Source organism: Lotus japonicus, chromosome 4 (assembly GCF_012489685.1).
Source record: "Lotus japonicus ecotype B-129 chromosome 4, LjGifu_v1.2".
Classification (NCBI taxonomy): Eukaryota; Viridiplantae; Streptophyta; class Magnoliopsida; order Fabales; family Fabaceae; genus Lotus; species Lotus japonicus.
Window position 1 is genome coordinate 52,566,868 of NC_080044.1, and position 121,896 is coordinate 52,688,763.

The 121,896-nt window shown below is 36.4% G+C and overlaps 8 protein-coding genes and 2 long non-coding RNA genes across 14 annotated transcripts; 7 read left to right on the forward strand and 3 right to left on the reverse strand.

The window, feature by feature from the left end:
• Positions 1-6,495: 6,495 nt before the first annotated feature.
• On the forward strand, positions 6,496-10,763 carry LOC130716179 (uncharacterized). Its single transcript, XM_057566383.1, has 9 exons — positions 6,496-6,920; positions 6,995-7,070; positions 7,164-7,203; positions 8,825-8,883; positions 8,962-8,999; positions 9,165-9,228; positions 9,496-9,549; positions 9,993-10,094; positions 10,280-10,763. The coding sequence occupies exons 1-9, from the start codon at positions 6,742-6,744 to the stop codon at positions 10,334-10,336; spliced, it is 669 nt and encodes a 222-aa protein (XP_057422366.1). The 5' UTR covers positions 6,496-6,741; the 3' UTR covers positions 10,337-10,763.
• Positions 10,764-27,862: 17,099 nt separating this feature from the next.
• Positions 27,863-29,475, forward strand: LOC130711562 (F-box protein At5g50450-like). The gene is made up of 3 exons (XM_057561242.1): positions 27,863-28,160; positions 28,249-28,411; positions 28,497-29,475. The coding sequence occupies exons 1-3, from the start codon at positions 28,009-28,011 to the stop codon at positions 29,196-29,198; spliced, it is 1,017 nt and encodes a 338-aa protein (XP_057417225.1). The 5' UTR covers positions 27,863-28,008; the 3' UTR covers positions 29,199-29,475.
• A 10,174-nt stretch (positions 29,476-39,649) lies between these two features.
• On the forward strand, positions 39,650-40,746 carry LOC130710781 (ATP synthase delta chain, chloroplastic). The gene has a single exon (XM_057560135.1). It carries the CDS (start codon positions 39,819-39,821, stop codon positions 40,566-40,568), a length of 750 nt encoding a protein of 249 aa, XP_057416118.1. The 5' UTR covers positions 39,650-39,818; the 3' UTR covers positions 40,569-40,746.
• Positions 40,747-42,309: 1,563 nt separating this feature from the next.
• On the reverse strand, positions 42,310-47,051 carry LOC130710780 (subtilisin-like protease SBT5.4). The gene is made up of 11 exons (XM_057560134.1): positions 46,901-47,051; positions 46,595-46,704; positions 46,392-46,489; positions 46,015-46,179; positions 45,174-45,288; positions 44,354-44,885; positions 44,080-44,177; positions 43,745-43,990; positions 43,541-43,655; positions 43,236-43,449; positions 42,310-43,142 (listed from the first exon to the last, which is right to left on the reverse strand). Exons 1-11 carry the CDS (start codon positions 46,991-46,993, stop codon positions 42,598-42,600), a joined length of 2,331 nt encoding a protein of 776 aa, XP_057416117.1. The 5' UTR covers positions 46,994-47,051; the 3' UTR covers positions 42,310-42,597.
• Positions 47,052-67,299: 20,248 nt separating this feature from the next.
• Positions 67,300-69,261, forward strand: LOC130710782 (uncharacterized). Its single transcript, XR_009010482.1, has 3 exons — positions 67,300-67,526; positions 67,613-67,682; positions 69,032-69,261. It is a non-coding gene; the product is annotated as an uncharacterized LOC130710782 (long non-coding RNA).
• Positions 69,262-74,212: 4,951 nt separating this feature from the next.
• LOC130712931 (uncharacterized) lies at positions 74,213-75,613 on the forward strand. The gene has a single exon (XM_057562743.1). It carries the CDS (start codon positions 74,213-74,215, stop codon positions 75,611-75,613), a length of 1,401 nt encoding a protein of 466 aa, XP_057418726.1.
• A 10,485-nt stretch (positions 75,614-86,098) lies between these two features.
• LOC130712932 (subtilisin-like protease SBT5.4) lies at positions 86,099-89,586 on the reverse strand. Its single transcript, XM_057562744.1, has 11 exons — positions 89,497-89,586; positions 89,218-89,327; positions 89,024-89,121; positions 88,764-88,925; positions 88,533-88,647; positions 87,888-88,425; positions 87,594-87,691; positions 87,259-87,504; positions 87,051-87,165; positions 86,747-86,960; positions 86,099-86,652 (listed from the first exon to the last, which is right to left on the reverse strand). Exons 1-11 carry the CDS (start codon positions 89,584-89,586, stop codon positions 86,099-86,101), a joined length of 2,340 nt encoding a protein of 779 aa, XP_057418727.1.
• Positions 89,587-94,732: 5,146 nt separating this feature from the next.
• On the reverse strand, positions 94,733-98,666 carry LOC130712933 (subtilisin-like protease SBT5.4). The gene is made up of 11 exons (XM_057562745.1): positions 98,574-98,666; positions 98,289-98,398; positions 98,079-98,176; positions 97,407-97,568; positions 97,162-97,276; positions 96,517-97,054; positions 96,227-96,324; positions 95,892-96,137; positions 95,684-95,798; positions 95,387-95,600; positions 94,733-95,292 (listed from the first exon to the last, which is right to left on the reverse strand). Exons 1-11 carry the CDS (start codon positions 98,664-98,666, stop codon positions 94,733-94,735), a joined length of 2,349 nt encoding a protein of 782 aa, XP_057418728.1.
• Positions 98,667-102,132: 3,466 nt separating this feature from the next.
• Positions 102,133-107,729, forward strand: LOC130711722 (probable inactive purple acid phosphatase 27). Its single transcript, XM_057561441.1, has 12 exons — positions 102,133-102,516; positions 102,693-102,784; positions 102,958-103,027; positions 103,109-103,231; positions 103,355-103,447; positions 103,824-103,953; positions 104,597-104,678; positions 104,774-104,906; positions 105,607-105,812; positions 105,907-106,032; positions 106,243-106,552; positions 107,114-107,729. The coding sequence occupies exons 1-12, from the start codon at positions 102,301-102,303 to the stop codon at positions 107,417-107,419; spliced, it is 1,887 nt and encodes a 628-aa protein (XP_057417424.1). The 5' UTR covers positions 102,133-102,300; the 3' UTR covers positions 107,420-107,729.
• A 2,938-nt stretch (positions 107,730-110,667) lies between these two features.
• Positions 110,668-116,591, forward strand: LOC130714761 (uncharacterized). Of its 5 annotated transcripts, none has more exons than XR_009011414.1 (4): positions 110,668-110,978; positions 111,079-111,246; positions 111,358-113,821; positions 113,965-114,277. It is a non-coding gene; the product is annotated as an uncharacterized LOC130714761 (long non-coding RNA). The 5 variants fall into 5 exon arrangements; XR_009011411.1 differs by having other exon boundaries at positions 110,672-111,246; positions 111,358-113,592; positions 113,735-113,821; XR_009011413.1 differs by adding an exon at positions 114,549-116,591 and having other exon boundaries at positions 110,675-111,246; positions 113,965-114,104.
• The last annotated feature ends 5,305 nt before the right edge of the window (positions 116,592-121,896 follow it).

Below are 121,896 nucleotides of genomic sequence, written 5' to 3' on the forward strand. Positions count from 1 at the left end.
ACCGGCCCTGGGCACCCATAATAGATTATTAAACACTTTTTCTAATTTTTATTTGGAAAAAAAAGCTTAATTAAGTTTTTTCCCTTCAATATACCTCATTTCTATTTTTAGTCGTTGTAATTTTTTTCATTTTTAACTCCTCCAAAATCATGCTTTAGTCGTTGTAATTTTTTTCATTTTTAACTCCTCCAAAATCATGCTTTTCATTTTTAGTATTTGATGTTAAAATTTTGATCAAATGTGTTGATTGAAGTCCACTAGGACGTGGGATGTGACATGTTTTTAACACTATCGAAGAAAGGTTTGAAGGTTCGTGGTGAAGGGTTTTGGTCGCGGTTGTCATATACTGTCTACCAGTGAAACTTGATTACAATTATGATAATTTTCGTTTCGCTTTGTAAGGAGATGTTTTCTATTGGGTTTTTTTTTGAAAAGTTCTATTGGGTTAATTGGGGTTGTATCCAACTTTAGGGTTCTTAAATGAGATGTTTTATGTTGGGTTAACTTGATGTTCAAATTGAAGATTATGGATAATTGAGGGATGCATCCAATTTAAGGGGTTTTCTGTTAGGTTAATTCGGGGTTGAGATTGTGCTATGTGGTTTGGGCTTTGTGTATGAAATTATGTTTATTAGAGTATAAGGCAGTTAAACTCAATGTTTGTTATAAGTTTGTTATAGTCAGTTGCGGTTAGTTGTTAACCCTGGTTAGCCAGCTGTCAACTCTAGTTAGTTCAGTTGGAACTATGGTTAGTCTAGATAACTTGTTTAGCAAGCTACTCTCTCAAGTATAAATACTGAGAATCACTCTTGTAATCACACCTTTGATTCAATGATAATTTCTATTCAGTTTTTCAGTTTCTGCTTAGGTTCTCAACATGGTATCATGAGCACGGTTAGATCCTTGTGATTTTCTTCTTCGATTCTTGTGATTTTCTTCTTCTTCTTCAGCCATGGCTGAAATTCCAGCAAATCCAGGAGCACAACACAGTGTTACCAATGGTTTAGCACACAAAATTTCGATCAAGCTTGATGATACGAATTTTCGTTCTTGGCGCCAAATTGTTGAAGGCGTTGTTCGTTCTCATCGATTGCAGAGCTTTCTGGAAGGTCCAGAAATTCCTCCTCGTTTTCTCTCGGAAGAAGATCGAGTGAGCGCTACTGAGAATCCAACTTACACGAACTGGATTCAGCAAGATTCAGCGTTGTTTACATGGCTTCTTTCGTCTCTTTCTGACTCTGTTCTTCCTATTGTGGTGAATTGCAAGCAGTCCTGGGAGATTTGGGAGCAGATTCTCGAGTTCTTTCATGCGCAATCTAATGCGCAATCGACGCAGCTTCGAACGGAGTTACGCACAATCACCAAGGGCTCGAAGACTATCAGCGAGTATCTCAAGCGGATCAAGACGATTGTCAACGCTTTGGTTTCGATTGGAGATCCTGTTAGTCATCGTGAGCAACTGGAAGCCATTTTCGATGGACTTCCTAAAGAATTTTCTTCTGTTATGACTGTCATCTATAATCGTGATGATCCTTGTCCAATATCGCAAGTTGAAGGAATGATCATCGCTCATGAGGCTCGCATGGAGCGTGCTCGCAAGCGTCAGTTATCTGACACTCCAGTTTCAGCGCTTCTTACTCAAGTTGTTGCGCCGCCTTCGTCGTCTTCTCCGGCACCGACACCGACGGTGAACCTCACCACTGGTTCCGCCTCTGGTTCTGAGTCGTCTTCTTCCTCGCAAGGTTAGCACTATGAGGATCGCAAGTATGAGGATCACGGTCGTCAAGGCTACGATGATTACTCCTATGATGATCGGAATCGTGGAGGCTACGATGGCCGCTCTGGTGGTCGCGGTGGTCGTTCTGGTAGAGGTCGCGGTGGTGGACGCAATGTCCAATGTCAGATCTGCAATAAGTGGGGCCATGATGCTAGCATCTGCTATCATCGTGGCAATGGCAATTCTTCTCTATCTGGCATGCCTGGGAAGCAATCTGCTTTCCCTGCTTCTCCTTATGCTATGGCAGCGCAATTTGGTGCTGCACTTCCTCAGATGATGATTCCTCAGTTTGGCTTACCACCTTATTTTGGCATGTCTCAGTTTCCTTCACAGTATGGAGTTATGCCTCAGTTTCCTGGTCATGGATCTATGTTTGGTAATGCATCTGGCATGCCTGGTTATGGAATGCCACATCCTCTGTATTCTACACAGTTTTCAGGAGCTCATAGGCCTTCCCTTTCTCCTGCCAGGCCACCTCAGGCCATGCTCACTGGCCTCCCAGCTTCATCTTCTGGAGCATCAACTTCTGGCGCTTCTGATTTGAGCAATTGGTGTTCAGATTCTAGAGCTACACATCATGTGACCAATGATGCCTCAGTGGTCAATGACAGTGTTTCTTTGACTGGTAATGATCATGTTTACATGGGGAATGGCCAAGGTTTACCTATTCATTCTGTTGGTTCAGCTTCTTTTCTTTCTCCTTATAATGCACACACACAATTTATATTCAAACATCTTCTACTTGTTCCCTCTATAACCAAGAATCTAGTTAGTGTTAGTAAGTTTGCTAAAGATAATCATGTTTTCTTTGAATTTCATCCTTATCATTGTGTTGTGAAATCTCAGGCCACCTCTAAAGTGCTTCTTCGAGGGACTCTTGGACAAGATGGTTTATACTCCTTTGATAGCATGCGTTCCTCCAATTTCTTCAAGGAACCTAAATCTGATGATGTAGCTCAAGCTTCTGTTTTCTCTACTTGTTTACCTGCTTCTACTTCTACTGTTTCTTCAATAAATTCCTTAGATACTACCACTGTAGTGCCTACTACTTATGATCTATGGCATGGTAGATTAGGGCATCCTCATCATGAGGCTTTACTTTTAGCACTATCTCATTGTAATATTCTCATACCTAATAAAACAAAGTTTTCAGTTTGTAGTTCTTGTTGTTTGGCCAAGTCTCATAGACTACCTTCTACTTCTTCTCATACTACTTATACTGTTCCTTTAGAACTTATTTTTGCAGATTTATGGGGTCCTGCCTCAGTTGAGTCATCTTCTGGTTATACTTACTTCCTTACATGTGTTGATGCTTACACTCATTTTACATGGATTTATCCATTAAGAAAGAAATCTGAAACTTGTAGTGTTTTTGTTCAGTTTCAGAAAATGGTTGAATTGCAGTTTAATCTCAAACTAAAATCTATTCAGACTGACAATGGCACATAATTTAAACCTCTTACTTCTCATTTTGCTTCATTAGGGATTGTCCATAGGCTCACTTGTCCTCATACTCATCACCAAAATGACACAGTAGAAAGGAAACATAGGCATATTGTTGAGACAGGTCTTTCTTTGTTAGCTGCAGCTCATATGCCATCTCAATATTGGGATCATGCCTTCTTAACTACAGTTTATCTCAATAGGCTTCCTACTTCTGTTCTAGGAAATGTTAGTCCATACTTTCTTCTCCACAAAACTCATCCAGATTACAAGTTTCTCAAAGTTTTTGGAAGTGTATGCTATCCATTTCTTAGACCATACAATCAATCCAAGCTGTCTCTCAGGTCCAAGGAGTGTGTCTTTTTGGGATACTCTTCCTCTCACAAAGGGTATAAATGCTTAGATGATGAGGGTAGGATTTTTCTTTCTAAGGATGTTCTTTTTAATGAATTTAGATTCCCTTATCCTGAGTTGTTCCCTACATCTTCCAGTTCTGTTTTGGATAAACATGGACTTTCTTCTGTGATCCCTCTTTTTCAGACACCTCCTCTCACTACTCATATACAACCTTCTCCTATTCTTCCCTCTCCTCAACCTGTTACTCCTCAGTCTTCACCATTACCAATTCAAGGGACAACTGCTCAACCTACTGCAGCATCATCTTCTGCACCTTCTGGTTTTGCAGCAGTACCTGCTGTTGTTCCTATTGTTACTGCTTCAATTAATGCTCATCCTATGCATACCAGATCCAAGTCTGGTATTGTCATGCCAAGACAATTTCCTACTCTCTTGCTCACTCAAGTTGAGCCTACCACTACAAAGCAGGCCTTGAAGGATCCTAAATGGCTTGCAGCTATGCAAGCTGAGTATGATGCATTGCAGGCTAATAATACTTGGACCTTGGTTCCTCTTCCTTCTCATAGACAACCAATAGGTTGCAAGTGGGTGTTTCGGATTAAAGAAAATCCTGATGGTTCTATTAACAGATACAAGGCTAGATTAGTAGCAAAGGGTTACCATCAAGTACAGGGTTTTGATTACTCAGAAACCTTCTCTCCTGTGGTGAAACCTATCACCATAAGGTTGATTCTTTCCTTGGCTGTGACTAAGAAGTGGCATATTCATCAGCTGGATGTTAATAATGCCTTCCTCAATGGTGCTCTTGAGGAAGAAGTCTACATGGTTCAACCACCAAGATATCAGAATGCTGACAAGTCCTTAGTTTGCAAGCTAAATAAGGCACTTTATGGCCTCAAACAGGCCCCAAGGGCCTGGTCTGGTTTGAGAGGCTTAAGGCAGCATTAGTCAAGTTTGGGTTCAAGCCAAGTTGCTGTGATCCTTCTCTATTCACCTTTCATACTAGTTCCTGCTGCATTTATGTCCTAGTCTATGTTGATGATATCATCATCACTGGTAGCTCCTTAACATTGGTTCAGAAAATTGTTCAGAATTTGAACTCAGAATTCTCACTCAAGCAGCTGGGTAAGTTGGATTATTTTCTAGGGGTTTAGGTGCATCATTTACAAAATGGATCCTTGCTTCTCACTCAATCTAAATACATTGGAGATTTATTGGAGAGAGCAGATATGGCAGAAGCTAAAGGTATCTCCACTCCTATGGTTGGTGGTGCTAGACTTAGTAAATATGGTGCTGATTACTTTGATAATCCAACACTCTATAGGTCTATTGTTGGGGCATTGCAGTATGCAACTCTAACCAGACCTGAGATCAGTTTCTCTGTGAATAAAGTGTGCCAATTTCTCAGCCAGTCTTTAGAAGAGCACTGGAAAGCTGTCAAACAGATTCTCAGATATCTTAAGGCAACCAGCCATCATGGTTTGTTGATCAAGCCTTGTTCTCTTTCTCAACCAGTCCCTCTTGTTGCCTTCTGTGATGCTGATTGGGGATCAGATCCAGATGATAGGCGATCAACCTCTGGTTCTTGTGTGTTTTTTGGTCCAAACTTGGTGTCTTGGTGCTCCAAGAAACAAACACTGGTTGCAAGGTCCAGTACAGAGGCAAAATATAGAAGCCTGGCCAACACTTCTGCAGAGCTTCTTTGGATCCAATCTCTCCTACAAGAGCTTCATATTCCTTTTCAGACACCAAAGATCTACTGTGACAACATGGGGGCAGTAGCTCTAACGCATAACCCTGTTCTTCATACTAGAACTAAACACATGGAGCTTGACATTTTCTTTGTCAGGGAGAAGGTTCTCAACAAGTCACTGTTTGTGACCCATATTCCCTCTATTGACCAGCTAGCTGACATTTTTACTAAACCTCTTTCTCCTACACGTTTTGAGGTTCTACGGGACAAACTCAATGTGTTTGAGAAATTTCTTTCTCAACCACCTTGAGTTTGAGGGGGTCTATTAGAGTATAAGGCAGTTAAACTCAATGTTTGTTATGAGTTTATTATAGTCAGTTGCGGTTAGTTGTTAACCCTGGTTAGCCAGCTGTCAACTCTAGTTAGTTCAGTTAGAACTATGGTTAGTCTAGATAGCTTGTTTAGCAAGCTACTCTCTCAAGTATAAATACTGAGAATCACTCTTGTAATCACACCTTTGATTCAATGATAATTTCTATTCAGTTTTTCAGTTTCTGCTTAGGTTCTCAACAATGTTGTAATTGGGTTGATTGAGTGTTTGTGTTTGAGCTAATATTTTCAAAATCCAACTCAATAAGGTTGACACAGATTTACAACTAAGGTTTGAGAGTTTCTAAACCAAGAGAGATGTAAAACAAGTCTCCTGAAAAAGGTGTCGTCCATTTACTAGAGTAGATGAATGTATTCTAAAATCCAAATATATGAGTCAACTTCTAATTATCGTAGGAAGAGACTTTAATGATCAATACTTTCCACTTGTCTTTTCTCTTATTAAAACATAAACAAAAGAAAGTTGGAAGTGATTCTTAACACTGCTTCTCAAGGACATTGGAGACATCAACACTCATAGGTGGATTCTTATTAGTGATTAACATAAGGTACATTACTTTACTTGTAATTTCAATTTCATAGGTAAACCATATTTTTCTATTGACTTTCTTCAGTTTATTGTTTTTGTGACATGAGCTGCTTCCTACACTTCAACTGCTTTCTTCAGTTTCCACTGTGACATGAACATAGGTTAGTTTTACCTGAAACACCTATACAATAATTTCAAGAAGTTTGGTGGATGAGTGATGCCTAGGGACTTAATAATAGGGGGTGCAAAGACTTGTGAGAAGAAAAAAAATGTTGAAGCTAAATATGACACATCACTAATTCACCATCAAACCTAAACTGAATTTCCTGGCAAAATTCGCGCGCGCTTTTTTCTAAATTCTGTTTCAGTTTCCCGCTTCCAACTATTTTATAATTTTATCTCCCAAATTCATACATTTTGATTTGACAATTTGGACCCTGGAGCTGCGACTCGTGGCGGTTACCATTGAATTCACCATCCACAAAGTCACAGTGGATACTGGAAACTGTTTTGCCCCCAAATCCAATCCAATCCAATCGTGCTTGAAACTCCATGAACTCTCGGGAAGCTACTCTGGTGGCGACGGCAACTGCGTTTGGTGCCTTGGCCTCCGCCATCGCTCTCCGCTTCTTCTTCAACCGTTCCCGACGGCAACCATCCAGAACCAATTTCTCGCAAAACGGCACCGTTTCCACTCCTCCGGACCCTTTCGACCCCTCCAGGCGCCATGGGTGAATTAAATAATTACTGAACTCGAATTCCCCTAAACTGCGATGTTCAATTAAAGTTGAATGCTTTATTGCAGGTACTTGTCGTGGGATGATTATTTCATGGCAATTGCATTTTTGTCAGCTGAAAGATCCAAAGACCCTAACAGGCAGGTAGTATTTCTATTTCATTCTCTTGTTTCCTAATTTTGGTTTATTTTGGGATGAAATCTTTATGCTTTGTTGCTGTTGTTGTTTTTACTGTAGGTGGGGGCTTGTTTGGTGAGTCAAGATGGTATAATTCTTGGTAAGTAATGAAATCGGTAAGCGAAAATTGTGTTTGCATTGCATTGAATTGAATGAAATAAATTAATGTATACATCTATGTCTCCTTTTGCATAGCTTGCTTCAAAATCATGCTTATGGTATGAGAGTAAAATTTTGGTTCAGAAATGGAGGTAATATTGAGACTTGAGAGTAAGGGCATAGTGCTTTGGGGGTATGTTATCATAGGAGATAATAGAGGAAAGGGGGTTTAGTGTAGCTAAGATAAAATTCTTCAAGGAATGATTAATTGCAGCCGAAGGGGATAGGCTACAATGCTGTAATCTTGTAAGTATGTTGATTTTCTTCTTGGCCTGGTAGAGTGTCTGACACGAGTTTTGGGGAAGGTGTTGTGGTTGAGGTGTAGGTTGATGGTGTGTTGGAGGAGGAATACTGCTTTGGGTGGGCAAAGAGATAGCAGAATTAGTGGTGGAATCAATGGTATGGTGAGCCGAATTAAAAGGAAAAATGGAAACCACATTTCGAGACAAAGGTCTCTGTTGTTTTCGTGTCAAGCTATATTAAACCTTTTGTGCCATGCTTGAAGCCCAAGAAGATGCAATTCTTGGCTCCAGGATTGGGTTTGGTTCTGATATAATAGAGTAGAAGCCAAATGTAATGAGCCAAAGACCTTGACATAGGTTAAGTCGATTCAAGGGGTTTTCCATGTAAGACCTCATGTGGACTTTTATTGTCTAAGACGGAAGTGTTTAGTTTTTTTATGACGGAAGCTGTGTGGTTCACAGAATAGGACCTGAAATACTTAAAAACACTTTAGTAGGCTGCCTTGGCACAATTGATTAGCAGTATTGAGGTTTTTGATGTTTTCTTTTGACAATAGCTTTGTACTAGGAAGTTTTAAAACAGGAGGTTTTGTGAAACACTACTAAAGATGTATAAAACTGATCTATGGAAACTTTTGGGCCATCATTAGTTCAAATTATCTAAATTGAAGTACCAAATTGGTCTTCACGAGAGAGGAGAAATTCTGAATCAAGGGTCGAACTTCAGACACTGTTTTTATCAAATAGACCCAAGTGCACCTAGAATAATAATCAGCAGTTGTAATAAAGTAATTATGACCAGAACCATGGTGTTGCGATGTTGCTAAAAAGGGAAGATTGGATCCTTTGCTTCTGGCTCCGCAATGCTGCCGTCAATGAAACCCAGCTTGTAGTTGGTCAACAAGCTCATCTTCAGCAAACGAGATCAGCTGCAATGATGTGTTAGAGAGCAGGAAAAACTATAACCATAGAAAGGGTTTTTACTTGAATCATGAATGAGTGTAGAAGGGATATGAAGGATCTTGATCATCCTCCACTATATATAGACAAGGTTTCGCCATGGAAGAGCACCTTCAAAAAAATTCAAATATGTATAGACACTTTGATATCAAAGTGAAGATGGCAAGCAAAAAGTGTGTTTCCATTGAATGAAATAACACACATTCAGGCGTCTGAGATGAACTAATATAACTTAATACTAAGCAAATGTTGTAACAAACACAACTGCTAACTGAAACTTTTTTTCTGTTCTTCCACCTGTTCCAGTTCCCTTTCTTCCACGAAACACAAATTTCATACTTAGTTTTTTTATTATGTCAGGCATTGGTTATAATGGATTTCCAAGGGGTTGTTCTGATGACAAGCTACCCTGGGCCAAGGTTGGTATTTAAGGGAGGCGTTAGTTTTTCCATTATCATCTAAAGATTCTCATTCAAAAAACTTGTTATATATTTCAGAAATCTAGGACTGGAAATCCTTTGGAGACTAAGTACCCGTAAGTATTTTGCTTTCATGTGTTACCTCAAGTATGCTTTGATTTCAAAGAGATGCATTCTCATCTATCCTGTATCCTCTGTGACTTAATAATGTTCCTGCTCAAGTCTTTATATTTTTCGTTAAACAAGATCTCGTTGATGATGCTTTTTTTTGTCTATTTTAGTTATGTTTGTCATGCAGAAGTAAATGCTATTCTTAACACAAATCATGCCTCAGCTGCTGGACAAGTGAGTTCCTTTGCTCTCTCTAGTTAACATACTATTTACGCCTCTCAGTCGGTTAAAAATATCGCAGCTTCAGGGGATTATTTTCACTTATGATTTATTTATCATTTTCCTCTCGTAACTTCCACCTTGACTATATCATTGTCCACTTAGCACATGCAAGAAATTTCTTTGAGATTCCCTAAAACAGTTTTTCCCTCCTTTACCACCTAATTACTAAGAGATTCCTAATTTTTTTTTCTTCTTTTTTCCTTTGTTTAATCCATGCAGCGGCTATATGTGACCATGTTTCCTTGCAATGAATGTGCTAAGATCATAATCCAGGTTGGTGGCCTTGTTCTGCATGATGAATACTGTAATATGTTTGATGATCTGTTTTGCAGGTGAAATCTGAATTTTTAAACCCAGCCATAAGATATAGAATGCAGAGATAGTGCACTGTGTTAGTGAAATAGAATATATCACCTCATTTATGCAAGTTTCTCCTATGAGATTTATCATTCATGCTGAATCAGTTTTCATTTACAACTGTTCTATTTTGTCATTGCTCAATACTACTGCAGGCTGTTTTATATTATAAGTGCCTTTTAGTGAAAAGTTAATGGAAGTTGTAATTTTTTGTGAGCTCTGTATTAGCTGATAATCATGTTTAATCCTGGTCTGGTTTATATAAGTTTTGAAGAATCTAAAACACTACAACCACTTGTATATGCTACGGGGCATCTTTATGTTTTGTTTGCATTATGTATCTCTATTCTTTGTTGCAGTCAGGAGTTTCCGAAGTCATTTATTTTGTGGAGAAGAGATTAGATAATCCAGATATTGCATATATTGCCTCTCACAAGCTACTTTCATTGGCTGGTGTTAAGGTAGCCTTAACAAAATTTTCGGGACGTATATTATTGTCATTGAATTCAGTTGGCTCAGGGATACTTACTACTGATATTCATTCAATATAATTAACTTCTTCGTATGTTGGTTTCTTATTTTAGTTTCATATCTCTAGCTAATCTCTTGAATGTAACTTAGATGTAAATCTTTCCTCAATATGCAGGTCAGGAAACATCAACCACTGATGAATGAAATTCATCTGAAGTTTGACGAGCACTAGATTTTGAAACTTGGCGTGATTTTTTGGCCTTTGTAGTCACCATCACCAGGGTTACTGAAAGATGATGGCTCTATAAGTTGGAGCGCTGAACCAAAGCGGTACTCAATCACTCACAGAGAACACACAGTTAGAGAGCAATAGAGATGAGACTTGAGAGAATAGTAGTGGCACACACTTATAGAATGGTAGTGGCTCACACTTATCTAATTTCATTGAATGATAGAACCTATTTAGACAATAATCTTCAACTGACTAACAGTCATGACAACTAACTATTTAACTAAGACTAAACTGAATTATCACAATTCAACACTATATTCTGAATATTGCAGAGGAGTTCCTATAGTTGAATCTCTCTGCAAAACAGTCGTAAAACGTTTTGGCCCTTCATTGCCTCTTGTGGACTCTTGCGAAACTGAATGAAACCTTAAATCTCAACATTAGACCTATGCAAGTATGGTGAAAATTGAACATGCTATAAGCAAACCATCTTAAGAAAATGTATGAAGGAATAAGGTTAAAACGTTAAGTAAATTGGCAAGGAGTTTATTTCCGGGTTTTTTTTTCTAACTATGATGGCAATGCAAGTTGAACTCATATAATGTAAATTATCTGGGGTCTGCAGCTATATTTTCTCCCATGCTAACTTTGTTTTCTTATAACAAATTAGGAAAAGGATATGTACTGAACAACTGTCACTCTTATCTCCATGTATTACAATCCACATCAGTGACAGTTAAACACTTAACCACATCAACACACCATTAAATAGGACATGTCAGCTTCCACTTGGAGGAAAACGTGTCACCTACAGGACTACTTCTATTAAATGAAACGGAGGTGAGATCATATTAATGGACACATTCAACCTAGGAGGACAAGTTTAAAATTGTGTTTACTTTAATTTAGCTACAAAAAACTCATGATAAAGATCTTTATTAACAAGTGTGTTTGTTTTTATGTTGAATCCAGTTAGCACACACAGGTTCTCTTAAGTATGATTCACACTTTGCTATGTGGTAAACGTGAGAGACACTTATTTGCTTGAGATTGTTAGTAGTAAAACAGATCACTTAGTGTTACTAATTTTCAAATTCAAATTCATTCCAATATATTTTATAACAACATATTTTCTGTTGCATATTTGTCATTCATTTCAATCTATTTGAAAATTAGCAACAGATTCAATGATTTGTTTTACTGATAACGTAAACAGGGATAATCCAACTTTCAAATTGACGTTCAAAAAAAAACTTTCAAATTGAAATATAAATATGATGATTTGTTTTACCGGTAACATCAACAAAGATGAACCAACTTTCAAATTGAAATATAAACATGTTGTAAGGTGTTAAGTAAAGATGCAGGAATATTTTTATATAATATTTCTATCAGTTTTTATGCGTGAAAACTAGTGTTTACGACATTCAAGCGACATAAGCGTCTAGAAAATCTTCCGCTAAACATAAAGTGTGAAAAAAAAAACATGAGCCAGATTTCTGACACTGTTAAACTGCCACAAAATTTGTGTGTTTTTTAATGTAAATTTTGTGACAGTTTTATGCTCTCATAAACATGTTTTAGTTTTTAGTTTGTACACTTAACTCCACGTTCAGCCGAGTTCAAAAACCATTGCTAAATGTGAATATTGATTGATGTTGATGCTATGTCACAGGTTTATAAATCATATCATGTCGCCTCACAGAAGAGTTCATTGTTTTTACTCTCTTGGATGGCATGTTAGGTGAAACACATTAGTGAATTTATATTGTGAAAGTGCTACCGACGAGATTGTGATATGATATTTTTTGGATACCATACTAGACTTTGTTTATATGTAGGTGCGTACCTTTCTAAGACTTTACCATGAATAGGCAAATGTTGACACTCACTTGTGGATTATGCAATTGCAAACTCCATATCTGCTCCACTTGATCACTTCGTCCATGATAAATTTGGAGACTTTGAGGTGATGTGTGTAGGACCAACTTAACGTGCAGACGAAGGTAGCAAAATCATTTGAGAGATTCACTCACGCACCCAATTTGTTACTATTCGAGCATATGCATGAAACAAATTAGGTAGAGCTATTTTCAGTATTATCTCATGTCATTGTAACGAAGGAAGGTTCAATAGGATGTGGCGTAGTAATAGTAGTGTTAATAATAGTATGAATTAATTATGTGTGACTCGTGCTTTAATGATTTCTACTTTTCCGCCAGAAAATTAAAGCTATGCCTCGTTTGGTTTTCTTTTCAAGTATAACGACCCATAAAAAGCTGCTTCACTCAACCTGGAATTCCTTAGGCACAGAGCATCCTCTCTAATCATGATTTAGGGAGTTTTCGTTTCGTGTTTTCTAATGTTTTGTCACTCCAATTATGTGAATAATCAGTACAAGTTATTTCAAAAGCATTCAAAATTCTAGTGCAAATCAAAATTTAATTTTCTTTTCCAATATATTTTATTAGAAATCCGTGTGGAAAACACACTTCATGTTTTGGGAGAGAGCTTGATTTTCACAATTTAAACATAATTCTAACCCTTGCAAGTTAGCCTTCCTTGGTAGTTTTTAGTTTTTACCTACAAGTACTCTTTCTTCTCTGATCCTCTATATTGCCAAACCCCTTAGTGGTTGAGCCCTTATCATTAATTCTTGGGCCTTGGTTTAATTGGGCCATAATATTTGCTAGGTGTCTCTATTGGATCATGGAGGGGTTATTACCTTTTTAGCCACATGTGAGGAAATATTCCATTTCGACAAAAAAAAAAGGAAATATTCCATCCAATTCCAAAACTTTTATTCTTAAGGTTATGCACACACAGTTTAAAAATTATTAAATTATTGACCAAAATCTTTTTTTATTTAGTTAGTGTTATAGATGGAAAAAATATATTAAAGAGATAGAATAATAGTTATTAGTTAAGTAATTTATGAGAATGGTGATATATGAAAATAAGATGTGGTATGTGAGAGTTGTAATATTAAATTAGGGTAAATACGGAAAAAATGAGAAAGAAAAAAACGGGGGATTTATAAAATAGTGCGAATTCTGAAAAATGTGTGAAAAATTAAAACAATAAAAAAATTGGAATGGAGGGAGCATACGAAACTAGGATTTATTCTAACACAGCTATACCTTTTAACATATATGTAATATGTATGATTGGTTGTTATTAAGTGTAGTGTTGTAGGTCATGCCGACACTAATTCAAGTTGGTTAGCAAATACTGTACAAGATTTTAGCATCGATCATTACTTGGATTTGATGAGTGTTTGTTTACGCTAGAGGAGAAAAAGAGAAGAGATGGTTAAGATATAGAGTTAAAGAGAGAGATAGCTAGCGAATCTAACCTTGTTTGGTTGTAGGAGGGAGTGAAAAAAGGGATGAGCATGCTCCGATCCACACATTTTTGAAGTCTCCAAATTAAGGGGAAATGAGTGAGACACTCATTTTACCAATTTTGGCTCCTTCATAAAAAATTATTTAATATTATGTTGGGCAAATTTGTTTTTAGACAAAAAAAAAGACTCTCTCTTCTCTTTTATCTTCTTTCTCAATTATATATATTAAATAACATACAAAATTTACTTGAACTTTCAGGTATTTTTCACATCTTTCTTTTCTAGACCAAATAAACTATTGGTATTGGCATAACTGAAGCTAATTAATATTGATTTTTAGGATACGAGATCTATGTGTTAACTAAACAATTCTTCTTAGCATTAACTTCCCCGTATATGGATGCAAAGCCAACACCAAATGACTTTTTAACATCGACCAATGCTAAAGCCCTATTTTTTATTGTGAGGTTTTATTATTGAATCAAGTTTGTAGTTCAACCTAACCTGATAAACACTAACTAGAAGTCCAGAAATCAGATATTGTTTATTAATGTTTAATATTAAAGTGCTGGAATTTTCCGATGGAGAAAAAAAAATATTAAAGTGCTGGGCAATCAAAAGTAGCAATTACTTTAATTTCTACTGAAATTACTTAGCAATTGATTATATATATTCCGCGCGCCTTTAATTCTAGTTAAAGTCATTTGTGTTGTGTGAGGAAGGAAAAAGGATTTGTGTTTCACCAACATCCACACACTTCAAACCTACAATGGAATTTATTCAAATAAGAGGGAGAAGAGGAACCATCAAATTACTTTACTCTCTTTTTCGTCCCTTTATTTTCTTGGTGATGTCCCCACACATGCACAAAACAAAAAATATCAACAACTTTAACTTCAAATTGCAAAATTCCTTTCTAGACCTCAACTTGTGCTTTACCCACTCATCAACTTGCGTTATGCGGGGATATGAAAGTGTGAACAAAGAGATTAATTATTAGCCTGAGGAAGTGCTTCGCATGTTAGGTAATATCATATAAATATCATGGTTTACCTACTTCACTAAACCTAATGTACGTATCTCCTATTCGTGAAAGTTATCACGTGGTGTGCATTGCTTATCCAAACTAGTCCCACTATTTTTCTGGGTTCATTCTTTCATTGAGTAACCTAAGCAGTTGGTGCTTGGAAAATGCGGTAGCCCAATATATCTAGAGGTTTTACACGTCACTTTTTTTTTCCCATTCTCCCTATTAGAGAAAAGTAAATTAGTGATGAAAAATTTCGTGACTATAAAAACTCCATTACTAAACCAGCATGTGACAGAAATTGTGACATAATATGTGTCGTTACAACCCTGTGGTCGCTAATTTTTGTTATGAAATTTATAGCCCGTCATAATTTAGTAACTTATAAACTTAATTTCATTCAATCAATTATAAATCAACATAGAACTAAAAACACATTTTTACCAATAAATCAAGTATATAATCCCTACAAATAAATTTAATTGAAATATGTCAGTAATAATTGGAGACATTAAAATTAATCACTTTTACAAATAAGCAAATTACTTAATTTTCTTTAAATGATTTTATAACACTACTAAAAAAATCAAAATCAATGAGGGACAAATTCCATCCCACATAATTGACAATTCCGTCACAAATTCAATTAATGACGAAATTTGTTACCAAATAGGCAAATACAAGTCATTGCAAAAAAATCATTGTTAAAATTTTGTAACGAAATTTATCACGCGGTCATAAATGTGTGACAGATAACAACTCATCACTATTATAAAGAATTTGCCACCAAACCCACAAAATGAAAATTGTTATTTCTATAACAAATTAGTGACGAACCATCCATCACCATTAATGATGGATGTTTTCATCAACAATCTGTGACTGATGGTTTTCGTAACTAATATTACTATTGTGTGACGAATATTTTCTCTCACTAATTCACAATTCTGAAATCATTACTACAGACAAAAAATACCCAACCCAAATAAAACATGCTACCAATTTTTTAAAATAAAGATAATAACAATCATGCTACTAATTGCATCCATAGTTGACCGCTTGTATCCACCACAACCAATTGCATCCACCACAAATTGGTTGTCTCACTGTAGTTGCATGCTTTGATCGAGGGCACAATTTGATGTGTTCTCATCCACCATGTCTCATCTCAAGTACTTAACGGTTCTCTGATCAAGGAACTAGTGTGACACTCGAAGTCACAACTGCAATATACAATCGTCTCTCCGCCTGTTTGATTAAACAATGTGTCAAAAGATCCAACAATTATCCTCCTTAGTTGTACTTTGTACCCATCATGACTCCCAACGACGTCAAACACCCCAACCTCTAAGAACACTTGAGTTAATGGATAATCTTGGTGGTAGCTAATGGGTGGAAGTAGCTCATAATTTATGGTGAATAAAGATAGGTTCTCTTGTACAATTTTCTCTATCCTTACATTGTTTATTCACTTATTTATTATTTATTTGTTTACTAATACCGGTTTAATCTAAAGTTGTGATAAGAGTTAACTTCCTTGTCCCTGTGACCCTTTTGGCCGGTGACTTTACACATTTATCTCAAATAACTAATACATTAATTTCTTTTGGTGAAAAAAAAAAGCTTAAATATGTTGTTGGTCCCTAAAAAATTAGGGTCTTTGGATTAGGCCCCTCTAAATATTTTTTGTTGGTATACACTCTTATTTTAAAAATAATATGGAGGGATAAGTCTCTGCCGTTACCTTTACCTAACAGACACTGACATGTCATATTTTTTAGGGGCCTAAGTCAAGAACCATGATTTTAGAGGGACCTAAACCAAAGAACCATGATTTTAAAGGGACCTAAAACTCAATTTTTATCATGTCTTAGGTCCTCTAAAATCATGATTTTTTGGTTTAGGTCCCTCTAAACTACGTAAGTTGACGGGAGGGGCTGAAACCTCAGTATTATTTTGCATTTAGGGGTGTATACCAACAAAATATATTTTGAGGGGCCTAAACCAAAATATCCTAATTTAGAAGGACCAAAAACATATTTATGCCAAAAAAAATTATAGTATAAATGAATGAGTTATTTTTTTATTAAAGATGTCTGCATATTATTAAACGGAAACCAGCATCGAGGCTAAAATATCAGCGGTTACTAGAGAAGGGGCTTCAAAAGGAACCTTCTCAATCCACACTAAACCGGTGAATGAGGAAGCATTCATGGCCAGAAAGTCAGCAACCATGTTGCGTGAACGCTGTACAAAAACAAGGTTCATAGACACCAAAGATCGACAAAGCATAACACACTCCCTAATAATGGAAGATATAAACTTCCATCCAATGGCTTTTTCCACCGTTGGAATAATTGGAGATAATCTGCCTCAAAACAAACCGACTGGAAAACCAAGTTGAATAGCGAAATTAATCGCCCATATAAACGCTAGTGCCTCCGCCATCAACACAGAAGAAACCATCAATGGAAAGCATGTCGTTGCTGCAAGAACTTGCTCTTTTATGGTCATAAGAAACCATTCCCACTCCAGCTCATGATTCCCCTTTAGAGATGCGTCGAAGTTGATTTTTGCCACATCCAGCACCGGACGCGCCCGACTCACCATCGGAACGCCACCATACCGCTAGGGGTGTTCGCGGTTCGGTTTGGACCGGTTTTAGGTGAAACCGAAAACCGATCCAATCAAAATTCATTGGTTCGGTTTCCACCAATTGTTAACCAAAAAAGTTTCAAAACCGAACCGAACCGAACCGATGATGAACGGTTTGGATCGGTTTGGTTCATCGGTTTCACAACTTTTTTTAGTTGTCAATATCAATTCCACAACTTTAAAAATAAAGCAATCACATATGATTCACAACTTAACAATGCATAAAAATGACAAATCAATAACTCAATCATAACTTAATCACAAATCCATAATTCATAATCAACAACTTAATTACTTAACAATGTAGAAATGCTTAAATTGGTGTTTGATATTAGTACTATTGCAAATTAATAATAGAAAACAAAAACATAATAAGTCTAACAAACATAAAAAGTCTAACATGAACATTATTTCTTCAAAAGATTACTTTAATAAATACATATATATATATTAAATATTTTGTAAATAAATATTTATCATCGGTTCGGTTCATCGGTTCATTGAATTTTAATTTTTCAAACCGTGAACCGAACCAATCTTCATTGGTTTTTATCGGTTTGGATCGATTTTGAACCAAATAACAAAAAAAAGCAATCCAATTGCTTTGGTTCGGTTCGGTTCGTCGGTTTCATCGGATCGATCCGAACCGATGAACACCCCTACATACCGCACTCCTTCCTCAACTCCCCAGTTCGCCACCCGAGTATGGCTTCCCGCTGCAAGGCCGCCACACAGGAGAAACACCGCCCTTTGAACAGAAGCATATTTCGGGCCTCCCAGAGGGCATAAGATCCCGCTTGCCGCAACACCACGGGAGAAAACTCTGCAGAAAGTTTGGTACTGTCGAGAAAGAGTCCAACCGTAAGGAAAGGGGGTGGCCAAACCAAAAGTCCCTATTAACTGGGCTTTCCAACCATAGGTGGTCCAATGTTTCTCAGCCTAAAACACACAAAATATACGCTGAATGGACGTTCATCCCACGCGGATGCTTTGTTTGAAGCATCCCGGGCTGGTCAAAAGCCATTGCCAACATGTCATACCAGTTCTTTACATCGTGGTAGGGCTGGAGGTTTCCATAGCTTCTTCCACAACTTCGGTTCCAACAATGGTCTTGACGAGGAAGATGAAGATGAATTATTGACCCAGCCAAAGAAGCACGAATAAAAGCATAACCCGACTTCGACAAGTAAACCTCGTCCATCGTCCCCGACCAAAATTACATATCTTCACCACCAAGAACGGGATGAGGCAAAGCAAAAATCTGCACAACCTTTTGTGGGCATAACACAAATTCAATCAGGTTTTTATTCCAACCTCCCTCTGCATGCTAAATAAGATCACAAGCAAACTTAATATTAAAGTCGGCAAGAAAATCCTCACGGTAAATAATGGGGCACCCATAAGAGAGCAAGTTATCCGATCACACATCTACTTTGCCCCCATCACCAATCCTCCTGCTAGCACCACGTTGAAAGACCCAACTAGCACTCAAAATACTAGACAATGCATAACTCGGTCTAGACCCCTTTTTCTGCTCCAAAATGAAATTGGTGGATGATTTACTCTCATCCAGGATCTAATGAGTTATTGATGCTGAGATGTTGATGCATGTATTGATGAGATACTAGTGCATATATTAATAAAATCACAGGTGCATCAATATAAAAGTACGTCACAAAAAACTGATCAATTTATGCATTACAAAGGTTGGCTCAAATGGTAAGAGTTAGGGGATATAAGGGTTGAGTGAGATGAAGGGTGAAGGAGGGTGTGAATCCTAAGGAAGGACTAACTTACTAACAACTAACATTGCACATATATATATATATATATATATATATATATTATGAGTAAATGTAACAAGTGTGTATATAACATTTGCACTGAATACTCCTGAGCTCATTATTTAAAAAAAGTAAAATACACTAACAAACTTATTTTATTGGGAACATTGCACTAATATCTTCTGGAGAAGATTCAGGTGTTCATTTGGCTTGTTATATATGATTCCATTCAGGTGAATTGCCATCGCTTCGGCTGTCATCATGCGTCGTCTGCGGCCTGCTCTCGCTGCTTACACATGGAGGAGGATTGTCTTCATTGTTTACGGAGATGCCCTCATTCTGTGGAGGTGTGGCAGCATCTAAATGCTCTTGCTTGGCCTCGTCTTATGGAGCCGTATTGTCGTACATGGGGCTTAATTAATTCTTCCCTCTTCGTGGTTGCTCTTTGGGGTTTATGGAAGTGGAGGGATGAGATGGTTCTTGGGAGAATAAGTGGACAGTGGAATTTGTGTGTAGTGTTCTTGGGGAGAATAAGTGGACAGTGGACTTTGTGTGCAGTTGGATTCGCCAGGAACATGTGGATCATTTGCGTTGGTTGGTTTGAGATAAGTCCCATGATGATGATGTTGGTCCGCGTTGGTCTTGGACTCCTCCACCTTCTAGTCATGTTTCTCTCTAAGTTGATGACTCTTTCAAGCATGATCTCCACCTCATGGGGATGATGGGTGTAGTTTGTGAAGCTAATGGAGCTTGGCATCGCGGTTTCTATGTTGATTAATTAGCGTATGGGAGATCCTGTGTGTATTGAGGTTCGGGCCCTAAAGCTTCGTCTTGAGCTTTTTGGAGTATGAATGTTAGGAAGGTTGTTTGTGAGACTGATTATTTGGAGCGTGTGGAGACGTTGAGGGATGGTATGTACGAGTGTCATGTTCATGCTAGTGATTTTCAGGATGTTTGACATTTGTTGGACCAGGATTGAGAAATTCAACTTAGACATATTTCTCGGGAAGCTAATGGTCCTCTTGAAGATCCTCTTGATCGGGTTATCCAATTAGTTTTACTTTTTTACTTATGTACCAAAAATCATATGAAATAGAAAGATAACAAAAGATGTGATTGTTCTCAAATAGAATCCTTTAGAAACTCATTTTAGTTTAAATAAAATAGTTACATACAAATAGTGTTTTATAGAGGCTTTTTTTAATTCCCAGTTTTATGAATTTAAAAATTATCTTCGGAAGCAACCTATTTTTAAAAGAAGAGAATGAAAAAATAGTTTTTTTAGTACATCGGAAAGATAAATTGCACCCGCCAGGAATCGATTCCTGGATTTCCCCCTACTCAACCCCTATGTCCCCCAAATCCTACCACTTGAACTATCCTACGAGGACGAATGATAAAATAGTTTGAACGGGATGTTTTGCAAAACTAAAACACTTGTCACTTTAAATTAAAATTAAAAACTCAAAATCATCTTTTGGAGTTATTTTAGGGTTTTAGTTTTTAAAACTAAAGAATAAGAATTATTTTCAAAAAAAAGTGTTATAGTAAATTATCAAGAAATTCTTTCTTTTCTATTTTTAAAAAATTAAAAATGTTTTTCAAAATAGTAATTTTCACTATATTTGAATTGAGTAAGATTGTCTAAAAAAAATGTTCATGGTTAAAAAACGCTTCCTCCTATTGGGAATTCCTTGTTTCAAGGTAACATAAGTTGAAAATCATCTTTCATATTAAATTCATCTTTTATTTTACATAAAATATTATAAAACATGATTATTTGGTATTCAAAAACTAACAATCTTAAGAACACCGACATATACTCAAATTTTCTCATTTATTTATCTCTTATTGGATTTTTTTTTCGAAAGCAAAATGATATAAATGATATGATAGTCAAGAAGATACAAACCAGCAAAAAAGGATCCAGCAGCCAAAAAAGCCAACCGAGGAAATATGCTCAGACAAGCCCCCAAGACAGACTATACAACCAGCCCTAAAAAAGAAAACAATAGACCCTATACCCCATAGCAATCAGACCCAAAAGACCAAAATAACTTCCGAGAAGCCTCTCAAGAAACAACCCCAAGAAAACCCACACATCAGACCAAGATGAACACAACCAAACACCATCCCTAAGGAGGTTTGCGCGCTTGAATCTGGGCAACAATCTGGTTTAGAGCAGTCGCATCTGTACAATCATATGACATGCCCAATCGTTTTCCCATCAAGAGAGCACTCATCGCTCTAGTCATAACACCATGAGGCTCCGAAAACTCCGCCGGCAAAAGCATCCGTTGATTCCCTTCATGTGCCTTCAAAGAAGATGAGCCTTCCGGTACGCCGTAACCTCTAGAGGGACCATCTGGATCCTTCTTCTTCCTTCCATACTAGATCATATATTACGTCTATCACTTATCTTTCATTTGCTCATATGTCTTTTAGTTTCTAGTTTCTACGCAATTTAAGTGTACAGGAAACAATATTGAAATATTAAAATTAAACATGTCTCTGATGTGAAATTAAATGGTTTTGTTCAAAAAAAAGACAAGTTAAATGATTTTTTTTTTGAAAAGAGTTAAATGGTTAATACTTTATCTAATAACTGATACTAACGTATATTCGTTGATGAGGTAAAATTTACATTAAACTACCTAATCATGACCCTTTATGTTTAAAACTTCTGATCATATACTACTATCTGATGAATAGAATATTATTAACATTTTATTCATTAAAATATAATTGTTGAAATAAAAATTTGCAAATAATGATAAATACATTTTTTTATAAGCTAATGATAAATACATCTATCTATATATATTAGAAAAGAACAACGTCTAGCATGACGTGTCGCTCTCACAGGCCAAGTTAGTGACGTGTCGCTCCCAGATTAATTCTCACATAATATTTTACATGTAAGCTCTTTCTCCTTGGCCCCACTTGCCACATGTGCCCTGATTTTTACTTACCTTATTTCTCCTTAATAAAAAAATACATTTTTAAATTTTAGATTTGATTAGGATTTAGGTTTTTTATTTCTTGATTTTATCTTAATTTATTTTTGATTTATTTTTAGAGTATTAATTCATTTTTATGGTATTTTTATTGAATTTTCGGATTTTTAATTAATTCCAGATTTTATGAGTTTTTATTGTGATTTACTAGATTTTGATAGTTTTTATCTATTTTTATTTAGTACATTTTTAAATTTTAGATTTGATTAGGGTTTATGTTGTTTATTTTTGTATTTTATCTTAATTTATATTATTATTTATTTTTAGAGTATTAATTATTTTTTATGGTTTTTTTATTGAATTTTCGGATTTTTAATTAATTTCGGATTTTATGAGTTTTTATTGTGATTTGCTAGATTTTGATAGTTTTTATCTATATTTATTTAGAACATTTTTAAATTTTATATATATTAGAAAAGAACAACTTCTAGCATGACGTGTCGCTCTCACATGCCAAGTTAGTGACGTGTCGCTCCCAGATTAATTCTCACCTAATATTTTACATGTAAGCTCTTTCTCCTTGGCCCCACTTGCCACATGTGCCCTGATTTTTCCTTACCTTATTTCTCCTTAATAAAAAAATACATTTTTAAATTTTAGATTTGATTAGGATTTAGGTTTTTTATTTCTTGATTTTATCTTAATTTATTTTTGATTTATTTTTAGAGTACTAATTAATTTTTATGGTATTTTTATTGAATTTTCGGATTTTTAATTAATTCCGGATTTTATGAGTTTTTATTGTGATTTGCTAGATTTTGATAGTTTTTATCTATTTTTATTTAGTACATTTTTAAATTTTAGATTTGATTAGGATTTATGTTGTTTATTTCTGTATTTTATCTTAATTTATATTATTATTTATTTTTTTATGGTATTTTTATTGAATTTTCAGATTTTTAATTAATTCCTGATTTTATGAGTTTTTATTGTGATTTGCTAGATTTTGATAGTTTTTATCTATATTTATTTGGTACATTTTTTAATTTTAGATTTGATTAGGATTTCTGTTGTTTATTTCATGATTTTATCTTAATATAAATCTGTGATAAGTGATTTAAATCAATAATACATCCCATCAGCAAAAACCCTCTTAAAACCCTGCCTACCTCCACTATCTCCTCCATGGAATTCATCTCCTCCATGCAATTTTCATCTCATCTCTCCACTGAACGGAACCACCCCCACAAAATCGTCTCATCTCTCAACGGAACCACTTTGCCATCGACTTGCAATCGCATCCCTCCGATTTGCTGCCTTGGACTGATTGGGAAGGTTGCAGATTGAGGTTTCAAATTATTTTCTTCCTTTGCTTGCATAATATGTTATGGTTTTTTTCAATTTTATTTTACTTTACCTTTAACTTTCATTCACTCATGTTTGACTTCAAGGTCAATTTCGTTCATCACTTGCCATACTAATTTCAAATTCTTTTCTTCAGGTTTTTTTTTATAGATATTCCACCAAAAGAGATTCTTTGGAAGCCATGGATGGTGAATCCATTTTATATTCTATTTGGAATTTTGCAATATTTTGATTTGTTTTTTATGTTTTCTAATTCTCCTTTGTATGTGATTCTACAGGAAATATTTTATTCTATTTTAGAGTTATTTTTAGAGTATAAATCAATTAGGATTTAGGTTGTTTATTTTTATCTTAAATTAATTAATACTCTAAAAAAATCCGAATTTTTATCGTATTTTTATTAAATATTTTTTAAATATTTTGTTTTGTTTTTATTGTCAATTTGTTAGATAGCCTCTCTTATGTTGTGCTATTTTATCTTGAAACCTGAATTTTAAAAGATTTTCCCTAATTATCTAAGATTTAAATAAATTATATTTTGAAAGAAGATTTACTACTACTCCTTACTAAATTTATAACGATGGCTTCGACTCCCCTCTTTGTCACGTTCCATGACTCAATTGGAGAGCTGGCCGGAAAAAGTGGTGAGCATTCTCCCTTTTCCTCTTCAAATTCCTTCTTTGCATAGTTTTGTTTATGTCTAATCTTATTTTGACTCGGGTTATAGGTGATGGTTCTGCCAATCTACCTACGCGTGTTGCTCCAAAATTAGTTTCTTGATATAATATTGTAGGTTGAAATGATTTTCTTGATCTAAGACATATTATGATTTGTTTTCTCAGACTATGCTAAGGAATGAAGAATGCAGGAGATTTCAAAAAATAATTAGAGAAGAATTGTTGAAGTACATTAAAGGCTCGATATAGAGTTTGGGAAGGAAAAGCATGTGGCTTAATGCTTTTAATTTCTGAGGTAGGAGAATGAATCCTTTTAGTTAAAAGTTCTTTATGTCTAGCATTTGATTCATAAGATTAATGTATTGGTTTGAAGCTACTTATGTGTCTGTTTTTAATTTTATTCTTTATGTGTTTTGGTTGGTTCAATTAGGCTAATTTGAATCAAATGCCTTAAAGAAATCAAGGCACTACTTGAAATAAGGTATGAGAAGCTAGAAGAAGGAAATGAGTTGTAGGCAGGAGAATAGAGAGACAGAGAGAGAGAGGAGGGTGATTGCACACAAAGAATGCTAATGAAGTGGATATGTTACTTTCAAACAAAAGCTATATTGGATAAGATTTGAAAAATAATTTAAAGAAATTTTAAAATTATTTTCCAAGAACTCCTATGCCATTTTGTTATAGCCTTGCTAAACTATTCAACTAGGTTCTCTAATGCTTTGTTTGATATGGTAGTGAAAGAGAAGAGAGAAATAGAGGAGAGAGAGATAAGAGTTAGTGTGTTTGATTGGCAAGGGATGAGAGATAAAGGGGGCAGATTTTGTGGGTCCAATGTATTTTTTCAATCTTCTCATTTTGAGTAGACATAGAACAAAGTTTGATCAATTTTTTTAGCTTTCCAATTGTAATCTTATTAATTTTTTTGGTTATTGGGAGGGAGTAATCTTATTAATTTATTAAGCCTATCATTGTTTTTATATTTTGATATTTTTATTTTTATTTAAATGTCGATTCATGGCAAACTAATTCCCTATCTTATTCTCTATTTAACCCAACGATGGGAGAGAATCTACGCCATTCTTTCTCTACTATCACAGCTCTCATACAAACAACTTATATAATTTACTCTATACCACACGTATTTCTCTATACTCATCACATTTTGTTATATTTTTTATTAATGTCAACTCCAACAATCAATTTGCCGTGCAACGCACGGGTAAAAAACACTAGGGGATAAACAAGGGGTAGTTTCAAACTCCAAGCGCAATGTTGTCTACCAAGAAGTTTTTGAGAACATATGAGTGGTTAGTTTAATTTTTTATCTTAATAGTTTTTTTAATACAAACTGACTTCTAAGTGACCTAACTTTATTTCATTGTTAACATGATGTCTATGACATCTTATAAGTTGATGAACATCTGATGCAAAATTATTATTGTCGGTTTAAGGTTCGTTCTATTTTCCCTTACAATGAAATAATTCTTTATTGATTAAAACAAGTATGTACAAAGTCTGATATATATCTTAAATTTTGTAGGCACCCTGCAATATTGGCTCAAACATGGATGACTTGAAATAAAAAAAAATGAGGTCATGCTTTATGATTTATCTTTCACAATTCAGATTTGTGCTACTATCACGTTCTTTTTTTTTCATGATTAATATGTATTTATCATCTACTTTATTGGTGATTCTTTTTTGTCCACTTTCCTTAGCATTTCAGACTCTTCTATTTCATCTATTGTTTAATAATCACTTTTTTTTAAATTAAATATGTAACAGAATCACAGTTGTTAATGTATTGACACGTTGAATTTTTAGAAAAAGAATCACGTGCTATTTCTTCCATTTTCAAAAAAAAAATAATTTTTTAATGAATGTACTAAGGGTGGAATCACGTTGTGGTAATAGGACAGTCATCACCCTTAGACACAAAATTGTTACTTGATATACTATAAAAGATCATAAACTCCCTATATATTTCAGCTCTTCTCCTTTAGAAGACAAATTTCAAGTAGACGAATCAATATATATTTCTTACACATTTTATTATTATATGCAACTAAAGTAGTGTTGACAAACTACTAATAAAAAAGTCAAACTTTTTTTTTGAAAGATAAATATATATATATATATATATATATATAATATCAAAAGGCTTGAGAGCAAACTCTTAAGCAGGAAATACAAACCAACCAACACCGGCGGAAAAAACCCGAAAGTACACCCAAAGATCGAGCCAGACAAAAACTAAACAGAAGAAACCCAAAGACAGAAAGATAGGAAAACCTAGAAAGTGCCGGAAAGAAAACAGGACAGAGCAAACAAAAAAAAAATTCCTATATATTTCATAAATTTTGTAGGTACCTTGCAATATTGACTCAAACTTGGATGACTTGGTATAAACACAAAATGATGTCATACTTTATGATTTATCTTTTACAATCCTGATTAGTGTTACTATCACATCCTTTTTTTCCATAATATGTGTTTATCGTTTGCTTTATTGGTGATTCCTTATATCTATTATTTGTGTCATTGTTTTCATGTTCATGAAGAATGTGAAACGATTTCATCTTGATCTCAATCAGGCTTAGATGACAAGTCTTTTGGTCCACTTTGCTTAGCATTTGAGACCCTTCTATTTCATATGTTGTTTAATATATTTTAAATAATCAAATAATTGATTGATGTATCAAATACGATAGACATATTCCCCGTGCAACGCGCGGGTAAAAAAACACTAGAATTTCCCCTTCTATATTGATTTATGAAATTTATAAGATTTTGTTTCTCTGATAAATGAGAATCCATTGAGTAAGATGATTTGCATTTAAGTCTACTCTGAAACCTAAAAGCGGTTGTTGTTTGTATTTGCGTATAATTTTCAATTGTATGTTTTAATTTTAAAGTACTATAATGCTATCTACGTGAGATTTTGTTTTATATAAAAAGTATCATTATACTTTTTTTATATAATCATTATATTCTAAACTAATTAATTGATATTATTTTAATAGAATAAATTTAATATAATTAACTTTAGTATTATTTTCAAAATTTTAAGAGTGTATATTTATATAAGTATATAACTATAATAATTTGATAATAAGAAAAGTAAGAGGAATACAAAATATTAATACATATGTACTATAAAATTATGACATGAATTTATTAGTGCTAACAAATTAGAGTTACGAGATCTCACGGGGAGAAACATTTTACATGAAAATGAAAATTTGTACGAGTTAAAAAAAAAATCATTTTCTATAACTTAAGTGTATTTTTAATAATTTAAAAAATAATTATATATTTATGTATTGTTATATATCTAAAACACAAAACATTACCCTTTATGCAACATGAGTATACATCTTCACAAACAAAATTCAGTTATACCTCACATATGCAAAAATTAAAGTTTTTGGTTTATTAACTTCTGTGTTTTTCAAAATTTGTACTCTTTAAATATCTACATCTTTATTATGATTATTCTTACATTCTTAGCATCTTAAATATTTATAATTTAAAATATAAATCGATGTATCAAATATAATAAACATATTTCCCGTGGAACGCGCGGATAAAAAAATCACTAGTAAAACTGAAAAGAAGTTCAGGTCATGATGTTACGATACGTGTTCCATTTCTAGCCCCATTAATTTTGGGGTCTCTTACTCTCCACTCCCTATCCTCCTCTTCCTCTTCAACTCTTCAAGTATAAATTGTCTCTTCTCATCGTTTCTGATTTCAGTTATACAGAGCATCACAGTCCCAAATCCCAATATCTGCATAGATTAACAAGTGCACGCATCCTCATCAACATAAATCTATCTTTTTGGGTTGAAGCCTTGTAACATGAAAAGGCCACTACGAAATTCCCATAAGGAAAGCTCCCAAAGCTACGACAATTTCTTAGATGTTTTACCTGATGACCTCGTCGTTTTCATCCTCTCCAAGCTCGCCTCCACCCTCTCTTCTCCTTCAGATTTCACCAACACCTTATTAACGTAAGTTCCACCCCATACAACAACATCTTCATTCAGCTTTTTCATCATCACAGTAATAATTTAATTTTCCATTAAAAATTATCCACAGATGCAAAAGATTCAACAGCTTATGTTTTCATCAACTAGTATTATCAAAACTCAGTGTCAAAGCATTCGCCATGAAGCCCAAAAATTGGTCAGAACCGGCTCACAATTTTCTCAACCGTTGTGCCAACGCCGGCAACCTCGACGCCGGTTACACTCTCGGAATGGTTAGTAACAATTAGCATTGTTGTTGTGTTGTAACAGAAGCATGTGAATTTTTATTAACTTTGAAAGTTTTGTTCTGTTTTTCAGATCCGTTTTTACTGCTTGGAAAACCGTAAGAGCGGGCTTTCACTGATGGCGAAGGCGGCGATGAAGTGCCACGCGCCGGCGCTGTACTCCCTGGCGGTGATACAGTTCAACGGCAGCGGCAGCACCTCCAGGGATCTGAGAGCCGGCGTGGCCTTGTGTGCACGAGCCTCCCTCCTCGGCCACATCGACGCGCTTCGCGAGCTAGGCCACTGCCTCCACGACGGTTACGGCGTGCGCCGCGACGTCGACGAGGGGCGCAAGCTGCTCCTCCAAGCCAACGTTCGCGAGCTCGCGTTTGTGATGCACGCGGTTACTCAATCTCCCTCTTCCTCAACCTCGCTGCTGACGTGGCGCGATTGGCGGTTACGGGACTGCAAGTACCTCGCGGAAGCGGTTGGCTCGTTGGGCGGTTACGACGGTGGCGCGGTGCAGCCGGTGGATTGGTTCATGAGGGAGTGGTTTGAGTCAGGTTGCGGTGGTTTGGGGGAGGGGCTGAGGCTGTGCTCGCACATTGGGTGTGGGCGAGTTGAGACGCGGGCGCATGAGTTCCGGCGGTGTTCTGTTTGCGGCAAGGTGAACTACTGCTCGCGGGGGTGCCAGGCGGTGGATTGGAAGCTCCGACACCAGATGGAGTGCTCGCCGGTGGAAGTTTGGGATGAGGACAACGGTAACGACGGCGGTGATCTCGAGATGGGGAATTAAGAACGTGACGTTTGGTGATTGATTGGGAGGTAATTGCAGCGTGATTTCGTGTACAGATGTCAGATTAGAGCAACTCCAACCCCAAAATTTTTATTTGGTTTCTTAACACACTATTCAGCACTATTTTTGTGGGCCCGTACTGCCACATCAGACTTAAGAAACTCCTAAGAAACTGAAGCAGATTTTGCTTCAACCCATGGGTTCTTAAATTACTATTTCAAGGGTCCCACTGTGTCCCACCATACAACATTAATTTATAATATTTATTTTCATTCAATTTAGATTTAAAATTTAATATTAAATTAATAATATAATTAAATTTAATTATTTTCTTTTAATTTCCTTAATACTATAATTAAATATTAATGTTTGGGCTGAAAGTTCAAATAAAATTGGGCTTATCAAAGTAATCCAAAGTTGATTTCAAAAAAAAAAGTCCAAAGAGAAAAAACCGGCCAGGCCGGTCAAACCAAGTCCAAACCAAGTCATAACCGGTCTAGACCGGTCATTAACGGTTGGATGACCTGTTCAGCCGGTCACCACCTATATATTCAACTTTTTCTCTCTCTCCCCCATTCATCAAACCCTAGCCGCATCCCTCCTCCCTCTTCTCTCTTCTTCTTCCTCTCTTCTCCCTCACCTGCATCCAGAAGCTTCTTCCTCTGCCTCTCTCCCTCACTTCTTCTCCCTCTCTCTGGTGTTTCACGCCTCTAAAGCCCAAACCGGCACCAAACAACCACCACCGCCACCAAACAACCACTACCGCCACCATACAGCCACGGTACGCCCCCAACAACCCCTGTTTCATATGCTCAAAGCCTTGAAGCTTGCAAAGGAGCTTCCTTTTCACACATGCAAAGAGCCTCCATCGACAACCCTTCCTCCACCGCCATCAAGCATCAACCAAATCTGGAAATAAAGATAGACATCAATTCCTCTGACCGCATCGCAACTCCTTTTACTGGAATTTATTTTTTACTGGGTTGGGTTCAGAGAGAGGTTGAAGAAGAATCTTGAAGAAGAAGAAAAACCCAGATCAGAAGCTAAACAGAGTTAATTTCACAATAGAAGAAGCAATTAGCAAAGCCAATTAATAGTATGCCATGGTTTTAGTTTCCTAATCCCAAACAGAGAGTTACCTTTAAACGGAACGATTCACGGGACATGGGCATATACCAAGTTCTCAACGAAGCCAGTGCTCTGAGCAACACTTTTCAGAACCAGATAGACATCAATTCCTCTGACCGCATCGCAACTCCTTGTTGCCAAAGATCCAATTGAAGGGTTCAGTTCCAAACACAAAAAAGACAAGAAATTTGGAAAAAATTTCACAGACCCAGATCCGTTCACCATTGCAGATATAATTGACAGATTAATCCCAAAAGATGGTCACGTGAAGATGGAAAATGGGAGTACCTGAAGTGAAATCAGAGAGTGAGGTCTGAAATATGTTCTTCTTCTAAATTCTTCTTGCTTCTGACAAAAAGGAACAAAAAGATGAGAACTAGAAGACCCTCTGCAAATCAGTGAAGCAAAGGTTGACAAGATTGTCGAAGCTGTTGGAAACTTCGACTCTGTTGTAGTTGTCGACGATGCTCAGGAGCACCAGCGGGTGAACCACCACCTTCTCGATCGGTCGAGATGATACTTGCTGCGTTTTTATCACATCCTGGAAGCTCTTCTTCTCTCCCTGTAGATCTGGGTTCCGATCTCACCTGAAACCCTTGCTCCTAGATCGGCGTTTTGTTGAGTTCATCTTCCGCTTCCATCGCCGTGTACTCGTAGATCTGCATCATCCCCTAGATATTCTCCCTGATCTGCGTCCTGAGGTCCAGTGTGGAAAAGAGGTTGAGGTCGCCGGTGTGGAAAGGAGGTTGGGATGGAGGAGGATACGATAGCAGTGGTGATCGTTGTGAAGGTGGATACGGTGGTGGTAGTGGTGGTCATCGAGAGGGTGGATACGGCGGTGGTTACTGTAGCCAAGGATATCTTTCTAGTCTTTAGATTATGTTTACTTTTTTACCCTTTTGAGTATAAATGAATCCTAGCCACTCATTCCAAAGAATATTCTTAGATCCTAAATCCAATGGTGTATAATCCTGGTCCACCGGTGGACCAGTTTTCTTACTTCCCCACCCTAGTGGGAACCTCAGATTAATGCCCTGTTTAGAAGAGATCTTATTTGAGCTTATTTGATAGCATAAGCGTTTATGTTAATGTTTAAGAGAGTTTGTGCAAATAGTTTATGGCTTACCATAAGTTGTTTTGAGCCTATTTTTAGTAGCTTATGAAAAAGAGTTTATGTTTATATATAACTTATATTCAATTTATTTCAATAATTTTTTTAAAACAGCTTATGAATAAGCGCTTATGTCATGAGCTCTTATGGTCATAAGCGCTTAATTAAGCTGTTTTCCCAAATAGGACCTAAGCTTTGTGCGTGAGAGAGTGAAAGAGAAGGAGAGGTGAGAGATGGTCTTGTGCTAGTCGATAATGTAGTTGACTGGTGGAAGTGAGAGCGCGTAAAGCGCTGAAGGTACAACGGTGGAAATCAGTTATGTTTGACAATTGTATAGGGTTGATGGAGTGTCAGTGTGTTTAGGTTTTTGAGCTTATGGGTATCGTGGTGTAGTCGATAAGAGTGGGGACATTGAAGAGTTAGTTTGTGTTTTGGGGCTTGGCCCCTTTAACAAAAAAAATATAATGGTAAAATTTAATTTCAAGTATGTTAATATGTTATAATTATCGATCAAGACAATGTATAAATCCCGAACCACAAAGATATATATATATATATATATATATATATATATAGATAGATAGATAGATAATCAACCTCTCTAAAACTTTAGTTGGTAAAGAAGAGAGATAGAGAAAAGAGAAACATACTTTTTGTATTTAAAGATACTTTTATCCAACTTTATTCCTGGCGGTTTTGACACATTTATGGCGGTTGGAAACTGCCACAAACCGAGTAAAAATATAAAAAAAAAATATGTCAAATTAGGTTTCTACACCTTTCTCGCAGTCTAAGAACAAGTTCTGGTGGCAATCTCCATTTGTCTCCAATTTGGAGAGACTCCAAAAAGTGAGAGGTCCTACCACTTTTGCTTTCTTTTATCTCCCTCCTCTCACTAACCAAATAAGAGTGATTCTTCATTTCCCCTCTATCTACCTATCCTCCTTCTATCTTGGTTTAATTGCACTTTTCATCCCTGATCTATACCTCTTGAGCAATTTTGGTACACCAGAGATCTGGATGTGACAATTGGATCATCCCTAGTGGTGTAATTAGCAAAAAGGAATCCAGAAAAAGAATATTCCATTTGAAATTAAACGACAATTGACGGAAGGACCCAATTGTAACGCCCAAATCTTTGGTGTACCGAAATTGCTCCTTTTAAACAAAGGGGACCAAAATTTCACAAGAGGTATAGATCAAGGATGAAAAGTGCAATTAAGTCCTCTATCTTCACTATCTCTTCCCTAACAAACAATTCTCGGGTGTGGTTCCTAGGGGTGAGTTTTTTTTTACTATAATAACTGTTTTTTTCTTACAAAAATTTAGGGTAAAGGGAGGGTGCCCCAGTTTCAAAGTAGGAAAGCTATCGGGTTCAAATAATACTTACATTTACGGATTTGCCTCATATTAAGAGAACTAGTGTAAGACCCTCAATTTTGTTGTTTTGTTGACTTTTATGTTGTTTTGCTTATTTGATAGTTTACTGTTATGTTTGAATTATTAGAAATATTTATGAATTGCATGAAATAATAATATTTTCCTATGGAAAAATAGTTGATTGATTTAAATAATTGTTGTAGTGGTGATTTTTCAATTTTAGAAGTGTAATTGTGAGGGAAAAACCGAAAATTGGAGAGGGAAATGAGGAAATTAGTTTAAATAAATTAAAATAATTATCTTTAGTTAAGGGAAGGAAAAAAAAATTTAAAATACCATTTTAAAATTGAAATTTTCGTGGTTTATAGGTATGAGGGAAAAAGGAGTGTGTTGGTGATTTATCTCTATTTTAAAAGATATAATCTTGAATCAAATCTTGACAAATCTTTTTATAAGGAAAAAGAAAAGATAATTTCTTGTAAATTCAAAAATAAATCTGAAGTGAATGATATATTTATCTTGGAAAATAAAAAGATTTATTTTAGAGTTTTTTTTAATTCTCCAATAAATACACAAAATTCGAAAAAACATAGTAATAGGAGAAAAATGGTTTCTTGATGACCAAATTAAAGGATTGACTGATCTTTTGAATTAAAAAGCCTAGGAGATAAGGATATTATATTATTTCAACTTACTTAGGATAGAGATATAACCTTTAGTTTAATTTTTAACTGAAACAGTTGTAGATTCTATCCGAAAATTCGAAATTCAAGCACTTTTGAACAAGATTTGAAATCTTATGAGATAGGAGGCTTTTGAAACTTAAAATCTTAGCTTCTTGGGTTGTTATGATCGGAATTTTGAAGCCTTGAGTCTAGAGTTGGATTATTTTTATAAATATGGTCCTTAGTTGTGTAGAAATTCATTAACCTTGAAGCTGCAGTGCTGCTCAAACCCCTCTCCTTCCTCTCTTGTTGATCAAGCTTTGGTTTTCTTCTTTTCACTCGGAGAAAAAAAAAAGTTCATTGAAGATTCTAATGGAAGGAGAAAATTCAAATTCCACCCAACATCATCCTAAGAGCAAAAAAAAGTTCATTGAAAAGTTTTTCTCGGGCTGTATGGTAGTGAAAGTAGATGAAGATGCTACATCTGAGATTACAGAATCAAGAACCCCTCCACCACCTTCTCCAACAAGGAATTCTTCACAAGTTCACCTTCTAAGCCAAAGAAGATGTCTTTCTAGAAAGTGACTGAACATTATATTAGTGAGCAATGTTCTCTAGTGTGACATTAGGTGTGTTGTACTTTAGGAAACTCATTTATGTAAAATAAGTAGTAGCACTGATTTATCCTAGTTTTAGGAATATCGGTATTACTTCTGAAAATTAATTTTACCTTTTGGTATGCGATAAATATTTTTAGGAATTTTGTTTTATTTATTTAGATTTTTTGTGTGATTTGAACTTAGTCATGAATATCAGTCTTTTTTGAATTTATGCTAGGAGTGAATGCATTTAGGCTAGAAATATGAATGGTACAATTGATGTATGTCGGTTGTGGGACAGTGGGAGAGCTGGTGGTGGTATGCTGGGTGAGAAGGTGGTGGTTGAGAAGGAGAAGATATTCTATATTTAAAGCGATTGAGAAATTATTATTAAATTAAATCAGTGGCACAATTTATTCCATCATATGTATGAATGTGCTAACAATTAACACGCTTTTTAAAATTTGAAAAAACACTTTTATTTGATGGAAAAATACTAAAATGAAGCAACACGTTATAATACATGTTAACGCACTTTTTTTTTTAAGAAAATGGAAAAGGAAAAGTAAAAAAAACGAGCTCACAAGTCACAATCAACCAATCAAGTGAATGATTATGGAGAGAAAGAAAAAAATGGTTTAAACCATGATATGATGTTGCCACATAACTATCGTACATTTAGTTGTAGTTAATTTTTGTATCATGAAGCATTTACTTTATATTTTACCTCAAATACGAACTATTTTGACCCGAAATACTTCTAGTAAGGGTTGAAATAGACCAAACAATATATTAGCAGCTTGCACCAAGGTCTGTCAATGACATGGCTTGACCTGACACATTTATTAAAAAAAAGTCAAGTTTAGACTATTCAAAAAGTCCTAATAGATAAAGGAAGTTTTATGTAGAATGAACTCTTAGACCAAGTGCAATGGATGTTGAAAATTTTTGTTGAGAGTTGTTTAGATGGTGCAATGGTTGTTGAAGGATGTTGAGAGTGATGTGGAGGAGAGAGGGAGGGGAGAAATGTTGAGAAAGCTCAACATTGTTGAGAGTGGTCCGGAACGCCACGTGGCGCCATCTGAGTGGCCTCCGTCAGGCGCGTGGAGTGCACGGCCAGACAAGGCGCGTGACGCTCCTGGGAATAGAGAGAAAAAGTCAGATTCTGCAAGGGAACGCCACGTGTCTTAATCTGATTGGGTCGCCGGATTTCTTTTATCCTTATCTTTTGAACTCAATTATTTCATCAAAAAAAATATTTTCTAAAAATAATTATACCAAAATTCATGATTTTTTTTTTCTCTATAAATAGAGATTTGGTTCGTTTGATTTGGACACAGAAAAAAAAAACCAAGTTTTTTCACTCTCTTATTATCTCTCTCACCATCTTACTATCTTTCTATTAGCTTTTGTTTTGAAATGGATCACAACAATCACCATTTCAACACCCAGAATTCATCTAACTACCCATGTAACAACCAAAATCCCAACAATTATCCAGATCCAAATCATTTTCCCAACCAACGTCATCAAAATCCCAACAATTATCAAGATCCAAATCAATATTTCAACCAACGTCCTCAACATCCCAACAATTATGAAGATCCAAATCAATTTTCCTACCCACGTCCTCAAAATCGCAACAATTATGAAGATCCAAATCAATTTTCCTACCCACGTCCTCAAAATCCCAACAATTATCAAGATTCAAATCAATTTTCCTATCCATGTCCTCAAAATCCCAACAATTTTGCACCAAATTCCGACCAGTCATCCTTTCATCCCTCTATGAGATATCCATCTCAAACACCCCCGTCTAGTGGTCATATGCCAATGGTGAATGAAAATTTTCCAAGTGTTGATGCACCTGAATTTCCCAAATTTTCAACACAAATGACTCTTGGTGGCATGACAGCTGCTAATCAATTCACTCCAAATCAAGAGGATACAACTCCTAAGAGCAAGAAAATCCAGTCACCAGCATGAAACACTGCACAAAATTTGGTGCTAATCAGTGGGTGGATTAACTGTGGAACAAGTAGTGTTGTGGGGAAAAACTAGAGAGGAGAAACATTTTGGAGAGATATTGTTGAGTATTGTAATGAGCATTGCTCATTCGATCCTCCGCGTGATGGAAATGCATGCCGAAACCGCTAGAATTATATGAACAAAATACTGGGTAAATGGATTGACGCTTATGATGCCGCTAAGCGTCAGCAAGCAAGCGGTTGGTCGGATAATGATGTTTTGGCAAAAGCGCGGGAATTATTCGCCTGTGGGAAGAATGTTCAATTTACTTTGATGGAAGAATGGATACAACTCCGTGATCTGCCACGTTTTTGTAGTCAAGTAGGAGGAAATAGTGGCTTAGCAAGTAGTGGATCTAAGAGATCTCACGACAGTGATGCATGTGGCTCAACCTCTATAGGATCAATTCCTCATCCAATCGGTAGGGAGGCAGCTAAATGAAAGAATAAAAAGAAAAGTAGAGAAGCTCCATTGGAGGAGGACAAAGGTTGGGGTTGGGATAAATACGAAAATTTCAAGGAGAAAGAGCTTGTACGATTGGAGAAGATAGCATCGTTGCAAGAAGAGACTAACCAATTGATGAAAACCAATTTGTATCTAAGGCTAACTTCTGAAGAGAACCTCGATGACCATAAGAAAGAGCTGTTGAAGAAGTTGTCCCAAGAGCTATTTGAGAATTAATTTCAATCGAGTATTTGTCTGTATTCGGTCAAATTTGTCAGTGGTGTCAAGTCTGTAGTGTTTTCTTTAATAACTTGTCAATGATGTCAAGTCTGTAGTGTTTGCTTTAATAATTTGTCAGTGGTGTCAAGTCTGTAGTGTTTGGCTTTAATGTATGGATTATTGTGTTTGAATATGTTCCACTCAATTCGAATCTTGTCCTTTTCCGATTATTAACTCTAGTTGATAACTTATTTCGAATCCGCCAGTGGTGTCAAGTCTGTAGTGCTTGACTTTAATGTATGAGTTATTGTGTTGGAATATGTTCCACTCAATTCGAATCTAGTCCTTTTCCGATTATTAACTCTAGTTGATAACTTATTTCGAATCCTCCAGTGGTGTCAAGTCGGTAGTGCTTGGCTTTAATGTATGGGTTATTGTGTTTGAATATGTTCCACTCAATTCGAATATTGTCCTTTTCCGATTATTAACTCTAGTTGATAAGTTATTTCGAATCCGCCCGTGGTGTCAAGTCTGTAGTGCTTGGCTTTAATGTATGAGTTATTGTGTTTGAATATGTTCCATTCGAATCTAGTCATTTTCCGATTATTAACTCTAGTTGATAACTTATTTCGAATCCTCCAGTGTCCACCATTGAATGTACTTATATATATGGATTCATAGATCCATTGATGTACCAATATCCCAAATCTCTTCCAGTCTACTTCGAATTCTTGTGAAAATCACAACAACCAATATCCCAAATCTCTTCTAATTTCAAAACAAATGGATCCTTTTGAAAATCCAGTTCAAAATCCTTTTGATATGGCAACATACCTTCAAAATTCTGAACTTGAAGAAGCTTATATACTCAACAAAGTTAGGGAGCGTCGAAACAAAATATTGGAAGATAGGGCACCTCGTAGCAGAAAATATGTCAGTAGAGATCATGCAGCGGCAAATCGAAGGCTAATTAACGACTACTTTGCCAATGAGTCTACATATGACGATGCAATGTTTCGTCGTCGGTACCGGATGCAAAAACATGTTTTCCTTCGAATCGTTGCGGACCTTTCAAGTAGTGATAACTACTTCACCCAGCGAGTTGATGCAGCCTATAAAGAAGGAATATCACCCTTTGCAAAATGTACCACAACAATGCGAATGTTAGCATATGGTGTGGCAGCAGATGCAGTCGATGAGTATATCAAAATCGGAGGTACTACAGCACTGGAGTGTTTACGTAGATTCTGTAAAGGAATCATACGATTGTATGAGCACGAGTACCTTAGAGCACCAACCGAAGATGACCTGCAAAAAATACTACATGTTAGTGAAATGCGGGGGTTCCCAGGCATGATCGGGAGTATTGACTGCATGCACTGGGAGTGGAGAAATTGTCCTAAAGCATGGGAAGGTCAATTTATTAGAGGGGATAAGGGAACCACAACAGTTATTCTTGAAGCAGTTGCATCTCATGATCTATGGATCTTGCATGCCTTTTTTGGATGTCCAGGAACGTTGAACGACATAAACGTTCTAGATCGGTCACCAGTGTTTGATGACGTGGAACAGGGAAAGGCTCCAAATGTGAATTTCTTTGTGAATCAACGTCCCTATAATATGGCATACTATCTAGCTGATGGTATCTACCCTTCTTATCCAACTTTCGTCAAATCGATTAGACTTCCTCAAAGTGAACCCGATAAGTTGTTTGCACAATATCAGGAGGGATGTCAGAAGGACATCGAACGTGCATTTGGAGTGCTTCAAGCTCGTTTTAAAATCATCCGTGAACCAGCTCGTGTGTGTGACATAGCTGATTTGGGTATCATTATGAGGTCATGCATCATATTACATAATATGATTGTTGAGGATGAACGAGATTCATATGCTCAACGATGGACCGATTTTGAGCAATCTGGGGAAGGTGGATCTAGTACACCGCAACCATACTCGACCGAGGTGTTACCCGCTTTTGCAAATCATGTGCGTGCTAGATCCGAGTTGCGTGATTCGAACGTTCATCACGAACTGCAAGCAGATCTAGTGAAGCACATATGGACAAAGTTTGCAAATGCTTCGTGATGGAAGATGATTTGTATCGTACTAATTACGTTATTTGTGTGTTGTGTGCTTAGTTTGTTATCTTGCATTTTAAGTTAAGAAAATAAAATAAATTATTGTGTGCTTAGTTTGTCGTCTTTCATTTTTAAGTTAAGGAAATAAAATAAATTATTGTCTATATTAAAAAAAAATTAATTTGTTAAGTGTTTATTGTTTAATTTAATTTAAAACAATAATTGTAATTTTATGTAAATAATAAAAACAAAAATATAAAATTAAATAAAAATATGAAATAAAAAAGTGGTGGGGTAGGGTGAGTGGTGGGGTAGGCCGGTAGGGTGTTGAGAGAGAAAACCATTGGAGTGGGTAATTGTTGAGGGTGTGTTGAATTGGAGAGAAAAGATGATGTGGAGTGTTGGGAAGAGAAAAAGTGGTGTTGAGAGGGGGTAAATTGTTGAGACCATTGTACATGGTCTTAAACAGCCTAGCAAGTTAAAGCAAACTGTTTCAAAGACTAGGTTAAGTCCCTAAATTTGATCTACGACAGGCCACAAGCCAAACGTGATCTGCTGTGTAAAATTTAGCGTAACCTGACCTATTTCCACTTAGCCCCATAACACCAATTTACACTAAGTTAAAAGTTCACTTTAGTTACTATCCCACTAGCTTCATGATTAGAACTTAGAACACCATCTCCATATCAAATTAAGATAATGTTTTTATGTTATGTGAAATAATGAAAAACACAACCAAAAAAAATCCACCTTCCACTAATACTTCACCATGTGTGTTCATGGATTATTATCTTATCCGTGAGATAAGAAGAGGCCATGTTTGGTCCTCTCAATCGTATTCCTATCACAGCCTCTCATATCCACCAACACCAAACCAAACAAAACAACTCAAACCCCTTCGTTCCTTTCAATTCAACCACCACACTCCTTCGTTTATCTTCACTCTCTCCCTTTCTTCCTTCACAAAAATGGCGTCGTCGTTGCAGCACGCCACCGCTTCGATTCAAGCCATCCCCACCACCAGAAACATCCTCACCCAGAAACCCATCCTCAACCTCTCCCTCCCGAGCTCCACCTTCACCCCACTCAACCTCAAACTTGTCTCAGTCGCCCCCTCCCGCCGCTCCGGCGGCGGCGCACTCGGAGCCAGAATGAACGCCTCCGCCGCCACCAGCTACGCCTCCGCACTCGCCGACGTCGCCAGCTCCAACAAATCCCTCGACGCCACCACCGCCGACGTGGAGAAGCTCGAGACGCTCTTTTCTGACGCCAAGGTGTTCGACTATTTCTCCAACCCAACCGTCCGCATCGAAGACAAGCGCAAGCTCATCGACGACATTGCCAAGAGCTCGGAGCTTCAGCCACATACCCGGAACTTCCTCTACATCCTCATCGACTCGCAGAGGATCGACCTCATCATTGAGATCGTGAAGGAGTATGAGCTCGTGTACAACACGCTCACTGATACCGAGCTCGCGGTGGTGACCTCGGTGGTGAAGCTGGAGTCGCAGCACCTGGCGCAGATTGCCAAGCAGGTGCAGAAGCTCACTGGGTCGAAGAATGTGAGGATTAAGACCCAGCTTGACCCGAGTTTAGTGGCGGGTTTCACTGTGAGGTATGGGAATTCTGGGTCTAAGTTGATTGACATGAGTGTCAAGAAGCAATTAGAGGAAATTGCAGCTCAGCTTGAAGTGGGTGATATCTCACTTGCTGTATGAGCTTGCTCTGTTTTCTCTCTTGCATCCTTGTGGTACTATTTTTTTGAGGTTATAGTATATGTATGAATTTGAATCCTCAACTGTGTAGTGCAACCTTCTTACAGTACCTTATGTGATTCTTAATTTTGAAAAACTGGGTTTTTTATGTTCTATATTATATTTGGAAACTCTTCTACAATTCTAGAGCTAAAATCAATTTTGGGGAGAAGCTTATATGAGTAGCTTCTGTGTATAAGAATTGAATCAGGAGAATGAGAAATTGATCCAAACATGCTAGTAGTAGCTGATTGTTCATTTCAATTATTTGTCACTACTTGATTCTTCATTGCAACAGCCAACAGGATGGAAAATCAGGGATTATATATTGTGGTTCACATGTACAATACAATAGTGTAATTTCTCTAACGTGATTTGCATCTTAGAAGAGAAAAAGTAGGCATTGAGACTTCATTGTTAACTGGCCTAAATATTTTCAGATTTAGCTATGTGATGGATGAATAAGACAAACCAAAACAAAGTTTCCTATAATAATCTTCCATGTAAAGTTTCTCTAATGTGTTATTGGACTGAACTTGGGATTTTAATTGCTTAACTTCTTTAGTGACTTGAAAGTTAAGCTCGATTAGATTTCTTGAAGGAGGAAGAGTGTAAGGATTTTAGAGAGTGAGAATGCACAAGAGTGATTGCACTGATTCATTGCTAGTTTGGTTATATGTTTCGGGATCCATAATCGTGTAAATGGCTTAAAAGCTACTACTACCTACTTGTTTGTAATAATGTTCTTAGATTTAATTTTGGATATAATTGATTTTGGTAAAATTGATCAAGAGAATTGATTTATATTTTAATACATTCATGGAAATAGTGATTTTTGTAGGTTGTGAAGTTCCATTATAAAATTTCACAATTAATTATATCCGAAGCAAAAGTTAAGTGTAGCTTCATCCGTGATTTGAATTTGGAGAGAGAATTGTGAAAGCAAACATCTTTAACACCTAAAAATTGATTCTCACTAACGAAAATCAATTCTAACACTTGTATATGCACAACCAAATAGGTTCTCACAGTAGCTCAATGTGATTCCTTTGCTAGCAAATTTTTTCCATACACACTGACAATTGATTAACCTACATAGCATTGGGTGCAGTTATATAGAGAAACTGTTACACTATAATAGAAACCATGACCAACTGTAACCGGCTATAACACAACTAATTTTAACTAACATAACTAACCGCTAAGTATGTGTTTGAATACTAGTCGAGTACGAAGTGATAAATCAATGTTTTAAAGTAAGTTGTGACAGCAACTGTGATGAGTGAACATATGAAATCCTCCAAATGGAAATATCATGAACCTATCTAGACAAATACAACAAGCATATTTGAATTAAATTTGATTGAAGCTTGCAAAAATTCGAACACCATGTTGTATGAAATTTGTAACTGTTAGTATTCATCTGATTTACTCAAAAGTCACAGAAAAAAATGAAAATAAAAGGAATCAAGATATTGGTTCATAGAAAAACAAGGGAAAAAATATATAGATCTCTTGTAGTATACTAGTATGTACTCCATCTATTAAAAGAGTAACACTTAAGCTATGATTAGTTAGTTTCTCTTATCACATTGCGGTCATTGCCCACAATTACACCCCAGCTAAATGTAGCACATCAGAGGCTCAGAGCGACTGTTAATACTTCCCCAAATCACAAAGCTGGTTCAACACATATAAATTACACACTGTTTACAGTACCATCAAGTTTTATTCAAGCATGGAAGGTCATGAGAAGGGATTGAGAATTTCATTAGAATACACAGATTTTAGAAAAAGACCAAAACTCACACATAAAGTAGCCTTTATTCCCATAATGAAAAGAAACAGAAACCACTTTACATAATTGATAGGAAAATGCACATGAACCTAAAACTCACATAATGTAGCCTTTATTCCCATAATGAAAAGAAACAGAAAGCACTTTACATAATTGATAGGAAATGCACATGAACCTAAAAACCCACTAGTGTGGCTACTTAGAATGCATCTTGACTGTAATAGGTGTATTGACATGGTGTTTACCATCGGTCCAAACCAAAATTCCATACACATAATCCTCAATTGGCGAAGTTAAGTTCAATGTAACTCTGAACTCCACTTTTTCACCCAGTGCCTTAAAGCTCAATCTGCGAGGCTCTACTGAAACTAAAACATGTGGAGGTGCCTTGATGTATGCTTTATAATTGCTTGGGGGACCAACATTTGTAAGAGTACGAGTAGCATTCAAAGGATGTCCAACTACAAGGTTAGGAATTGTGATTGCTGGATAATTGAAGTTTGCTATATTGAATGACTTCGGACAAGTGTAAGATCCTTGGTAGAATGCCTTAAGCTGAGAGCTGGTGAAGCCACGATAACACAAGAAGTTCAAATGATCATAAGTATCAAGGTCATATACAAGCCCCGGGTCCATAGCACGATCAGGTTGAATATGCCCTGCACCATAAGCAAATGGGGTTGCCTCCTTCATGGATGACGAGTCAAGTATACTCCTTCCGGAGTTATCTTTTGTAGTTGCTGCAAAAGAACAAATTTTTAAAATAAATGTCATAAGAAGTTGAATATAATGATGTTAATGTTATAGGTATGTGTATAAACAATCTCATTTACCTGTGGTCATTATTGCTGACTTGATAGCAGCAGGACTCCAATATGGATGAAGAGATTTTAACAATCCAACAATGCCAGCAACATGAGGACATGACATTGAAGTGCCTGACATTGTAGTAAAAGAAACTCTACGTTTATCAGATTCTTCTTCTGTTGGAGATATGGCTTTGGTATAAGCAGCAATAATGTTAACTCCTGGTGCAGTGATGTCAGGCTGAAGTAGAAAAAAGTTACAATTAAATGATTGCTTAAGGTTTAAGATAGCCTAAAGGGTACTTGATAATCATAAAAGTCAAACACCAAACCTTGAGGATTGCTTCCTCAAGAATATTTGGACCTCTTGATGAAAATGAAGCAACAATTGGAGACGACTTTAGACCCAATTCTGTTTTCACTGGAGAAATGTAAGCCAAGGGAGACCTGCATCATGACCAAAATGTAAAATTTCTATGTATGGACAAGTCCATCTTCAGAATCAGAAAAACAGAAGGGGTGAGGAAGAAAATTACTTGGTATTGTTGATGTAATTAAAAATGTAACTCCCATCCTTAAAGTTGACATGTGAAGCAGGAAGCGCATGAGCGTCAGCAAGGATTTCATTCCCGGAAGCCTTGTCATTAGCCAAAATCATTCCCACAGCGCCTGCCTGAGCAGCTTGGAAGCCCTTTTCAACTCTAGCAGTGTCACCTCGAAGGCAGATCAATATTTTCCCCTTCGCCTTCTTGGGATCAAGAGTTCCATTCTTACAAAGAAGGCTACAAAAAAATGACAAAATTTAAAGGGAATACCCACTAGAATAGATGAAGACTATTAGATAAAGTAAACTTGGTATCAGTATTCTTACGCATCTGTGGCAATTGCACTCTGGAGTTTGACATCAGCCCCACTGGCCAATGGGTACATCTTCCCAGATGGTAAGCCAGACTGAGAAAGGCTATCTCCCTATCAATCAAAGAACATGACAGGATCAAGGTAGATAGATAGACTAAATGCTACATGACACTTAATTTGTTCTTGTAATTGACATTGGGAATTTTATGTGTAAAACTTTAACCAAAGAAGGCGGATAAAGGCTTTCATGCAACAATCATAAACACAAAGTATGATAGGAAAAATACCTTAAGGATTTTTTTGTTACCAAGAGTGATATAACTAGAGAACTCCCTATCGATTGTGCTTGCAGCAACAGTGAGCACCCATGGTTCCAGGTTGGTTACAGAGTATGGAATAGGTCCTGAGTTTCCCGCGGAGGCCACAACAACGACGCCATGGGAAGTTGCATGGAAGGACCCTATGGTTATACCACTTTCAGCAAAGGTGATGAGCGTTTCAAGGGAATCTGAACCCAAAGACACTGAGAGGACATCAACACCATCACCAATGGCGGCTTCAAATCCAGCCAAAATGTCAGCATCAGAGCATCCACCCCAACACACCTTATAGGATGCAACCCGAGCTTTTGGCGACCCTCCGCTTGCTATTCCCTTGCCATAACCAAATACACTTGCTCCATGAACAAAGTTGCCTCCAGCGGTTGATAAAGTATGCGAACCATGACCATCAACGTCACGAGCACTAGCAAAGGAAACATTTTTAGAACCACCAGATGCTAGATAACCTTTGTAAAAATATCTTGCTCCAATTAACTTCCTGCGCAAACAGTGAAAGTGAAAATATAAGCTACAATGATCAATTGAAATATCAAAGACACTTAAAAAAATGAAGAAGTTATTTTCATCAATCAAATAATGCAAATTACATTGTTTCCTACTTAAAGTTCGAAGTTGAGTACAAACTTTCTATTGCATAAATAAATATTTTGAAAATTACTTATTCACTTATCATTATTGTTGAAGTCTAGATTTTGAATATTTATTAACAGTAAATTAATTTTAAAACAATAGTGGTCGGAGGACTTTGAAAGAGTAAAAGAGTAACCTGTTACAGTGAAATTTATCTTTGTTCTTTTCGTGAACTTCACATTTTCCATACCACTTTGCTGGGATTGGCCCCAGATCTTCATCGCTAAAACTCTTGGATTCTGGCCAAACACCTATTACAAAACAATGCATCATTGGCTGATAAATGAGTTTTTTTACATTTGTAAGACTTGATAATCAAATACCCAACCACTTGCTTGAGTACGAAGTGCTGGACCACTCATAAAACTTACTTGATTAATTAATGTCACAATTTTTTATATTTTATAATAAACATATAAGTATATAATCACAATATAAATCATTCATTTCTCAGTTTTCATGTGGAATCATGTTAAAGTGAAAATATATAATTTTTTCATGATTAAATTGAGAAATGTAAAAAACCCAGTTCACTATTTTATAATATCATAATTAAATTAAAATTAAAAAAAAAATAAAAAACCAAAGTTCCGTAGTTTTTTTTTATACATAAATTTCCGTAGTTACCCAAATGAAAATATTGTTTGGGGATTGAAAGGTCCCCTTAGAAATCCTCCCTTTCATTTACCTTGATGTGTAATGGTTTCTGACTTCTGAGTTGTTTCTTCTTAATTTATTGAAGTTCTTTTCAAAACATAAAACCTAGTTACCCAAATTCAAAATTAGGGGCATGATTCACGTTGTTTAATTGGGTCATCAGTTAAATAAAAATCATGAACGCCTTAATATGCATTAAATAGAAGAAATATCATAACATGTAAAACCATAACATATCACATGGTCTCATGATACAGATCACATGCAAATGCAATGCAACGGTTTAAAGAAATTATCATCCTCCATTATTTAATAATTACCTGTGTCTAAATTTCCAATAATGATATCTTCACCGAGTGATTTATGCCATATTGATGACTTTGGAATTTTACCATTTTCTCTCTCCAACCCGAGAAAATCCCATGAGCGAGTTGTGTGTAGTTCATGTCTTCTGTTTAAGAAAACTGACACTACATTCGGATGTTCTGCATGAAAAAAAACCATTAGAATACTAAAATAATATTGAAAATACAAAATGTTACAATAACAAAGTAACAAACAAAGATGAGAAATGATTCACTTCAAAAGAAAAAAAGAGAAATGATAGTTATCTTCCACTATCACATGATTTCCATAAATTCATTTCATGCAATTTTGCGTTATGCCGGGGATGAATGCATGAGACTAAATTTCTTACTTGCAATATTTGCTGCTTCATCTTCATCAAGTACTGCAGCAAAGCCATTAATATATCTATTATATGAATAAAACATTGCTTCTTTGGCCTTCTCGGTGCTGTACTTGCACATAAAAATTGAGAGAAATAAAAAAACTAATCAGTTCATAGTGGTTTTACACCAGTGAATTTCATGAATTTTGTAGCTAAATTCTTTTGTGTACCTTCCAACGTAAGATCCAAGTAAATCATAGTGGGAGTTTGTGGCTGATTCAACATCAATTGATGTAGGATTTGAACCAAAGGAATGTGATCCTAAGTATACAACATAGGACTAATAAAACAAAGACAAAAATTATCATCAGGTCACAGTTCAAATTAAACATTCAAATTTGAATATTTGAAAACTTGAACCAACACCATAAATCACGAGTAACAGCAATAACAATATCAAAATCTTTCCATTGTCAAAAGAAACTTGTAACCAAGTTTAATCACAGACTATTGTGACTAGTAAAAGTGTAGCTTACCTGCTTGATTGCTTGGGTAGGTTCCTGCAGCAAATGGAAAAGAAGAAGGGGCAATAACACATGAAAAATGGATGACAACATTGTTTCTCTCATGAATGATTTCGTTTTGCAAAACAAATTTCAGAGTTTTGCAAAGGTTCTCTGCTTTCCCTTTCTTATATAACTCTGTTTGTGGACGGATTTTGAGATCAAATCAACGTCCTCCTCCTAATGACAGCATTTTAGGCATTCCAAATGAAGTAAGCAAACTATGATAGGAAACTTTATTTTTTTTTTGCTTTAAAAACCAATTAATATTTTCCAAGACAGAATTTCTCTTAAATAAAGAAATAAATTAATTCTGAAGAATTCTGTTTTTATTTTTTAGGCGACAAATCATGTGTATAGAGAGAGTCAGTTATGAAATATTTCAAAAACACGTTTTCAAATGTCAACATGAAGTTAATTGGTTTTAATTATTTTTTATGTAGTTAATTCGAAGTAGGAAATAATGGCAAAATTTTAGCACTAATTTATTAAATACTTATATATGATATTTTTTTGGTTCATCTCCATCAATTTCTTATTGACCCCGTTAATCTCTTTCTTTTTTTTGAACGTAACTTATCAAGCTAATATATACACGTATGTGTGTGTTTTGTCCTTAATTTTTCTATTAACATTTTTTATTAATAAACAGTAGAAAATCATGATTCATTCTATATTATATTCTACCACGTTCCCTCACGCAATAACTCTTTGGGTTTGGAGCCTGGACAATGCACAAGCTCACCTATGCATGTGCTTAAATTCAACAATTTATTAGAAGAATTGAAAGCGGTAAGGATTAAACTTTAAACCGCTTAGTCATTGAGCCTCTGATACCATGTCAAATAATCAATTATTTTAAAAATTTAAGTTGTAAAGTAAACGCTAAATGAATGATTTTATATTTATTCTAACAAGTTTATATTACATGATTCATGCATACAAAATATAACTCATTTATTTACTCACTAGTATTTTATTCCGTACCATACACAGAAAATTATTTAAAAATAATAAAATAAAAATTTATGATTATTTTAAATATAAGGACCAAAAGATAAAAAATATAATATATATAATGATAAAAACTGAATTAAGATCTAGATAAATAACATAAATTTAATTAAAATTAAAGTTTTGAAATAAATAACTGTAATTATTTAACTTAAATGATAAATTTTGATATTAAGTATGTTGTCCGTCACTCCGATTGTGTGAGTGAAGAACCTCTGCCCTGTCTCATATGGTGATGGTGGATCTATCTTCAGCTTTTCTCTTCACTCTCGTGCTAACTTGCAAGTTGTCTTCTCAATTTCACTGTCAAATAGCAAAACATGCTTCAAGGAATGGGTTAGAAAGCACTTGCATCGCACTAGAGAAAATAAAAATAAACAAAATTTATTGAAAATAAAAAATAGAATTAAAATAATAAGAAAAGTTAAAAAAATTTAGAAGTATGGTCGTGTCACCAATGTGTGCTCGTGCTTAAATATTTTTCTAATGAGCACATGTGTGTTAAAAGGTACAAAGTCGTGCTAAACTCGGAACATGGAAAAACAGAAAAGCACAAGTAAAATACCTAAATGAACAAATCCTCAAAAATCAATCGTTTAAACTTAGTCTCCGATATTAGCGTCAAAAACTTATTGCATTTCAAATACACATGTTACTTTCAAAAAAAAAAAAATACACATGTCAAATAGTAAGTGCGCTCTATCCTAAAAGTAATAGTATAAGCGTTAAGTCTCAGTTACCGTACCCAATAGACTAAGGCATGAACATTTGATTGTGAAGAAAGTGTTCATTGTTTAGGCAATCAAAAAGTTGGTTGGTTTTAATTATGCAAGAAAAATAAAGAAAGCAATTACTATTTGACTAGACATTATACCCGTGCGTTGCACGGGTTTCTTTACAACATTTTTAACATTAAATAAAATTGATTATAATTCAAATTATTATATAAATATTAAAATATTTTTTATTTTAAAATAAATATAATAATTGTGTTCAACATTTCAAAAAAAAGACTTTTCAATAAATATTATTGGAGTTCTCTTTGTAAATAAATTAATATTATTCAAATTTAATAATTAATATTTAAGTAATAATACAGTCCATTTGGAAGAAAAAATTAAGCAATAAGTTTTTAATGCTGACAAAATTTTTGTTTTACCATTTTTTACTTTTTACCTAGAAAGTCATTTTTTGGAACACAATTTCTCAAACATGTTTACACATGTTAGCATTGAGAAAAATAAAGTATTATCATCTTTTTCAACTATAATAAGATATAAATTAAATATATTAAGTATTATGCAGTAAATTTATATTTATTCAACTTTGGTCATAACTTATCCATGAAACTTGCTCAAAATCGTTTTTACTAATATATAATAAGATCATAAAATTATATTGAGATTTTTTCATCCAATAAAACACATACATTATAGTTAATAGTAAATACCTTATAGTGTCATTTTTTAATTTAAACAATTTGATCTAAATTATTTATTGCTATCATTATTTTGTCATTAAACAACTTAAATTTTAGTTATTTTTCCCTAATGAAAAATTCAAGTCAATTTTTATGTTTATGAATATTACTTTCGGTAGTTGAATTACTTTTGAAAATACAATTTCTTTCAATTTTTTATTTTATTATTTAATATATTAATTACAAAGAAATTTGCTATTGCTTCCTTTATTTTAATGCAAAGGTAGGAAGATTTTACTGCTTCATAGATTTAATTAATTTTTTTATGAGTAATTAAATTAAAAAATAAATGACTATGACTAATATATACTTTTTAAATATTTTTTTATATAATTAACTATTTTATTAAATCATTATATTAACACGTATTAACCTTCGCACCTCAAAAGTGTAGTTTTTGTTTATTAAAGTGTTTTGTTTCATTTTTTTGCTCTTTTTTAGAGAACTAAAGTGCTATGTTTCAGGAGTCTTTTGTCATGTTCTATTCTACCTTATACAACAAACATGAAAATTAGTTGGTAGTTGAATAATTAATTGATCCAAAAAATTTATTGATCAGTTTTTAGTTAAGTTTAATGTATATAATACAAACTTTATTTTTTGGTCTATTTATAACAAAATTTCAATTGAGTTATACATTTTAGTAGGTATAGTTGAATAGCTAATGACTTAGACAAATTTATTCATTTTTAATATTTTAATTTAATTTATTTAATATAAAGGAAAATGTTCATACAAAGGTTCAAAGTAACTTTTACATTTTAGTAGGTAGTGTAAAAAATAGTAATTAGTTTTACTTGTTATTTTTTAAAAATTTCTCAACTTATGATAAATAATTATTATAAAATTAATTTTAATTTTAATATATAACAAATTATAAATTTTTACAATTAAAAAGAAGTATAAAAAATTACTATTAACTATCTAATATTTTTTTAGGAAGCAGAAATAAATATAATATTTTTATTAATGTAAAGTTAGTCAATTTCAGTTATTATTATTATTACTTAAAATTTCTCTCATGTAGTAATTACTACCTCCGGTCCACAATATAAGCAAAAAACTACTTTTTAGATTCATTCATTAAATGATGTATCTAGCCATTAAATGGCTAGATACATCATTTAATGAATGAATCTAAAAAGTAGTTTTTTGCTTATATTGTGGACCGGAGGGAGTAATAAGTAAAATTTAAATAATATTAATATTTATTTTAAAATATGAGAAATTGAAAAGTTTAACAATCACTAATTAATAATTAATAATAAGTGTATGTATATTGAAAGTTGAATAAAAATTTGTTTAGCTTTCATTATTTAATGCATTTAATTCTTATAGCTCAAGTGAGCTTTACATACACTCATTCTTAAAACCAGCATTCTTAAGACCAAAGAGTCGGGCGGAAGGGGGGGGGGGGAAGCTCTCTGTTCCCGGTTCTCCTGTAGCTGGATTCTCCAGAACCACGAGAATCTTTAGTTAGAATGGGATTCCAACTCAGCACCTTTTGAGATTTTAAGAAGAGTTGCTCTTTGGAGAGCACAGTACGATGAAAGTTGTAAGCTGTGTTCGGGGGGTTATTGTCTATCGTTGGCCTCTATGGTAGAATCAGTCGGGGCCTGAGAGGCGGTGGTTTACCCTGTGGCGGATGTCAGCGGTTCGAGTCCTCTTATCTCCAACTCGTGAACTTAGCCGAAATGGTTAGATACATCATTTATTGAATGAACCTAAAAAATACTTTTTTGCTTATATTGTGGACCGGAGGGAGTAATAAGTAAAATTTAAATAATATTAATATTTATTTTAAAATATGAGAAATTGAAAAGTTTAACAATCACTAATTAATAATTAATAATAAGTGTATGTATATTGAAAGTTGAATAAAAATTTGTTTAGCTTTCATTATTTAATGCATTTAATTATTATAGCTCAAGTGAGCTTTACATATCCATAGTATATACATTTAGGAAAAGATCTCAGCACAGTCATCGCTTACTTGGCATCTACTGATTGGTTAATATCAGGAAAAATCCTACATGACACTAAATCCTTCATTCTTATTATCCTACACCTTTCTCCTTATCCTTCACTCATATCTCCTTAATCACATTGATTCTAAATGCGCTTTACATCCTTTGCCGTTTCAACCTTCATTCTAAACGCGTTTACATCCTCTGCCATTTCAACCTTCAAGACCATCTCTTCCGATCTGTATTAATCGCATTTCATAGCCCTTCAAATTCCCCTTCAATCGCATCTCTCTTCCCCTTTCGGTTCCTGTTTCGAATCAGATATTTTTCTCTCATCGCTCCCTTCCTCTCTTCCCCTTCAATCGAATCTCTCATGGCCCCTTCCAATTCCCCTTGAATCGCATCTCTCTTCCCCTCTCGGTTCATGTTTTGAATCTGTGTAACTCAGATGTTTATGGGTGGCATAGAATTGATGACTTCGACTCTGTGTAAATCGCCCCTCCCGTCTTCATTCCTCTCAACGCCACGACGGCGACCCGCAGGTATTCAGGGCTTAATTGATGTGTGTTTTAGTGCCTGTATTTTGATTTTGATAAATTTGTGGTTTGCAGGCCGATTCTCTACATCAGATACAATACCTGATGTTTCGTAGAAACCCTAAATCAGATTCAGGCAGATGCTCTACATTATATCCTCCATCAAGGTAAGAGCTTTGATGTTTATATCAAATCCTGATTCTCTTAGTTAGTAAATTCCTCACAACCTCAGACTTTGTTTCATATCTGTTTTGTTATTTCAGGGAGATTTTGTTCCTTTTTTTTTTCCTTGGCTTTGCAGGATATGACCCGTGCGTTCTCTTACTGTAATTCTGTATGAATCATATACTACGTTTCTTCCTTTCGAGATTTTGTTCCTTTCTTTTTCCTTGGCTTTGCAGTATTATACTTCCCGTGAAAATCTACATTTAATTTTTAAACAACAATCCTCCTCTTCACCGTGGCTTCGCAATCGCCATCTCAGGTATGTTCAAGCATGATTTTTTATTTTATTCTTTTTCAAAAAAATTAGGTGATTGATTAGTTGCCTTATTAGATGAAGAAATTGTTGTTTAGTTGACTTATCAGCAGTGTTGTTATGTGCATATTTACTGTAATTATTATTTTCCTCAGTAATTAGTGTTTTTGAATTCGAATTTTTGCTTGACCTGAAATTACCCCCTTATCAAGCTTTAAAATTATAATCTCACCCTAAATAAGATCCTGGCCGTATTAATTAGTGATTTTGAATTCAAATTTGTGCTTGACCTTAAATTACTCCCCTCTCATGCTTCAATTTGTTGAATTCATGTAGAAAAAAAAAATCAAAATTAGGTTTATATTTTAGGCTATATATTTAAGATGAAAGACTCTTTTGGATTTCATTTTTTTAGGGGACGCTACCTTCATATTTCAAAGAAACATTCAAAGAATCAAGGGTGTGGAGGTGTGAACATTTCCTTTATGCATGTGTGTTCCCACCATTGCAGGATTATGGTAACCAGGTAAGCTCTACTCCTAGCAAAATTAAGGGCAGCTGCTTCTACACAATTAAAAGGTCAACAAATAGAATATGGTTTATTAAGGATTTAAGCAAGAATTAGTTAATGCTTTGACTCTTTATGTTGTCTCTTTTCCTGCCTCATTTCTCATATAATCTTTTAGTTTGTAATGAATGTATATGAGAGGAGAATCATAATGAATGGGAAGAATGAAGGGAAGTTCCAATAGCAGCGGAAACATTCTATTTCTTTTACTGTAAAAATATGATAACTAACATCTGTGATATGATTTTGCTTTTTGGGTATCCAACTCAACTACTCATCCGTGCATGATTTTTTAGACTCTGATTTATGTCTGTAACAGATTTTTTTCTGTCAGCTGAAATTGCATTGTTAACACTTTATGTCAAGTTCATCTTAAATGGAACATATTGGGCTGTATATCATGTTGGTTTAAAATTTTTTACTGCTTATTTAAGAATAGTTATATAATATATTGGTATTTTGTTTCCTATTCGTATATTTGGTTCTAATTTATTTAATCTAGACAGATAATAGCTTGAGGCGATTTTTTCTTCAATTCAACATAAGATTCTTCCTTCCTTTAATTTTTTCATGCTATTTGAAGGTATGAAAAACGGTAGAAAGGGGGGGTTTGAATAACGTTTTCAGTATAAAACTTCCACCTTAAAGATTTTGACAAATCTTTTAAGAACTTAAGTGCTAAAGATAAGAGATAGAAAAGCACACAAGGATTTTATCCTAGTTCACTTGATAAATCACTCAAGCTACTCCAGTCCACCCGTTAAGGTGATTTCTTCCTTCTTAGAATGAAGGCAATCCACTAATCAGGTAAGAGTTACAACCGCACTTGAAACCTACAAGTGACTAACAATTACACTGACTTAGCTCACACTAAGATTCACTCTCTTAGTCTTCTCTAGGATCCGATCAACCTTGATCTCCTAAAGGAACTAAACAAACTGTTTATCAAAGAATCGTTTACAAGAGATTTGCTTCTAAAAAGCTAATAGTAAACTCAATGAATTTCAGATGAAAGAAAACTTAGAAGATTTTTAATATGTCTTGCGTATGTGAATGCTTCTTCTTCTAGCCGTTTCTTTCAGTCTTCAGCCTCTTTATATACTCCAAGGATTAGGGTTGAGCGATGCATGGGAAATGCTACCGTTGGAGGGCAGTTCTGGAAAATCCAGCTTCTGCTGTGGCTGAGAACGTTAGGTAGGTCGTCAGGAAGGTACAGTTGCTTTTGTACTTGGATAGCGACGCGACCTTTAAACCTAGGAGACTTCTGATCAGGGGAATGCTTCATATTGGAACTTGTGAAGCCGGTTGATCAGAGTCAGAGGGAAAGCACAGATCCTCTGACCATTGTATCTTCTGATTCTGAACTCAGAGGGAAGAACATGGCCTTCAGAGTTTCTTGCTTCCGGACTTCAGAGTTTCCACTATTCAACTTCTGGATCTTCAGAGTCTTCTACACCATCAGAACATCTGAGCCTTCAGTGTTTCTTGGTTATCAGAACTTCTGGATCTTCAGAGCTTCTAGTGACTGAGTCCTCATCAGAGTTTGTGTAACTTCAGAACTTCTGAAGCTTTTCCACTGTTCATACTGAACATGGTGAATGCGAAAGCGTTGCTTGGGTCACTCTTTATACACAGTGCTTCTGATTTGTGTGAGATTGAGTTGAGGTCAGAGCCTGTAAATAGCACACTCAGAAAAACACGTTAGAGTACCACAATTGTTCATATCAAAAGGTTAACTTGTAATCATCAAAACATAGAGTTGTACTACTAGATCAAAACTTGATCTTACAATCTCCCCCTTTTTGATGATGACAAAACTAAGATTTTTGATGAACAATTCTTAAACATTAAACTGAATTCACTCAGAGTTTAGAGATATAGAATAAGACTTATCCTGATGTGAATAGTTTATCTTGCTCATTCTGAATTCAAGTCACTACTTGATTCTGAGCTTAGCTCCCCCTGAATCTAATACTTGATGAAAACGTTAGTAAAGTCTAGATTCTGAGCTAAATGATATAAGAGTTCAGAGTGAAAAACTTATGACATAGATGAAAATCGAGTAATCAGAGCGCATAAGTAATCAGAGTCATGGACAAGGTATCAGAGTCTTGAGTATCAGAGTCAACTTAGAATCACTTCAGAAGAAGTGAAATGTATTCCTTGTATTTGCCCAGTGACACATCTATGGTCATGAAGGTGGAACTCTTAAATTCTCCAAAAGAAAAAATAAATCACACTAACACATCTTACACATCAAAAACTGGGTGTACTCCCCCTTTTTGTCATAAGCAAAAAGCTTGGGGTGTGAAAACTTAGTTTGAAGTACAAGGTACTCCCCCTGAGAGAAGGTCTAAGTTTAAAGAAAAAGAAAACGATGCAAGAATTAGAGTTAGGCGAAATAAATAGAAGAGTTAATGCAAGAGAAGAACGTTTACCACCGGTCAAGTGAGTAAAGAGAAGGGTCAGTTACCAAGAACTTAACCTCGAGAAACTGTAGGAGCATTAACTTTCAGAGAGAAAGTGAAGCCTATATAAAGCGTTGGAGAGAAAAGTAAGCTTCACACCTCGAACGATTTTCAGTAAAGAAAATGGCATCATACAACGTAGCATTAGAAGAGCTGAGGAAGAAGGCCTTTGAAGAGGACTTGTTCCTGAACATCAGGCATCCAGAGGGTGCAACGACCATCGCGGAGCTGACACGGACACTGCTGGAAGAGGACCTGCGTCCAGAGTTGAAGAGAGACCTGAAGGAATTTCTTGCCTTCGTGGAGGAGGTGCAAGAACTCAGCCGGCTTGAACTCAAGCTGCTGGAAGAGAAGGAAAGTTTGGAAGAGAAGCTCAATACCGCAGAAGAGAGTCTGGAGAGGGATGAGCTTAAGGACAGGCTCAGCAACATCCAGTATGCACTGGATCGTCTGGAGAAGGATAGGTCAGAGCAGCGCCAGGAGTGCAGAAGAATGAGGAGAGATCCTCCATTCTAGATTTAGGGAAAAAAATGTAAACAGAACGAATGTATGATGTAAACAGAAAAATAAAAGGATTTTTGCAAACATATGTGACACAAATATTATATAGATATGCATATATAATCACAAACGAACAAAGTAGAATAAATAAATAAGAAGAAACAGAGTTTAACAAAAAATAAAACAAAGTTAAAGAAAAGGAAAAACGAAGAGATCCTAAAAAAAAACTAAGGTTTATCAGTGCGTCGCAGAAGTTCCATCATCATGTGCTTCATCTCAATCAGCATGGATTCATGAATGTCAGGACGTTGTTCCATGATGTCGAGTCTGGATGAGCTTGACTGAGCAGAACTGGAAGGAACATTCTGAGCAGCTTGAGGATCTGGAATGGAAGCAGAAGCATCAGGAGTAAATACTACTGGTGCAAGTGCTTGGCATCTAAGAGCTTCAGCCTCAGCTTCAAGTCGCTCTGCCTCTAGTCTGGCTTGTTCAGCTTGAGCTGCTGCTAGACGTGCAGCTTCTTCTGCTTGAGCTTTCTTTCTCTTGGCTTCTTCAATAGCTTCGAGAAGCTTCTGTCTCTGTTCTTGTTCATGAAGAGCCACCCTTCGAGCAAACCTTTGCTTTGCAGCCTCAATGCTCTGACTTCCCTCTGTATGCAGGAGCTGCATCATAATTGGAACTTGAGCCACTAGCCAAGTGCCCAGATTGTTCCACTCATCAGCCACACGTTCAACATTCTCACTGAGGTCAGTCTGACCGTGCACATTGCGTAGCATCATAGAAGCTTCATGATAGAAAGTATTGATGCACTCAGAGAGAGATGTGGGTCGGAGGTGAGTGTAGGGAATTATGGAGAGGTTGGGTTCAGGAGAGGCTGGGTGGTTGCTGCTGTGAGCTTCAGAGGCACCTTGTGGAGAACCAATGTTAAATGGTTGAGCATTGGGTTCAGAGGTTCCAAGGTGAGGGTCTGAAGTTTCAACCAGAGGATGGGGTGATCTAACCGAGGATTGGTTAGACACTGATTGTTCGGGTTCAGGTTCTGGTTGAATAGGCTCTTGTTGGTCTGAGGCAGGGTGAGCTTGTTGAGCCAAAGGGTCTGCCTCTTGTAAAGGATTGGCCAAGATAGGTTCATCTGGGTCAACTAGACGTTCAGGTCTAGGGCCAGGATTTCTCCTAGGGCTTGGACAAGTAAGATAATAATCTTCTAGGGTAGACACCTTTTCTTTTCTTACCTCCATGAATTTTCTAATGGATTCAGAGTTATTGGAGGGAGAAGAATCAGCAACATGGGTTGGGAAGGATACAGGTGTATAGGCTGTGGAAGAGTCTGTATCCGTGGTTCTGGCAGCAGGACGTGCTGATGCTCTGGGAACAGAGTGATCAGACGTTCTGGGTTGTGGTTCTGTTTGGTTGGTCTCTGGTTGTTCATGGATGATGAGTTCAGAAGATAATGGGTCGTACGGAATGGTAATAAGAGAGGGAGGTTCTTCTGACCTAGAGGGTTGGTTCTGAAGCAAATTCCAGAGAGGTGCTTCAGTAGGTGAAGGTTGAAAGAATGAAGATCTGGGGGAATGTGGTGGAGAGGTGGTTTGTGCAGCTGGTTGGGATTCAGGAATAGGAGTGAAGGGATTTGAGGAGTGTTTGAGCATAGCAGAAATAGGGAGTGCATCAAATAAATTCAAATCATCATCAGAAGCAAGTGCAGGCTTACTTGAATGTGCTGATGATCTAGTCACTCTGGCAGGAGGTTCAGTCCTTCTGACCACTTCAGCAGCTGGTTCCACCCGAGTAGGCTTCACCACGATTCTGACCTGCTTCTTCTTCTTCTTGGGAGGACCATCCTCATCATCACTATCATCACCATCATCAGGCTTTCTCTTCGTCTTCTTGACCAGAGGGACATCGGATTCCTCAGAAGATTCGTCCAGAACCATCTTCCTCTGAGCTTTCTTCTTTGGAGGAGAAGGAAACTCTGGAGCTGGCGGCAGTCTGCTGACGAAATCATCAAGATCAATTTCGAATCCTTGAGCCCTTAGGTCATCAACATAGCACCTAATGGCGTCAGGATTGTCTGCCTGAGTCCACAGAGGGTAGTCATTCAGAGGCATCCTTCTGCTTCTGATTTCAGAAGATGTGTCTTCACGAGCAGGAGCAATCTTCTTCTGGACCAAACCCATCTTCTTCAGAGAATTTGCAGTGAAGACATCACTGACAATGGTGCTCAAATCTTCTACACATCCAGCATTAACCAGATCTTGCACCAGGTTGCTCTCAATGAGAAAGTCTGAGAGCAGTCTCCCAAAGGGGATGTATTTGATTGCTGACTTGATGGAGGCGGTGGTGCGAGACTTCCGGATGCATTCCTTCAAGTAGGAGAACAGGAAGTAGGGAAGGCAGATCTTCTTCTGGTCTTGGATGAAGAACAACATCACCTTCTGGTTGAAGTTGATGTAGTCTGGAGAACTGCCCTTCGGTCTTTGGTTTATGCAGTGGAGCAGGATCTTGTGCCAGATTCTGAGCTTGGGATGAAGGTCCATCACCTTGTAACTCGTCTTGCCCGGTTTGAAAGTGGTGTGCAGGGCCTCGTTGATTGTATTCTTGGTGCTGGGTTTCAGCTTCGATTCCGTGAGTTGGAAACGATACCCATAAGCAGTGTCTGCTCCCAGCAAGTTCACGAAGGACTTCTCCGTGATGATGATCTTTCTTCCAAGAATGTACGATACCACCTGAGTGTCGTCGCAGTCGGCATGCTTCCAGAATTCCTTTACCAGTTTCTCATACACCGGTCCTCGAAGTCTGTTGAAGTAATTTCCCCAACCTTGAGCTTGGACTTCAGGACGAAGATCATACCCATTTGCAGCCAGGTTGTCGAGGTTGAATCTCCATTCTGCCAGGACTTGGAGTTCCTCAGGAGCAAATACGCAGTGAACGGCACAGCCCCGTTCTGCAATTGGAACACTCTGCTCTTGAGCTTGACCTTGATCTGATGTCGGATTCTCAGGGCCCCTTTGACCCGTTGCTAGACCGACTACCATGTGAGGGAACTGAGGTGCATCTGCAGTAGATCTTCTTGTTTGTCTCACCATTGTTGAAGCGGTTGAAGGTTTGAGGTAGAAGATGAAGGTTGAAAGATGAAGAGAGATCGAGAGAGAAATCGAGAATAAACGGTTTTGAAAAGCAGAGAGAGCGAGAGTAAAAACCGGAAGTGATGGAGATCGTGTGTGTATAGTGGGTTTTATCAAATAACCGTTGTTGATTCAAAAAGCACTTTAAGATCAACGGTTGAAAATTAAAGATAGATAGTAACAGTAAAATACACAAATCACACACAGGAGAGAAGCATATCTACACGCAATCATAACAGACTGTCACACGGGCACAAGGAACTATGCATCAGAAATTCTGACACACGTGTTGTTGTCTCAGCTTCAGAGTCAGTACCAGTGGGTACACACACTCTGATTGAGTTACCTTCTGGACTAGACATCTTCTGATCAAGAAGTATCATAGTCAGAGGTTCTGATCCATCTTCACTCTGGACAAAAGTCCATGTTTAGATTTTTCAGAATAAAATTAAATCTATCCTCTGCTAAGGGCTTTGTAAAGATATCTGCCCATTGATGGTCAGTATCAACAAACTTCGGAAGAAGTACGCCCTTCTGTACATAATCTCTAATAAAGTGATACTTTACCTCAATGTGCTTTGCCCTTGAATGCAAGATAGGATTCTTACTTAATGAGATTGCAGCAGTGTTATCACAATAGATTGGGATATTGCTCTCAAGGATCTGATAATCCTCCAGCTGATGTTTCATCCAGAGCATCTGAGTGCTGCATATTGCTGCTGAGATATATTCTGCCTCTGCAGTTGATAGTGCAATGGTTGATTTCCTCTTGCTTGCCCATGAGACTAGATTGCTTCCCAGAAATTGACAATTTCCAGAAGTACTTTTTCTCTCTGTTCTATCTCCAGCATAATCAGCATCACAGTAACCTGAAAGCTTATACTCTGATGTTTTCTTATACATCAAGCCAAGGTTAGTGGTGCCTTTCAGATACCTTAGGATCCTCTTAACAGCAGTTAAGTGGGTTTCCCTTGGATCTGATTGGAAACGAGCACATAAATGAACACTAAATAGTATGTCTGGCCTAGATGCAGTTAAGTATAGAAGTGAACCTATCATGCCACGATAGAGCTTCTGACATACTTTACCACTTTTATCTTCTTTCTCCAGAATGCATGTAGGATGCATTGGAGTCTTGGCCACTGTAGATTCCAGCATATTGAACTTCTTCAGAAGTTCTTTAGTGTACTTGCTCTGATGGATATATGTTCCTTCTGGTGTTTGATCAACTTGTATTCCCAGAAAGTACTTTAATTCACCCATCATACTCATCTCAAATTCATCCTGCATCATCTCAGAAAATTCTTTGCATAGAGATTGATTAGCAGAACCAAATATAATATCATCAACATAAATTTGCACAATTAAGATATCATCTTTATAAGTCTTGCAAAAAAGAGTTGTATCAACTTTACCCCTTACAAACTCATTCTCCAGAAGGAATGAGCTGAGTCTCTCATACCATGCTCTGGGAGCTTGCTTCAGACCGTAGAGTGATTTCTTCAATTTGAACACATGGTCTGGTTTCTTCTCATCTTCAAAACCTGGGGGTTGATGAACATATACTTCCTCTGAGATATAACCATTTAGGAAGGCACTCTTCACGTTCATCTGATGTAGAACTATGTTGTGATTTACTGAGAAAGAGATCAACAGTCTGATTGCCTCCAGTCTTGCTACTGGAGCAAATGTTTCAGTGTAGTCTATTCCTTCCTGTTGGCTGTAGCCTTGAGCAACTAGCCTTGCCTTGTTTCTGACTACATCTCCTTTCTCATTCAGCTTGTTTCTGAATACCCATTTCGTTCCAATAACATGGACACTCTCAGGCTTCTTCACTAAGCTCCAAACATCGTTCTTGGAGAATTGATTCAATTCTTCTTCCATGGCCAGAATCCAATCCTTGTCCTGAAGAGCTTCATCTATGGACTTGGGTTCAATTAAGGACACCAATCCTTTCAGACTGAGCACGGTCTCTTCAGAGGGTCTGAAGGCAGATCTGGTTCTGACTGGTTCGTCTTTGTTGCCCAGAATCAATTCCTTAGGGTGAGCTGCAGTGATTCTGCTCTTCTTCAGAGTTTGTGAGTTAGAGGGACCAGCTTCTTCCTCTGGTTCATCTTCCTCTGGCTCAGCTTCCTCTAGAGCTTTGCCTTTGTCAGAAACATTAATGCTTAAATCTGCAAACTTTTCAACTAGCTTTGACTGGTCAGAGTCAAGCTTATCATCAAATCTAACATGAATAGATTCTTCAATAGTCTTAGCATCAGTATTATAAAATCTAAAACCTTTAGATCTCTCAGAGTAACCGAGTAATAGACACTTAGAAGACTTAGCATCGAATTTATGCAATCTATCCTTAGTATTGAGAACATAACAAACACAGCCAAAAGGATGAAAATAAGAAATGTTGGACTTTATGTTCTTCCACAATTCATAAGGAGTCTTATTCAGAATTGGTCTCACAGAGATTCTGTTCTGAATGTAACATGCTGTATTTACTGCCTCTGCCCAAAAGTGCTTAGCCATGCCAGTTTCTTGGAGCATGGTTCTAGCCATCTCCTGAAGAGTTCTGTTCTTCCTCTCAACAACACCGTTTTGTTGAGGAGTTCTGGGACAAGAGAAATCATGTGCAATTCCATAGGAATCAAACAGACTCTCAAACTTGTCATTCTCAAACTCTCCACCATGGTCACTTCTGACACGCACAATCCTACAAGCCTTCTCGTTTTGCACTTGAGCAATGAAGGTAGAGAACACAGCATGAGACTCATCCTTGCGGGTTAGAAACTTTACCCATGTCCAGCGGCTATAGTCATCAACGATAACCATCCCATATCTCTTGCCACCTATAGACTCAGTTTTCACTGGTCCAAACAGGTCGATATGCAGAAGTTCTAACGGCCTTGAGGTTGAGACAACATTCTTTGCCTTGAAAGGGACTTTTGTGAATTTGCCTTTCTGACATGCTTCACAAAGAGCGTCTGAAGCGAACTTCAGATTGGGTAAGCCCCTGACAAGGTTTAGCTTGCTCAGCTGAGAAATCTTTCTCATACTGGCATGCCCTAACCGTCTATGCCATACCCACTGCTCTTCATTAACAGACAGAAGGCACTTCACATTCTGAGCCTCCAACTCAGATAATCTGATCTTATAAATGTTGTTCTTCCTCTTGCTGTTAAACAGAACAGAGCCATCGATCTGACTTACAGCCCGGCAGGACTTTTGATTGAATATAACATCATAACCCTTGTCAGCTAATTGACTTATAGACAATAAGTTATGTGTTAAGTCGTCTACCAATAACACATTATCAATGCATGGACTACTATCTACACAAATAGTACCAATACCAACAATTTTACCCTTTTCGTTTCCTCCAAAGCCAACTTCGCCTCCAGGCTTAAGTTTCAGCTCTCGGAACATACGCTTTTCTCCCGTCATGTGACGCGAGCATCCACTGTCCAGATACCATGATTGGTGTTTCAGTGGAGCTATCAAGGATATCTGCAACATAGATAATCTTGTCCTTAGGTACCCACTTTCTGGGTCCTCTTTTGTTAGTCACCCCAGAGGTTCTGATCACCTTGGGTGTCTCAACATGATATTTTAAAGGAATATTTGCATGATATTTAGTCATAGAGAAGGATCCCTTTTTAAGAGGGTTTTTAGCAACTTTAGTAGGTACAGGATCAGGCAATATGGTACCAGAGGGAACAAAGCATTCATATAAAGATTTAGCTTTAGACACAGAGGGCTCATTTCTAATTGGTTTAGAATAGCCAATGCCATGCATTCCATTTCTGCTTACGCCATAGATCATTGAAGCCATTAAGCTTCTATCCACGCTTTTAGCTAGGAATCTTTGAAAAGACTTTTCATACTTAGATTCATTTCTACAATCAGAGGCATCACAGGCAACAATTTCTTCTAACTTAGCAATTTGGTTCTTAAGCACAGAGTTAGAATTGATCAAGGCATGATTATCATTTTTCAAGTCAGAAATAATTTTCTCATGTTCAGAAGGAGTCTTAGAGACAGCAGATAAGTTCTTTTTCAGCTTCTTATGCTTAGACAATAAGGAGTTATACTTATCCATAATATCAGACAATGCATGTTTCAGTTCAGAGGTAGAGAAAGAAGCGAATACCTCATTTTCATCGTCTGAGTCGGGATTTCCTTCTGATTCTGAGTCAGAGTCAACAACTCTCTTTGACTCTGCTTCCTTGTCTTTGACAATAGCCATGAGTCCTTGGACTTCACCATCAGAGTCAACATCCTCTGACTCTGATTCATCAAATGTCACCATCAGACTCTTCTTCGTCTTGAAGTGCTTCTTTGGCTTCTTGTCCTTCTTCAACTTTGGACAGTCACTTTTGTAGTGCCCTGATTCTTTGCACTCAAAGCATGTGACTTCCTTGATTGAAGACTTCTTCTGGCCTGAGGACTCATACTTTCCTTTTGCCTTTCCAGAGCCTTTGTACTTGCTCTGCCTGTGCTTCCAGATGCGGTTGAGTCTCTTGGAGATCAGAGTCAGCTCATCTTCATCAGAATCTTCTGATGCTTCTTCAGATTCCTCTTCTTCAGCTTGAAGAGCTTTTGACTTCTCAACCTTAGCCTTTTCAGATTTAGATTTCAAGGCTATGGACTTTTTCCTCAGATCTTGCATTTCTGAGCGCTTCAGCTCATGGCATTTCAAGATGCTGATGAGTTCTTCTAAACTCATATTCTCAACGTCTCTCGTGAGCTCTATTGAGGTCACTAAAGGCATCCAACTTTCAGGAAGACACCTGATGACCCTTATGACATGATCTTTTGTTGTGTAGCTCTTGTTGAGAGGTCGTATGCCTGCTACAAGCAACTGAAATCTGGAGAACATTTCTTCAATGGACTCATTTGGCTCCATGATGAAGGATTCATACTTTTGGATCAAAGACAATGCCTTTGATTCTTTGACTTTCTTGTTTCCTTCAATAGAGATCTTCAGAGATTCGAAAATGCCTTTTGCAAACTCACGATCTGTAATCTTCTGGTACTCTTCATAGGAAATAGCACTTAGAAGAATTGCTCTTGCTTTGTGATGTTGTGAGTACAGCTTCTTTTGATCTACAGTCATCTCTGACCTTGGGATCTTCTTGCCATCTGCATCAACTGGACGCTCGTAGCCATCCACAATAATATCCCAGAGATCTGCATCGAAACCCAGAAAGAAACTTTCCAGTCTATCTTTCCAATATTCGAACCTTTGACCGTCGAACATAGGAGGCTTTGCATTGTAACCATCTCTTTGAGTTTCACTGGTGGTGGCAGCCATTGTTTTTCACACCGGCCCGGATCACTGAACACTGTTAGGTGTGGTAATCAGAACTTGCGCTCTGATACCAATTGAAGGTATGAAAAACGGTAGAAAGGGGGGGTTTGAATAACGTTTTCAGTATAAAACTTCCACCTTAAAGATTTTGACAAATCTTTTAAGAACTTAAGTGCTAAAGATAAGAGATAGAAAAGCACACAAGGATTTTATCCTGGTTCACTTGATAAATCACTCAAGCTACTCCAGTCCACCCGTTAAGGTGATTTCTTCCTTCTTAGAATGAAGGCAATCCACTAATCAGGTAAGAGTTACAACCGCACTTGAAACCTACAAGTGACTAACAATTACACTGACTTAGCTCACACTAAGATTCACTCTCTTAGTCTTCTCTAGGATCCGATCAACCTTGATCTCCTAAAGGAACTAAACAAATTGTTTATCAAAGAATCGTTTACAAGAGATTTGCTTCTAAAAAGCTAATAGTAAACTCAATGAATTTCAGATGAAAGAAAACTTAGAAGATTTTTAATATGTCTTGCGTATGTGAATGCTTCTTCTTCTAGCCGTTTCTTTCAGTCTTCAGCCTCTTTATATACTCCAAGGATTAGGGTTGAGCGATGCATGGGAAATGCTACCGTTGGAGGGCAGTTCTGGAAAATCCAGCTTCTGTTGTGGCTGAGAACGTTAGGTAGGTCGTCAGGAAGGTACAGTTGCTTTTGTACTTGGATAGCGACGCGACCTTTAAACCTAGGAGACTTCTGATCAGGGGAATGCTTCATATTGGAACTTGTGAAGCCGGTTGATCAGAGTCAGAGGGAAAGCACAGATCCTCTGACCATTGTATCTTCTGATTCTGAACTCAGAGGGAAGAACATGGCCTTCAGAGTTTCTTGCTTCCGGACTTCAGAGTTTCCACTATTCAACTTCTGGATCTTCAGAGTCTTCTACACCATCAGAACATCTGAGCCTTCAGTGTTTCTTGGTTATCAGAACTTCTGGATCTTCAGAGCTTCTAGTGACTGAGTCCTCATCAGAGTTTGTGTAACTTCAGAACTTCTGAAGCTTTTCCACTGTTCATACTGAACATGGTGAATGCGAAAGCGTTGCTTGGGTCACTCTTTATACACAGTGCTTCTGATTTGTGTGAGATTGAGTTGAGGTCAGAGCCTGTAAATAGCACACTCAGAAAAACACGTTAGAGTACCACAATTGTTCATATCAAAAGGTTAACTTGTAATCATCAAAACATAGAGTTGTACTACTAGATCAAAACTTGATCTTACACTATTGTCCAACTTATTTGTCTATTTTTTCCCTTACTCTGTTGCATGTTCTACTTCTAGTGTATATTTGGTGATAAAATGGTGGGATAGATTTCCATTATTGATAGATTTTGGATGTGATGTCAAATTTGTCTTTTGGTTCTACAGGGGTTGAAGATAAGGTCCCTGATTGCAATACTCACAAGGTGGTTTTTAAGAAATATTGGATTGGCTGAAGGTTCTGGAGAGAGTGCAGAGTAATATGTATTGTCTGGCTGAGCTTCTCTCTGCGATCTAAAGCTACAGGGGAGGAGAAAAGGTCTAAAGAGAAAGGAAAGCCCACTCCTTAGGATAGTAAAGAAGAGGTTCATTTTCACTTCACATTTTCCCTAATTTTTCTGCGGTAAATCATTTTTGTGTTTGTGGGTGAATTTGTTTTGTAGTTATTTAATTGAGACTGTTGCTCGCAAGCCCAACAATGATATTGCCTTGGCTCTCTTTCATGGTGATCTGGAACAAGGCCTCAAGTATTTTCTAAAGGAATTTTTTAGAAATTCTGCCGTGGTGCCAAGGAGGAAGAAAAGATACATGGACAATAGCTTAAGTCTCTCAAGTAGAATACTACACTCTCTGATATGTGTGTTTTGTTATTTTCATATGGTTGTGCTAATAACATCAAAAACATTTCAATTTTGCTCCCTATAAGAAGTTGATCTCTCTAGGTTGGTTTAGTACTTTAGTTGTTTGTTTGACAAAGTATAATATTTAGGCTTCCAATCACTCTGATGTAAACTTGAGAGCTTTGTCAGATGTATGTTGCGACAAAGTTAATTTATTGCTTTCTTTAACTTTTAGCTTTTCCTTTTGGTTAAAGTTTTTTAATTAGCCACAGGATGCATATACAATGAATTACTATTGCAAACCTTTTTAACACTGCATTGGTCTGGCATTGTATTATATTACCCTTGACGGGAAAAATTTCACAAGGTTTAAAGTGCATTTAGTTATTTTTTAGTAATTATTTAAACATTAGGTTTTGGGGCTTACTGAAGAGTTATTTTGCAGGTACTTTAAGATTTTCTCCTATTATTTCTGAGAACATCTGGTATATGTTTTCAGAAATATTTCCTTTAATGATTTAGGCGTTACAATTATTTTGTCAGACACAAAGATATAGGTTAGTAATCTAAATAAAGGGGAAGGTCTACTGCTTCATGGGTTTGTTTATTTTGCATTCCTTCTTCTGTTCTTCACTGGATCACAAGATGTCATGGTTTTTATATTTTTGTTAACTTGGTGTAGTGTAAAAGTCAATCCCCCACTTCCTGTTCTGAACTAATTTGTGTTTTTTATGGATGACAGTAAGTATCAGATTTCATCAATCATTCTGCTGAGCTTTTACAAAGAAGAACATCCTCTGATGCAGACAAAGCATTAGAACATATTAATGAGGCGTTGATGATGATTAAATACTCCGAAAATTTGCTTGAAATGAAAGCAAAGACTTTTTTAATGGTCCGTGCCTCATTCTTATAATATGCCTGAATTTCACTATAGATTAGATTACATGTCAAAAGTCAACATAATTCAGCATGAGTCTGTGTTGGATGACTTTCGATTCAATTATCAGCTGTGTAGATATTAGGAGGTGATTTAGCTGTGTGATGAGACACTTGATTCTGCTGAGAAGAATGCTGGTTTGCAAGTCACAGAGGAAAGCTTCTACATCAGAATATGGCGGTGCTCAATGATCCTTAAATCCTACTTTCACCTAGGAAAGCTTGAAGAAGGTCTGTCTTTGCTGGTGCAACAAGAGGAAAAGGTGTACACCATAAGCAAGTAATTAGTACTAACTTTTTATCCATTCACCCACCCTCTGCTCACTTCCCAGGGTAAGCGTAAAAAAGTCAAAGAAAAAAGTAAATATTTGACAGTTATAATGATCTTTTTATCATCAGCTTTGGTTCTATCCTTGCAGGAGTGGAAGCAAGGTTTTGGATTCACTCATACTGTTAGCTGCCACTGTACGTGAGCTCTTACATCACAAGGTGAGCTTATATGTTATGTTTTATGATATCTTTATGATGACCATTTATATAAGCATTGTTGTTTGGTTGATACCCAGAAAGTGTTTGGTATTAAAAGCAACTATAGTTTTATCACTTTATGCTTTTTTACCTAGGATTTAATTGTTATTTTTGCTATTTTACTTGAGTAAATTACAGTAACTGAATTTACAGTGAAATTAATAAATAAAAACTCAGAAAACACTGCTCTGATTACAAATGGCAGTTCACAGAAAATTATAGAAGCTGGAAAAGAAAGAAACATATCCGAGAATAAACCTCAATACTACCCAAATGATTGCCCACCACCTTTCTCACTATCCTCTCTTTCCCTCATATTCACGTCATTTTCACTGGTTCCAGCATCCCCTACTCCCCTACTCTACTGCCACTGTCCAGTTTGTTAGAATTTAACCTAGCAGACTCTTCCCCGCTATCTCCCACATAATTTTCCAACCTACACTTCTTCCTGTTCCCCCTTCTACTGTAGACCTTCATTGGAAGCCCATGATGAGGTTCATCAACAAACCATTTTGTTTATAATATGCAGCTTAGCAGCCAATTGTTTGAGTTTTCAACTGACTTTTATGATGAACTTTTGGAAGAGACGCTTTAGCTTTAGCTTTAGCATTGTAAATCTTGGGAGTCAAGCGAAGGTGTTTATCATCTAGAGTCTAGAGAATTGTGAGTTTAACTTGATTTCATTTCCTTGGTTTTCAAGTTCGTAGAGGACTTCTATAATTCTTTGAAAAAATTACAGTATATTATGTATGGTGGTTTTGTTTTGAGATGAACTGACATTGAAATCTTTGGACTTTATTTCCCAGCCATTAGATGATGTCTTCATTTGTTATCCCCAATACTAGGCCAAGGGTATCCTCTAAGATGCTTCTTCTTACAAACGTCACAATTCTTGATATGCTTGGTGGATTTTAAGTACCAAAGGAAATGATTTATGCAGAGATATTGGAGCAAGTTGAGAGTAGGGAGTCTTTTATTGGGGGAGACATGTTTCTCCCGATATGGCAGGGGATGATTTCCATTTGAAGTTATGTAATCATTATACTTCTCTTTTCACTAATTGAAGAGCTATATCAGTTACTCAGTAGAGATGTACCCGCTATATTTTCTATGTTTCTCTGCTTTCTATATATTTTCTGTGGCTTTCTTTGATTTTACCAGTTATTAGTAGAGATGTAACTACTACTTTTGACAGGAAATCATTTAGATTCCTAAAATATTGATGAAAATTTTATATTGAAACATAAAAGAGAGATTGCTGCACCTCAAAGTCTGCCTCTATTTTAAAATCTCTTTCACTTCTTATGTAGGATCTGAACTTGAAGTGTTGCTATCTATGATATTGCCACCGGCTATGTGTGGACATCATAATCACTTGGTTTGGACTTTGGACGCTATAAAGGATGGACACTTATTCAATTAGTTCTAGGATTCGTGCTGGGTTTTGTCCTAATTTTCTATAATCTTGAACTGTTGCTCTCTGTGACTTTGCTACCCGCTAGACATTCTAATCACTTCGGGTTTTGTTAGAATATTTCAAGAACCTGACTTTGGATTTGTGCTTTTTACAATAGTATGATTAAATAACTTACTTAAATTTGGAATTTTACAAGGAAACAACAAGAGCAATAAGGGATGCAAATTCTGTAAGAGGCTAATGTGTCCCATATGCAATCCTTTAATTTGGATAAATGGCTCAAAATCAACATGTGTGGCAACTGGCAAGGGGAACCAGTAAAGTGAATAAGTAAACTCATCAAGCCAGATTTCTATGGTCCTCTCAGATGTGGGAAAGCTGTTAGCCAAAGCAATTGCTAATTAATCTCAGTTTCCTCTCCACAAACCTTAATCTAAAACAATGTCTTAATCCAGCTGGCAGGTATTTATGTTTCGAAGAATGTCTTTGTTTTGGACTGAATAATCAATGAAATATTGGAATTTAATATCTTTCTATATTTTTATGCTCACAGAACTAAACACTTTTTATGGGGTTTAGTATAGGAGAGGGAGGGGTGGAAAGTAAATGGATGCATGGTGGCTTGGAAAATTTCAATTTTTCACTGAATCTCCCCCAATTTGTTTATTCCATTATTTCTTTTCATTTTCCCGTGAGGGAAATCTCTTAGTTGTAGTAACAAATCTGCACCATGGAGTAGTAGAGGTAACGATTTCACAAGATTTATGTTGTGTATAGAAGTTCTAGCAGTTACTCAGTTTTAGAATGTTTTGGTTTTTATCTGATTTCTTTCTATAGTAGAAAGGGATATGTGTTTGTTAACTACATCAATCAGTGATTAGTGTTGTTGGTGACCAATCTTTCTTTCATTTATTTGATATTTTTTTGTAGCATTAATATTCATTATGTACTCATCTACATTGTTTATATCAACTGTAATTCTGTAAAGACTAATCTAATGTGCTTGAACTACTTTTGAGTCTCATTCTTTGTTAGTTTATTTACACTCCTCCAAGTGCTTGGAGCTGGAACATCAAGTTATAATGGTTCAATGGCAACTATTTTTAACGACTAATCTGGGGGAAGTTTTGCCACGTGCCATAAGGAGAATCTATCAGATTGTGGATCAGATTGAGCTTGATTTTTTCATTGAATTGAGACTGTTTTTTAATATTCTAAAGTTGGTTTTCCATGTTCTAAAGTTGTATTTTCATATATCAGGTTGTGGGTCAGATTGTATGTTTTGACTTGAAACTAAGACAACTCTGCAGAACGCCATGTAATGACTTTGTTCCAGTCTTGGATCTTTTTGAATGAATTCAACCCTGCATGGTTTGTTATAGTTTTACGTCTTATATCATTCATTTAGGTATGGTTTATTATTTACCCCGTCTTTGGGTTAAAAACATTTGAGCAAGGTAAATGCTTGGGGTCTGCATAAAGTTATTTAAGATTACTACAATTATCTAATTTCAAGCTTTTCACAGGTGATGGTAGAAGGATAATTTAAGTGATCCTTCTCTCTATAAATGATTCTTATGTGTAAAAAACTCTTATGAGAGGGATATTTTACAAGAAAATATTTTCATATTAAAAATAATATTGTATAAAAATAATTTTTAATATAATTGAAGTACATTTTTTTTTTCAGAATTTTAATAATTTTAGGAGTAAATGTATATAATAGTATGATAATTTCTTTCATTCAATAAAATTGCTTTTGCTGTTAAAAAAAATGTATATAATAGTATGATAATTTGATAGTTGACATATGTAATACGTGGATTAGAAAATATTATTACATATATGATTACAATTTTTTCAGTTTAAATTACACAATAAAAACTCCCGTAAGTAGGAATTTTTAACATGAAAATATATCACTTTTAACATGAAAATATATCACGTTAAAACTAATCTAAAATAAAATTAATATAATTTGAATATAATTTTGGTGCGTTTTTTCATAATTTTCAATATTTTAGGAGAAAGTATATACATTAATGTACGGTCTACATTTGTTCATGTTGAAACTACAAGGCAAAAAACTATAACGGTGAATATTATAGTCTACATGAAAACTATAACAAGTACACGTTCAAACTTCGTTCTTCTCAATTCTCATGGTTGTAGGGGGATGAAAATCATACATGAAAATATTTTTATGTTTAAGATAAATAAAAAATATCTTTTAAAATAACTTAAGTAATTTTTTCATAATATTTAATAAAATTAGAACATAGTATATATAAAAACATAAAAATGGATAATGAAGTAATAAAAAATTAATTATAAAAATTATGAGCATTTAAAAATATTCATGTAAAAAATATAGTCTACATTTTTTTATATTTAAATTGCATGAAAAGAAATTAGGGAGGAATATTTAACATGAAATAGTTTCATGTTTTTAATATAACTAAACACCACTTTCATAACTTTAGACATAAAATATGAAAATTTGAAAGTAAAAATATAGCGTATGAGGATTATCATATATATATATATATATATATATATATATATATATATATATAGGAAGAGTGGATGCGAGAGGGTGGGGCGAATCAGTTCGGCCGTGAACCCCAGCCATGGTGGCTCCGGCACCGGCGAGGGGGGTCGCCTGTACATGACAGAGACAGTAAGCAATGGCAAGGAAAGGGTTTTCTCTCATGGGGAAATCAGCAACCTGCAGCGTGGCGAAACAGGGTTAGTGGGCCTCAACGGCAGCAGAGAGGATATGATAGGCGTCGTGCATCATCGTTTGAGAGATTAGGGGGTGATAATCGTAGTCAACACCAGCAGTGGCGTTCCCGTAGATCAAGTCATCATCTCGTTGCAAAACAGAAACGGTCACCAAGTACCCGTGAACGGCCTCACCAGTTCTCTGAGGCTGAGGGGATGTCGTTCTCTGTGTACGTTGATGGTCTGGGAGATAGGATTACCTTAATGAAATTGAGAGCGATCTTTGGCAAGGAAGGACGTGTCCGCGATGTGTTTGTTCAGTTCAAAAAGAAATTTCAGCGGCGATTTCGGTATGGATTTGTTCGCTTCCAGAAGGACATTGAGGCGGAGAGGGCAATACGCTTGTTTAATGGGATGAGGCTAGATGGTAATTTTCTGGTTGTGAAGAGAGCCAAACCCCAGAAACCTTTTACTGTAAACACAGCAAATGAGACAAAACAGAAGCCATCAACAGAGTCAGGAACTTCTGGCAAAATCTGGCGACCAAAGATACAGCAACACTCTATTGTAAAAGAATGTGAGGCGAAAAACATCACTACAGGTATGCCTTTGGAATCTGCAGAAGGAGTAGGAGCACACCAGCTGCGTTTGTCTAGTTTTGATGTAGATGAGGAATGGTATCAATGCTGTGCAAGAGCACGTACGCTGGAACCGAAGATAGTCCAGGTCTTACAAGATGAATTCGCTCAAATTGGCATGTATAATTTCCGCTTAATACCGCTCGGAGCAGACGAAGTGGTACTAGAATTTGAGAACAAGGAAGAGAAGGAGAGTACCCTTTTGGAATGTGGATCTTTTCTAGAGATGAAATTGTCTGAGATTAGGCCATGTACCATGCTTACCTTCGGCGTAGCTCACCTAGTCTGGATTCGTTTGTGGCAAGTCCCGATGGGATTATGGACGAAATCGTTTTTTACTGCTGTGGGTAACAGATTGGGGAGCTTTGTGAGCGTGGACCAAGCAACTGAGTTCAGACATAGGGCAGATTTTGCACGCATCCTTGTGCGTATGCCTCATCCGCTTTTCCAGAATTTTACCATGGCAGTTGACGTTAATGGAACTTCATGTATTATTTTGTTAGAGAAAGATGATTCTGGGTATGATTACGGCAAGATGGAAGCAATGCCATCTACACCGGTGAAGATTTACAACTCGGAGGATGATGCACATTCAGATGACGAATTAGGGGACACAAATGAGTGTAAAGTAGATGAACCATCGTTACCGGTTGAGAAGGATTGTGGTTCTGGAGGAGAGGAGGAAAATAACGTTGACAAAGAGGATGAAGCCTATCGAAATGAAAAGATGGAAGGTCTTCAAACCATGGAGGAGACATGTGGTTTCATGGGGATTGGAGGCGCAACCTTCACTCAAGCGATCGCCGGGGAGTCTATCGCGCCGGAGACGACGGCGGCTCCGGTTTTCCTAGCGGCTTTGGGGCAATCTGGAGGGGAGGCAGAAATTTCAAATTCGATAGTCATCAAAGAACCCATTAATTCAGTGGAGGAATTACAGGAACAGTTACAGACGTTACAAGACTCAGGTTACACGCATGATGAGATTAAGGGGTGGTGGAAAAATTTAAATGTGGACGATATCTTATCAAAAGGAAAACAAATCAGTTTTAATGAGCTTCAAAATTCTGTTATTAATATGGCTAACAAATTTCCTGTTACAGGTTATTCCTTTGACACACAGGATTTGTTTTCTAATTGCTATCTGCCTATTAATTCCACTGAGCGGGCCTCACATCACACAATTCAGAAACAAGGGCAAAGGCCATGTTTGTCTTACGGTTCTCCTAGCACAAACAACTTATTCAGGTTTGGAACTTCAGCAAACTTTGCCTCAAAGGAAAAAAAACACGTTCAGGGTGATATTTTTGTCCGCACAAACCCTCATCAAATTGTGAGACAATTTGCGACTTGCTCTTCATCTCTGCCACATGAGCGTGAATCCAAATTTCCTCAGTTCCAACAGAAGCCTCAATCTCCTCCTGCGTGCTTGAATAATTCCACTCCGGCGCCAATTTGTGAGCAGGAAATTCCATCTTTATCATCACCCAAAAGTAGCTCGCAGCGGGGGCGTCCTAAAGGGAGCAAGAATAAGCCTAAAGCACTGCCGGTGGATTTTCTGGAGCCAGTGACGGGTGAGGATGGTGTGACGACACGGGCACAGAGAGCATGGCTGATTGGTAAACAGTTGGGTCTTAAACCACGCGGTTCAGAAGCTTTGATGCTAAGAGGGTTGGAAGCTCAAATTCGTGAGAACCATCCTCATCTTAATTGACATGTCAGGGCCCTGGCTCACCTGGAATGTGCGTGGGCTAGGAGACACAACAAAGAGGGAGGCAGTTAAAAAAGCAATATTGCAGTTGAGATCTGAACTTCTTTTTTTCCAAGAAACTAAATTAAATGAGCAGCGACAACGTACAATTGAAAAGTGGACTCAAGGTCTGAGCATGAATCACGTGGAGGTTTTTTCTGAAGGGGCCGCGGGTGGTCTTATGTGTCTATGGCGGGAGAGCAACCTTCGTGTTCTGTCTGTTGTGAAGGATGTAAGTTTTATTTTTTTGACATTACATGTACCAAATATTGATCAAACTGTGCTGGTAGGAAATGTTTACGGTCCACACACTCTACTGGAGCGTCGTTTATTGTTTGAGGCTTTAAAAGTTCAAGTGCTGAGTCATGTTGGTATGACGTTCATTGGTGGCGACTTCAATGCGGTTCTGTTAGGATCTGAAAGGTCTTCTGGGGGAGTTCTGGATGCCGGCGATGCAGTCTTCCAACAGTTTGTACATGAATGTCACTTAAATGACTTGCCATTGCTTAATGGAAAATTTACTTGGTTTTCAGGTCGTAATGATGGTTTATGGAGTCGTTTAGATCGCTGGCTAGTGTCTGATGATGTGCTAATATTTTTCAATAATATTTCTCAGACTATTTTTGACTGGAGTGTGTCTGATCATAGAGCAGTAGGCCTGTCGTTTGGGGTGCCTGATGCTGGCCCCAAACCTTTCTATTATTTTAACCACTGGGTGGAGGAGGATGGGTTTAATGATCTGGTTGAGACTTGGTGGAGGTCTGCAGTGTATCAAGGATGGTCTGGATATGTTCTGCAACAAAAATTAAAGGGGTTGAGGAGGAAGATTAGAGAGTGGCGTAGGGGGAGAGGGGCTTGGGGAGTTGAAAAAATTGTATCTTTAGAAAGCAGACTACAGGAGGTAATGGGGGCCTTGGAAAATCAGGGGGGGTCAGAGGCTCTGACAAAGGAGCGGAGGTCTGTTTTGGAGGATTTATGGAGAGCTTACCGCGAGGAGGAAAGAGTATGGCGTCAGAAATCTAGGGTGCGTTGGTTGAAGGATGGAGATAGGAACACTAAATTTTTCCACCGCATGTGCAAGGTCCGCACTGTTAAGAAAAATATTACTCAGCTACGGTATCAAGGCAGATTGCTAACATCTCCGACGGATATTAAAGAAGCTACGCGGGATCATTTTCAGAATTTTTTTCGGGTGGCAGATGTGCCTCGACCGTGGTTCCAGAATCAGAATTTACAGAAGGTTTCAGATGTAAATAATCAATTTTTGGAAGCAGCTTTTTCACTTGAGGAAATCTGGGAAGTGGTCAAGAATTTTGATGGAAACAGAGCACCTGGACCTGATGGATTCAGCATGGATTTTTTTTAAAAAAATTTGGAATTTAATTCAGGCTGATCTGCTTAATTTTTTTAATGATTTCTATCACACAGGGCGTATGTCGAAGGGTTTGAACTCTACTTTTATTGCTCTCATTCCCAAAGGTGGTCATCAAGAAGTGATTTCAGATTATAGACCAATTAGCTTGATTGGCAGTGTGTACAAGTTACTGTCAAAGGTGTTATCTGTTCGGCTGAGCTCGGTGCTTTCTTGTCTGTTGTCTAGGAATCAGTTTGCTTTCACAGCGGGTCGCCAGATTGCTGATTGCTCATTGATTGCTAATGAAGTTGTACATTCCATGATTTCAAGGCCTCAGGGAGGTTTGTTATTCAAAATTGATTTTGCTAAGGCGTATGACAGTGTTGAGTGGGGTTTTTTGTTGGAAATAATGCAGGAGATGGGTTTTGGTGGACGATGGATTAGATGGATGCAAAGCTGTATTTCTTCTGCTTCATTGGCGGTTTTGGTAAACGGATCACCTTCTGATTTCTTTACAATTGAAAAAGGCTTAAGGCAAGGTGATCCGCTCTCACCCCTCCTTTTTAACATTGTTGCGAACGGGATGTCATGCATGTTGAATTAGTTGCTACAAGGAAATGCACCATGTGGGGTGGAAGTGGCTCCGGGGCTCCGCCTTAATCACTTACAATTTGCTGATGATTCTTTGCTTTTCACTGATTGTGATCGGACTCAGTATCAGGATATGGCCTTGGTGGTAGAAACTTTCTTGTTTTGCTCTGGATTAAAAGTTAATTTTAGTAAATCTGCAGTTTATGGGGTGAATGCGCCAGAAGCTATGGTACAAGGGGCAGCAGCGTGGTGGAATTTTCAAGTAGGAACCTTACCATTCATGTATCTTGGCTCTCCACTTGGAGGTAATCCTAGGAGGCTTTCGTTCTGGACCCCGGCTTTAGAGAGACTCTCGGGCAAGTTGGGTACTTGGAGTTCACGCTTTTTATCCTTGAGTGGGAGGTTGGTTCTCATTAAATCTGTTTTGAATGCTGTTCCTTTGTATTATATGGCACTTGATCGAGCCCCAAAGGGTATTATCTTGCGAATAGAGCAGATTATGAGGCGTTTCTTGTGGGGAGGTGTGTCGGGTGCTAATAAAATAATGTGGATGGCTTGGGAGGATTTATGTAAGGGGAATAGGTATGGGGGATTGGGGGTAGGCTTTCTTGAGTGGAAAATTAAGGCAATGCTACTAAAATGGGTTTGGAGGTTTGGAAAAGAGAAAGAGGCTTTATGGCGGGAGGTGATTTGTAGAAAATATTATTTGCCTGTGGAATTAATATCGTTGAACTTAGATATGTTAGACCAGAAAAAATTATCTACACCTTTGGCAGATGTGCGTGCAATATGGAGTGAAAGCGGTTTGGTTAGGAGTGTTTTCAGGGATGGGTTGGCTTGTCAGGTGGGACAGGGGGCTGGTGTATTATTTTGGATAGATCATTGGACAGGTCCGAGACCTTTCAGGCTCATCTTCCCTCGTGTATTTGCACTAGCTTCGCATAAGAGAGCCACAGTTCTAGAATGCGGAACGACGGCAGGCCATAAATGGGTATGGAATATATCTTTTGTGCGGGACTTTCTGGGTTGGGAAAGAGAACAACATAACGACTTCCAGGCTGTTCTACAGCAATTGGTTCCTAAGCAAGGGGTAAATGCAGATTCAGATTGCATTGTATGGAAACATGATAATATGGGTTTCTTTACTGTGAAGTCCCTTTGTGCAGTTGTTGAGGCACGCTGGTTCACAGAGGAGGGTTGGATGGTTCCAAATTTATTAAGGCCTATTTTACCGTCAAAAATTGCTTTATTTATGTGGCAGGTGCAGAAAAACAGAATGACTACAAAGGAGAACTTGGCGCGTCGAGGAGTGGCTTTGGAGGAAGGAGTGGCATGCGTGTTCTGTTCATCACAAGCTGAATCCGTGACCCATCTTTTCTTGCATTGTCCGAAGGTATGGATCTTATGGGTAGTTGTATTGTATAGAGAAGGTGTCTGGTGGACGATACCTGGTTCTTTTCAGGTGTGCTTGGCAGAATGGGGTTCACTACGTCAAATTACTTCAAGAATCCTCTGGGATTTGATCCCATATGCGATATGCTGGGTGGTGTGGCGGGCTCGTAATGATGTTATTTTTAATGACAAAGTGTATATCGCAGAAGAAGCGTGGGAATCTCACCTGTTTATGTTATTCTCTTGGATAAAGGCATGGTGGAAGGAGTGTCCTTACGGGGCCGATCTGTTTGCTAGAGGATTCACAAAAATTGATGTTATTGAAAAGGTTAGTGCTCGCTTGGCTGTGCCTTGGAAACCCCCGCAAGGCCTTACCTTAAAATTTAATGTGGACGAGTCTTTTCAAGCTGGTTGTGGTGGGGTCGGTGGGATCTTGAGGAATAGTGCGGGGATTGTGGTTGGAAAATTTTCTAGAAAAGTAGAGGTCCAGAGAGCTGATGAGGCGGAGGTCCTGGCCATTTTGTATGCGTTGCTTTTTTTCCAACAACATTTGATTGTTTCTGTGGAGGTGGAAAGCGATTCCACTTTAGCAGTTGGCTGGGTCAAAGGGGAAAAAAATAGACCATGGAAGCTCACAAATGAATTGAACATGATAGATTATTTAATGCCGCTGGTGGTGTGTAATGGGGTAAACCACATTTTTAGGGAAGGGAATGCAGAGGCGGATGAGTTGGCTAAACAAGGGTGTTTCTGTGAGGAGCCCGTCTGGTTATTTTTTCAGGTTTAATCTTACGGGAGGCTGGTTGTGAGTTTGTTGGTTGGTATTTTTGTTTCTTGTGTTTGCAGGTAATTAGCAAAGACATCTAATATTTGCTCGCAATTTGCTGGAGTGTGTGTCGTGATCATGAAGTGCTGCTATAGTTATGTCCCTTGCTGTTTTGCTGTTGAGATTATTGTTGGTGCTGTTGCTGAAATTACTGTTTCTTTGCTGCTGCTGTGTTCATTGTTGCTGATTGATGCTAGTGTGCTGATGTTGTTTTTTCTGCTGAACTTGGATCCTGGTTTGCAATTGCTGTTGCTGGATCTCTCGCTGGTTCTGTTTGCTGTTGCTGGAGTGCCGTTGTTTTTGTTGCTGTTGTTGCTGATCTGCTGGTGTGCTGTTGCTGCTATTGCATGCTGTTGCTGTAACCGATTGCTGTTGTTGTTGATTCCGCTGGTGCTGTTTGCTGTTTCTGTAAATGCTGTTGTTTTTGCTGCTGTTTCTTGCTGCTGCTGTTGCTGATTGATGCTGCTGCGTTCTTGCTGTTTTTTATGCGGATCTGGATTGCTGGTGCTGGTTATGTCTTGTTGTTGCTGGTGCTGCTGTTGAGGCGTTTGCTGCTTTTGTTTTTCATTGTTTTGCTCTTAGGTAAAGGAACTTAGACCAGAGGAGGGCAACAAATGTATTGTTTTTTATCGTTTGCAGAATGACTAACCCAAGACAGTGGTACTCTTTTTCCTTGGTAGGTTTTTATCCCACTGGATTTTTCCTAACAAGGTTTTAATGAGGCCTTGTCTTGGGTGATGTTTGTAGTCATTTTGCGGGTTGGTGGTGGGTTTCTATATAGCTCTGGGTTGTTATTGAGCTAGTTTGTGCTTAGACAGATTATTCATTCTGTACTATTTCACCTCGAGTTATTTTGGCTCAGGTCTTTATATTAATAATATCCATTTAGCTTTCTAAAAAAAAAAATATATATATATATATATATATGTATGTATTCATATGAGAATTAGAAACAAAATATGAGAATTTGAGAGATGCGATTCCGCTTTTTAATATTTAATAGACACAAAAAATCGCATCTAATATTTAATAGACACAAACAATATATTTTCAATTTAGGAAAAAAAATAAACAAAATACGCGAAAGTGATTTTATGCTGAAAACTACAAATTATTGTTTGATAAAAATCTACTTAGGCAGACATAAAATGAGAAAAACATCCCTATAAGAATAAGATCGTTACTAATTTTCCTTACCGTCACACAACCTTTTCATCTCATTTTATTCATACATCATGAACATGAATTATTGCTTCAACCATCTTTGCCAAATCAATTTGTCGATGCATGAATGGTTTGTTGTTGTAAGAGTCCTTAGGGCTTGAAATTCTCAAGATGACGATGAAGGATTGGATTCACCCATTGTCCTATAATTTGTTGTTGATGGATTCAAATGTTGAGTCCATAGAGTCCGATATTATTATTACTAACCCAATATAGTTTATTTTACTTCATAGTCAGTCAATGATTGGAACCTACTTGATTTATAGGGTCAAAAAATTGGAACAGATGCTTGGCATACTATTGCAAATCGTTTTGAAGATATAATCACAGAAGATTTAGTCTAGTGATTTCAATTTTTTTCGTATGACGCATTTTTCAGGATTCCAATGCATCTAGGCATCGGTACAATATAAACTTAAAGAGCCTAATAAAAGTATTTTCGTACGACAATTATGTGGTTTCTAGGCATGTGATCGAGTTTGATAGCATGTTTGCCTTGAGTTCAATCATAGATTTTTTATCGGTAAGTAAATTTCTTAATTCATTTTATTTCACATATATTTTCAATTCCAACAGGTGATAATAATATCATTTCAGATGTCATGGGTTCCCTTACGAACGTCAGAAACGAAATCTCATACATGTGAAATGGAGTGCTTACGAAAATCAAAGAAATTTAGATCGAATCTGATGAGTGTGTAATTTGATTTATCTTTACAAAAGGAACACACAAATTCAAATTTTCAATTTAAATAAAAAATCAAAGATAAAATACTACAAATGAAGTAAAGTTATTTATTGTTTTCATAGGAAAAAATTTAAATGTGTTTTGTTCGATAAATTCGTCGGCAATTTGAACGCATTTATAAGTGCAAGCGATATCTAACATATTGTTGTTGTCATATTCATGGAAAAAAATGACAATAATCAAGGTACATTTACATTTTTTTGTTCTATGTACTAAAGCGACTTTTGTATATAATACTCCCTCCGTTCTTTTTTAAGTGTCGTTTTAGCATAAAGCTCTCCAACCAAGATATTGGATTATTAGAGTTGTTTTTCCCATTCTACCCTCTCACATCCCAGTCATAAAGTCATAAAGCTCTCCAACCAAGATAGTAGATTGTTAGTTTTTTTTCCACTCTCTCATATCATTAAACCATCTACCATTCTCACTCAATCATAAAGTCATAAAGGTCTTCATAGTTATTAAGAAAGAAGAATTTTATGGAAAATGTGAAGTGGAGTTATTGAAAATGTAAGGGTATAATTGACAAAATGGAACCTAAAGCATCAAAACGACAGTTAAATAGGAACAAAAAAATTGTTCTAAAATGACACTTAAAAAAGAACTGGGGAGCATATTTTATGTATATGACACCCGACTCCAAAAAAAAATCCAGTTGAATATCAGCTAAATACTGGGTTTTTTTTAGGGAAAGCTCATCAACTTATATCAAATAGAAAAGGTTGAATTAGCAAGTAACAACAGAGAAATACAATCAGGGGGATTATCCCACCATGAATATGAGAATTCATAGGCCCTAGCAGCTAAAGTATGGGCTACTACATTTGATGTTCATCGAACATGAGAGATACCAAAAGCTAAATATTGAGTTTAAATGCACCAAAGTTATGTTTAATCCTAACATTCATGGTTGTTTAGTTAATTTAAACAATTTTAATTATGTTTTTAAATATATTTATGTCATTATAATTATTTATCTTTGATTTGAACATTGCAGGGTTTTAACTTTGCTTTGGGAGCTCTAACGCCTCATGATCTCTGATGCCACTTTGCTATAAGGCGTTTATCAATGTCCACAGCAGCTGCACATTGAAAAAGACTTTGAAGGAAAAATTTCAAAAACCGTTTTCACATTTTATCTAATTGTTTTTCGGTTTTCTAGCTACCTTTGAATTTTAAATTATTTAGTGTGACTTGACACTTTTTGAAGGATTCGTTACTTCAAAAGAATGTCTATTATCTTGCTCCATTTATTCAATCTACAAAACACATTCTATGGTTTCCAAAAGAACTAAAAATCACACCGTCGACAAATTGATCCTAAAACACCGTACTTTGCAACATCAACTTCGCCAATATTAATCTCTCTTTTTTAGAAAAAAAAAATATAATATTTTTAAAGAATTAAATTAGCATATTACAATCATTCATTGCAACCAAGATGAAATAAACACAACTATGGTAAAATATATAAAATTTACCAAATGATTACAAAATAAAGTTCACAATTTCTTTATAAACACAATGAAACTCATATATAATTTTAAATTCTCCCGTGCAAGGCACGGGTCATAAACTAGTATATATAGATTAAGAGAGCATATTAAAGAAGCCTCAAGGTTGTGAAGTAATTGAATCATATCCCTTGAATATATGTTTTAACCTAGGATTCCTATTTTAGCCAAATATACTTATTAAATTCTACCAACTCTTTAACTTCCTAGACAAGTGTGAAGACATATTTTAGAATTAGGATTCCATGACTTAGTCCCTTAGGTACGATAATTGAGACTTAATTATTGTATTATTTTTGTGATAGAGTGCACGACTTGCTCTTTATATGTGGATTTGAAATGCAACAGAGATGTGATAAGAAGGAAGATAGATATATGAAGAAAAGATAGGGTCCGACTCCTCTAAAGTGAGTGAGAGTAAAGTAAACATCACAACCATTAATTGAGTAATTTATTGACTTTTTCAAAGTAGATAATCACTATTAATGGTTATGATGCTAACTTTACCTCACTCACTTTCTAGGAGCTAAATCCAAAAAAATAAGTTAAAATGAGATGTACGTAAGAGAAAGATTAGTGTAAATACATCAAAGTTGGTAATTTGCGGAAGTCATCGTTGATTCACATGTATCATAGTTCATCCTTATCGAACATTCTATTCCTGTTTTTTGTCACTATTTTCTTTTTTCACCAGCGTGTTTGTTTATTGTTTATAGGCAAATGTTTCTCCCTCTGTTCTACAAAGATTGTTGTTTAAGGTTGTGGCACAAAGAGTAAGATGACAATTATTGATAGTACAATGTTACTATAATACCCTTATGTAGTTTTACTAGTACCATGTGCACCTAAATTCTACCTGGATAGAGAAAAATGTAGTTAATGGAGAATAGTTGTGGTTGATTAATATGAAATGTGATAAGTGAGAGAAAATGTATTAAATGGGGGTAAATGTTAAAAAAATTAGTAAAAATTACATTGGTTTTCTAAACCAACAAACGTTTTGGAATATTGAAAGAGTGTCCAAAACAACAACTTTTCTGGAACGGAGGGAGTAGTTGTTAGTAATATTAGTAAATTAGTCTCTTCTCAGTTCAAACCCTAGATCTTTCACTCTTTATCTCTCATCCAACTCTTATGTCTCATACTTCTTACCACTTGAGTTAACCCTCAAAACTCTTCACCTTTCACTAGCGTGTTTGTATGTGCAATGTTTAGCTCAGTACACTCTAAACATACTACAGAATTAGCTTATTGACACGCCCCAATTGCCACTTCTAGGCGGAACCATGGCAATAACTCATTTTCCACGGTTATAAGCGGAACCGTGGCAACGAGGGGGAAATATTTTATTATTTTTTTGGGGGACCGTGGCAATAGGTTGAGTTTTCATAATCTCCCCTTCGCGCGACACTGCAAATTTTCCCTCTTCATCGATATGTTCTCTCTATCTCTGCAAATTTCACCCTCGATATGTTCTCTCCATCAAAACCCTAAAGCTTGTCCTGCTTGCATCCATCGCGCAACACTCTGCAAATTTCACCCTCTCTCGTTTCCCTCTCTTTCTCTCCCACACTCCCTCTCGATTAGTTGCCTCTTGAAGTTGAACCCACGCCCAATTTCCCTACTAATCAGAGAAGCCTGGGTGGTGGCTCAGGCCTTGAAGAACCTCGGCGAGACAGAGGTTGTGTCGGCGATTATTGGGGGAAAATTTTTCTTTGGTGACTGCGGTTGAAGATTGGTGATATATTTTCTTCTCTTATTATTTTAATTTCATCCAGAATTATTATCATAGTTTTCATGATTTTCAATGTATATATCTAATAATGACATACATATCAGAAAAGTTATGAATGCAGTGAAATGAAAGATGGTTCATATAAAAGCTCTTTTAATTGTTCTTTCTACCTTTGTTTCAGTTTTGTCAGGAATGTCCCTCATTGCATTTTCAGATTTGGCCAGAACTTTCCATGATATTGGCCCAAGAGTAGTTTTTATAGCTCACTTGAGAGAGTATGTTCTCAAGAACAATTAGATATCAATATTATTAGTTTTGTTTTGGACAAATTAGTGAAGTGGGTTCAGTATTGTTATTGTCTTGGCTGGAATATTTGAATGTAGGTTCTCTTGGCTATAATATGTGAATGTTGTTGTTCTCAACATGTGATTTTGTGCAAGTTTATTTTTCTTGTATTTTTTTCTTGCTTATGGGTTCAAAGTTCAAACACCCCTCCCTTCCTATTTAAAATGCACTATAAAAAAATCCGAAAAGGGAATTGTATTTTGTATACAACATATTGCCAAAATAGAGGCCACATATTGCCACGGTTCCTCCCTGGATCGTGGAAATAGAGGCCATATATTGCCATGGTTCCTCCCTGGACCGTGGCAACAGAGGTCACATATTGCCACGGTTGCTCTTTTCCAACCGTGGCAATAGCGAAGCAATTGTCACGGGCGCTGTTGCCACAGTTAAACCGTAGCAAATGGGCGAGTTTAACCGTGACCATAGGCCTTTTGTGTAGTAGTGAAAACACGTTATTTAAAAGCTACACATTAATCTGACTTTTTGTTTAGATTTATTTTGGAGAAGTGAAACCAACACCCACTTACTAAAACATCCAATTGTAATCACCACAACAACTTAATTATTTGTCTTAATTATTTACGTTTAATATGAGATGCAAGTAAATAACATAAGAAAGGGGGGTTGGTGAAAAGAATATTAGTTCTTAAGAAAACGTTTAAGTGTGACTTTTCGTAAACCGTTTAGTGCAGCAGAAACATAAGCAAGTAAGGCAGACGATCAACACACATAGATTTATACTGGTTCACCCTAAACGATTGGGCTACATCCTAGTACTTGGCCACTACCAAGATTTTCACTAGCAAGTATCAAGGACTTCTCCAATACAAGTATTCTCAAGGACTTCTCTTACAAGTATTATCACGAACTTCTCCAAGTATTCTACAGGATTCCTCCTACAAGTATTTTTCAGGACTTCTCCCACAATCTTTACAAGATTAGTTCACTCTACAGGATTTCTCTTCGTCCAAGAGTAAAGGTAGAGAATTTATAGCACTGGAACTCTAAGTGTTTGGGTTCAGATTTGACTTTGGTTCACTTAAGAGTTTTGAATCTAAGAGAGAAAGGAATAAAGAGATTTGACTCTTTTAAGGTACGAGGTTCTCTCTTTCACTTGCAAAAATAAAGGCTTATGTTTGACACTTAAGAAGTTTCTGCTTGAGCTTTGAATGCTTTGAAGAAGATTGGAATGAATGCTTGAGTTCTTGACTTTCAGAAATTAATTCTCTTGGTCTTCAATCTTCAAGAGTGCCTTATATACTCGCTTTCTAGTGTTGTAGCCGTTGTGAGACTAAATCCGACCGTTGCTCTAGCCGTTGTGTAATAAGATCAAAACATCGATTCAAAAGGCTTCGGTTGATAGCTTCATTAAATGCAAGCTCAGAAGCAAGTCTATCCTTTAGCCGGAAAGGTGATGTTTGTCAGCTAGTAGGTGGCGATAGACTTGGACTACTTTCCAGACATGAGACAATTGGGAAATATGATGTTGATGGCTTGTCCTTTTCCCTAGTTGGTCAGCATTCCTTTAGCTAAAGTAAATTAGTCTTCACGTGATCAGATTTGAAAGTAACTCAATTGGTTGCATTTTGATTTGAATGTAGGGCAATTGGTTTCCTTCTAATTTGAATATAGGACAATTGGTTGCAATATGACTTTAACTTTGGCGCTCAAAATTTGTCTTCAATATTTCTAACTGATGACGTGGCATTGGACGGTCAGAGAGTTGTGTCTTGACTTGAATGAGTTTGCTTGTCAAACAGTCTTGTGACTTCTGAAGTTTCTCTTTTTGTGATGATTGAACGTTGAAGCATATAAGATGAAATGAGTTTCTCCTGAAATTCAAGTGTTATAATAAATTTATTTTGCTATAGAAATACTTCTATAAAAATTGTTATGATCAAAATAAGATTTTAAAAACGTCATGATGTGTTTGAACTTAACATAATAGTCGACTTTTGTTTAGTTTAAGGAAAGTATTGAGAAGAGTTTGGAAAATTTATTAGGATATTCGAATTTTAGAAAAAAACAATAGAACTCACAACATGATGTAGCCTTTATTTACGTAATAAAAAGAAGAGAGAACACTACTTTTGATAGGAAAATGCTACCCTAAACCCAACTAGTGTGGAAGCTTAGTAGTCATCTTAACTGTAATAGGTGTATTTACATGGTGTTTACCATCTTTCCAAACCAACCTTCCAAAGACATAATCCTTAATTGGTGACGTTAAGGTCAATGTAACTCTAAACTCCTTTTTTTCACCCTTTTCTTTAAAGCTTAATCTGCGAGGCTCAACTGAAACTAAAACATGTGGAGGTGCCTTGATGTGCACTCTATACTTGTTTGGGGACCCAACATTGGTAAGAGTACGAGTAACATTAACTGAGTGTCCAAAGAGAAGGTTAGGAATCGTGATTGCTGGATAGTTGAAATCTGTTGCTATATTGAATGATTTTGGACATGTGTAAGGCTTGGGGTAGAACACCTTAAGTTGGGAACTGGTATGGCCACGAACACATAAGAAGTTCAAATAATCATAAATGTTAAGGTCATATACAAGTCCTGGGTCCATGGCACGATTAGGTTGAATGTGCCCTGCACCATAATCAAATGGAGTTGCCTCATTCATTGATGAATTCAGAATAGGCCTTCCGTACTTATCTTTCGTACTTGCTGCAAAAGAAACAAGTTTTTATAATAAAAGGTATAAGAAATTGAATGCCATGATGTTATAGTTATGGGTGTATGTATAAATATTCCTATTTACCTGTAGTCATTATTGCTGACTTGATAGCAGCAGGACTCCAATTCGGATGAAGAGATTTAAGCAACCCAACAATGCCAGAAACATGAGGACACGACATTGAAGTGCCTGACATTGAAGTGAAAGGAATCTTGCGTTCATCAGATGTTTCTTCTGTTGGAGATGCAGCTTCACTATAAGCAGCGACGATGTTAACTCCTGGTGCGGTTATGTCAGGCTTAAGCAGAAAATGTTACAATTACATGATCAGTTAATGTTGAAGATAGCCTAAAGGATGATTATAATTTATAAAAATCAAACAGTAAACCTTGAGAATTGCTTCCTCAAGAAGATTTGGCCCCCTTGATGAAAATGCAGCCATAATTGGAGCCGGTTTTACACCTAGCTTTGTTTTCACTCTAGAAATGTAAGCCTTGGGAGACCTGGATCATACGTGTGCAAAATATAAACTACTATGTAGTCTAACTTTTGAGTCAAAACTAGCAAGATATAATAAGCATGAGCAAGAAAATTACTTTGTATGCTTGATGTAATTAAAAATGTAACTACCATCCTCAAAGTTTATATGTGAAGCAGGGAGCACATGAGGGTCAGCAATAATTTCATTCCCTGAAGATTTGTTATTAGCCAAAATCATTCCAATAGCGCCTGCATGAGCAGCTTGCACACCCTTGTTATTTCTTGCATTATCGCCTCGAAGACAAACCAATATTTTCCCCTTCGACTTCTTTGGATCAAGAGTTCCATTCTTGCAACGAATGCTACAAAAATTGACAAAATTTTAAGAGAATATCCACTACCATAGGTAGAAAATTATTTGAGAATGTCAACTTGGTATAAGTATTCTTACGCATCCATGTCTGATGCATTGTGGGCTTTGACATTAGCAGCACTAACCAATGGGTACAACTTCCCAGATGTTAAGCTAAACTGAGAAAGGCTTTCTCCCTATCAATCATAGAAAAAACACAATCAAGGTGAATTATTAGATGCTAAATGACTCTTATTTCTGTTCTTGCAATTGATATTGGAAATTTCGGGTTTAAAGCTATAGCCAAATTCTCAAAAAGAGATTATAGAATGTGAAATTGTACAATTGAAAATTCTTTCATACAGTAAAGACAATGTATGATAGTTAAAATACCTTAAGGATTCTCATGTTTCCAAGAGTGACGTCACTCGAGAACTCTCTATCAATTGTGCTTGCAGCAACTGTGAGCATCCATGGTTCCAAGTTACATACGGTATTAGGAGAAGGTCCAGAGTTTCCTCCAGAGCTCACAACAACTACGCCATGAGAAACTGCATGGAAGGATCCAATGGATATACCACTTTCAAAAATGTTGACAGGGGTTGTAACATTATAAACTATAGACATCGAAAGCACATCAACGCCGTCACCAATGGCAGCTTCAAAAGCAGCCAAAATGTCTGTTCCAAAACATCCACTTGGACTCCAACACACCTTATAGGATGCAACCCGTGCTTTTGGTGACCCGCCGCTTGCGATTCCCTTTCCATTGCCAAAAACACTTGCTCCATAAACAAAGTTTCCTCCTGCCGTTGATAAAGTATGTGTACCATGACCATCAAAGTCGCGAGCACTAGCATACGAAACATTTTTTCCATGGAAACCAAATGCCTGATAACCTTTGTAAAAATATTTTGCCCCAATCAACTTCCTACATACATATAGTGAAAGTAAAATATTCAAGATTTGGAATATTTTCTTAAATAAAATTAATTTAAATACAGTGTTGAAAAGATTTTGAAAGAGTAAAAGAATAACCTGTTGCAGTGAAACTTGTCTTTGTTGTTCTTGTCAACTTCACATTTTCCATGCCACTTGGTTGGGGCTGGACCCATCCCTTCATCACTAAAACTCTTGGATTCAGGCCAAACACCTATAACACAACACTGCATCTATAACAAGAGGGGGGCACTAGCCCTTGGGCATGATCATAATTGATTTTAAAGAACAAATTTAGCTCCAAGTGATTCTCCATACTTCAATAATTACCTGTGTCTATATTTCCAATGATGATGTCTTCTCCTAGTGATCTTTGCCATATTGATGCCTTTGGAATTTTACCCTTTTCCTCCATACCAAGGAAATTCCATGAGTGAGTTGTGGCCAAATTATGTTCTTTGTCTAAGAAAACTGATACCACATTCGGATGCTCTGCATCAACCAAATAGAAATAAATATTATTTGACATAACTATTTGCCTTAATATGCAGTGGATAAATGTGAGATAAATGCATGAAACTGATACTTACTTGCAATATTTGCGGCTTCATCTTCATCAAGTACTGCAGCAAAGCCATTAATATATCTATTATATGAATAAAATATGGCTTCCTTTGCCTTCTCTATGCTGCATGTGCATAAGAAAAAAAAATTAAAATTATTTGTTGATTCTGGTTTGCTCACTTGAGAATTTCATGAACTTTGTGGTTAAAGTCTTTTATACCTTCCAACGTAAGATCCAAGTAAATCATAGTGGTAGTTTGTGGCTGATTCAGCATCAACTGATGTGGGATTTGAACCAAAGGAATGTGATCCTAGGTACACAATATAAGACTAACAAAACAAAGACAAAAATGATTGTTAAGCCACAGTTCACACATCCAAATATGAAAACTTTGAACTGATACAATACATCATGAGTAACATCATCAATAATATCATAAGTTGGATATCATAGACTTGTTATGAATAGTGAGTGATACATGAAGGTTGAGAAGCTTACCTGTTTGATTGCTTGGGTATCCTGCATCATAACAAAAAAAATAAGTGACAATAACACTTGAAAAATTGACAACAACATTGTTTCTCTCATGAATGATTTTGTTTTGCAAAAAATAAATATATTCAGATATGTGCAAAGGTTCTCTGTTTTCTCAGTCCTATATACCTCAGTTTGTGACTGATTTTGAGATCAAATCAGCGTCCTGCTGTGGACAACTATTAGGCATTCCAAATGAAGCAAACTATGGTAAGAAAATCATTCAATATTTTCCAAGACAGGGTTCATTAAAATAAAGAAATGAATTAATGATAACATTTTTTGTTTTTATTTCTTAAGGGAGAAATCATATATATGAATTAATGAAAAAGATTTTTGTTTTTATTTCTTTAGGGACTCCAATCATGGATATGGACAATTTCACCAAAAAAAAATGTATATGGACAATATTCATCTTTTACTACAAGCTAATAATCATATATATATTTTTTTGGTAGATGACGAACAAAAAAGGAAAAATTAAGGTCTCAAATGAGGAACACCAAGGCTATCAGCCAACAAAAGAGGAGCAAGGCCTGCAGGAGGCGCCGTATAAACCACATTCCCCACCACAGACATGTCCGCACCAAGCTTGGCCATAAAAACTGCTGGAGCATTCCCTTTGCGAAGAGTGTGACGCAAAACAACCTGCCAAGATCTCTGAACCAAGGACTTGATAGAGTAGGCAAGAGCAAAATAAGCATGAAACCGAGACACCGACCCCTGAACCATGTCAAGAGCTGAGGTTGAATTAGAGTAAACTAGAACCTGACGATATCCCTGGTCCCAACAAATAATTAAGCCCTGAAGCAAAGCCATCAACTCGGCTTGGAGAATCTCTGACTCACCAATAAAGCCTGCATAACCGATCAAGTAGCAGCCACCCTCATCTCGAACAACCCCGCCAAAACCCGCGGGCCCTGGAATCCCTTTTGAGCTCCCATCAACATTAACACATATCCAACCCGGCTCTGGAAATTGCCAGCGAACCCAACGCGGTTCCCTCGCAGCCCCCACACCAACAGACGCATCGATCACCCGCAGGCCGCAGCAAAGGAGCATCAAAACCATTTACCGTATGAATCAAGCACGTCAAGCCATCACACAACACACAAGCTGGGGAACACACAGTAGGAGCAACCTGGAAAAAATCCTTCTCACGCACATACTTCCCCCTCATCATATTGACCCACAATTTCATGTCGCTACGCATCATGTGCCAAACTTGTTTGCCAAGCATAGCAATATTGGTCTCACAAGCTCTACGAATCCCTAACCCACCTTGTTGTTTGGGGAGAGTCAAAGTGTCCCAGGCCACTAGATGCATCCCCTTAGCCGTTCATTTGTTCCAAATAAAATTACGAGCCACCGAATCAAGACTATGACAAATTGCTTGAGGGAACACAACACAGATTTGACCAAAGTAACCTTGCCGACCTTGCTCAACATATTACTCTTCCAAGAAGATAGCTTACGGGAAACCCGATCCAAAACCGACTGGAAGTGAGCCTTTGTCTGCCTACCTGTGAAAATGGGGAAGCCAAGGTACTTGTCATTACGATCAGTAAATAAATACATTTTCAAATGGCAATTTGAAATGAATTAATATAAATTTTAATCTATATTTCTTCAAATTAAGAAATAATCGCAAAATACTAATTTATTAAATACCTTTATATTGTCTTGTGCTTTTTAAATTTTTAGGTTCGTCTCCATTAATTTCTTTTTGTCCCCATAAATATTTTAAATTATTAAGGTTTTTTTTTGAGTTAGTATTTTTATGGCTACTAGAGGAAAACTTATTAAGTTAGATACGTATGTGTGGGATGAACTGGCACCAATGGCCTGGGCCTTCAGCGAGCTCGCGTCGTCAACACAACAATGGGGACCCGATTAATGCAGCAAGAATGGAGCGTGAAGGGCAGATCTGAGTTGCAGTGGATGGCAGTTGGAATGCAGCGAATAGGCGAATGGGGGAGGGGGGGGGGGGGGGGGGACAGGTGCAGACATGCAGTAGTGCGTGACCAGTTTGGGAATTGGATTGCAGGAGTTTCAATGAGTTTTGGGCATGGAATTGAAATGCATTTCTTGCAGAAGTGTTGGCTATTGATACTGGTTTAATTCATGCATGGGACTGGGAGCTTGGCTTCAAAGATGTTCTTTGTGTTTCTGACTGTAATCAAGTGGTGGATATATTCAGTACTGCAATGGATGTTTCTACCTTTTGGGCGCGAGATACTATTACTAGAGTCCGAGCTCTAATCTCTAAGGGTTGGAGTGTTGAGGTTCACCATGTCCCAAGGGAGAGAAATAATGCAGCTGATTTCTTAGCTCGCCAAACTTTCCGCGAAGAAATTGCGTGTCGAGTTTGGACAAATCCTCCTTCGAATATTTTTGCGTCATTGTATTTAGACGCGCTTTCGTAATATTTTTGTCTTTAGTCTTCCTCTTGAAAAAAAAAAGATACGTTTTTTTAGGTTCATCTCCCTTAAATTCTTTTTGTCCCCATTAATCTTTTAACTTATTAAGTTATATATATGGGTGGGAGGGGTAGCTCACTTGGTTGAGCTAAGGGTAGAAATAGGAGATGGAGGTCCAGGGTTGGTTCGAACTCTGAGGAGAAACATTTGTAATTACTAACAACTAACCACTAACATTTTCCTATATATATATATATATATATATATATATATATATATTTATGAATCGAATTGTAAAGGAATTATCTAATATGTGAGTAACTTATGGACCTATAGGGCCCGTTTGGTGATCAGTATAAGATATTATATGACATGATAGTAATCATATCCTATTGTTATCTGTTGTTTGTTGCACCAGCAGAATAGAATAACACTATCCTGTCTCCTATCTTATCTTGTCCACCATGTGTAAAAGTTATCATGAGGGGGGAGTTATAATAGCACAGGATAGGATACCAGTTATATATTTTCTTTCAGTATCCTAACTCCAAATTAATTTATTTTAATATTATATAATTTATAATCATATTAATTAATAAATATAAAAATATTAATTTAACTAAATAAAAAATAAATAAATTATTATTCATAAATAGTAAAATAGACTACTCAGTTACAAATATTGATTTATTAATGGTAATAGTCTAATTTAATATTTTTATTTCCTATTATTTAAATTTTTTTATCTACTTATATAATAATTTAAATATAAATTACTTTTGAAATAATAATATTTTTAATTTATTTAATTTTTATTATATATCACGTGTCATAATTAAGTGAAAACTAATTGGTTACAAATATTGATTTTTTAATAGTAATAAACTAATTTTCTATTTTCATCTCCTATTATTTAAAATTATTTATTTACTTATATAATAATTTATAATTTAAATCTAAAGTACTTTTGAAATAATAATATTCTTAATTTAGTTAACTTTTATTGTTAATTATCACGTGTCACGACTAAGTGAAAACCAATTGATTAATTGCATAATTTTATTTAAAATATAGGCTATCTTCAAAACAATAAAATAGGCTAATTAATAAAATTTAAATTAATTTTAGTTATTTTAAAATATAGACCCATTCATGAAAATGTATAAAAAATTAAATTTAATAGAATGGCCAATTTTAAAATGTATTATTTATTCAAATATATTTGATTCATTTTTCCTTATCATATCATGTCCTTATCATGGGCACCTCAAACATAGGATAGGATAAGAGTCTGTCCTGCTCTTATCATATCTTGTTGCTATCTTGTTCACATATCATATCCTATCATGACCATCAAACGGGCACATAGTATTATATATAAAAATAAATGAAATTTTATACTACATATGATAGTTTCAGTTACTCCATGTGTGATTTAGACAACCTTATTTAAACATGTGCAATTAGTTTAATTAGTTAGTGTGAGATATTCTTAAAAGTTGTTTGGTTAACAATAAAGTGTTGGTCCATTGGTAAGCAAGCTAGATTCCTATAAAGGTGAAGTCACATGATCTAACTTTTGGAAAGTCATTTATTAAGAGGGACCGCCACCATATTCCGAACAGGTTAACATCTTGAAGGACAAAAAAAAAATTGATTGATTAATAATGTAAAAATATCTATCCATGTACATTTTTATCTTTTGCTAATACTGGTGAGCTTTGAAAATTAACCACCGGACTGTAGAAGCCTCAAGGTTGTGAAGTAATTGATTCATAACCCCGAATATATGTATTCTACCTAGAATTCCTATTTAAGCCAAACATATACTTCTTAAATTCTACCAACTCTTTATCTTCCTAGACAACTGAAAAGATATCTTTTAGAATTAGGATTTTATGACTTAGTCTCTTTGGTACCATAATTGAGTCTCAATTACTGTATTATTTTTGTGATATATATATATATATATATATATATATATATTGCACTTGCATGCTCTGTGCATGTGTTTAAAATGCAACAATAATGTGGAAAGAAAGGAAGATAGAGACATCAAGAAAAACTATCTGAAACCTCTAAAGTGAGTGACAGTAATGTAAATATCACAACCGTTAATAAAATTATTTTATTGATTTTTTTAAAGTAGGTAATCAATATTATTAATGATTTTTTTTTCGAAAAGAAACTATTAATGATTATGATACTTACTTTATCTCACTCACTTTATAAAAGCTAAATCTGAAGAAGAAAAAAAAAGTAAAAATGAAATATAAGAGAAAGATAAGTGTAAACACGTCAAAGTTGAAAACTTGTAGGCTTGTAGCTAGAAGTTATTGTTGATTCACATGTATCACAGCCCATCCTTATCGAACATTCTATATTCCCGTTTTTTCTCACTATTTTCTTTTTCCACTAGCGTGTTTGTATGTGCAATGTCTGGCTCATACAGCAAAGTACGTTATTATCATAACTTATTGTTTAATGTGGTTTTTTGGTTAGCTTTTTTTTATTGGAGAAGTGAAACCAAACACCCACTTACTAAAACATCGTACTGTAATCACCATGAAAATTAATTATTTGTCTTCTTAATTTTTTACGTTTAATAGTCGGGTTTTGTTTTGTTTAAGCATAGATGGTATTGAGAAGAGTTTGAAAAAAATATTAGGATATTCGAATTTTAGAAAAAATAATAGAACTCACATCATAATGAAGCCTTTTTTTCCGTAATGAAAAGAAGAAGAAAAAACACTACTTTTGATAGGAAAATGCACATGATCCTAAAATCCACTAGTGTGGCAAGCATGCATCTTAACTGTAATAGGTGTATTGACATGGTGCTTATCATCGGTCCAAACCAACCTTCCAAAGACATAATCCTCACTTGGCGACGTTAAGGTCAATGTAACTGTGAACTCCTTTTTTTCACCTTTTTCTTTAAAGCTTAATCTGCTAGGTTCAACTGAAACTAAAACATGTGGAGGTGCCTTGATGTGCACTCTATACTCGTTTGGGGACCCAACATTGGTAAGAGTACGAGTAACATTAACTGAATGTCCAAAGAGAAGGTTAGCAACTGTGATTGCTGGATAGTTGAAATCTGTTGCTATATTGAATGACTCTGGACAAGTGTAAGGCTTGGCGTAAAACACCTTAAGTTGGGAACTCGTGTAGCCGCGACCACATAAGAAGTTCAAATAATCATCAATGTTAAGGTCATATACAAGTCCCGGGTCCATGGCACGATTAGGTTGAATGTGCCCTGCACCATAAGCAAATGGAGTTGCCTCGTTCATTGATGAATCCAGAATCGGCCTTCCAAATTTATCTTTGGTACTTGCTGCAAAAAGAAGAAATTTTTATAATAAAATGTATAAGAAATTGAATGACATGATTTTATAATCTCAGGTTTAGATATAAACAATCTCATTTACCTGTGGTCATTATTGCTGACTTGATAGCGGCCGGACTCCAATCCGGATGAAGAGATTTAAGCAACCCAACAATGCCAGAAACATGAGGACATGACATTGAAGTGCCTGACATTGAAGTGAAAGGGATCTTGCGCTTATCAGTTAACTCTTCTGTTGGAGATGCAGCTTCACTATAAGCAGCGACAATGTTAACTCCTGGTGCAGTGATGTCAGGCTGAAGCAGAAAAAAGTTACAATCACTTAATGATTAAGATAGCCTACAGGATGATTAAAATTAATAAAAATCAAAGACTAAACCTTGAGGATTGCTTCCTCAAGAAGATTTGGCCCCCTTGATGAAAATGCAGCCATAATTGGAGATGGATTTACACCAAGTTTTGTTTGCACTCTAGAAATGTAAGCCTGGGGAGACCTGGATTATACGTGTGCAAAATATAAACTACTATCTAGTCTAACTTTTGAGTCAAAACTAGCAAGATATAATAAGCATGAGAAAGAAAATTACTTTGTATGGTTGATGTAATTAAAAATGTAACTACCATCCTCAAAGTTTATATGTGAAGCAGGGAGCACATGAGGGTCAGCAGTAATTTGATTCCCTGCATATTTGTTATTAGCCAAAATCATTCCAACAGCGCCTGCATGAGCAGCTTGTACACCCTTGTTATCTCTAGTATTATCACCTAGAAGACAAACCAATATTTTCCCCTTCGACTTATTTGGATCAAGAGTTCCGTTCTTGCAACGAATGCTACAAAAATTGACAAAATTTTAAGAGAATATCCACTACCATAGATTGAAAATTATTAAAGAATGTCAACTTGGTATAAGTATTCTTACGCATCTATGGCAGATGCATTTTGGGCTTTGACATCAGCTGCACTAGTCAATGGGTACAACTTCCCAGATGATAGGCTAAACTGAGAAAGGCTTTCTCCCTATCAAAGAGAGAACAAGATCAAGGTAAATTATGAGATGCTAAATGACTCTTAATTTGTTCTTGCAATTAATATTGGAAATTTCGGGTGTAAAGCTACAATCAAATTCCTAAAAAGAGATTATAGAATGTGAAATTGTACTATTGAAAATTCTTGAATGCAAGTAAAGACAATGTATGCTAGTTAAAATACCTTGAGGATTTTCTTGTTGCCAAGAGTGACATAACTCGAGAACTCTCTATCAATTGTGCTTGCAGCAACTGTGAGCATCCATGGTTCCAAGTTGCATACGGTATTAGGAGAAGGTCCAGAGTTTCCTCCAGAGCTCACAACAACTACGCCATGAGAAACTGCATGGAAGGATCCAATGGATATACCACTTTCAAAAATGTTGACAGGGGTTGTAACATTATAAATTATAGACATCGAAAGCACATCAACGCCGTCACCAATGGCAGCTTCAAAAGCAGCCAAAATGTCTGTTCCAAAACATCCACTTGGACCCCAACACACCTTATAGGATGCAACCCGTGCTTTTGGTGACCCGCCGCTCGCGATTCCCTTTCCATTGCCAAAAACACTTGCTCCATAAACAAAGTTTCCTCCCGCCGTTGATAAAGTATGTGTACCATGACCATCAAAGTCGCGAGCACTAGCATATGAAATATTTTTTCCATGAAAACCGAATGCCTGATAACCTTTGTAAAAATATTTTGCCCCAATCAACTTCCTACATACATATAGTGAAAGTAAAATATTCAAGATTTGGGATATTTTCTAAAGTAAAATTAATTTAAATACAGTGTTGAGAAGATTTTGAAGGAGTAAAAGAATAACCTGTTGCAGTGAAACTTGTCTTTGTTTTTCTTGTCCACTTCACATTTTCCATGCCACTTGGTTGGGACTGGACCCATCCCTTCATCACTAAAACTCTTGGATTCAGGCCAAACACCTATAACAAAACACTGCATCTATAACAAGAGGGGGCACTAACCCTTGGGCATGATCAAAATCGATTATGAAGAAAAAATTAAGCTCCAAGTGATATGAAGAAATTAAATTCTCCATACTTCATTGATTACCTGTGTCTATATTTCCAATGATGATGTCTTCTCCTAGTGATCTTTGCCATATTGATGCCTTTGGAATTTTACCCTTTTCCTCCATACCAAGGAAATTCCATGAGTGAGTTGTGGCCAATTTATGTTCTCTGTCTAAGAAAACTGATACTACATTCGGATGCTCTGCATCAACCAAATAGAAATAAATATTTAGAATACTGAAGTAACGACTCCTTCTGCCGACGAATCCAACGAACATGTTGAACTTGTCAATTTTAAATAACTAAAAATGGTAATGCAATGCTGCAGTGGTATTTTATTATTTTATTAATATAAAGAGGGTATCCTAATCCTAATAATCACCACCGGGCTGGGTTATGAGAGTTGCAAACATGGTAATGGAATGGTATGATGAAGGGATGTGTGTGGTAAGTGATGGTTGGGTGTGTCATTGCTGTCATTGGTGCTGCTGGCATTTTAGGTGAATCTCGACTTTGTATTGAAAGGTGGAGTATTTTCTTACTAAGTTGCCGAGAAAAAATAGATGTGGAAGATATAAATCAAAGAGATAAGCACCTTCGTGGATTTTTGACGAATATCAGTTCGTGCCATAAAACATTTCCCCTGAAATAACTATTTGCCTTAATATGCAGTTTAATAAATGTGAGATAAATGCATGAAACTGATACTTACTTGCAATATTTGCGGCTTCATCTTCATCAAGGACTGCAGCAAAGCCATTAATATATCTATTATATGAATAAAATATTGCTTCCTTTGCCTTCTCTGTGCTGCATGTGCATAAGAAAAAAAGAAAAAAATTATCTGTTCATTGACTTCATTCTGATTTTCTCACCTGAGAATTTCATGAACAGATAACTTTGTGGTTAAATTCTTTTATACCTTCCAACGTAAGATCCAAGTAAATCATAGTGGAAGTTTGTGGCTGATTCAGCATCAACTGATGTGGGATTTGAACCGAAGGAATGTGATCCTAGGTACACAATATAAGACTAACAAAACAAAGACAAAAATGTTAGTTAGACCACAGTTCACAAATAAAAATATGAAAACTTGAACTGACACAATACATCATGACTCATGAGTAACAGCATCAATAATATCATAAGTTTTCCATAGTCACAAGAAACTTGTAACCAATTTCAATGTTGAATATTACAGACTTACCTGTTTGATTGCTTGGGTAGGTTCCTGCAGCATAAGGAAAAGAAGAAGGGGCAATAACACATGAAAAATGGATGACAACATTGTTTCTCTCATGAATGATTTTGTTTTGCAAAAAAAAAAATATCAAATATTCTCTGTTTTCACATTCTTATATAACTCCGTTGTGACTGATTTTGAGATCAAATCAACGTCCTGCTGTGGACAACTATTAGCATTCCAAATGAAGCAAACTATCATAGGACAACCATTCAATATTTCCCAAGACAGGGTTAATGTAAATAAAGAATGAATTAAGGATAAAAGTTTTTGGTTTTTTTTTTTTTTGTTTTTTAAGCAAGAAATCATTTATATGGAGAATTTCACCAAAATAAAAAATGTATATGGACAATATTCATTTTTTTACTACAAGCTAATAATAATATATAATAAATTTTCAAATGGCATTTTGTAATTAATTAATATAAATTTTAATCTATATTTCTTCGTATTTTTTTGGTGCAATATTTCTTCGTATTAAGAAATTAAATTATTGCAAAATTTTAACACTAATTTATTAAATACTTATGATTTTTTAAAAATTAGGTTTATCTCCATTAATATCTTTTTGTCCCCATTAATATTTTAATTTATGAAGTTAACATACGCATGTATACTTTTTAAGTGTAACCAACAAAATATATACGTGTTTGTGTTGTCCTTAATTTTTTATTTTTTATTTTTTATTTCAGATCCCTTAATTACTTTTTGTCCTTTATTAAATTATATATATTTGTAAGAGAATAATTTATATGCACTAACAATTTAAAAGATCTTACACCGTCAACTAATCAAATTTTATATAGATTGTTTAAATCACCTATATGGGTAACTTAACTTTATACTAGTGGACTAATAATAAGAAGAATAAAAAATATGGGTCATGAGGATGGTTTAAGTTGACACATGAGCGATTTAGACAACCTCATGTAAAGATGTGGAAAAAAAGTATTTAATTTAATTAGTTGGTGTGACAACAACCTTAGAATCTGATTGATTAACAATGTAAAAATATTTTACATAACCTGTGCATGTACATTTTTCTCTTTTGTTAATACTAGTGCACTTTAAAACTTAATCACTGGAGTGCAGTTTCATCTATCACCTTTAAATCATAGCGAATGTTAGGAATCACATTAGGTTAAGTGAGATGCGCGCAAAAAAGTACATTCCAACGGAGGTTAATAGTTGTGCTTATTGCAAACATCCATGAAGCATTATTCTTAGTCGCAATTTCCAAACCGATATAAGATGTTGGGAGTTTCTTTGACTTTCTAGCGGTTTAAACTCCCCATAGAATGTATGTAAAAGATAATTTTCTCAGTCGTGCAAAACTTATGTTATTCTCTTAGTCTTCTTGGGCAAACAAGACATACTTTTTTAAGTTTAGGGTATCCACCGCCGACAACAGTGACTAATTCTTTCGTCGTGACATGACACATTATTATCTTATGTTATCAATTTTATATGCGAACATTTTTTAAAGGGAAACACATATATTAATTAGGAAAGCTGCACAGAGGCCATTACATCAGAGCTTACAAAGCAATCAAGACCCAAAAGCCTCTCTTCTACCAAACACGATTAGTGAAAGAGGAAGTCTTCTAGACAAAATAGTCTGCAACACAACCCTTAGACCTCCTTACTTAAAAGAAATCAAAAGAAGTTAACTTCATGTGTTAGCATTAGAATAATGTTAACTTTATTTGTTATGTAAGGCATATATGATGCTTTTATTGTGCATTATTAATTTATTATGCAAGTGAATGCTTAAGTTCTATTTTGAAATGCTTTGTTTCTTCATTACTGTTTTTATATAGTTATTCACTACAAGAAACTAGGTCTTTATAAGCGGCGAATATTCTGTAGCAGTTCTGCGTAAACCGCTGCTAGTATTAACTTTGTGGCAGTTTTGGAGGCGGTTTATGTACACCTTCAATTTTAGGGTGATAAAAAGTTACGTAGTGATAGTCTCTTTAGGGTTAAACTTGGAAAAGAGAAACAGAACATAACCTGAAACCATAACGGTGCTAAGAAGTTTCTTCGCGGAGGTGACGGTGGTAATGGTGGTGGCGGTGGAGGAGGGTGGTTGTGTTCATGGTGGGTTACATGTTATTAAAACTTCTTGTTTGGGGTGGTGGCCAGCTTTCATTTTTTGGTTTTCAAATGCAAATTTGAAAACAAAACGTGATTGGTAAAAATGGAGCTGAAGTGAGTTTTTATTGATTTCAAAACCGTTTTAGCCTGTTTTTCAAAACCACAAAATATGGCATGTCACTTCATCACCACCCACCGCCATCACCACCATCACCATCGCCGCCACCACAACCACCTTCATCGCTATCGCCGCCATCATTGCCACCGCCAATCTATACCACCACCACCTCCACATGAATTGCCACTAGCCACTAGCCTTCACCGCCACCACCACTACCGTTGCCACTACCACCACCACTTCCACCACCGACTCCGCTGCAACCACCACCTCCACCACCACAATCGCCACCGCCACAACCACCACGTCACTGCCACCACCATTATCATCATGACCACCAAATAAATCCTTCCACCACCACACCTTCATTGCCACTATAACCACCTCCACCGCCACAACCACCGCCATCGATATTGGCACCACCACCTGCACTACCACCTCCAATGTCGTCACCACCCCCAACCCGGCCACTGTTGCCACCTCCCCCACCACCACTATCGTTGATGATATCACCACAATCGTCATTGTCACTGTTGTTAAGTAACATCGAAAGTGTACCATCATTGTTATCTAGTCCCTCCATTATTATGTCGCCGCTATCACTCATTATTGTAACTATTATGGATTTACAAAATTGACAACACGTTTTTGAAACTTAAAACCACAAAAAAAAATTTAAATTTATAAAATTGAAAACTAATTTTGATTTTTTAAAATTTCAAAACACAAAACCAAAAGTCACCCCGATCGAGCCTAATAACTTGTTTTATTTCTGTTTTTGTTTAGTTGTTTAAATGAAATGCTTTACAACGTTTAAAAATTTATAATTAGAAAACTATAAACGAAAAAATATCATATATGATTTGATATTTTAGCTATAAAAACTAAAATTAAGAACTATTTTTAAAAACGATTCTTAAAACCAGGTTACTATAAACAAAAAACAGATTTTAATAACTGTAAACAGATAGGATATTTATGGACAAAAAAAAAACAAATAGGATTTTTATGGTTTTGATAATTAAGACGATAAGTAAAAAAAACTGTTGAAGTTCAAATTTAGAACCAACGACCCCCAACAGGTCCTATTGACCGCCCGAGAGGCCGGTTGTTGGAAAAATCTCAACTCTCAAGTCATAGTCATAGTCATAGTCATAGTCATAGTCATAGTCATGTCTATCCTTTTCCCACCTCAAATTATTGTTTCTCATCATTTGTTCATATTCATATTCATATAGATAAATTCATAAAACCTACAAATTTATCATCTTACCTTGTAACATGATAGACAGACATAGTTGAGTGAAAAACACACTAACGAACAAAACGGAGTGAAGATATATAGCGATTAAATCTAAGAAAGTCAAACTCCAAGAAAGATTCTGGGTATCCAAACAGAATATCAAACCCACAGCATAAGTATTTATATTTATTGAACTCCCTTCACAAATTAAACACATTCACACCAACATCAACATGGCGTTACAAGAGAACCTTGTTTGGAACGTCATTCTGGTGCTAACAGCAGCGTGTTTCATCCACTTCAACATACTTTTCGCCCATGCTCATGCTCATGCTCATGCTAATGGATTTGGAGACCAACCACTCTCCAGAATCGCCATTCACAACACGGTTGTTTCGCTCCATGGTGGCGCCTCCGTTAAAGCCTCCCCTTCTATTCTTGGCCTTCAGGTAATTATAACTTGCTACTTCTCAATTGACTCAATTTGACTCAAATACTATACTTAATGTCAAGTGGGCAGGCGGCGAGGCCGCAGAGCCTAATTATTGTATTCAGAACGAATCAATACAACGGAATTATTGGCATTGCTGTTCTAACATATTTGATTTGATGTGTGTAATTTCAGGGTGAGGATACACAATGGGTCACTCTAGATATTGATTACCCTGATCCATCTGCAGATGATTGGTTGGGAGTTTTCTCTCCTGCAAATTTCAAGTAATTAATGCACATCTCTCTTTTTCTTTCTTATGCTGGAATTTAATTGAGTATTTTTAGTATAACAAAGTACTCACAACCAGGCATTACTCAAATCTTATTATTTCTAAATCCTGCACATATAATGTTTGCTAAAAGAACTAAATGGGGGTCTTTTTGTTTTTCAATGGCAGCTCTTCAACTTGTCCTCCTGTAAATGATCCAAAGGAACAGACTCCGTATATATGCACAGCCCCAATAAAGGTATGGTTGAATTGTGTGCAGGTTGGGTTAACTTTCTAAGTTGTGCATTACTCATGTGATTTATTTGAATGTTTGTGCCAGTACAAGTTTGTGAATTACTCCGACCCGCAATATACGAAGACGGGGAAAGCTTCTTTCAAGTTGCAGTTGATCAATCAACGCGCAGATTTCTCTTTTGCGCTGTTTTCAGGAGGACTTCAGAATGTGCGTACAGGAATCTTTCAGCTGTTGTTAGATTTATTATTTCCTCTTCAATCTGTTCTTTATTTAGAATATTGTATAAGATTTTATTGTGCTAACTAGTAATCATCTGATTGAGCTCTGCAGCCTAAACTTGTATCAGTTTCCAATTCCATATCATTTGTCAATCCTAATGCACCTCTGTATCCACGTCTTGCTCAAGGGAAGTCTTGGGATGAAGTAAGTTTGTCTTGATGCTTTGAGGTTCTTATATGATGCTCACCCAAGTAATAGTATTAATTACTTGTGTTCCTCTTTTTTTGTTTTTTGAACGATACTTGTGTTCCTCTTATTATGGCTTTATTACAGTGATGTAGTTCCTTTATAGAAAACATCAAGTTAATAACAACAAGAATCCTAAGCTTTCTTAATAAATTTTGCACCCCGCCCCCCCCCCCCAAAGTGATGATAGCTTTTTGAAAAGATATCATTATTCATCAGACTACCTAAGCTTTGATACGATGCCCTAGGAATAGGAATAGATGCTATCATGTTTTTAAAACATTCTGGAACCACTATTCAGACTACTTAAACTGATTTCATGATTTTTGTGCAGATGACAGTTACCTGGACAAGTGGATACAACATAAATGATGCTACACCATTCGTTGAGTGGGGTCTTGAGGGAAAATTTCCAGTGCAGTCACCTGCTGGAACATTGACATTTGGTCGCAGCAGCATGTGTGGTATGATTTATTTAATTAGCTTAGCATGGCACTACATTGGGTTTTTGTTGCATGCAAGTTAGTATTCTTCAGGAAACCTAAATGATCAGCAGGGTTTCTGCTTGACATTCTGTTATTTATGAGCCCTGACTAAGATTCATCATGAGCATTAATTACTTTGAAATTGAATAAACTGAAATAATTTGGTTTCTATAATGTTCCTTATAGCGCGCCTTGAAAATATACCATGGAGCACAAACTTATTTTCCCGAAAGTTATACTAGATTAGCACCTTATGAACTGCAGGGTGTGAGGACAAGGGGAAAAAAGAACGAAAAATTAAGTCATATTAGATTTGTGCTTCAGTTAGCAGATGTCAGTCCATGGCCAGTAATACTTTTCATGATTGAATTTCCACCAAATCTTGTTTCTCATTTTTTTATACAATTTGTTAAAATTTCATGGCAAGGCAAGCTATTGCTTTCTTGTGCACCTGGAACTAAATATTGGAATGTTAATCATTTCTTCACAATATGTTTGAGTTTGGAACCTCAGTATTATTGCTGTTTTTTAATTCATTAAAAAATGGATCTCGTTTTCAATAGAATTTCTCTTCTTTAGCTGTGCTCCATAACGTGGTTCTGTTACTACTCTCCCTCTGCAGGTTCACCTGCAAGTACCGTTGGTTGGCGTGACCCTGGTTTCATACACACAAGTTTCCTAAAAAATCTGTGGCCAAATTCAGTGTATGCATTCAGATATCAATTTATGTTTATACCATAATGAGGAAGTGGCAGAGTTTGTTCCATAATTTTTTTTTTTTCAAAATATATATTTTCAGGTATTCATACCGATTAGGGCATCGTTTATCTAATGGTTTATATATTTGGAGCAAGAAATATTCATTCAAGTCATCACCTTATCCTGGACAGGACTCACTGCAGCGTGTTGTCATATTTGGTGACATGGGGAAGGTAATGTTAAATGTTTCAAAGTATTACCCTTGATGGCTTTATGAGCAAAATAACTCAAGCTTTTCATTTGAACATTCTACACTACAAATTTATCCAATATCTCTATACTACAATCTTGAAGATCATATAAACTGTTGGCTGACAATATTAATATATTGGACATTGTTGGATTGAAATATTTAAATACTCATAAACTACTTTCTTAGTTACGTACCTCAGGTGTCCACACTAGGTTACAATTGTTTCTTTTACAGACCCTTGTGTTCTGCAGAAGCTTTCTTTTTTCACCCTGCAATTTGGTATGAAGAAATTGATTGATTTCAGCTTTTATTTAGAAGCTACTTACCACAGATGTCATCATCTTATTAAGATTTTGCCAAAAGAAACTTCATTGCCTTGATTTCCCGTGCTGCTCTCTGTCCCATAATAGCCAGAAATAATTTCACTTTTATTATATCATTTTCTTTTAAAATTTCCTTCTTTTTATGTTTGATGGGGGAAGGGTAGTAGGTCTGGTCTACTTGGTGGAAGTCAGTTTTGTTCAATACTGTAATCAAAGGAATTGAAAACTTGGGATCCATGTAAACCAGAGCTCATCAGACGGCTAACTGGTCAAGTTAAAATGATAAAATTGCAAGATGAGGGCTGTTAGGCATAATTCTTGATGGGAAAAGGATTCACTTTTTTTCCTATGCTTCAGGCCGAGCGTGATGGATCAAACGAGTATAGTGACTATCAACCTGGTTCACTTAACACCACTGATCACCTCATCAAGGATTTAGAAAATATTGACATTGTTTTCCACATAGGAGATATAACATATGCAAACGGTTATATCTCACAGTGGGACCAATTCACAGCTCAAGTGGAACCAATTGCATCAACAGTGCCATATATGATCGCCAGGTTTGTCCTATTGTCCATACCTTCTTGCATTGACACTTAATTAGATTCATGTGTTGCTTATACATTGAACAATGATTGTGTAATCATCCTGCAGTGGAAATCATGAACGTGATTGGCCCAACACAGGATCATTTTATAACACTACAGATTCAGGTGGCGAATGTGGAGTTTTGGCCGAGACCATGTTTTATGTTCCAGCTGAAAACAGAGCAAAATTTTGGTAAAATTCTGCTCAGTTGATTATGTTAATACTTGGATTGCATTAATTTTTTAGGGAAATTTTTCTTTTTCCCCAAAAGTTATCTTAGTAAAACACTTACTATGAGCTATTTTGAACACAAAATATTGAGTACATAATTCGAATGATGTAAGTATCGTGTTTTCATATTTTGTTATCCAAATAGTAAAACAAGAGATTCTGAATTTCCAGGTACGCCACGGATTATGGCATGTTTCGCTTCTGTATAGCTGACACTGAACATGATTGGAGGGAAGGATCTGAACAGTACAAATTCATTGAGCATTGCCTTGCAACAGTAGACAGACAAAAACAACCGTGGTTGATCTTTGCTGCTCATCGTGTGCTTGGATATTCCTCTGACTTTTACTATGGGGCGGAAGGGTCATTTGAAGAGCCCATGGGAAGGGAAAGTTTGCAGAAACTTTGGCAGAGATACAAAGTAGATATTGGATTTTATGGCCATGTCCATAACTACGAACGGACATGCCCCGTTTATCAGGTAAGAACAAAAGCCAAACATGCCATGATCTTATTTAAAAGCGTTTTTTTATCAGTGTAGTCAGAATTAGTTTTGGAAAAATTGATGAGGGTAAGAGTGAGTTGGAAGTGAAGTGATTAATGTTTGGATGTGTTCATCGGAAAAGTGATTTCTACAGAATAATGATGTGAAATCCAGTTATGAATCCTACAATTGATTATGTCCACCACAGAAACTACTCTCTCTAACTTCTCTCTAAAATTGATTTAGAGACTAAAATCAATTCTATAAGTTGATTGTCAAACATCTATATAATCACTTAAACGTGATTCTGGTCAATAAGAATTGATTTCAAGGCTCCCAAACGTGGAACCAAACACACACTAAGTTCATGATTTATTTTCTTCATAGCATGCTTTTCATGATGTGCTTTTCTTCCTTTTCAAAATTGTTGAAGTGATCTCTATAGATGTGTGCTCATTCAGTTTGCATTAACTTATATTTTCCTACTGTTGCGTTGGTGATTTTCTTAATAACTTCCATGTTAATGCTGACTTTCTGATAAACTGAATACATATGCAGAACAAATGTGTAAATACAGAGAAGTCTCACTATTCTGGCATTGTAAATGGAACAATTCATGTTGTTGCTGGAGGGGCAGGGAGCCATTTGTCAAGATTCAGCGAAAAAACCCCAGAGTGGAGCCTTGTCAGAGATTACGACTTTGGGTTTGTCAAGTTGACTGCATTCAATCATTCATCTCTCCTCTTTGAGTACAAGAAAAGCAGTGATGGAAATGTCTACGATTCTTTCACCATTTCAAGGTCTTACAAAGATGTTTTGGCATGTGTGCATGATGGTTGTGAAGCTACCACTTTAGCAAGTTAAAATGCGTCTCCTAAAATAGCAGCCATAACATATTCTTATGGCTTAGAACATTTACATTTTGCAATAAGTACTGTCAAGTAAAAGTTATTAGTTACACATTTTTCTTGGAGAAAGCTTGATTTGTACAATATGTGAGGTACATGTCATACACAGCTGTAACAACACAAACTAAATTAATACTGTAAAGCAATCTAATAAACAGTGGCTAGGTACACTCAGAGATGACAATTGGACCAGATTCAGTTGATATCACTCAAGTCTCGGCTGAGATCTCCTCTATGAAACTATTCTTGGGAGGACTTTACTATCATATCTTCCACATATACTTCAACATTTTTCTATATTTGCTTATGGAAGATCTTGTCCATTAGCCTCTGATATGTGGTTCATATGTTTTTTAGACCAAAGGGCATCACTTGGTAGTAGTAATTAACTCGGTTGATCTTGAGCGTTGTCTTTTTTTTGTCTAAAGATTGCATTTGGATCTAATTGTACTTGAGTATGCATCCATAAAACTTACCAACTTATAGTTGGATGCTCTATCCACGAGCTTATGGTCAATCAGTATGAATTATGAAGCGTTTGTAAACACCAAGACAGTTTGTTGTCAAATTGATTGAAAAACTGAACAAGAGAACAACAAATGACAATATGATTCATGGCCATAATTACATAAAAGTTACCCCTATTCGCAACAAATTATCTCTTGCATGCAATCCGCTCAAGTAAGATCTCCAACTAAACGCTAGAAACTTTTAGCAGTACCACATTAGAACAAATGAGCTTTAGAAACGGCTTATACACACTACCAAAATTTTGCTGCAAGATCGCATAAGCTGAACGGACTAAAAATCTCACTAATACATCATGTTTCCAATGCCATGTATCATTAACATCATGTGTGAACACATTTTAATTGATAACTTGCAACAAAGAGTCAAGAAGTGGTCAGTCCATTCTAATAGTTCCAGACGATAAATGAAGCATCACATCCCTTTGGTAATGACCACATGTTTATGAAACTCCATTAGCAGCCAAAAAATACCACTCTTCATAATTACAATTTTTTTATTAAAATTAGGCTTAAATGCATTTGGTGCCCCTGATGTATTTCAAAAGTGCAAATGATAACCCTACTCTTTTTTTGTAAACGTTTGTACCCCTTTTGTTTTGAGAAAGTACACCGAATGCCCCTCCGTCAGGTTGACGTTAAAATCCTAACGGAGGAGCTGACGTGGATATTATTTTTACTTTTTCCTTTATTTTCTCTAATGCCACGTGGATTTTATCAACTAAAAACAAAAAAAAAAGGAAAAATGACAAAGGCTTCAAGAAATTGGTCTTCTTTCTCAGAACAAAGCTCGCCGGAGAAACGCCAGTGGCGGTGGTGGCGGTCGCCGGAGTGACGGTGGCCGATCGTCAAATTGATTGAGGGGTTTTGAAGCGGATGATGAGGGGAGTTTAGCCATGGTGTTGGTTTCTCCAAAAGGTGAGCGGTTCGCCGGAGATCGGAGGTTGAAGGTGGCGGCTAGGGTTTGGTTTCTCCTCTATTTCTCTGTTGTTTCTCATCATGTTGGTGATGATGGTGCTCGCGGTGGTGCTGGACGTTGGTGGTGTGCTCGTATCTGAACCAGAGGTAAGGAAAAGAGGAAGATGATGGCTTGATGGTGCTGGTTCGTGAGGGAGAAGGTGGTGGTGCTCTGGCTCGCGTGAGGAGGGAGCGGTGGTGGCGGCTGGAACGCGGTGGTTGCTGGCGTGAGAGGAAGGAGGGAAACATGGTGAGGGTGATGATTCATGGTGCTGTATCTGAAGAAGAGGAAAATGGGTTTGGAGAAGAAGAGAGAAAGAGAGATGTCGAGTGAGTGAGAAGAGAGAGAGCGTGAATGAGGGTAATATCCACGTCAGCTCCTCCGTTAGGATTTTAACGTCAACCTGACGGAGGGGCATTCGGTGTACTTTCTCAAAACAAGGGGGTACAAACGTTTACAAAAAAAAGAGTAGGATTATCATTTGCACTTTTGAAATACATCAGGGGCACCAAATGCATTTAAGCCTTAAAATTATACAAATCTATAAATTAAAATCATTTCGGAGTTTACTATTTTGGTCTCCACTTGCTGGTGTGAAACCATCGTGATAGATTAGAAATATGAATTTAAAATCGCAACCATTGCTAAGAATAAGAACGATATGGACCTTGACCAGCAAGTGGATTGATTAATAAACAGAAAAGAAGAGATGACATATAGATTTCGATCAATCAATTCGTGGTCAACTATATAAATATAACTAAATTCCAAATCTGCATCTTTCAATGAATTCAATGGTTCATCTTGTTTGAACTCAACTTCGACAGAAGAAATTATCATGGTTTCACACTTCAATTCAGGATATGGTTTAGAAGTTTTCCATGGGTTGTCTAGGTTACACGTAAGAGCTATTTAACTTTATCTTAAATAAATCAATGATGTTTAAGTTTTTTTTTATAGATCGGAAAATATGATGTTTAACTGTTTAAGATTACCGGTTAAACAAATTTAAAATTTATTTTTTTATTAATGACCATATGTCCATATTGTCTACAAGTGGGAAAAAATTACATAACCCTCATGGGTAATTAGACAACCTTGGTTGTCTAAATGACCTATGTGGATTAATAACCCATAACTCAATTAACCAATAAATTAATAAATAAAATATAGAAATTTTTTATTTAAAAGGTAATAACCATGATTACAGTATGACTTTGTTTTTCCCAACGGCTTCTCAAAGATCAACTCGTACTCTTCCAAGGTCAGCGCTATCTGAAAATCACAGTGAAGCAGTGCAATAGACGATCATAGTATTGTGCTAGTGCAGTAACTGCTTCGACTTGGACGTTTACGGTTAACAACTCAAGCAAATTCTCGTATTTCCACACAAACTTCCGTCACAATATTGGTGTCAACATCCGGCTTAGTTCTAGTAGCTTAGCAACTTCAGGTTTCTTGACTTTAAACTTCACCCTCTTTTTGCCATATATATATATATATATACTCTCTTTTTCAGTCTTTTTTTAAAGATACTCGCACCAAATCCACAAGTCCACACTACTAGGAAATCCGGGATTTAACGTCAGTTGACTAGTGGCGGTTGCTAATAACCGCCACTAAAATATAAACTTCACGTCGGTTGCTTAACCGATGTTAGGTTACTGGTGTTTTTCTTATTTTCTGGCGGTTTTAACCGCCAGAAGTGTACACCCGCGTGAAAATGATTTGTTCCCTCCTTTCTTTCGCGCTCATTGTCTCATAATTTTTCAGATATCTTCACAATTTTCATCCTCTCTACCAATATACCAGTACCTAAGAAATATTCACCATTTTCATCTAACCCTAAAAGTCACTGGTGAGAAGAATCAAGAATCCTAACTCGAACGCGCCAAATCTGATGAGAAGAATGGATCAAGTGCCACATAATTTTGATATGGATCTCAATTTCAATCTTCGTCCTCAATCAACCACACCAAACCCTCTCTTTCTCTCTCTTTTCATTTCTTCTTCGATTTCCCTTCGATTCCGTAACTATAAATCCAATCGATCGATCTCTCTGTTCCTTTCTTTACAAATTTCTACGGATTTTGAATCTAATAGATCGATCTGGTATGATCTCATATGAAGGTTTGTGAGAATCATGGCAGAAGAACACTGATACAAGGCCCAACGATTTTGCATCGACAATTGCGGTTTCTTCAACAACACTACCACAGAAGCTTCAAGTGCTACCGCAATCTGAAGGTTAAGGAGCAACAGGCTTCCACGACAAATCTAGCTCAATTGCAGTGGAAGGTGAGTGTGTTGCAAGATTGAAGATGAGTGTGCTGCAATATTGATAGGATAATTGCAATGTGTAAGAATTGGCAGGTAATTGTTTCTATTGGATTGATGTGCTCCTTGCAGATTAGACTTTTTTATGATGGTAACATCTTCATCACAATAGGATAACAATGAGGATTTTTCTTCTTTAAACATGGACACTGCAGATGCAACTGCTGTTGAAACAATGATTCTAAAGCTCACTGAAAAGGTATGTTATAACTGCTAATTAAAGATGAAAACAGTGGCAACTTGTCAGTGCATAGTTATCACGATGTATATTGATTTTTAATATATTATTTGTGCTGGTCATCTGAACAATTGAGTTTAGTGGTAGATTCAAAGTTTTGGTCATAATCTGTCATAGAAAGCCCAACATAGATAGTAAAAGATTTACAATTTTGTATAACAATCCTATAATCTTAAAGTTGATAAGCAATTGAGCATGGTATAGATAGGTTAGGACTATTGATTTGAAAACTAAAAGGTAAAGAAAAGAAGTTTGCAATCTGGGACATTCTATATATATATTTAATTGTTATAATTGGGGATATCCCTCTCTGCCAATTTCTCTGCAAATTTTAGATGTGTGTGCTTTTGTGTTTGTAGCATTGGCCTAATGCTGAATTATCATCCTTTTTGCACCTATAATTTCTTATTATTTTCTTTTGGGGTTTTAGTATTTGAAGGTCTTCTTCAGTAGTGATTGTTCCAACTCAACCATGTGGTTGTTATTGTGACTGTGAATGATATTGTAGCTTACTTTGTGAAATAAATCTTACTTGGAGGAATTTACTCTACTAGTCAATGTCTGGAGTAAAAGAGATTTGAGTGCTGGTTTTTGTATTTCTTCTTTCATGAATACTCATATCTCTATCACCTCACGCTATGGTATCTGATCTAAATTGAGGGAGTGAACATAAGAAATAGGTACCCTGGTATGCTGGCAACCAAATGGATATATCCAAGGCTATGGTGAAGAATAATGGAGCAAGATTACAAGGCCCCAGGTAAAAGTGGTATTTTTTCGTGCAAAATTCAACTCTAATGTTCCTCCCAGATCAATTATAATAATTGAGCAGCATTATTGTTGTTCATTATATTTTTCTAAAATGGCATTGTGACGAGTTTTGATGTGTCACACTGAGCATGGATAAGAGTATTTGTTTATAAACCCACGTCTGTTGATGTTTCTCAAAATTGTTTATCCTTTCTCTTTTCTACCACATCTATCCATTTTCATGTAACATTCTTCGAACTCCTTGTTGAACTTTTGTGCATTTAGTCAGTGGATGGGGTGCATTTTTTGATCTGCAAATGAGTTCATGACATTCATGATTCATATTAATAATTCATTCATCATAGACTTTCCGTGCAGTGTTCCACTATGTTTTCTTATGAGGTTCTTATGCTCAAGAGTTATATGATGTTTGTAGTGCATACGAGATAATAATAGGGGCTAACTTAGTATTGCATTATTCATTCATGTTTGCAGTCCTTATGCTCAGTGGTCAATAGGGGCTAACTTAGTATTGCAGGCTTGTTTGTGTTGTGTATACGAGATAATAATATTGGCATAAACATGCCAACTTTCTAATCAAAGTACATCAGAAGAGAAAAAGAAATTGTGATTCTTAAGGGAATGAACTGAAATATGTTGAATTCCGGGATGGTAAATCATATCTAATACTTGGTAGTGTTGTATTCTTTTGGAATGAAATAAATTACAAACATGCATATATACACTGTTTCAATCTATATCTAGTGTTTCAAATTTTCAAAAGACTCAAACATACAGAGATCTTTGAAATGTAATTTTAGAGCGGGACTTCGATAGTCGAGATGTGCTACACCATGAGGTGTGAGACGTTCTCGTACTAAGGAAGCAACTTTTTAATTCTCATAACCATAATAAGAAAATGAAAATCGACCTATTCCCTCCCATATGGATTTGCACTGCCTCATTCCCCTCCTTTTTCCTTTTCTGATCTTTAGTATTGATGAATTTATTCCGCTCCTAAGGGAGCGCATGAATGTATTGAATCCATATGCCAGTTTTTTAGTGGGATGGATTACGGTATTAGACAGTGTCCCAGATATCGATATGTTGGGCTTTCTTCCTAATTTTCTTGATGGTAAGTGCATGGTATGAGAAGGGTCCTTTTCTTTCTTGACTTTTTATACAACTGAATTTCAACCACCTAATCATACATAAATATGTCAAGCTTGTCTAATATGTTGAGTGATTCAAGTCATGAAATACGTCAACAAGTAGATTCAGCTCTTTCAGAGTTCCTTCAAGAGATTAAGAACTCCTTAGTAAGTCTCATGCTAATGCTTTTTACCTTTTTGGTAGACTTGTAAGGATTCTGGCACTTTCAGAGTCCAATTCTTTTATGCCATTATCCCCCTTTTTTTGTTCATTTGTTATTTTCTAACTCGAGCAGTGCTACTCTTGAAGTCTGTAGATTATGGTCGAATGGCTGAAATTCTGGTACAGAGGGCAGGCTCTCCAGATGAATTTACTAGGCTAACAACTATGGCATGGGTAAGTGGTACTATAATTCTCTGACTTAATAACCCAATATTTACTATTACAATACCCTATATCAAAAGAAATATTATTGGTTACTGATTTGTGATTAACTTGCATTTTATATAATTTATGTGTGTGCTTTTTTATTTGTTCAGATAAATCAGTTTGTCAAACTTGGCTGGAGACCAGCTTTTTCCATATTATGCTAACATTGTTGGAGCCATTTTGCCTCTTCTGAATGACATGATTTTAACAATACATCTTCATTTCACTTTGATGAAGGCGTTTCATTGTGGTACTGGTTGTCTATGTCTTACTCAATTATTTTCTTAATTAGATTAGGAGATTGGTATTTGTATAAATAATGGCTAGTGCTTAGTCTTTAGTCTTTTGTATAATATCAAACCATAATCACAATTCAGTCCTTATCATGCCTTTATCATGCAGTTGAGTGCTCTTTTAACCCTCTTCTAAACTGAGGATATATTACCAATTTGAACTTTTAAGGGTATACAAGAATTTTGATATCTTGAAAACGGCATAGCCTAGCTTTAAGAAACTTTACTTTTCGTTTGTCCTTCAACCAATGCATATATTATGCTTTGATTTTAAAGTGGAAAATTGAGTTGACTCATATTGTAGGATGAGAACTTTTTCCCCTGTACTGAGAAATTGTTTGAAAGACTTGAACTATGAACTTCTACTCACGTTTTCAGTAACACTTCATTTGCATTTTCAGATACTCCAAAAACCCTTTGGTGGAGTCCTACTGAGAAGAATCAAAGTAAGGTCTTCCTTTCTTTGAACAACATTCTTAAAGGCAACAAACCTAAATGAAATTGAATGTTTTTAATATGGAAGAAGTAATTTATATTCCTCCTTTAAGTGTTGTTCAATCCGCTACATAATATAGATTCACTTCCTTATTTCTACTAATGACAATTATAAGTTTTAAATATTGCTTGCATTAGTAAAACCATTGAATAAATGTAATACAAAGGGGTTATGATGGCTTTAGTGACAATCAATTTTTGCTACTTGGAATCCAACAAGAGTAATAGTTATGTGGCTTCAATTGTTGGAATTCTTTTGCGGCGTTTAGAACCGCTGCTAAAATTGGGATGAATTTTTCATTGATCCGCGGCGGTTGCAACCGACGTTGAAATTTATTTAATCTTTTGCGGCGATTGATGAAAACCGACGTTAGGTGGCCTCGCGGCGCAAAAAACGCTGGCGGTTGCATAGCCGATGGGAAAAATCTTCGCGGCGGTTTAAACTGCCGCTATTTATAACTTCAACCGCAGCTAAATGTCTAGTTTTGGTGTAGTGCCACTGAATCCCTGACAATTGTTACATGGATTGACACTATAGACAATACATACACACACACACACACACACACACACACACACGCACGAGCGCGCACACACATGTGGAAATGAATTTATAGTTTTAATATAACTCGATACTTCTATTAGAGTGTTAATTTCTTTTGTTAAAACTTCTTTTAGTTCTTTCAATACTTAAAATAAATCAAAACCCTTTGATGTATATTGCCCTAAGGATGGGTTGAAATTGTAGGATTTTTTATTTGTTGGTGAGGTTAAGGGTTTATTATTATAGTGTGGCAATTATACATGAATCAACTCTACTTTCTATCTATGTTATACATTCAGATTTGTATTGGGTTAAAGTATCCTTATACTTCCAATTCATAAATTTTGGTTTATGAAAAATATTCAAGTTGAAGATAATAATTTTATGACATAACTTTTCATTGTTTCATTACCTCTCTCTTAAATCTCGGTAATATATAGTATGTACTATATACGTACTAATTTTTGGGGGCCTAAGATTATTGCCTAATTAGCCTTGCATTGTCCACGGCCCTGAATTGTGGGTTACAATGTGAGCGATGATGGAATAATGTATTGGCTCATAAAAAATTCATGGCGTCCAAAATGGGGTGAGGACGGCTACATGAGACTTCGCAGGAATGTCAAGTTCATAGAAAGGAATGTGTGGTATAGCTATGAGAGCATCAAACCTCTTGAGCAGATAATGGCAAGCAAAACTAAAATTATGTGAGCAGTGGTTGTCATATTGCTACTGCCTGTAAGGGCATTTTTTTATTCCAAGATGTCTCCATCGAGATGAGGCATGAGAGGTGGTGTGCTCAATACGGTAGAGTCTACAAGGATGAGCAAGAAAGACTTAGAAGGCTTGATATCTCCAAGAAGAATGTGGATTACATAGAAACCTCCAACAAAGCAGGAAAATCGTATAGACTTGGCTTGAAAGAGTTTTTTTATCTCACAAATGACAAGAACATAGCTCAAAGAAATGGACTGAAGGTCTCCAAAGTCATGAGGTCAACCTCATTCAGATATGAAAATGTCAGAGTGTCTTGCTGGGTGGACCGGAGGGAGGAATGAGTTGCCATACCAGTGAAGAGCCAAAGTTGTATTTGGATTGGATTGCTTCCTGTGGTTTGGATTGTAGGATACATCACTTTTAGACCAAGTTGTTTTATATTTTTCAATTACTCATTTAATTTACATTTGTAGGAACTTGTTGGGCTTATTCTGCTGTTGGTTCAATAGAAGGATTTCACAAACTCGGAACAGGAAGTTTGGTTTACTTATCAGAACAACAACAAATCGATTGTAACATAAATGATTTCGATGAAGGTTAGTATCAAACATGAGAGATCAAGAGAATGAAATTCACTTCTCCAATGCAATCTCAAGATTCTTTCTTATAGCTTAATAAAGTCCTTATCTCTTCCTTAACTTTTATTATAGAACTTTGTATATATACACATCACTATACAGTAATGAAAAACATTCTGAATGTGTTACATATATTCACTACTTCATTTTTCATTCCTTTTTCGCACAAGGTTGCAAAGGTGGTTTGGTGGAGGATGCTTTCAGATACGTAATCCAGAATGGTTGTAACACCCTGATTTCAGTGGCGTCACTTTAGTAACCAAAATAAACTTAATGCGGAAAAACGTGAATATTTTTTTTTCGATGATAACTAAGACAAGACTGAATTAAATAAAACCCAACAATAACAATAATCAGAACTAATATACAATATATAAACAGCCCCCGCTGTAGTAGCAACCTCGTCACGAGTAAACCTCCAGTGACGGAAAGAAAAGTGTAACGTCCGAAGGCAAAAGGTACAATCCACAAAAAAGGTCAAGTGTCCGCAACACCATCCCTCAAAACTGAGAATAAGCTGGCCCATCGGCCTGAAGCAAGACCTCCTAAGTCCAACCAACTCTCTGTGATTCTCGTAAAGAACCACACAAAAGCTATAGGTGGGAAACTACCCTGTCCCCAAAGAAAACAAATGATGTTCAGAGCTAAGACTCTACTCCTACACTAATCCCATCTCGAGGAGCTCACGCCAGCACTAAAACCTACATGCTAGCATGATCGTCGCCCGAATCTGAATCCGGAACGACCTAGTCTATGTACACCATCCGTCCTCCTCTCGCTACCGCGATACACTCTAGTTCCCGCATCTCAACCCTAGTTCCTCCCGAAGGATGAGCCATCATGAATCAGCCCGCCAAAGACATCTGACAAAGGGCGTTTGTTCGCCAAAGCACACACAGAAGACGCGAGGGTCAACTCCAAAGAATTATGTAAATAATAGCACCAATAAATATAAATAAGATAATAGCCACTTAGGCTTATAACTAGGGATAACATCCTAGGGTTGCATATTTCCACAAAGAATATAACGACTGTAAATCACAGTTAACATGCATCAAGTAGAACTAACAAGTATCAAACACACTCATCAACTATGTCAGTATGCATGTTGCATGAAATGATATGCAGGTTAACCCAGTCAACCAATATGCATTCCGGAACGGATGGACATCAACGGATCAGCCCTTCACCAGCCACGGTGGTGCCATTTCGGCCCGCGTGCCTCTTACACCACACAAAGGTAGTCAGATCAGCCGTAACCCGTAGGTCTGCCATTTCGGTCTGCTACTAAGAGTCACCTAGCAGCGCTCTTACGCGGAAATCCTGGTCTTATAACCAATTTTGGAATCCGCCGTGGTCCGGTATCTCGCCGTGTTTAAACCACTTAATGAGTGCATGCAATGCAGTGATTAGCCAAACAACGTCTCCGACCTCACTCGACACGTCGCCACGTGTTCTAGCTACATTAATGTCTCTAAAAGCTTACCCTAAGGTAAAGTCGATTCTGCGACAAAATACAATAATCATAAAATGAGTGCAACCACTCACGATGACTCTTCGGGTCATCAATGCTCTCACGAAGTCTCACGCTTCAGTGAAGTTTCATGCTCTCACAAGGTCTCACGCCTCAGTGGAGTTCCATGCTTTCCACAAGGTCTCACGCCTCAGTGGAGTATCCCGCATTCACAAGGTCTCACGCCTCAGTGAAGCTTCATGTTGTTCACGAGGTCTCACGCCTCAGTGAAGATCCATGCTTTCCACAAGGTCTCACGCCTCAGTGGAGTATCACGCATTCACAAGGTCTCACGCCTCAGTGAAGCTTCTCGTCTCATCCCTTGGATGGCTAACAAACTGCTCAACGAGCGAAGGAGTACCAACATACTCAGGACTTACCAAACTCCTCAACACTTGGATCCGACGACACTCCTCGTTTTTCCAAAACTATGATTTGACTTCCAATGCCTTCCTTCGAGGTTGTTATCATTACTTAAAGATTTTGAGGTTATTTAAGGTCTTATGAATTTTCTTTATAAAATAGATTCCATTTTGTCTTATCGCAAGTCTTATACATTTGCAGGGTCTCCCAATCCCAAGTCGCTTCCAGAGGATGTCTCGATCCACTAAACAAAATTAAGGCCCGAACCTCGTTCGTCCTATCAAACTTTCTCAAAACTCTCAAAATAAAATCGGCATGACCTGCCCGCTATTCTCACCATTCAGAATCTCAGATTCCAGTACAGAGCATATTTAAATCATCACAATCAACAACATGTCATATATCAATAAATCGCATCATAAACACTTAGCACTTAGCATATAAAGCATGCATCACACATCCTAGATTACCCACATAGCACATAGCATGTAAGACAATCTCAAAAACATTCAGTAGATGAATCATCTACATTGTCAGCCGAAGCCTCAGAAAACATTTTCCAATCACACACAATTCCAGTGCATAAACAGTAAACAATGTCGAAACATCGACCCTAAGCATTAACTAGAGATTCAGTGAGAAGCCCTCACCTGCAGATTCTCCAGGATTATCTTTTAACTCTTCCTCACAAGCAAAGCGTTGCTCCTCAGGAAATTCCTCAAAAGTTCCTTTAAAGCAAAGTCACAGAATACTATAAGAATCTATCGAAAACTAAGCTATCGATACTTACTAAGGTTACTCGAAGTAATCTATACTCTAAGGTACGATAATCTAGCGCGAAAAGACAAGTTTTCGGAAAAGGAAATTTTCCTCCTTCCCCCTAATAGGGCTCGGCCACTTTGGTTAATTGTGGGGTTCGATTTTTCTTCGATCAAACTTGGTTCCTATGCTTTCATAAGCCGTAACTAAGGGTATTCTGAACTCGGAAAAATTATCGGATCAAAAACTGTCGCAGGGGTATTTTGGTCATGATTTTTAACTTAGAATTTTCAAAACTGAAATCCCAAAAATAAAATTTTGCAGGGACGTCACCAACGACGTTTATGACAACTAATCCTACTAGCACTAAGCTAAGGCGATAGTTTTCAGCCTAAAGGTTGAAGCTTTACTCCAAAAGTTCCAAAAATGGGTATTTTAGGTTCAAATTGATTCCGGCGGAATTCCGGCGACATAACGGAAAATCTAATCCGGCAGAAGTGATCTTGGGCACATATAGAAGAGGTTTAGAATCAGAAATGAAAGATTCAGGATAGTTTTGCAAAAACCCATAAACTATCCACTCAGAAAACTCTACAGAAAAGCTATGGAAAAAGCGATCAGAGGTAAGGATTAGCGACTATACCTCGAAGCCTTGAAGTAGCAACTGATTGATCGACGATCAAGCAAACGATGAAGAAAATCTTCTCCTCCTTCTTCCTCTTTGTGGCCGCGGGTTTGGGTGGGGAAATGGGTAGTTTTTTTGGTTTTTTCTTCCTTTCTTTGCTATATATAGAAGGTGGAAATTCGCGGGAAAATGAAAGTTTCGCGAATCTGATTTTTCCGGCGTCATTCTCCATGAATTATTAGATATGTTTTGGCAAAAGAATTCCAAAACTATAAAGAGATCTCCTTGTATTTTTGGCAACTAAAGCATAGTCGGTATAAAACTATTTTACCCGATAAGTTGCTTTTTGCATCGAATGTCGGAATGGAAAACTTCCCTCTGAAGAAAGATTGAAATCATCAAGAGAAATGGGTGTACGCGTGTAGAATATTCATTTGAAGCTCTGAATAGAAAAAGTCTTCATTGTCGAGAAATTCTAGGGTTTTGAAATACCAGGGATTCGGTTTCGGCAAACTTCCGATGATTGGAATCGGACGTTCGTAGATCCTAGAGTTTCGCCTCGAAACGATTTTGATATATGGAAAAAGAGAAGTTCTAACATTTCTCTGAAGATTTTTGAAATTAACTTCCATCGTGCCTAAAAGTGAAAATTAGCTATATACTAGGGTTTCTGACCTAGGTTTAAGCGTATAACGATCGTGCTATAACTTTTATCGACTTCAATACGAACCTCAGACTTTTCCTGAAATTTCTCCTTCATAAATTTATTTCATTTGGTAAACTCTTGTTCAGGTTTTCTTTCACGATACATCAAGCCTAATCGTAAATGGAAATCTCTTCCACTTATTCTAAGCTTAAAAACTTGGGTCTTACAATGGTGGTCTGAACAGCGATGCAAATTACCCTTTTAAGAGTGTTAACAGAAGTTGCGATGGAAAAGAAAGAAACAAATCATATTGCCATTATTCGTGACTTCGAGAGTGTTCCTGTTAATGACGAAGAAGTTTTGTTAAAAGCAGTTGCAAATCAACCAATATCAGCCGATATTGATGGAACTGAACCTGATTTTATATTTTATAAAAGCAAGATCTTTGATGGAAGTTGTGGTATTGACTTGAACAACGCGGTAACAATCGTGGCAGGATCGTGTATAGACATTTTAGGGCATAAGGAAAAAATATTAGAGTGACTTTCTTTCGAAAAAAAATCTTAATCATATAAATTATTAATTTTTTAGTTTTTTGAGCTACTAAATCATTTATCGGAGTTTTATGATTAACACATTTCTCTTTCAATAGATAAAATAGTTAACACATTAAATATATCTTATATCAGTGTTCGTCTTAGATACGATTTGATCAATTTTTATTTTGAAAAACTTCTTTTAGCAGTAGCAACTATTACATGGATTGACACTATAGACAATACACGCACGCACGGGCGCGCACACGCACATATGAAAAGGAATTTAAAGTCCTAATATAACTCGATACGTCTATCAGAGTATTATTTTCTTTTGTTAACACTTCTCTTAGTTCTTTAAATACTGAAAATAAATCAAAACTCTCTGATTTATATTGCCCTAAGGATGGGTTGAAATTATAGGATTTCTTATATGTTGGTGAGGATAAACGATTATTATTGTAGTGTGGCAACTTTACTTGAATCAACTCTACTTTCTATCTATTTAATACATTCAAATTTTTATTGGGTTAAAGTATCATTTGTACTTCCAATTAATAAAATTTAGTTTATAAAAAATATACAAGTTGAAGATAATAATTTTATGACATAAAATTTCATTGTTTCATTACCTCTCTCTTAAATCTCAGTAGTATATACTATATACTATATACGTACTGATAAGTGTCACATTTACCTAATTATTATATCATTTGTGGGCATTTATCTAGTTTAGAAATGTGAAATGACTTTCAAATTAACCTCCAATTGTAAAGATGTAGTGGTTAGAGGTTTTGTGTAGAGATCAAGTGCTAACTCTCACATTTTTTATGTAGGAATGAGTTTTGGTACGAAGATTTGTTTGAAGTTGTAAATTATGAGAATATATCAGAGATTGAAGATTTGTAGCCTT

What these genes read in the sequence shown, in the direction of transcription:
- LOC130712932 (XM_057562744.1), bottom strand. Translation starts at nt 89,586, where the DNA reads ATGAGAGAAACAATGTTGTTGTCAATTTTTCAAGTGTTATTGTCACTT. An exon ending in GACAAGTTTCACTGCAACAG is followed by an intron (nt 88,426 to 88,532) that starts GTTATTCTTTTA and finishes ATATGTATGTAG; the next exon opens with GAAGTTGATTGGGGCAAAAT. An exon ending in GAAACATGAGAATCCTTAAG is followed by an intron (nt 87,692 to 87,887) that starts GTATTTTAACTA and finishes TATGATTGATAG; the next exon opens with GGAGAAAGCCTTTCTCAGTT.
- LOC130712931 (XM_057562743.1), top strand. Translation starts at nt 74,213, where the DNA reads ATGTCAGGGCCCTGGCTCACCTGGAATGTGCGTGGGCTAGGAGACACA.
- LOC130711722 (XM_057561441.1), top strand. Translation starts at nt 102,301, where the DNA reads ATGGCGTTACAAGAGAACCTTGTTTGGAACGTCATTCTGGTGCTAACA. An exon ending in CTTCTATTCTTGGCCTTCAG is followed by an intron (nt 102,517 to 102,692) that starts GTAATTATAACT and finishes GTGTAATTTCAG; the next exon opens with GGTGAGGATACACAATGGGT. An exon ending in TATGCACAGCCCCAATAAAG is followed by an intron (nt 103,028 to 103,108) that starts GTATGGTTGAAT and finishes TGTTTGTGCCAG; the next exon opens with TACAAGTTTGTGAATTACTC.
- LOC130710780 (XM_057560134.1), bottom strand. Translation starts at nt 46,993, where the DNA reads ATGAGAGAAACAATGTTGTCATCCATTTTTCATGTGTTATTGCCCCTT. An exon ending in TATTGGAAATTTAGACACAG is followed by an intron (nt 45,289 to 46,014) that starts GTAATTATTAAA and finishes GTTTTGTAATAG; the next exon opens with GTGTTTGGCCAGAATCCAAG. An exon ending in GTAACAAAAAAATCCTTAAG is followed by an intron (nt 44,178 to 44,353) that starts GTATTTTTCCTA and finishes TTTGATTGATAG; the next exon opens with GGAGATAGCCTTTCTCAGTC.
- LOC130710781 (XM_057560135.1), top strand. Translation starts at nt 39,819, where the DNA reads ATGGCGTCGTCGTTGCAGCACGCCACCGCTTCGATTCAAGCCATCCCC.
- LOC130716179 (XM_057566383.1), top strand. Translation starts at nt 6,742, where the DNA reads ATGAACTCTCGGGAAGCTACTCTGGTGGCGACGGCAACTGCGTTTGGT. An exon ending in CCAAAGACCCTAACAGGCAG is followed by an intron (nt 7,071 to 7,163) that starts GTAGTATTTCTA and finishes TTTTTACTGTAG; the next exon opens with GTGGGGGCTTGTTTGGTGAG. An exon ending in TCAAGATGGTATAATTCTTG is followed by an intron (nt 7,204 to 8,824) that starts GTAAGTAATGAA and finishes TTATTATGTCAG; the next exon opens with GCATTGGTTATAATGGATTT.
- LOC130712933 (XM_057562745.1), bottom strand. Translation starts at nt 98,666, where the DNA reads ATGAGAGAAACAATGTTGTCATCCATTTTTCATGTGTTATTGCCCCTT. An exon ending in GCAACAAGAAAATCCTCAAG is followed by an intron (nt 96,325 to 96,516) that starts GTATTTTAACTA and finishes TCTCTTTGATAG; the next exon opens with GGAGAAAGCCTTTCTCAGTT. An exon ending in AATTACATCAACCATACAAA is followed by an intron (nt 95,799 to 95,891) that starts GTAATTTTCTTT and finishes CGTATAATCCAG; the next exon opens with GTCTCCCCAGGCTTACATTT.
- LOC130711562 (XM_057561242.1), top strand. Translation starts at nt 28,009, where the DNA reads ATGAAAAGGCCACTACGAAATTCCCATAAGGAAAGCTCCCAAAGCTAC. An exon ending in TTCACCAACACCTTATTAAC is followed by an intron (nt 28,161 to 28,248) that starts GTAAGTTCCACC and finishes AATTATCCACAG; the next exon opens with ATGCAAAAGATTCAACAGCT. An exon ending in CCGGTTACACTCTCGGAATG is followed by an intron (nt 28,412 to 28,496) that starts GTTAGTAACAAT and finishes TCTGTTTTTCAG; the next exon opens with ATCCGTTTTTACTGCTTGGA.